A 144,179-nucleotide genomic window follows, 5' to 3' on the forward strand; every position below is an offset into this window, starting at 1 on the left:
CATATCGTGTCCGGAAAGCAGTCTTGGACACATCTGTATCTCTAACCCGCAACTGATGGTAACCAGATCGCAGATCGATCTTGGAGAACACTGAAGCTCCCTGCAACTGGTCAAACAAGTCCTCTATCCTCGGCAGTGGATATTTGTTCTTCACTGTGACTCTGTTAAGCTCTCGGTAATCGATGCACAGTCTCATACTGCCATCCTTCTTCTTCACAAACAACACCGGAGCTCCCCAAGGGAAAAGCTAGGTCGAACAAAGCCTTTCTCTAACAACTCCTGAATCTGCTCCTTCAACTCTTTCATCTCGGTAGGAGCAAGCCTGTACGGTGCCTTAGAGATAGGCACGGTGTCTGGCACTAAGTCGATACTGAACTCCACCTCTCTCACTGGTGGAATTCCGGCAACATCCTCCGGAAAAACATCCGGAAAGTCACGAACCACCTCTAACTCTGATAATGATCTGCTAGATGGCTCTGAAGTCGTGACAATACTCGCTAGAAACCCCTGGCAACCCCGTCTCAACAACTTCCTCGCCTGAATATAGGATATCACCTGAGGAATGTCACTGCTCTGAGATGCATGAAAAGTGAACGGGTCGCCCCCTGTAGGTCTCACTGACACTGATCTCCGACGAAAATCAATCGAAGCTCCATTGACTGTCAACCAGTCCATACCCAAAATAAGATCAAATCCACTCAAAGGCAATACTACTACATCTGCTCGAATGGAGTGTCCCTGCAGCTCTAACTCCAGTCCTCGAATAACCTTCGAGGTAGAAATAATCTGCCCTGACGGCACAGTAACATCATACCCACTGTCGCTACTCTCAGGTGTGATGCCTACCCGCCTGATAAACTCCAGGGAGATAAACGAATGCGTAGCTCCTGAATCTAGCAATGCAAACGTGGAGTTGCCTCCAACTAGAATTCTCCCTGCACGCAGAAAATTCCCAACAGTTTCATACCACTACTAAATTTTTCCCAACGAGTTCCTACAAATTCTTAATTCTAATCACAAGTAAAACATGCTTCCTATTCTAACATGCAGTTAAATAATCCAAATAACAAGAATCCCAAATTAAAGACTAAATTTTTAACCAAAGGAAAATTATTAAAATTACTAGGGATAGGATATACCGGTGATCAAGGAGGTGTCTGGATCTACCTCTTCAGCCTGCATCACGAACACCCTACCAGCGGTGTTCTTCTTCCTGGGGCAGTTAGCTATCTGATGCCCCGGCTCTCTACAGTGGAAGCAAACTCCTGCTCCCAATAGGCAAGGTCCCGAATGCATCTTCTGGCACTTCGGGCAAGTGGGATAAGCTATGGCATTAGGGGCCCCGCCCCTCTGCTGCTGCTGCGGCCTCTGCTGCTGTGGCCTCTGCTGTGGATTCGGGCCCTTAGCCGGCCCTGTATACTGCTTCTTCGCAGGAGGCTGCGAAGATGGACGCTGGTATGCAGCCTGAAACTGTCTCTTTCCCTGCTGCTCCCTCTGGATCTCTCTCCGACCCTCCTCGGAACGCAAGGCTCTACTCACTGCAGACTCGTATGTAAAGACGTCTGCCATACGCACATCATGCCGGATCTCAGCCTTCAGGCCCTCCACAAACTGTCGCATCTTCTCCTGCGGACTGTCAGCAATCATGGGCACAAAGTGACAGCCCCTCTCAAACTGGCTCACATACTCCACAACAGACCTGTCCCCCTGACGGAGACTCATGAACTCACGGATCATGCGGCTGCGCACATCCTCAGTAAAGTACTTGGCGTAGAAGATACGCCTAAACTCCGTCCACGCCAGTGTGGGCAAGTGAACTCCCCTAGCTGCACCCTCCCACCATAGGGCTGCATCCCCTCTCATCATGTATGTCGCACAGTTCACCCTGTCGGTGTCTGTGATCCCCATGTAATCAAAGATGGACTCAAGAGAGCGAATCCATCCCTCAGCCACCAAAGGATCGGTGGTCCCAATAAACTCCTTAGGCCCCTTCTTCTGGAACCTTTCAGCCACGTCCTCCTCATGGGATAGTCTGGGACGTGCAGCCTGCTGCTCCAACAGAGCAGTAATCCCCGCCATCATCGTAGCACTGGCCTGCTCCAGTGCTGTCATAGGGTTCTGCGGAGGTGGCGGTGGAGGTGGAGGTGGAGGTCTCCCACGTCTGTTAACTGGTCTGGGAGGCATTCTGCACCACCACATATTTATTTACGTAAATCGCCATGCATAACTAAGTGTTTAAAAATTAATGCTAACTTAAATTCTTAAAATTAAATCATACTATAAACACTTAAAACTTACAGACCGGTAGCGTGGATTTCTGAGCTCGCATAGCAGTGAGGACCCCTCCGAGGACCGTGCTCTGATACCAACTGAAACGACCCTAACTCTATAATAAATAAATATGCGGAAATTTTTTTTTTTTTTATACTACTAAATAAAATATGTACATATATGCCCATACATATATGCACAGAATAAAATATTTAAAATAAACTAAATAAATAAATACTTAAATAAAATTCATTCTTTAAAATAAATAAATATCTGAGTCGACCCTATAATTAAAAATATACTGCATAAATAAATTGAATAGAATTTGCATGCACTGAAAATATTAAATAAAATATTCGAAACTCCCAATCGCTGTAAAATAAAATAAACTGTATCATGCTGACAAAAATAACAACATGCATAGTGACTCAGAATATATCACGGTCACGGGGCCACTGCAAGCATGCTCATACGTCCTCGCCTCCGGTGGGTACAATCTCATCCTCAACGTACTCACCTGCACCATACCAGTGTAGTGAGCCTAGAGGCCCAACATGCTAACATAACAAGAGTTTAAAATAATTTAAATCAATTTAATACTAATACATACATATACATGAATGAGCATGCTTAAAAATTACATAACATAACTTAACTTAAATAAACATAAATATCATAATACATAACATTATTGAGCAATTCATTTTCTAACATAGCATGGTTGTATCCGTAGTGTAACCTTAAATCATACATTAAATACTGATCAGCGTGGAAACCTACGTACGTGGCCGGTGACGAATCACCTCTTAAATTGGCAGTAAACTGCCCTTCAATCATATGGGGACGAATCCCCCTTAAATTGTCACACTACTTCAACTTCCAACATAAAATATTTTCTTGCTCAACCTTAAACATTAAATCATGCATAAAATATTATTTCATGAATGCATGTACTTGAATAAAAATGTGTGTCCTTCATATATATTTAATTTAATTTTCTTACTAACATATAAATATTAAAATAACTTAAATGCATAAAAATAATTAAATATATATTCAAGACACATGCAATTTCTCATGGATGGTCCTGGACTGCTGGCCCTAACACTCAAGCCCATTAAAATTTCACTAAGCCCAATAAGACTTAAACTGGCCCAATGGGCCCAAAAACCCAAAGACGGGCCCAATAAGTTTTTATGGGCCCAAAGCCCATAAAATTAATGGACTAACTTAATTAAAATTTTAAAAGTCCAAATAAAATTATTTGGGAGTCCAAAAAATTTTATTTCAATTAAATTGATTCAAAAACCCAATAATTCTTAAAATATTTTAAAATTAAAAATACTCGAGCCCGGCCCACCAAACCCGGACCCGAACCTCCTGACCCGACCCTAGACCTATCCGACCTGACCCGGACACCCAGACCCGACCCAGGCCCCTAAACCCAGCCCAACCCGATGGCCCCCTCTCCCAATTTCCCTCGGCTGCGTGCAGCAGCCCTTCGAGGGCTGCTGCCGCGCCAGTCCGGCCACCCCTGGCCGGACCATCGCCGGCAGGACCCTCCCAAGGTCCTGCCGGACCTAACCTGCTCGGTGGTCCGACCCCATGCAGCCTAAACCCAGGAACCCGAAGGCCCTTCCCTTCGAACCCTAGACTGCACCCTTCTCGGCCGCCTGACTGAATATGCTACCTTGGGCTCGTTTGGCTCGAGCTCTTCGAGCCACACGAGTCCAGGCCAACCTCACACCCCTTAGGACCCTGACCAGCCGACCTGTCATCCATGGTTAACCAAAACGTGGCCATGATTCAAGAAACAAACGAAGATAGTGCATAGTCATGCAACCCGTAACAATTCCTGTGATTTTAAAGAAAATTTCTGATGCATAACACTACACACACGAATACTAACTGGGATGGTACGAAAATATACGAAGGAATCATGCCTTTCACCGTAGATGACGAGAAAACACGAGCGTGGGACGGTTCCGGGACGACGGGACGAAAATACGGGCTTTTGGAGCTTCGAATCTCTTGGCTATGGCTTCCCTGGTTGACGGCTAAATGGAGAAGAGGAAAATGGAGGTGGGTGTCGGCTGAGTGGAAGAAAACGTGGGAGGTAGGTATAGGTTTAGGTTTTAGTTTATTAGAAAATAGGGTAATTAAATATATAATTAAGGATATAATATATATATAAAATATAACCTAACCAAAACTCTAAAAGAAATCTTTAAAAATCTGAAATTTTATTGAAAAATCCCGAAATTAAAAATTAGGGGAATTTTAAAGATAATTAAAAATCATTATTTTGGCTAATTTTGGATAAAAATGACCCCTAAAATTAAATAAAATTAAATACTTAAAATTTTGAGATAATAAAACTCAAAATAATATTTTAAGGCTCCAAAAAGGCTCATAAAATAATTTGGCTAGAAAGTTGTCATCTCGTCCGTCCACGGTCCCGTCTACGCGATTAAATAATAAAAATACTAAAAATCATAAAAATCACTAATTATGGGTTAAATGCTTAAAAATAAATTAAATCATGCATAAATAATTCACATAATTATTTAACCCATAAATCATAAATTTAAATAATTAAATATCTATGCAGGCGGATTTACGAAATTAAAAATACCGGGTGTTACACTCTTCTTCACTAATTGTTTAATTTAGGGGGAGTTTTATTCATGCAATTATATTGTGCAAATTTAAATTATTTATTTAATATTGTACATTTATTTCTCCTATTTAACCAAGTTTTGTGATCATCAAAAAGGGGGAGATTGTTACGCCTTAAACGCATACAAATCTCGTGTTATGAGATTAATGTTTTTAATGCATTAACAAGTCTCATAATATTATGTTTTAATGATTATAAAACTCGGTTAATTGTTACTAACCATTTAAAGTGAGATTTTGCAGATTAGATTTATTTAAAAATAAATTATTGGAAGTTATTTTGAAGCTATACATGTATTTATAAAGTCTTGTATTGCTCATTGAATGGATGGAACATTGTTAAGAGATATGAAGAAAAAGAAAAGAAGAAGCCAAAGTATGGAGCAGCAACTTCCAAAAATTACTGGAAATTTTCTATAACTCCAAATCGGATCTCCACGGGTCATAATCTAGATAAAGAAGTTTTACAAGTACTTTCCAAATTTGAGAGCAATCCAACGGCTAGAATGAGAGATATGAATTTTTCCATATATGCTGCACAGTACCCACTTCTGCAAGGAACGAAACCATGAAGATTCGACTTCAGAAAATAACTGGGAATGTTTGAGAAATCCAAATCAAATCTTCACCAATCAGATTCCGTATTATGATGTTATAAAGCTTCTGTCCAAACTTCAGGTCAATCCAACGGCTGGATTAAGAGATATGAATTTTGCAAATTTGTTGCACAGAATAGGTTTGAAAACATGATAAAGCGACTTCCGAAAATTACTGGAAATGTTTGACTCGTTCAAATCAAATCTTCACCGTTCGGAATGAAGATCTAGATGTTTTAAAGCTTTAGTTAAAATTTCAGATCAATCCAACGGTTAGATTGGAAGATATGATTTTTCCACAAAATCCGCTCATTGCTGGAAAAAAGAAGGCAGCGGCGCCAAACACTTTTTGTCTCTCCTTGACTTCTTAACACACGCTCCAAGCACTCAAATCAAATTTAAATCTTTGCCAACTATAAATAGAGGTCATCCAAGGTCATTTGAAGACATCCCAACTCATCTCTTCTCTCCTTTGCAAGCAATTTCTTACTATCAAAGTGTATGTATGATATATTTGAGAGTGTTTGTAAAAATAGTTTGTGAGTTGGTTGTGCTATTATTGTAAGCACTTGAGTGTGAAGCCAAGTGTGTTGTGCTATCGTTGTAAGCACTTAAGTGTGAAGCCAAGTGTGTTGTGTTATCGTTGTAAGCACTTGAGTGTGAAGCCAAGTGTTGTGTTGAGGCTATCCTTGGAGCCCTTAAGGCTAAGTGTTCGAGTTGTATCGGCGCGGTGATCGTGTTGAGTTGTACGGCTGTCCTTGGAGCCATCAGGGCCAAGACGTTGAAGTGCTAGTGGATCCTTGGTTAATCGACTTAACCAAGAAGGGGAGACGTAGACGATTTATCGTCGAACTTCCATAAACATCTCTTATCCCTTTTACTGCTTTATTTACATTACGCATTTATTTACCGCACTTATTATTTGATTGCTTAAGTCTTCCGCTTGCATACTTGCATAATCGCTTTAAATTGCTAAAGTTGCCAATATAACCAAAACCCCCCCCCCCCCCCCCCCCCCAATTAGGTTCTAACACTGTTCATTTCTTTTCTCTGCCCTCAATTCAATCGTCGTAAGCTTTACACACATATGAGATGAATCATATTAAGGACATCATCATCATCATTCAAAGACACAAGCATCTTATGCAGTGGAGCTACGTATTGAAGCATAGTGGATTCCGGAGATATTTCTGCACATTTTTTGCACAGACTAGAAAAAACATCCGTCAAGCTACAACCACTGAAAATTGATATGACAAACAGCTGCTTCTTGAATTTACAGCAACCCAAAAATGAAAGATTGCAAGGACCACTTCTAGATTCCATCCTCAAACTACAAAAGAGGCATGCTCTTCAATACAGTAAATCGAAGCAATAATATATTTTTTCATCATATATTACACACAAACAGTACAAAATAACAAATTCAGAATACTAGATTTTAATTCAAATAATTTAAATCACAATATAAATGTAATATTACTGAACTAAAACCCCAAAATTAAGAATTAAAACATTATAATCGATAATAATACGAAATATATGCTTATATATCACAAATGCTCATGAAATGAACTGCATTCCCAACGACAGACGTAAAAATTGATATTGGTAAGCTAGTCTGTAAAACTTCATTCTCAAACTACAAAAGGGGAATGCTCTTCAATACAATAAATCGAAGTAATAATATATTCTTTCATCATATATTACACATAAACAGTACAAAATTTCAAATTCAGAATACTAGATTTTAAGTCTACTAAATTAAATCACAGTATAAATGTAATAGTATGGAACTAAAACCCCAAAATTAAGAATTAAAACATTATAATCGAGAACAATACAAAATATAAGCTAATCTATCACAAAAACTCGTGAAATAAACTGCATTCTCAGCAACAAACGTGAAAATTGATATTAGTAAGCTAATCTGTAAAACAAACGCGATGCCCGAAAATTCAACACCACCTCTATAATCATAAAAAGTCTCAAACAATTCCATCAATTCAACATTTTAAATTTGTAAGTCATACATCAAGCCGTGACAATAATTTATTCACTCCAAATTTATAAGATTTCTAATCTAAAAACTAACCTGCAAATATGTGAAAATTTTCGTTTCAGCACAAAGATGGAAAATTCCCTCAACCCACGTCAATGTAGATCTTCAACATTACCCGAGTAAACACAGATCTGCGACTTTGGTTGATGGATTAAATGTTTAAGATTGAGATAAGAAAAGATTCGGGAGAGGAGAATCAAGAAGAAGAAACAGAGGGAAAATAACGATTAGAGTGAAACAATCCTGTTTTTTTTTTTTCATAAATCATTTTAGGGGCATTTTTGTAAACTTATCCAAATAGAGAGTTCAAACAAAGAGCAGACTTTTGTCAGGGATTGAGAACAAATAATGTCTGAAACGGGGACTGAGGATGAATTCGAGTTTGCTATATGGGATTTATCACAAATTCTCCCATAGGTTGGCGAGGGGGCCTATATATCTACAGTAATTTTCATTTTCGGTGCTCTAAATTAAATGCCACTATTCAGACCAGGCGGGGAAGATGAGTACGTAATTGCTCTCACTTCAACTTGAGCAAGTACAATATTTAATCCAACCACATCATTGCCCGTGAAAGTGGCTGAAATTATGGACTACATTTATTTATTTTAATTTGTTTTTTTTAAAAAAAATATTTAGGTTTTTGTAATGTAATCGAAAAACGGAACTCGACCCTCGTTACTTGGCAATTGATTTTTTTTTAAAAAAAATACTGAACCATTTAATTTAATTGCACATGTACTAATTAAAATCGTACATCCTGGTTAATTATATCCAATGAAGGCCCGAAAATGCGGACATAATAGAAGATATTTTCTCTTTCCCTTTTATTTTTTTTGGTGCAAAAAAGAAGATATTTTTCAATTATATCCTACGGTTGGGAGGATTCAATAATTTTCCAAATTTAAGAGTTGTACTATTTTTGCAGGACAAATGTAAGTAATAAATTATTTTCAAATTCATTATTAAGAACATTTTTTTTTTCAAAAAAAAAAATTAAATCTTTCCGGACACAGTGACATACATTAATAGTACAAAAATACAATAAATTACTTGACCATATAATCATGACATTGAGAAAAAGTTTCACCTAAAATTCGTGAACATTAATTGCAAAATTCCTCTTAAAAAAATTATTGCACATCAACTTTTATGTCCAATTTATTTATATTTTCAATTTTTCACGGTCACTTGATTAGTTGCAGATGCACGAAAAGTAAATCGATTACATAATATACCAATCTCCATAAGAGTAAATCGATTAGCTGTTCATTGCCTTACAGCTAGTGGAGAAAAGTGGTGTTGCATTCCATGCAAAGTTGGAGATTTCTTCAAGAATTACGTACTATCCAGAAAATAAAAACTAGTCAGTCTAACCACACATGGTCCACCATTAAATATTGTACATCTCTTTGGAACTTTTCATCCTTTTAAGGATCTTTTTCCAGAGATTAAATAAATATTGTGAAAACAATATCATCTACTTTCTGTTTCCGGCAAGAGTCATAAATATGGATCTAAAAAATTGAAAACAAATCTCAACAAATTCGACCGGTGAGCGTTAATTTTTGTCTTGGAATCCCAAGCCATAAAGTTACCGATCACCTTTTTATTTTTTATTTAATTTTTATTTTAATACTTAAAGAAAAAGGATTGTTGTTCTTTTTTTTATGAAAGTTTCTTTTTGCAACGTCTCATCTCACAAGGTTGACAGTTTATATTCGGGGAATGAGATGATCCTCCTGTTATCTTATAAATTTATGAGGTGTCTATCCCAAAAAGCTTGTTTATTAAGTGGGATTCCCTCATGAGTTTATAACCAACTATTTACTAGTTTAATATTTTAATGTGTGATATCGTAAAATTGCAGACTTCTTGAGAAGCCGACGTCCGCGGCGGCCTACTAATCTAGGCGGCTTTCACTCACCTTTCGGTATAACTCTTTCTTAGGTCATCTCTTTCGCTACGCCGACTCTCAACGAGAGCACCAAATGTTAGGTTATAAACTCATGAGGTATCCATTCCAAAAGGCTTGCCTATTGGGTGGGGTTTCCTCGTGAGTTTATAACAAACTCTGTTACCCTGAGAAAATATTTCAACCCGAGCCCGTTTATAATTGGTCTACCCGATATGACCCAACATGTCAAGGTCCAACCCAGTTTGGACTATGTTGGATTTTGACCAGGGCTGGTCATTATGGGCCGATCTAGGCTGTTTCTAATGGGCCGCAAGTATTCTTTTCGAGTTCAAGTAGGAATCTGATATATATGAGATAAGCCTGGATCTTTTCAAATATTCACGAGATAGAGATAAGCTTACAAAGGGACCAATGGATGAAGAGTCCTAGTCCAAGACATTTTATAATTCGACTAGGTAACTTACTATTTTTCCCCTATAAATATAGGTATTGTTATGGTTGTGATTATTCATTATTCACTACTCATTATTCATCACACATTCACTTTCACTTTTACATTCACGCACTCATATCTCTCAGTTTTCGCATTAATCATACGCTCTGCCTTCAAGACACTGACTTAGGCATCGGAGGGGTCACGCCGAAAACACCTTCGGCACCCCTTGACCCAGCTGTTGCTTGCGCAGATTTCATTGATACCCGACCCGACCTGTTTCATAGAAGATTTGGAGGATCCATTCTACCAAACCGAACCCGAGGTAAAATTTCGACATCATCAAACTCTTTATTAGTTTAATATTTCAATGTGAGATATTGTAACACCTACTGTAGGATAGTATCTTAGGTTCATCTAAAGATGAATATTTTTTAAACCACCAATTATTACTCATATATATATATATATATATATATATATATATATATATATAGTGCGGGTGCATTTTTCGGAAAAATTTTAAGAAGAAACCCAGGACTTAATATTTTGATAAGAATAATCACATCTTTGACCGTAACATCTAATCTTGCATACATTCAACGTAAATACGTAATCTTAAGAAAGAAAATTATTCTTATCTAATTTGTACAATTGTGTGTATATACCATAATATCACTAGTGAATAAACGAGATACAATTTATTCACCATTTCTTCTTTCGTATTAATATGTTAATATATACGTTCTACTTTTTTCCCTAAAAATAAAATAAAATAATATACATTCTACTTTTTTAAAATCAAGCACATTTGACACACGTGTTAAAAAAAACTCAAGCACATTTGTTATTTTTATAGGTTTTTTTTTCCGCCTGATTTTTTTTTTTAAAAACAAGGTTTTATTAATATTACTCCGTTACGACTTACGCATGGTTTTTTTTCTCGTTTTTGAATTTATTTTCCGTATATATATATATTATGGATAAAAGAGCGATAGTGATATTATATATATATGTAGCCAACCAACAAACATAAATATTAATTAGGTCATAATTTGGGGTCACTACTCACCGGGGATTATTCTATGCTACACCTGTAATACTTTTCCCCTCACGATGTGGTCAAATATCAATCATTGGATCATCAACACATATGTTAATTTTCATAAAAATCTAGAGGTCCCACGTGATCTAATGATATTGAAATAATGGAAAAAACACTATCGATGTAGCATAGACTAACCCACTCACTGGGCATGAAACAACGAAAAACACGAGAGTGACAAGGAATGCGGGATAGAATAAAGCAGCCTTGTTTATTCTTTAATCTTGGGCTTCAGTCTGCAATCTGTTAGTTGGGCCACTTTATTAAGAGAGAGGCCCACTGGGTTTAAAAAAATTAAGACGAGGCCCGCTTGTGTTATTTATCATTTTTGGCTCAGTACTGGTCCGACCCTGATCATGATTGGCCCGGATCCGGTCGATTGTTTCGGGTATAGGCCCGGTTCACCACCCAATAAATCCCAAAGCAACCATCGCCGGAATTCGGCCCACCAATGCAAGGCATGCCACTGATTTCGAAAACGGCGAATCCACTAACGGCTGTTAGGTGCGACGCAGGAGTTGATGGTGGTCGGAGTTCTCAGGCAGACGCGACGCCGCTTCTCTCCGTATCCAAGCCTTCCTGGATAGTCACGGCTCAGGCATGTATCAATTATTTATGCATATTTCAATTTGTGGTTGAAGACCATGCTTTGCTGGAGAAATTGGTGAGAGATGAAACAATTTATGCCACAAATTTGTGTTTTTGTTGCTGATTGGTGGGGTTTTTTTATCAGCCATAGCAGGGTGATGGAGCGGAGAATTTCAGCTGAATTTCTAAGATTAGTTGCCTGCTTTAAATCCTGAAAATATTGTTGGGTTGATATAAATTATTGAATGTGCCGAGAATTGTCCAAAATAAATGATTTTCTTGGCTTCAGCTTTCTTAGAGAGAACACTAAAAACGATGTTTATCCAACATAAATGCATGTTTTGACCGTACTGAACACAGTCGACTCGAGAAGCCAGCGCTGCAGTAATGTAAATGTGTTTTTTTTTTGTTTGCCTAATGACAATATTTGCTGATCAATGCAGTCAAATGTTCGTATAGAAAAAGGAAAAATCCCCGATCCACCTTGTGTTGTCTGCAGAGGAAGCGGTAGAGTTGATTGTCACGAGTGTCATGGCAGAGGTAGCTATTCATCGCTCTCTTTCATTCTGTTTTCTAAGTATGCATAATGATTCACTTGATTCTAAAGAACCAAAAAATGGAATTTTGTTTGAGCTTAGAAATCCTATAGACATATCTAGTTTACAATAGACTCCGATTCACAGTTCTATTTCTCAAGAACCTTGTGTGGTGTCGATATGTCAGGGAGGACAAATCAAGTCCAATCGACCGTGCTTCCCAAAGGAGAATGGCCAAAATGGTAAGGCAAAGAAGCCTCAATGTGTTTCCCTGGAACCAATCTCAAGTGTATTTTTCCGGTCTTCTACTCGTCACCTCTTCTTCATATCATCTTCACAGGTGCAGGAGCTGTGGAGGAAGTGGTCTTGGGTACTGTGATCGTTGTCTAGGGACCGGAGAATACAGATATATAATGGGATTCCAATTTATGAAGAGGGATACCGATCACATCCAAGATAACCGGGCGTATCAAACGAGTAATAAACGGGGTTCACATTCATTTACAGATCTACTGCTAAATGAGGTACAGTTGGATTCAAGCGCTGAAAATTGACATTCTGTCTATGGATTTCATCACTCTGTATACTACATTTTCCGTCAACATTATATATCTGTTTGTGAGTTGATGTTAGTTTATATTTTGTGCAATTAGAGAATATAAACCTTTTACTTTGTATTGTGCAATTAGAGAATGTTAATAATCGTAAACCTTTTTAAATCAAGACTCACTTAACAAACATCTGATTAGTGTGACAGAAATACCAACTATGTAATAGGATGTGAAATGAACTAGAAATACAAGAGCGCATGAAACAATAACAATATTAAGGGAATTTGATAGTAGGCATATAGAGCTCATTATTTATACAAACTTCATCTTCTTTACATACAGAGGAAATATTAGGTCTCCCCAGTTGCTCAACTTGGAGAAGTGAAACAATCTTGCCCACTCCTCTAGTTTCCTTGCAAGTATACACCCATCCACAACCATACTTTCTTATTTTCTCTACCATAGCAACACATATATTAATCGCCATTAAAAAATTAAAATAAACCCCGTAAAAAGGAGAAAAACCACATAAGGATAACATTATAAACGGATTAGATTCTCGCATCATTGTCCTTCCCTCGATTGCTCCTGTCTTCAAATCTCGTGGACTTGTACCACTTTGCGCACACAATGTACAACAAAAGATCAGCCGCTGTCAATGCTGCCAATAGGTAATAAAACCTGTCCAAATGCCCCTTGTTCAGGTTTCTAGGAATCCATCCAGGCATTTCATCAGATGCTGAAGTCTTGATAACTATGGTTACAATCAAGCTACTAACGTAATTCCCCAATGATATGGACATCATGCTAAGTGCACTTCCGAAGCTCTTCAATCCATCCGGTGCCTGTCCATTAAAGAACTCTAGCTGCCCCACATACATAAAAACTTCAGATGCTCCTATTAGAACATACTGAGGCACCTGCCAGAATATGCTTAAACTGCTGGAATTTGCACAATTTGGGCAGTCCTTTTGTGAGTATTTGAGCCTGAAATGCTCGACTAATCCAGCTGACAGCATTGCTGCAATGGCTATGACCAAGCCGATCCCCATCCGCTGGAGCTCTGTTAATCCACCTGACTTCCTGTACTTGGACACCAGGGGTTCGATGAGGCGCTTGTTGATAAAAATGAAGGCTGCAACGCTCAGGATGTCAAAGCTGGACATGCTGGCTGGAGGGATGTGGAAGCCTGCCAAAGTTGTTTTCATGGCGGCACCCTGTTCGACGAAAATGGATTGCATTTGAGTGAAGACCACCGAGTACGGGATTGTGCATAGCCAGACCGGGAGGAGTCTTAATATGCATTTCACTTCTTCTACTTGTGTGATGGAGCACAGATCCCAGGGGTTATGGGTGTTGGTTTTCTTTTCTATTGTGTAGTCTCTTTGTGTCATGACTGCTGCTCTGTCCAAGAATCTGCACGAGTAATTACAGAATGATAAGATTTGAGAAGGTGATATATATAATGCTAGAAATTTGAGAGGCTTATAAAACAACACTCACTCGAATCCTTGTGTATGAAGTATCTTTCTGGCTGCATTGTCAGCGATATCGGCATCCTGTACTTCATATAACTCATCATCATTTGATGGCACCTCAATTTTCCATTTTCTTGATGCAGCAACAATCACTTGACAAAATCTTGATAAAGGGTTGCCTTTGGGTACGAAATGTCTGTATCTTGGAGTCCCAATCAGGAACAAAATCAACGCAACCGTAGCAGATCCAGCAGATGCCCAAAACCCTATTTCCCATATCCCCTTATCTTCATAATAACCCAAGATCGTGTTTGAAAATAAGCACCCGAGATTCAGGGCCAAGTAAAAGTAGCTAAAGAACGCCACTTTTGAGTGGCCTTCTTTGGGATGTTCTTCATCAAATTGATCGGCTCCAAACGTTGCGATCGTAGGTTGGTACCCTCCGTTTCCGAGTGCAATGAGGTAAATCGACACATAGAAGAACGAAAGATGGAGCTTAGAATGTGACCCGCACGGTGTTTCTTCGTCGCCACAGCCATTCGGCTTGACCAAGAACAAGTATGATGTCAATGATAAGGAGACCAAACCCTGTCAAGAAACACACATATTTCACTGTGTTTTAGTAAAGGATCTCCAAATTCTGGGAAAAACAATCTTGTCTGAACTTGGCCCATATGATGCTAGTAATTTTCAAGTGTAACAACGAAATTTCTAGATACTTGAACTTACAATCACAAAAATGACTTGGAAAATGGCACAAGTTTTGTATCGTCCCCAGTAGGAATCGGAAAGAAACGCCCCCAAAAGGGAAAATAAGTAAACTGTGCCTGTCCATTTGCTGACATTATTTGCAGCCTCAGCATTGTCTTGGCCCATCACTCTGGTAAGGAACAATACTAGATTGACTCCAACCCCAAAAAATGCAAGGGTGGCAAGGCCTTGATTCACTGAAATAAGCAAAATTAAGTGTAACAATAAGAAACAAAAATCTTCCGAAAAAAATAAATAAATATTTACAATAGTTACAAGTTCAGCCTATATAAAAGCATGGATGCAGTACTTTTGGCTTACCTAGTATAAGAAAGCCAGCATACCACGATCCGGTTCGTGCTCGAATCGCTGGCGTTCCTTTACGGTCAACCGATCCGTCAAGGGTGTATTCTTCTTGTTGCATGATGCTCTTCTCTCCCATTTGATCCTGGTAATGAAGCATTGTGACATTCATCAGAATTTACCAATTTGAATATATATATAAACTAATTAATAGGTGGCTAGATTTGTTTTATAACTTGACAAACAGTACTAAAATTTGTTTAAATAATTGAATATAGTTTGGATGAAAACCAGAGTTGTCATCAGAAATCATAAAAAAATTTAAAAAAAAAATAAAAAGGGATAGAAGGATACAAACAAGCTAATGCTCACAGATGACATGTGAAGCTGGAATTACTCATGGATATATTATCTTTTTCCACATATTAAGGAAGCGAAATTCAACTTGAACTTCCTTCTTCTTAGAGTATTTTAGAAGAAAACTGTCTACAATTCTTGCATTCTTCTTATTTTCCGAAATCGGACGAGATACTCGTGTTACGAAAATAGGATTAATTCTGTGACACATCTCATATATGTAAATTATATATACGTGATAACATGTTCCATATACATACTAAATCTTATTGTTATCCACGATAACCAGTTAAAATAAACCATGTGTGACACGCTCGCTCGAGATGGTGTATCTAACATGCACCCGCTTGAAGGCGAAAACTTATTATTTTTGTCTGATATATGCGTGTGCATGTGTCCGTGAAAAATTATTAGAAGAAAGGGAGCTAGGGCAATCGCCACGTTACCCCTCCCACCAAGAGTTCAACTTTCTTGCAACTCCGGGAGATATACGTTAGCAAAATATATGACATGGGACTATAATAAATAAGATGACAGATTCTTTAATTTCAGCCGAAAACTGGAAAGGGAAGAAAAAAAATATAGAATTGTACTTGGAAAAAAATGTCAGATATATTTCAATGCACAATTCCATTAACAACAGAAATTCAGCAGTTCGTTAATTATTTTTTTAGGAAAAATGAGACGAAGAGAAATAAGTACATACAGCTAAAGTCGTCTTTAAAATGCTAATTAATTAACTTGATTAATTAATAAATTAACCACGTCGATTGAGGCTTCAAAATATATAATCAAAACAAGAGATTATATATAGTTCTTGGCTACGGCTCATAATGACAACAACTTATTTACTGATAATCACGAAGGATTATCGATACGAACGATTAATTATCAACACAGAATCCGAGATGATGATATATATGATATCACGGTATCAACTGTAAATAAAACTGCGCATGATACGCATATCAAAGCGCAATACTATAAATTATCGACCAAATTTGGCACTTGCTAGTTAGTTCTAACGAGAAAAAAAAAAAAAAGAGCGTATAGCTATCGTAAAAGCAAGCACTAACCGATTATTAGCTGCAAGCTAAAGTTAAACTCAGCTGTAAGAAAGTTGGGAAGATGGGGGTTTGGTATATGGGGAGAGAAGAAATGTGTGAGTTTTGATGGGAGTTGTGTAGTTCGGAAGAAGAAGATATATGGTGGTGTATTTATAGCGAGGGATTTCGTAAGGGGAAGCTATGGGGAAGGCCACTACATAATATTATGGAAAACTCCACTCCCATTTTTTTTAAACAATATATATATTAAAAACATGTGAATAGTGATAAATATGAATTTTGGATATTTTAATCACACACTGATTTCATAGTGAAATGTCATCATATTTAATGTGGTCGTGAATTTCAAGAATGTCGTATGCAGGAAAAAAAATTAATTTTATTTGGGAATGGTGTTTTAATTTATTTTTTTTTAAACAATCTTCTTTTGATAAATTTAATATTTTTAAAAATGGGATATTTTCAATAAAAAGGCTCTTGTGGAAAATATGTATTGTCCATAATAAGGTTATAATCAGCACTTTTTGCGTAAAATATCTTAAATAAATTTAAGGAAAATTAGTATTTATGTCTTATAAACTTACTCTCGGCGATTTTAAGTTATCTATATTTTAGTACCATTTTTTTTGGCAACTTTAATCTCTATTTTTTTCATTATGTAATACTGATATGTGTAATGCATTATCATTGCTTCTAATTTTTTTTAAAAAAAAAAAAACTTAAATGACCAAAAATTGGGAAAATGATCACTGTGGAGAGGGAAACAACATTGGTGATGTGTATTAATATAGACATGATTTAAAATATTTCATATGTGTAATTAATTAAATAAATTACTATTTAATCATGTGATATGAATTAGAGAAGGCTATTTTAATAATTCACAGCATTCTATGTTGTTTCTCCCTCCACAGCAGAGGTTCCGGATCCCAAAAATTGCAATATATTGGTCTACTAATGGCATTTGATATACATAACGAAAATCATTTTAAAAAACAAACAAAAAACATATATGACTAAAATCACATATTTTTCTAACACAAAATTCATGTAAGACGTCTCACGTGTTAATTTTGTGAGACAAATTTTCTAGTTGAATCACCCATAAAAAATATTATTTTTTAATGTAAAAAATAATAAATAAAAATCAATTATACTGTCTCACGAGAGATATTCTTCCTTTAAAATAATAAGTTTTGCGATAACTTCCAGTTTCATCAAAATTTTCTGTCGTTTCATACGAAACTTGCATTTGGAGAGAGATGTATATACATTGCACGCGTACATATAGGAATTTTAACAAGAAGTGGCACTTCTGTAGTACGTCGCACATTTTCTTTTCGATAAACCCCAAATTTGAATTTATTTTTTTAAAAAATATATTTAATATATTTTTTTTTAGTGAATTGGAGGTGAGATATAATATAATAAGTCTATACCACATCACTATTTGTAGCAATATATATATCTGTGTTTTGGCCATATCCTTATCTCCAAGTCTTTTATATATATGCTATGTCATACAAAATGAAATAACAACAAAAATTAATTAACTTTGACAATTCCAATAATAAGAATGGGAAAATAGATTTGATAATATTTTAACCGACGGCTTCGACTCGACTCGTTTACAACCGTAAACGAATAGAAGAAGGAGCAAGAGAAGCGTGATTTGGTTGAATTGATGGAGTATATGGATTGATAACTAAGTGGGCAATGTCGTTTTCATATAACCAAACTTGTTGGGATGAAGCTGTATTCACTTTCAGGAAAGCTGTATCGATGCTGACACACTAGTTTGAAACGTAAGTGTTCTTTTTTACAATACTAAAATAAGCACAGCTTTTATTGGCTCCACTTTAATAATTTATTTAATTAAATTAATTAATAATTTGGTGGGTCTATGCGGGAAAAAAAGGCACGACGTAAAATCCATTCACAGGAGAAATTATTTTTATTTTTGTAAAAAAGAATAAAAAATATATGGTTGTGTCTTTTAAAATAAAGTTATTTACTTTTTTCGAGTACAAAATTATTGAATATTGACTATGTATTTTTTTGGTATTATTATGAAGATTTATATTCAGTTTGGCATGCAATTTATTTCTTAAATGAAATTTATAAAATGTCTTAAAATATTTTTTATAAGTTAAGTATATATGTTGTTAAAAAATTTAATGAGACCCAAATTTATCTTGAATATTTTTTCATTATTTTGATACACACAAGCAAAGACGGGTCAATGGGGTTAGTGGTTACACTCGTCACCCTTCAATATCTTTTTTTAAATGATTTATACATCTTTCCTTCATCTAATAAAAAATCATTTTCGCTCCTCTTAATTGAAATTTTTAGTTTTGTCCTTGCACAGAAGAGTATTTATATGTGAGTTATAAATAATATTTGATAATTAAATATCTGAAAGTAATTTTGATAGACATTATGCTATCCGACTTACAATGCTCTCCCACAATCACTCCTTCAATGCCAATCATAAGGTCACGATAGTTCGATTATTTTACATCTTTTAAGTAATTAATTTCACCTACGATTCGCCTCGAATTCTAAAGTAATTCGAGTTATATATTTTTCGTTATATGTATCTTTCTATTTACTTACTATTAATTCCAGATTTTAAAACGTCTTTATTAACCAACATGACCTATTTATAGATATTGTAAAACATTTTACTTTTTTTTCTAGAATTAAACACAATGTACCCAGTTTTACCCAAATTCAAATAACACAAAACTTTTGTGAGATTGTCTAGTGGGTTAATTTTGTGAGACATGTGACAAGGTATTATATTTCATGTCAAAATTATTAATTTTAACTATTAATTAATATGAATCGAAATTTACCTTGTACATTCTTCTAAGAAAATGAACTTTTTTTTAATCCATGTTTGATGTAAAAAAATGGTCTGAAAATAACATGTGGTGATTTAGGAAACTTTGTAAAAACAATAATTTCATGAGATAAATAAAAAAAACACTAAAATTCTTCTAATTAAGATGGTTTTCAGGTAAATTTTATGAGACAGATCTCTTAATTAGATTACTCTGATAAAGCATTACTTTTGATGCCAAAAAATAGATATTTTTGATATATAAAAAGCAATCAAATATATAATTTTTATAGTATTTTATAAATGACAAAAATATGTTGGAACAAAATATAGGTTAAAAATTGAGGTAAAAGAAAAGGCTATACTTTTTTTTTTTTTTTTTTTAAAAATTTATTACCTTGCGATGTGATGCTTCAGTTCCTATGGTACATTTTGAAGTGCCTGATGCTATCTGTGCAAAGCTTGGATTGGGTTCAAATGGTGTTATATGTATCACTTCATAGTTCGTATAATTGGCTCTAACTTGGCATAAAATTGTACAAAAAGATGGGAAGTGACCTTTCATTTTGCCGATGATACGACATATACCTTAACTATAAAATCGATTACATACAAGGGTCAAATATACTAAATACAATATATTTTATGGTGCGGAGTTGTTCGTTATGTCAATTAAACTTGAGTATATGTAATTAAGGAACTCTATTTAAATTATTGGTCAAAATAGTATCAAATTTTTACGAAATGCACATAGATATATGTGAGCATCCATCATAAGCATCTATATAAACTCGGCTGAGGTGGATTCATGTATTGTACATTCGATAAATAGATTATAAGTAGACATCACTTCAACAAATACTCACATAAATATCTACTATTGGTGCTTATTATATCGATCGAAGTTATATATATATATTAATTAAATGAGCGTGTGTGAGAAATGGACACCCTTTGAACACTATTTTGGTATATGTTGAATGTCCTCCCAACTTGGATTCGACCATTTATTTTAATTTTCAAAGAACGGTGTCCGGTGATTATGATTGTAAATGCAAGGGGATCTGCATAAGGAATGTGGGATCCGATTGATCCATAAAATTCAATATAATATGATTCAATTTATTGAATGAGAATATATATATATATATACTTTCACAAAAACAGTAAGTAAAATCTAAATTTTTGTCGATTTTTTTTTTAAAAAAATCGATATATATATATATATTCACCTTCCTCACATCCCACCTGCCCTCAGGTTTGGATGTTCTGTTTTCCCAATTGTTAAATTCTTTTTTGTTTTAACTTTAATCACGTTCACAATTAGGAAAGTTAAAATAAATATATTTATATATTTATTTTTTATCGTTTACCAATATTAATAAAAAGTTAAAGTTCGAATATATATATATATGCATATAATATTATATTAATAAAACATTAAAGTTCGCGAGCAAATTATGAACTATCCTCCAAAATCAGTTCCACTCAACTTCGATATCTTCGAATATAAATAAAATACTTATCGAACTATTTAAAAAAACTAGCGAACCGACATGTATTTACAATTTTCTTATATGTATCATAACTGTTATAGCGACATTTTTGGTTTATTGATTATATTGACAAGATGGGGCACTGACACCAAGTTGGATTCAAGTCAGATGACAGTGCTTTGTTCAACTTAATTCTTTGAGGAGTTTTGGTTTTATTAACCTTATAATGTGACGGCGCATATACGATCTACACAAGCCTTTTTTGGGCCTAAATAGAAGAATATAATGAGGTTACTTTAATGCTCAACTAATTGATCTTTTGGTTACGTCTAATTCTTTCTTTCTACTCCTTATAGCGTTACCTACTATAATCTACTCCTTATAGCTATACTACTATTTATAACAAATTCTTTGGTAATGCAAAATATTAATTTGTTTTCCATTATCGTTTCTCATTATTCAAGTTTTTAGCATTCCATACGATCGACACATGTACGGTTTGAAAAAAAAGCTCGAGTTTGCGAGAAACGTGCTAATTGTAACGATCATATTTTAGAAATCGCATCATATCGCCTAATTAAGGCCAGTGTAAATCAAATATTTCATGTCTCCATATGTGTGGGAAGTAAACGGTAAGGTCGATCTTAGCATATATATGAGTATTGTTTATATGTTAGATCCAACAAGTTATATTTTTTTGCAGGCGAGATGTTCATGTACATATATGAACATCTTGTCTACATAAAAAGATGAGTCGTTGGATACCCCATTGGGGTAGTCATCAACCAATTCGAAGAGAACATAAGCACAAATATAAATATGTATTAGTACTTTGAGTGTATTCGTCGTGTGCTTATGTAATATGTTTTTTTTATAACAAAAAACAAAAAACATATATATTGTTTGATAAAAAAATACAAAAAATCAAATTTTTGTAAATATATATCCACCAAAAATAAAAAAATAAATGTGACATTTTCGTAGTTAAATAGCTACCAAAGGGATAAAAAAAACATGAGCAAAATTATACCAACATACCAAAACCTTTTATTCTTTATAATATATATATACTAGTACTTCACATACATAAATTTTTTGTGTTATTTCTTTTGTTTTTATTATGAAAATTTTATGAATACACATGATCTTGTGAGGATTATTTTGATCTATATGAGTTTAACATAAAAATAATTCAAATTAGAATACAGATTGTGGGAGAAGATATCGGATAATGCAAGTCAAAATTTGAGGATAATTCAAATCAAAATTTTGAGTTAAATGCAGTGTAAACAGTGGAAGTTGAAGAATATTTATGAAATATTTAAACAAAATGTCATCATTATACCAGATCGTTTCATAAATATCATTTAACTTTAATAATAATAATAATATATAGATAGTATAGTCTTATGGACATACACGAAGGCCAACTAATTTAATTATACAATATAATTAGAAAATGGACATCGAACTCTTTTATTATAATATTGTATCAAATTAAAAAGACTCGTACTAAAATTTTGAATTTTTGGGTAGAATAAAATTAACAAAAAATTTATATTAATTCATGGTTAAGAACATAATGAGTAGTTTACAGGTCATGAAGCATTGTATCGAAGCAACATCTACTTTTCGCAAAAGGTTTAAAATGGGAATGGATTTATGTCGGAGACAAGACAAGGCAAGAGATCATCCAACGTAACTCGGCCATTCGTCACATTAACTTGCGCACGAATTAAATGTTGATATCCTCAAAAAGTGGTCATGAGATGTTCTAACAAGAAATTATATTTTATTTCTAGTGTTATTTGGGGATGGTTAGAATTTACAATTAGGGAGAAAGTTACAATCTTGTAACTGGTCGAATTAGGGTTTTATTCAGTAATTTAAAAACACTTTTGTTTTGCCTTTGATGATTCGGATAATTTGCTGGTTTGAAATCACTAAATCTAACGAATATTATTTATTTGACTTTGATTTTCTCTTACATGACTAGCTCAATGTTACTTGCATAAAAAAAATCATTCAAGAACGAGACAAAAATAATTTAAAATGAGAGAGAAAAAACTTTTTATTTTTCCTATAACGATTTTAATATATGTAATATAAATTTTATTATTGTCACATAAGCCACGTAGGTGAGCATCGATATCAAATAAACAATATATGACCGGCAACTATGAGGACCAAAATTTTAATTTCTCTTGGAATTACACTGTAAGGATCTAACTGTTCTGAATTTTTTTTAATGAAAACGAACACACGGTCACTTTTCTTTCGAGTGTATACGAGATAAACTCTAAATATGTGTAATAGCTTGCAAACCACGCACGATATAAATCTATTTGTAAAAGCCTACTTTTAAAATAAAGTTGATAGAGACCATATTTCAAATTCTCCCTCTTATTTACAAAGTACAAATATAAAAATGGAAAAAAAAAATGCCACAACGGACAAAATATCTATCATTCGTGACCTAATAACTTAAGAGTTAATTTATTTGGTGCAGGTATATCCGTGAAATCCTGTGTAAGGGATTGGAAAAAAGAGTGATGTTAAATGGAAAAAAAATTGATAGTGGAAAATAGCATGCAAAGGGAACTTTAGAGTCGAACTAACTAAGGTTCGCCTCCACTAGCGGATAGTGGAAAATTGTTTTTGAGCTTTAATCAGCCCTAAACTTTTTTTTTTTTTTTTAGCTCCGTTTAAAAAACTAAACTCTACTAAAATTAAACACTTAAATAAATCTTCGGGCACCCTGGCTATTTCAATTATAGTTCGAGAATAGCTTAATTTGGAGCAATTTTGTCGATTTTGTATGTGTGGGCATTGCTTTTGAATTAACCATTCATCTGCTAGTACATGTAGATAAGTTTCTCGTTTTTGTTTAGAAAAAAAATTACTGAAAAATTTAAACTCACTTGATGACAGATAAATAGTTCTAGCTAGATAATATCTACACAAATTAAACATCGAAAAATCCATTTGAAACTTACCATCTATATATGAAACATGTTACTAATATATGAGTTTGTGAATATGTACAATGGAAATATCAAATAATGATAACCTCTCATCTATCTGCTTCAAAAGTTTGGCCTCATGTCATTTCCCCGTGAAACGACTGCTTAGTTTACCATGATTTATGTCCAACTCAGTTTGATTTCCATGAAATCGTGCGAAATTACCATATTATATATATATATATATATATATATATATATATATATATATATATATATATATATAAAAGATATTCTCTTCACCATTTTGGACATTGATCTATATCTTATAATTTTATTATAATAGAGAACCTTTAACCAACTTTCAATTAATTGATAAAGTTTGAGATGAAATTACGATTATATCTTAACTTAATTTCCAACATTCAACAAAACCAAACTTATTGGACAAATTAGTCATTTTATATGTTCACATTTTTTAGCCATTAGATTTTATCTTATTTATCAACATGACACTCGCTATCTTTTTTTGTATTTTAAAATTTATATATTAAATAGTTATCACTTTTGAAAATTTTGAATATCTAATTCATCATGCGAATTTTAAAAATAACATTAAAATTAATTAATAAATTTTTTTATGTATTTGCATACATCGCATGCAAGTGACGCTAGTTAATTATTACAATTGAGTGATATTGATCTTATATATCTCAATTTTATTTTGTTTTTATAGTTTTAAGCATTTTAAGCAAAAGTGTGTTATTGTGCTGATGTAGTATTACAAATATCTCATTGGTGCTGTGAAGACTATTGTTGACTCTGCATTAAGTTACAATTGGTGGCTGAGATTGGTCAACAAGAAAGTAGTTTGATCCAACGGCCAGGAGCTATTAGTTAATTAGGACGGTTAATTAACTGTGTTAGTTTCTAATTAAGTAGCTGGATCGAGTTAGAGTTGCAGATACACACAAGTGCGGAATACGATCAGGGATTGCTCTCTTTCTCTCTCTCTCGTTCAAATCCCTAAAGAACACTAAAGGCAAATCTTTTGGATTGTTGATCTCAGACGTCTGATAGCAGCTGGAAATTGGAAGATATTGTGCTTGCTAGTTCTTGTTTACGCATAACACGAGTTTCTGTTTTATAGCTTGTGATTATCGTGAAGAGTGGATTGTATTGAACGTGATATATGGGTGATAACCCAGAACCTTGGATGTAGGATCTATGATCCGAACCAAGTAAATCTTGTGTCTCTCATTGGTTTGTGTTCTTGCTGATTTGTGTAGTCATATTGTTGTTATTGTTGTTGTTGTTTTTGGTTCTTGGCTAGTATATTGCAATCGTGTGTGCGCTTAGTTATAACAAGTGGTATCAGAGCCTCAAGGATAAAATCTTGGGCAAAGAATCTGATCTGTGGTTAAAGTTTTTTCCCTCGGCAATAAGGTTTCCAGATCTTCTCTTCATTTTATTCTTGGGTGAACAATCCGTAAAATAATGTCTACTGTCCAGGGACATTCCTTATCGATGTCTTCATCAAGATTTGAAGTGGAGAAGTTTGATGGAAAAAATGACTTCAATCTATGGAGGGAGAAGATGATTGCACATTTAGGTAATCTAGGCTTAGATGATGCACTGCTTGGAGAATCCAAGATTCCAGATTCCAAAGAAAATAAGTCTGAGATCTTGAAGAAGGCCAGAAACACTATAGTCTTGAGGCTAAGTGATCAGATTCTAAGGAAGGTAGTAAGGGAGAGAACAGCAGCTGATATGTGGCTCAAACTGGAGCAACTATACATGACAAAGGCATTACCGAACAGAATTTATTTGAAGCAGAAGTTTTACAGGTACAAAATGGATGAAAATAAGTCCATTGATGAGAACATTGATGAGTTTACTAAGCTATTATCGGATCTTGAGAATATGGATGTAAAGATAGATGAAGAAGACCAAGCAATATTCCTCCTAAACTCACTGCCAAAAGCCTTTGAACAGCTGAGGGATACCTTGAAATATGGTAGGGAGACATTAACTCTTGAAGAAGTCTCAGGAGCTGCCTATTCCAAGGAACTAGATTTGAAAGCTAATGGAAAGCTTCAAAAACCAGCTGGAGAAGGCTTGACAGTAAGAGGCAGGTCAGTGGAGAGAAAGGGGCTACCTAATAGATGGAGATCCAAATCTAGATCTAAATCGAGACCAAGAAGGACATGTTGGTTTTGCAAAAAGGAGGGTCACATCAGAAGGTTCTGCCCTTTAAGGAAGACAGGTCAGGTACAGAAAACTACATCTAATCTTGACACATCAAATGCGCTTCAAGGATATGAAGAAGCTGAAGTCCTTACCATCTCCACTGAGGAAACTAAGGAGGAATGGATACTAGACTCAGGGTGTTCATATCATATGTCCCCTAGAAGAGATTGGTTCAATGACCTTCATGAAGTTGACACTGGATATGTGCTTCTTGGAAATAATCAATCATGTAAAATCTCAGGGATTGGTTCAATCAAGCTAAGAATGTGGGATGGCTCTATTAAAATCCTAACAGATGTAAGGCATATTCCATACTTGAAGAGAAATTTGATCTCTTTAGGTACTTTGGATAATAAGGGGCTAAGCTTTAAGGCTCAAAATGGCTCCTTGAAGGTGATTAATGGCTCACTGGTAATAATGAAGGCAAGTCTAAGGCAGGGGTTGTATGTACTCCAAGGAACAACACTGTCATCTGAAATCAATGTGACTACAACTGATAAGAATCATACATTATTATGGCATCAAAGACTCGGTCATATGAGTTTGAAAAGGCTTCAAGAATTAAGCAAACAGGGTTTTCTGGATCAGAGTCAGATAACCAATCTGGATTTTTGTGAGAACTGTGTACTAGGGAAAACACATAGATTAAGGTTCAATACAGCAACTCACAACACAAAATCACCACTGGAGTATATCCATGCTGATCTTTGGGGTTCTCCACAGGTAACACTATCCTTATCAAAGTGTCAATACTTTATTTCCTTAATTGATGACTATTCTCGAAAGGTCTGGATTTATTTTCTTAAAACTAAAGATCAAGCTTTTAGTAAGTTTAAAGAATGGAAAAACTTAGTAGAAAATCAATCTGGAAATAAAATAAAGACCTTGAGAACTGATAATGGCTTGGAATTTTGCAACCATGATTTTGATGATTATTGTGCTAGAAATGGTATTGCAAGACATAAGACTTGCACCTACATTCCACAACAAAATGGAGTTGCAGAACGCATGAATAGAGCAATTATGATAAAGAATGATCAATGCTTAGTGAGAGTGGTTTGCCACAAAAATTCTGGGCAGAGGCATCTTCCACAGCTTGTTACCTAATCAATTTGTCACCCTCCTCTGCCATTGAATTTTTGGTACCTGAATTCAAATGGTCTAACATGAAACCAAACTATAAACACCTAAGAACGTTTGGTTGTTGTAAGGCCCGGGATTATTTAATTTTAATCCGAAAATATTTAATTTGGGAATGTTTAGAGTTTAGAATTAAATTCTAATATTCTTAAATGAATAAGGATTGAAATTGAATTAAATCGCTTTTCCGGGGACTGAATTGCAAATAGCCAAAAGTTCAGGAACTAAACTGCAAATATGCTTATATTTATCTATTCTCACTTAAATTATTTCCACTCTCACGTGGAAACCATCAGAAGGAAAGGGGGAAAGAACAGATACGGCTGAAACATATTTTCACGCCATTTTCAGCCTACAAAAGCTTCGATTTTGCGTGCTACGGTTGTCAGAAATTCCGAATAAATATATATCTGCGATCACCGCTCCGAGACCTTCGTTTTGGTACAAGTTTCATTCATTTTTCTCAGACTTTATTTTTATGTTGAAGATGGAAATTCATGATTTTAAGATATAAGCATATATGAGTTGTACCGATTACGTATTCGCAGACGGTTCGGAAAAAGACTATTGTTTGGATTTTATATGATTTATTGAAGCAAATTCAAAATCCTTCCTTTTCTGAAATATGCTGAACGTGCATGTATATTGATGATATGTTGTGAATTATGTTGAGAAGTGATGGATATATTGATTGGATTATGATTTGAATTGCCGGTTTTTAGCCGTTACGCCGTCGATTTTCGAATTGATACACTTTCGATTTTGTTGAGTTGGCTATGCTGGAGATTGAATGATAAGCTGATATTTGAGCTTGTGAAACTTCATTTTCAGATTTGGTGTGAAGTGTTCGAAACTCGGGAATTCAACGTTCGAATCGGAATAGAAAATGCTTGAGGTTTGAAGTAGTTTGATTGATTAAATTGCAACGACTTCGAGCAGATTTTGATATATGTTCATCATGTCATGTAATTGCAGATTTGAAGTACTTTCAGACGTGCTATTGAAAGGTATAAATGACAGCTAATCCAGATGGGATAGAACGCTCGAAATAGCTATTGTTTCGAGTATTCCCTTGTTAATCACATACTTAGTTGTTTATGTGTTTTTATGTGATTAGATGTTTTGATTGCTTTGCTTGCTTATTTGATTAAGTGTTCAAGGTATTTTATAGCATTTAATGCATACAGAATATGTTGCATTCATCTTGAACTCCAGCCCGAAAAGCACAGAGTGTTGAAAGGCCTAGAGTGCATATGGCGTTTGGAGGGCTGTAGTTGAGTGGCACGGAATGTAGACTTACTTCCAGAGCCAGAAGACTCACTATGGTTGCACCAAAGTCAGAGGAAATAAAGTATTTAACTTCACCTTGATTGGGTGAGTGGGTGTTAGTTGAAGATTTTATTTCCTCGGGATCCCAAGAACTTATATTCGATTGATATCAGCTTGATAGCCTCGTTTGTCATATGCATTGCATCCACGTTTATTATCTTACGTTTTAGGTTGTTTATACTGAGATTTTATTCTCACCGGAGGTATCCGACTATTGCTTTGTTTTGTATGTGTGCATGGCAATAGATGGGGCAGGAACTAGTCAGAGGAGACAGTAATAGCTCGAGAGAAAGTCATAACACGTGAGAACTTGGGTTGTAGCAGAATGTCTTGTACTTGGAGTTGATGAACCATGCTAGAAATGATACAAGAACATTGTATAATGTTGTTGAATACATGTTAGTTTGTGTATCTTGTGTATGGAAGTTTATAAGATGATATTAGATAACATGTATAATATTTTGGAGCTTGTACAAGACTTGATGATTTATTGTTTCAACTTTGACAGCAAAATGTTAGCAGCAGAATTTCCAGAAATTGAAGCCCGCTCGATCGGATGAAGTTCACCGATCGAGCGAGCCCTGTAATATGCAAAACAGAGAAATCGAATTTCTTGCCCGCTCGATCGGGTGAATTTCACCGATCGAGCGAGGCCAAAAATATTTTGGACAGAGAGTTTACAATTTGAGCTCGCTCGATCGGGCAAGTTTCCCCGATCGAGCGAGGTACTGTTGCTTTTTTAAAAAAAAAAAATTAGCTCTGCATTTCTTTATTTCTTTTGAGTACTTGATTCATTGTTATTTATAATAAATTGCCCTAAGATAAGATTAGCAACCCGGGTCCCCACAACAGGTGGTATCAGAGCGTAAGTTTCTGGATTCAGTTAGAAGTTGATGAGTGGGGTAGATTGAGTCTGTCTAATTTTTTGATATTACATGAGATTACATGTTGTATCTGATTATGTGCATTATATGCTAGCATGCTTTATATTGCAATAATTATGTGATTGCATGATTATGTGCTTTTATTGCTACTGCATGCTATATATGCAATTGTATTCCAGATTATCCTCAGTCAGAACCTGAATTCTCATGAGAATGCTTATCAGAGAAGGATGGAATAAATTGTTGCATATGATATTGTTTATGCACTAATCTGTTTGACAATCAGATATGCCTCCTCGTAAAGCACCGGCCACTAGATATCCATTAGCGGTTCCTCAGGCTGAACCAGCACCAGTACCACTGCCAGTTGCTGAACTTCAGAATGCACAGGGTAGTACATCTGCTGACCCTATGGATCTTATTGCTACTCCAATGGAAACTTTGTTGAAGTGATTTCAGTCATTCAAACCGCCAAAATTGAAGGGAACAGAAAACTCAGTTGATTGTGAAAATTGGCTTGAAGATATAGAACAGCTGTTTGAATCACTTGATTATACCGATGATCGTCGTATCAGATTGATAATACATCAACTTCACGACGTTGCCAAAAGCTGGTGGATTACAACGAAACGGGCGTTAGAACAACGAGGTACGATTATCACCTGGACTATATTTAAAACTGAGTTCTATCAATGTTTCTTTCCAGTCTCCTACAGGAAGGATAAGGGTGCTGAATTTGCCAATCTAAGGCAAGGCAACTTGAATATCGAAGAATATGTGGCCAAATTTTCAAATCTTTTGAAGTTTGCTCCACATATAGCAGCGACTGATGAAGCAATGGCAGATCAATTTATCAATGGCCTCAATCCGGATGTGTTTACTTTGGTGAGTAGTGGACGACCTAATACTTTTGCTGACGCCTTGAATAAAGCTAAGGGAGCAGAAGCGGGGTTATTGCGACAAAGAGGAGCACCGTTCATTCCACAGCCATTACCACAACCTGTATCAGCATCACTTCCACAGAATCCGCCACAGTTTCAGCAACCATCTCTCAGAGTTGAGGGAGGAAGCAGTGGCAGAAAGGATTCTAGATTCAGGCCGAAAGGGAAGCAATTCAAGAAGGCAGGCAGTAGTTCTTCCAGTTCTAGTGGACAGAGACAGTTTGGTACAGGGCAGAGAACTGGTGAGTCAGGAGCATTTTGTGGGAAGTGTGGTCAACGACATGCAATTGAACAGTGTAGAGGTGTGTTAGGAAATTGTAATATCTGTCGCCAACCAGGTCATTATGCCAAGGTATGTCCTCAACGAGCTATTGGTGAAAGTTCTTCTCGACCAGCACCTTAGGCGGAAAGGCAATCAGTGCATTCATTCCAGCCTCAACAATAGACCAGAGCAGGAGGAAGCCAGACTGTGACTCAACCTCCTAGACAACAGGCTCGAGTATTTGCACTTACAGAGGAACAGGCACAGGCAGCACCTGACGATGTCATAGCAGGTAACTGCTCTATTTATGGTTATCCTGCCTATGTTTTGATAGATACATGTGCATCACATACATTCATCTCTGAAAAATTTGTTATGATGCATTCTTTATCGTGTGAGCCATTGTCTACTGTTGTTTCTATTTCTTCACCTTTGGGTGAAGGTATTATCTCTGTTAGAATGATTCGAAATTGTGCTTTGCAATATGAAGGAAATGTGATTGATATAGATTGTATAGTACTTAGATTATCAGATTTCGATTGTATTATTGGTATAGACATGTTAACCAAGTACAGGGCGACTGTAGATTGTTTTCAGAAAGTGGTCAGATTTAGACCAAAAATGGCATCTGAATGAAAATTCTACGGTAAGGGTTCTCGAGCCAAGATCCCTTTGATATCTGTGTTATCTATGACCCGTTTATTGCAGAGAGGGGCGGAAGGATTTCTGATTTATGCAGTCGATGTATTGAAATCCAGTCCAGCAGTAACAGATATTCCAGTTGTACATGAATTTGCTGATATCTTTCCTGATGAAATTCCTGGTTTACCTCCAGTCCGAGAGATAGATTTCAGCATTGATTTAATGCCAGGTACGCAACCAATATCCAAAGATCCTTACAGAATGGCGCCTATTGAATTGAGGGAGTTAAAGGATCAACTGGAAGATTTATTGGCCAAAGGGTACATTAGACCGAGCGTTTCACCTTGGGGTGCTCCGGTACTGTTTGTACGAGGTGAAGGTATTATCTCTGTTAGAATGATTCGAAATTGTGCTTTGCAATATGAAGGGAATGTGATTGATATAGATTGTATAGTACTTGTATTATCAGATTTCGATTGTATTATTGGTATAGACATGTTAACCAAGTACAGGGCGACTGTAGATTGTTTTCAGAAAGTGGTCAGATTTAGACCAGAAATGGCATCTGAATGGAAATTCTACGGTAAGGGTTCTCGAGCCAAGATCCCTTTGATATCTGTGTTATCTATGACCCGTTTATTGCAAAGAGGGGCGGAAGGATTTCTGATATGCAGTCGATGTATTGAAATCCAGTCCAGCAGTAACAGATATTCCAGTTGTACATGAATTTGCTGATATCTTTCCTGATGAAATTCCTGGTTTACCTCCAGTCCAAGAGATAGATTTCAGCATTGATTTAATGCCAGGTACGCAACCAATATCCAAAGCTCCTTACAGAATGGCGCCTATTGAATTGAGGGAGTTGAAGGATCAACTGGAAGATTTATTGGCCAAATGGTACATTAGACCGAGCGTTTCACCTTGGGGTGCTCCGGTACTGTTTGTACGAAAGAAAGATGGTTCAATGCGCTTATGTATTGATTATCGTCAATTGAACAAGGTAACCGTCAAGAATAAATATCCACTGCCTAGAATAGATGATTTGTTTGATCAACTACAGGGTTCGAGCATCTATTCTAAGATTGATTTGTGATCTGGATATCATCAGCTGAGAGTACGAGATGAAGATATTCCTAAAACTGCTTTCAGAACAAGGTATGGACATTATGAATTTATCGTCATGTCTTTTGTTTTAACCAATGCTCCTGCAGTATTTATGGGATTGATGAATCAGGTATTTCAGAAATATTTAGATGATTTTGTCATTATCTTCATTGATGATATCTTGATATATTCCAAGCATGTGCATGATCATGCTGAACATCTCAGAATCATTTTACAGACTTTGAGAAATGAGAAATTATATGCCAAGTTATCGAAATGTGAATTTTGTTTGCAGAAAGTTGTGTTTCTTGGGCATATTATTTCAGGTGATGGGATTTCAGTGGATCCAAGCAAGGTCGAGACTGTACTGAATTGGCCTAGACCTATATCAGTGCCAGAAATACGGAGTTTTATGGGCTTGGCAGGTTATTATAGACGCTTTATCAGATATTTCTCCAGCATTGCGAAGCCTATTACGCAATTGACACAGAAAAATAAGCCGTATGTCTGGACTGAAGCCTGTGAAACTAGTTTCTTGGAGTTAAAGAAGAGGCTTACAAGTGCACCTGTCTTGACAATTCCATCAGGTACAGGTGATTTTGTTGTATATTGTGATGCTTTTCACAAGGGTCTGGGTTGTGTGCTCATGCAGCGAGGGCATGTTATTGCTTATGCATCGAGACAATTGAAGCCATACGAGACTCGGTATCCTATCCATGATTTGGAGCTTGCCGCTATTGTCTTTGCATTGAAAATATGGCGACATTATCTTTATGGTGAGAAGTTTGACATCTTTTCTGATCATAAAATTTTGAAATATTTGTTTTCGCAATCAGAATTGAATATGAGACAACGTAGATGGCTTGATTTACTGAAAGATTTCGATTGTGAGATCAAATATTATCCAGGAAAATCTAATGCAGCTGCTGTAGTGACCCTGCATGGAATCACCTACTAACTGGCAACTAATAGCATGCATTAAACTTAATACAGCAAAATACTTAACAGAGTAAAAACGTGCGGAAACATAATCCATAATTTACATATCAGCTTAGTAATATAATCCAGGCTTAAATCTGTAGTGATACAACCATATCGAAATTATTAAAAGTAAACATTATACAGCTAATAAATCGTGCTGTATAAAAACTTTCAAAGCTCCTGCTCCCTAGTCCTGCCTTGAACTACCAGCTCCGTCCATCCTGCGACCTGCCCCATGGAATAGGGTGTCCAAGATAACAACTAGGACGTGAGCGCTACGCCCAGTACATAGACATGAGTAAACATATGTATATAATGCATGCAACATGATGACTGGTACAGGGTCATCTGAAAAGTCATGCTCAGAACCGGCGCCACATGAGTGATGTCACCGCACGGATCAACCTCTGGGTGCAACCACACTCGTCTAGTACACCAGAGTAGACAGACATAAATGTCCCCGCCGTCGCGGTACTCTCAGTGACAGACTATCGAGTATAGAGATGAGCGACTCTATAATCAGGTATAACAAGAAATAGGCTCAACGTGTATATGCACATGACATATGAGTATAGAAAACGGTAAATCATACATCATGCCATATAATAATGCCAAATAAATGCAACATATAAACATGTATACTCGCTGGCAATCTCAGTCAATGTGTACGTACCTCTAGGCTAGTTCAAGTATAATAGATCCTAGGTTCCAAGCCTATATTCAAAAGTTCACCGTATCACTACATAAATTCTATACGCCTTAACTAAGCTAATAAGTACTCTCAAAACTTAAATAGATTCCCGAACCATACCTTCGTCCGTAGTTAGCCCTTTGGAGTCGCTAGTCCCGGATGACTATAACCACACCTTGGTTATTCCAGAACCTCTATTATAATCGATAGGGCCCTCAAGTGTATATCTCACACTATATAACTGAAGAAGGAAACGCGGGAATTCGTATTTCAAAACTGAAGCAAATGAGCCCTATTTATAGCCAAAATCTCGGCAACGATCGGAACCACCGATCTCAGGATCGGAGCTTCCGATTCCAGCTCATTCTGTGCATGTCCGACACGTCGGGATCGGAACCACCGTTCCGGGATCGGAACTTCCGATCGAACCCCCGATCAACACTTGTCAAAACTCACGGCTGAGTCATCGAGCATTGCTGGCTGGCTGAGATCGGAACCTCCGTTCCTGATCGGAACGTCCGATCACCGTGCATCCGATCTGCTTCCGAAGTGGTCAGGATCGGAGCTTCCGAACTGGGATCGGAGCTTCCGATCTGGCCCAAAGTCAAAAGCCCAAATTCCTCTTCCGAAGTCCAATAACACTCCGAAATAGATCAATTACCAACCCTTAATCATGTTTAACATATTATTATCTTAAAATGGGTTCCGGGTTACTACAGCTGCAGACGCCTTGAGTAGAAAGGTATGTTCCTTATCCTTGTCTACGATAGGTGTATCTCAATTGGTGGAAGATTGTTGTATTTCTGGACTAGTATTTGAAACAGATATGCAACCTATCCGTGTTTATGTTATGAAAGCTGAGCCAGAACTTTTGATAAGAATCAAAGAAGCACAGAAAGAGGATCCAACTATTCAGAATTCGATTGCTATTGTCAGATCTGGACATCAATCTGAATATCAGGTCAGTGCTGATGATGTGTTATATGTGAATAACAGACTTTTTGTTCCAGATGTTTCAGACTTGAAACAGCAGATATTGAAAGAGGCTCACAGCAGTCGATTCAGTATTCATCCTGGTGGCAGGAAAATGTATAATGATCTGAAGACACAGTATTGGTGGAAACAGATGAAAGCAAATGTCACAGATTTTGTGTCTAAATGTTTGAATTGCCAACAGGTAAAAGCAGAAAGAAAGAAACCAGGTGGTCTATTGCAGAGTCTATCAGTTTCAGAATGGAAATGGGATCACATTTTCATGGATTTCGTTACACAGCTACCACGTTCATCCAGAGGGTGCGATGCCATTTGGGTGATTATCGATCGTTTGACGAAATCAGCATGTTTCATTTCGTACAGAATGACGTACAGACATGATCAGATGGCAGAGATCTACGTCAGAGAAGTGTTACGATTACATGGTGTGCCTAAATCTATTGTTTCAGATCGAGACCCTAGATTTACATCATACTTTTGGCATAGCTTGCAACAAGCTCTTGGTACTCAATTGCATCTGAGTACAGCTTATCATCCTCAAACAAACGGACAGTCAGAGCGGACTATCCAGACACTTGAGGATATGTTGAGAGCTGTAGTACTAGATTTTGGTACTAGTTGGCAAGATTCATTACCACTTGCAGAATTTTCTTATAATAATAGCTATCAGACGAGCATTGAGATGGCTCCTTTTGAAGCACTGTACGGAAAGAAATGCAGATCACCGTTGTATTGGGATGATATCTCAGAAATTCTTGATGTTGGGCCGGATATGATCAGAAAAATGACTGAAAAGGTGAAGCTTATTTAGAAAAGAATGAAAACAGCTCAGGACAGACAAGCAAAGTATGCGAATATCAGACGACGACCTCTATCTTTTGATCAGGGAGAAAGAGTTTTCTTGAAGATTTCTCCGTTTAAAGGTACAATCAGATTTGGCAAGAGAGAAAAGTTATCTCCGCGTTTTATCGGTCCGTATGAGATTATTGAGAAGATAGGCGATCTTGCTTATCGACTCGCTCTTCCTCCATCTTTGTCTGGTATTCATGATGTATTCCATGTCTCCATGCTACGGATGTATCAGCCTGATCCTTCCCATATTCTTCAGCCTGATGAAGCTGAACTTGACGAGACTCTCAGTTATTTTGAGCAGCCTATTCATATTCTTGATTGCAAAGATAAACAGCTCAGAAATAAGACAATTCAGCTAGTCAAAGTTCAGTGGAGTCGACATGGCACTGAAGAAGTGACTTGGGAGACTGAGTCAGATATGAGACAGAGATTTTAAGAGTTGTTTCATTGATGTGAGTTATTATTTTGCTTTATGTTATTTCATTCTCTTATGTGTATACAGATTATCTATACAGCTTGCTTATGAATTCGAGGACGAACTCATGCCTTAGTGGGGGAGAAATGTAAGGCCCGAGATTATTTAATTTTAATTCGAGAATATTTAATTTGGGAATATTTAGAGTTTAGAATTAAATTATAATATTCTTAAATGAATAAGGATTGAAATTGAATTAAATCGCTTTTCTGGGGACTGAATTGCAAATAGCCAAAAGTCCAGGGACTAAACTTCAAATATGCTTATATTTATCTATTCTCACTTAAATTATTTCCATTATCACGTGCAAACCATCAGAAGGAAAGGGGGAAAGAACAGAGACGGCTGAAACATATTTTCACGCCATTTTCAGCCTACAAAAGCTTCGATTTTGCGTGCTACGGCTGTCAGAAATTCCGAATAAATATATATCTGCGATCACCGCTCCGAGACCTTCGTTTTGGTACAAGTTTTATTCATTTTTCTCAGACTTTATTTTTATGTTGAAGATGGAAATTCATGATTTTAAGATATAAGCATATATGAGCTGTACCGATTACGTATTCGCAGACGGTTCGGAAAAAGACTATCGTTCGGATTTTATATGATTTATTAAAGCAAATTCGAAATCCTTCCTTTTCTGAAATATGCTGAACGTGCATGTATATTGATGATATGTTGTGAATTATGTTGAGAAGTGATGGATATATTGATTGGATTATGATTTGGATTGCCGGTTTTTAGCCGTTACGCCGTCGATTTCCGAATTGATACACTTTCGATTTTGTTAAGTTGGCTATGCTGGAGATTGAATGATAAGCTGATCTTTGAGCTTGTGAAACTTCATTTTCAGATTTGGTGTGAAGTGTTCGAAACTCGGGAATTCAACGTTCGAATCGGAATAGAAAACGCTTGAGGTTTGAAGTAGTTTGATTGATTAAATTTGTAGTAACCCAGATTCCATTTAAAGATAATAATATGTTAAACATGATTAAGGGTTAGTAATTAACCAATTCCAGAGTTTTATTGGGCTTCAGAAAAGAATTTGGGCTTTTGTATTTGGGCCGGATCGGAAGCTCCGAACCCAGATCAGACGCTCCGATCCCAGCCACTTCGGAAGCTCAGCGGAAGCACCGAGATCGGAAGCTCTGATCCTGGAACGGACGTTCCGATCTCCAGCTGCCAGCAATGCTCGATGACTCAGCCACGAGTTTTGACAAGTGTTGAACGTAGAGCAGATCGGAAGCTCCGATCGCCCGATCGGACGTTCCGATCCCGACGTGTCACACATGCATGCAGTGAGCTGGATCGGAAGCTCCGATCCTAAAATCGGAAGTTCCGATCCTGGCCGGGAATTTTGCCTATAAATAGGGCTTCTCAGATTCATTTCTAAATACGAATTCCAGAATTTCTTTCTTCAGTTATATAATGTGATATATACACTTGAGGGCCCTATCGGTTATAATAGAGGTTCTGGAATAACCAAGGTGTGGTTATAGTCATCCGGGACTAGCGACTCCAAAGGGCTAACTACGAACGAAGGTATGGTCCGGGAATCTGTTTAAATTTTGGGAGTACTCATTAGCTTAGTTAAGGCTTATAGAATTTATGTAGTGATACGGTGAACTTTTGAATATAGTCTTGGAACCTAGGATCCTACTTTACTTAAACTAGCCTAGAGGTACGTACACATTGACTGAGATTGCCAGCGAGTATACATGTTTATATGTTGCATTTATTTGGCATTATTATATGGCATGAGATATGATTTATCGCTTTCATTATTCATATGTCATGTGCATATACACGTTGAGCCTATACCTTGTTATACCTGATTATAGAGCCGCTCAGCTCTATATTCGATAGTCTGTCACTGAGAGTACCGCGACGGCGGGGGCATTTATGTCTGTCTACTCTGGTGTACTAGACGAGTGTGGTTGCACCCAGAGGTTGATCCGTGCGGTGGCAGCACTCATGTGGCGCCGGTTCTAAGCATGATTTTCAGATGACCCTGTACCAGTCATCATGTTGCATGCATTATATACATATGTTTACTCTTGTCTATGTACTGGGCGTTAGCGCTCACGTCCTAGTTGTTATCTTGGACACCCTATTCCATGGGGCAGGTCGCAGGATGGACGGAGCTGATAGTTCAAGGCAGGACTAGGGAGCAGGAGCCTTGAGGATTTTGATTATACAGCAGGATTCTATATAGCTGTATAATGTTTACTGTTTAAGGTTTCGATTTGGTTGTATCACTACAGATTTAAGCCTGGATTATGTTCCTAAGCTGATATGTAAATTATGGTTTTGTTTCCGCATGTTTTACTCTGTTAAGTTATTTTGCTGTATTAAGTTTAATGCATGCTATTAGTTGCCAGTTAGTAGGTGATACCATGGAGGGTCACTACATTTTTGGTATCAGAGCAAGCTTCGATTTTGGGATTAGTACTTGGGATTTAGAATTAGTTTTGAGTAATTCTTGCGCATTTGGGATTTTAATGTGCAATTCTTTTCAGGATATGGCTGACGAGAGTCACGGTAGTGTTGGCCAGGGAGGTGGTCATCATCATCGTCGCCATCATCATCAGGATGATCGACATCGTCATCATGAGGGTAGACGTAGCTACTCTATCAATAAGTTCATGCAGGTAGGACCGAAACCCTTGGTGGGAGGCGAGAATCCTGAACAGGCGAGGAGTTGGATGTCTAAACTCGAGATTACTTTTCGTGCTTTCGATTGTACTGAGGATCAGAAATTGGAAGTTCTAGAATTTGTTCTAGAGGATCGAGCACATTTTTGGTGGGATGCCAAAGCTGCTCAGGCACGTACTGAGAGAGGACAGGTGACTTGGGGGGATTTCTGTCGAGAGTTCCAGAAATTGTATTTTCCTCCGGCTGTTTGCCAAGCAAGATCTATGGAGTTGCTTACTCTGAGACAAGGATCAATGACTATTGATCAATATCAGCAACGATTTCTTGATCTGCTACCTTTCAGTCCTCATATCAATGAGAGTGATGCGTCGAAATATGATATCTTTTTACAATGTTTGAACCAAGATATCTACTCTCAGGTTGTCGTCTGTGATGACCCGGTATCTTTTGAGACTTTGGTGAACCGTTGCCGTTTTGTGGATACTAGCAACAGGCGGGCACAGTTGATGATGCCAGGACAGCCTAGTGGATCTTTTGAGCCTCGAGCTCAATCTGTTGTGCAATCTGGATCTACGTCTTCTTCTACTCCTACTACTTCATTTGGATCTCGTGGTTCACGATGTATGTTCCATTTTGGGAAGAAGAAGAAGAAGAAGGAGGAGTTTTATAGTCACTGTGGAGGGAAGCATCCTACAGCTTCATGTCGGAGAGCTACTGGTGCTTGTTATATTTGCGGTCAGCAGGGACATCTGCGGAGAGATTGTCCTCAGCGCATGGGTTCTGCTAGTGGATCGGGATCACAGGTTGGATCTCAGGCTTGTATTGTTCCACGTCAGCAGCCAGCACCACAGAGTTCTTCTGGTTATCGTCCCCAGACTCAAGGGCAGGTGTTTGCTCTGTCTCAGGAGCAGGCTACAGAGGGAAGCGATCGCATGTTGGCAGGTACCTTTCTGTTATGTGGTATTCCTGCACTTGTATTAATTGATACTGGAGCATCGCATTCCTTTATTTCTAGTCTCTTTGTTAAGAGACATAGATTACCTTATATAATATTAGATAAGGATTTAGTTGTATCTACTCCGTTGGATCAAGAGATAGTAACTAAGCGTCTAGTGATGGGTTGCCTTCTGGAGTTTGAGGGTAATGTGTTAGCAGCTAATTTAATGATATTAGCGATGGCAGATTTTGACTGTATCTTAGGAATAGATATGCTGACTTTGCATCACGCTACTGTGGATTGTTATCAGTGTCTGGTACAGTTTCATCCGGATGAGGGTGATAGCTGGTATTTTTATGGTGAGGGTGCGCGACCTCCGATGCCACTTGTTTCGGCTCTGAAGGCATGTCATGTCTTTGAAAGAGTGGGTGCCCGGTTATCCAACTTATGGCTAAGGGCTTTTATGACTCTATGTAAAACAATCTTTTGTTTAATATAATTTACACTTTTATAATGGCATTGACTTTATCTTTCTTCATATTGTTATATTATGATATACTATTGTTGTTTTGATAAAAACCTTGAATATACTATAGTGTATGTAAGATGTGGTAGCACATGGGGATGGCTATCATGAAACACATCTTATAGTCACTGTATATTCTAAACTGTTCCTAGTCAATTGAGCCGTCCGCAAATAAGGATAAGGATCGCTCGAGATTGAGACTAGCATTTGCGATGCCGAGTACCACGTTTCATTGGTATGGAACATAGAGATGTTCAAAGCATGCAAATGGATATTCATATGATGAATGATCGAATATCACTTATCGAGTGGATAAAGTCCGCGTTTTTGGTTGTACACCATTAGTCCTTATTACTTGAAACATCATTGAGACTCTATATGCTAGTACTGTGTTTTGACTCGTTTACCGACTCTATTGGGGTCATCAGGTGTCGGGATTGGGTACAGTTACGACACATATAGTAGTCGACGCTTGGTTGTCAAGGATTCACCACATACTTGCGAGTGTGGATATCCTATGCGATCTGAGGAGATATTAGTGTGACGAATCTCTGGCCAGAGTAAATGATGTATTTTAGGTTAATGGGTTTTCCTAGTAACACATGCGATGTCACTATTTGATCTCCAAGATGTTATGCATAGTTATCGAATCTCGAACGACTCTCGATATACCAATGGTTGTTGATTCGATCGGGATATATGGTTGAAGGGATCGTACTGTACGCTAACCAAAATCTACTGGTTCTTGCAGGCACTATCAGTAATACCTAGGGAATCATGGGGCGATGTTGCTAGGCGCTCTTACCATGATTCGATGGGTAAGTCGGAAATTGTTGTTCCGAGTCACAAGGAGTTGTGAGCCCACGGCTAGCTGTATTCCTGAACCATTGAGGGTTACACAAGTAATGGATTACTAAAACCCCATAGAGATAGTTAAATTTAAAGAGTTAAATTTAATGAAAGAGAAGTTGGACTTCTTAACTAAAGGGAGTGGGATTTCCTAAAATGACATAGGGATGGGCATTTTTGGAAATCACTGAATTCGGATTCAGAAAAATTATCTTGACTCTAAAAGATGCAGAAATGGTTTCTGTGCACATTGGTGAAATCAGTTTATCAATCGGAGTTACGATGAATTTTATATTAATTTCTATAACAACGGGCTTGGCTTGTTGGGCTTAAGTTATGGATTGTGGACTTTAAGGAGTTAGAGTCCTGATACAATTATAACTAGAAATTATCTATAAATACATGTAGTGGGTTCGAAAATTGAAGAGAATTCATTCATCAAATTTTCGAACACACACATATTATTTTCTAAGGGTTTTTCGAAAATCCTTGTCCCTTTCGGAGAAAATTCGGTCTTGTGATTTTTGTGAAAAATTACAATCCGGATTAACAGATCATATCTGTTTATTCTCTACGCAAACTTCTGATTGATTTCTAGTGCAGTCAATCAGAGGGTTTTGTTTTCTATTCGTGGACCTGATTGAAGAAACATTCGTTCATCAGTTCCGGGGATATACAACAAGAGCAGATTAAATTCTGTTGGTGTCCGTAATCTCGATTCGATATTTTAAGGTAAAATATTTAATTGTGATTATTTATTTTACTTACACAAATTTAATCGTGAAAGTTTTGATACCCAGATATGGAATCGTTCCATATTAATAAAATAAATTTTTAAACTTTCGCTGCACCGGGTATCAATTCTAATTGATCTGAACACCATTTTCCAACAGTGGTATCAGAGCCAGGTTGCTCAGATCAAACGATTAAATTAATCGATTGTACAAAATTTTTAAGCCTCGGTTTTTGAAACAAAACAAATTTTTTAAAATTGAATTTTTGACGGGCAAAACACGGGCAGCGATCGTCGCTGCCCAGCCCGAGCCCCGGTCGGGGCACCCGAAAAATTAAAATTTTAATTTTTGAAAAATTTTTGAATTTTTGAAATTCTAGTGTTTGATCCGATTGAAAATTGTTTTTGATTAGATCACGAGGCATCGGATCGAATTGTTCGAGTCCGAAATTTTTAAAATTGATTTTTGGATAAAATTGATTTTTGCATGTTTATCCAATTATTTAATTATTAAATTAATTAATGGATAAAGGATGATCGATTGCCATGACCAATGTTTTAGGTGTATGTTAGGTGATTTACATTTGTCTTATTGTTGTTGGTGTTTATTAATGGGCTTGGTTTATAGCCCAATATGATTGTCATATGTAATAAAAGTGGGCCTGGTTTATGGCCCGTTCCCACCCCTAAAATGTATCCCATATTTGTCATCGAAATTTATTGTAAATTTATTAGACTTAGTGGGAGACAAAGATTTGAAGAAATGGTGGGCCCAGCAGACAATGAAGACCGAAGAAATGTAAATTGGAAGCACAATGTAATAGGATTGCATTGCATACTTGCATATCACCTAGGATTGGACTTAGACTCGTGATTGGCAACCACGGGTCGATTAGTTAATGGGATCGATCATCCTTAAATAATATATGATATTATTGATGTATGCATGTTTAGACAAAATTGTATGAATCCCGCAAGCATACATAAATTGCATGATGAGACAAATTTTCAAAATAAAATCCCTCATTTTAAATATGATTTAAAATTGATATCAAGATAAACAAAAGGAATTTTAAATATTGTTTAAATATTCCTACCTTTCATCAACGATCAATGTATGTGATGCTACCCGCGGATACGGTCCGGCTCATATTATTGGGGGGGCCCATTTGTCGGAAAGCTGTACATTGGATCGACACATGTTATAAGTTGGGTGGAACTCCCATGGGATTGGCTCATATTATTGGGGATCCACATGGCGACCGTCCATCACAACTTAATATTGATGGGTCATCTTGACATGTCATAATAAACGGCGTCATATTATTGGGCCCTTATTGGACATGAGGTAAAAACATGGAGGTTGCTTTGGAAGCAATTGTGCTCTACCTTTTGAAAATTATGGTTGGCTGATATTATTCGAGACCATAGTTTGTCAATTGGACTCCATGTTCCCACAAAAGAAAACGTTTCTCGTTTTCACTAGAGGATAGTGAAATCGTCAAAATAGTGGGAGTGTAATTCATAAAATGAAATTCGCCATATTTTATGTCTTAGTAAATTAATTAAATAAATCATTGATTATTGTCTGTTTCCTTTTCAGTATACTATTACAATGACTTCTCGCAATCCATTGTTTTCAATTCTCGAACAAAACAAATTGACTGGCGCAAACTATACGGAATGGTTCCGTAAGTTGAAAATTATTCTCACTTCGGAAAAAGCTTTCTACGTGTTAGAGAAGCCGCCTCCGAAGGAAGCCCCGGCTAATACAAGTCCGAAAGAGTTGGCCAAACTTGATTTATGGTGGGACCATGATATCAAGGCCAAATGCTACATGCAGGCTTCGATGTCTTATGAGCTTCAAAGGAGATTCGAGGATGCCGTGAATGCTGCTGACATTCACAAGAACCTCAAGGAACTTTTTGGAGCTCAGTCAAGATCGGAGAGGTATGCCACCGTCAGAGAGCTCATGACGAGCCGCATGCGAGATGGGACTTCGGTCCGTGAGCATGAGGTGCGCATGATTGGGCTCATTGAAAAGTTGGTAACACTCGACTTGACTTTGGAGCATGAACTTAGCGCGGACTTGTTGCTTCTATCACTTCCTTCATCGTTTGACGGTTTTGTGATGAACTTCAATATGAACAAGATAGAGGCCACCCTTGAAGAGATGGTCAATATGCTTGTCACATATGAAGCCACACTAAAGAAGGATAAACCGGTACTCTTGGTTGGCTCCTCTTCTAACTCTAAGAAAGGACCAAGTGGAAAGGGTAAGAAACGTTCTGCCCCGCCCAAGAAGATTGTACCAAATAAGAAGGGAAAGGCCAAGACTTCAATTGAGATAAAAGATGAAAACGTTTGCCATTACTGCAAGAAACCCGGTCATTGGAAACGTAACTGCAAGGAATACCTCGAACAGTTGCGAACTGCAAAGGGTATGTTTTACATTGAAATAAATGTTTCGCTTAATACTTCTTCTTGGGTATTGGATACCGGATGTGGATCTCACATTTGCAATGATTTGCAGGTGATGACAAGAAGTCGTAAGCTAAGGATGGGTGAGACCCAGCTAAGGCTCGGGAATGATTCTAGAGTCGAAGCCAAAGCTATAGGAGACATTTATTTAGTTTTGCAGAACAATTTTAAGTTATTTTTTAGAGATGTTTTATATGTTCCGGATTTGGTCAAAAACATTATATCTATTTCTATGCTTGATAGAGATGATTTTTCTTGCAATTTTGTGAATGGGATTTGCAATATTTACAAGAATGAATGTTTGATTGGAAATGAACAACTTGAAAACGATCTATATAGCTTAAAATTAAAAGACGTTCCAATTAATTATGTTGATAAACCGGTAACAACAATTAAAAGGAAGGACGATAGTCAAAACCCGGCAAACCTTTGGCATGCTAGGCTAGGTCATATTTCCTCAAGGAGGATGAACAAGCTAGTGGGAGAGGGCATGTTTGATATGTCTGATATTAACTCTCTACCTACTTGTGAGTCCTGCCTAAAAGGAAAAATGACTAAATCTCCTTTCAAAGGGAAACCTGAGCGTAGTCAAAATCTGTTGGATTTGATCCATACAGATGTTTGCGGTCCATTTAGGATTGGTACTAAATGTGGCAACACCTACTTCATTACCTTTACTGATGATCATTCTAGGTATAGGTATTTATATTTAATGAAATATAAGTCTGAAGCATTTGAAAAGTTCAAAGAATTCAAGGCTAAAGTAGAAAACAAACTAGGTAAAAGTATTAAGGCACTTCGATCGGATCGATGTAGAGAATACTTAAGTACCGAGTTTTTGGACTATTTAAAAGAGAATGGGATTCTCTCTCAGTGGACTCCTCCTATGACACCTCAGCTTAATGGTGTTTCGGAGCGTCGCAATCGAACTTTGTTGGACATGGTTCGATCCATGATGAGCTTCACTGAGCTCCCACCTTCGTTTTGGGGCTACGCGCTTGAAACGACGGTATTGTTGTTAAACAACGTCCACACTAAAGCAGTAAATAAAACACCATACGAGTTATGGAATGGCAAAGCTCCTAAGTATTCGTACTTGAGGATTTGGGGATGTCCTGCTTACGTGAAGCAGACAGTGGGAGATAAGTTGGATAGTCGATCCACTTTATGTTATTTTGTAGGGTATCCGAAGAATTCAATCGGATATTATTTCTATCATCCTGCTGAAACAAAAGTATTTGTTTCAAGGAATGCCACCTTCTTGGAGAAGGAGTTCTTATTGAATAAGAAAGGCAAGATGATGGAACTCGAAGAAATTCGAGAAGAACCCGAGATACAAAATAGTGATCCTACACCTCAAGAATCATCACAAGACACGCATATTACTAGGAGATCCGAGAGGACTTCTAGGCCTCCTATTAGATATGGTCTTCTTCTTGAAGGGGATCAAAGTGAACCCGTCATTGGATGTGATCCAAGAAACTTCAAGGAAGCAATTTCTGATGCGGATTCGAATTTATGGCTTGAAGCTATGCAATCGGAAATAGACTCGATGCATTCTAACCAAGTTTGGTCTTTAGTAGATTCTCCCGATGGAATTGTTCCAATTGGGTGCAAATGGATCTACAAGAGAAAGCTTGAGCCTGATGGAAAGGTATTGACCTACAAGGCATGATTGGTGGCAAAAGGTTATACTCAAAGATAAGGAGTTGACTATGATGAAACCTTTTCACCAGTCGCAATGTTCAAGTCCATAAGAATCCTTATTGCCATAGCAGCATGGTATGACTATGAGATATGGCAAATGGATGTAAGGACTGCATTTTTTAATGGAAACATTAAGGAAGAGGTCTATATGACGCAGCCTGAGGGATACACATCCATGGGAAGCGAGCATAAGGTATGCAAGCTTCAGAGATCAATCTATGGTCTCAAACAAGCATCAAGAAGTTGGAACCAGAAATTTGATGAAACAATAAAGGATTTTGGTTTCATCAAGAACCCGGAGGAACCATGCGTGTACAAGAAAGTAGTTAAGAATGCGGTAACATTCTTAGTACTTTATGTTGATGACATCCTACTCATGGGGAATGATGTAGGGATGTTGCAGTCAACAAAGATATGGTTATCAGGTAGATTCTCGATGAAGGATTTAGGTGAGGCATCCTATATTCTAGGAATTCAGATCTATAGAGATAGATCTAAAATAATGATAGGACTCACTCAATCAACCTACATCGACACCATATTGAAAAGGTTTTCTATGGATGAGTCCAAGAGAGGACATCTACCTATGTGTCATGGGGTTTCTCTATCCAAGTCTATGTGTCCCAAGACTGACGAAGAGATAGAGAAGATGACACACGTGCCATATGCGTCAGCCATAGGTAGTATCATGTATGGGATGATATCTACCAGACCGGATGTGGCCTATGCTCTGAGCGTCACGAGCAGATACCAAGCCAATCCTGGTCAAATGCATTGGAAAGCCGTGAAGGATATTCTTAAGTACTTACGAAGGACTAAGAATTTATTCATGGTTTATGGAGGGAGAGAATTGAAGTTGGAAGGCTATACCGACTCTAGCTTCCAATGTGACGTGGATGACTCGAAATCAACCTCTGCATTTGTATTCTTGCTCAATGGCGGTGCTGTCTCTTGGAAGAATTCCAAGCAGGACACCACAGCGGATTCCACCACTGAGGCAGAATACATTGCAGCATCAGCTGCTGCTAAAGAAGCGGTTTGGATAAGGAAATTCATCCAAGAGTTGGGTGTAATTCCTGAAGCTGTTGGTCCAGTCCCGGTGTACTGTGACAACACGAGTGTCGTTGCTCAGGCAAAGGAACCAAGGTCTCATCAGAAGTCCAAACACGTACTGAGGAAATACCACATCATCCGGGAGATCGTGGAAAGAGGAGACATCAGTGTCGAGAGAGTGGCCTCTACAGACCGCTTACTAAGCCCTTGCCAGGACCATTGTTTGACAAACATCGCGAAGCAATGGGATTACGTAGTATGACTAGTTGGCTTTAGGGCAAGTGGGAGATTGAAAGAGTGGGTGCCCGGTTAGCCAACTTGTGGCTAAGGGCTTTTATGACTCTATGTAAAACAATCTTTTGTTTAATATAATTTACACTTTTATAATGGCATTGACTTTATCTTTCTTCATATTGTTATATTATGATATACTATTGTTGTTTTGATAAAGACCTTGAATATACTATAGTGTATGTAAGATGTGGTAGCACATGGGGATGGCTATCATGAAACACATCTTATAGTCACTGTATATTCTAAACTATTCCTAGTCAATTGAGCCGTCCGCAAATAAGGATAAGGATCGCTCGAGATTGAGACTAGCATTTGCGATGCCGAGTACCACGTTTCATTGGTATGGAACATAGAGATGTTCAAAGCATTCAAATGGATATTCATATGATGAATGATCGAACTACCCTATTCGGACTTTCAAAGTGGTTATCACTTATCGAGTGGATAAAGTCCGCGTTTTTGGTTGTACACAATTAGTCCTTATTACTTGAAACATCGTTGAGACTCTATATGCTAGTACTGTGTTTTGACTCGTTTACCGACTCTATTGGGGTCATCAGGTGTCGGGATTGGGTACAGTTACGACACATATAGGAGTCGATGCTTTGTTGTCAAGGATTCACCACATACTTGCGAGTGTGGATATCCTATGCGATCTGAGGAGATATTAGTGTGACGAATCTCTGGCCAGAGTACATGATGTGTTTGAGGTTAATGGGTTTTCCTAGTAACACATGCGATTTCACTATTTGATCTCCAAGATCTTATGCATAGTTATCGAATCTCGAACGACTCTCGATATACCAATGGTTGTTGATTCGATCGGGATATATGGTTGAAGGGACCGTACTGTACGCTAACCAAAATCTACTGGTTCTTGCAGGCACTATCAGTAATACCTAGGGAATCATGGGGCGATGTTGCTAGGCGCTCTTACCATGATTCGATGGGTAAGTCGGAAATTGTTGTTCCGAGTCACAAGGAGTTGTGAGCCCACGGCTAGCTGTATTCCTGAACCATTGAGGGTTACACAAGTAATGGATTACTAAAACCCCGTAGAGATATTTAAATTTAAAGAGTTAAATTTAATGAAAGAGAAGTTGGACTTCTTAACTAAAGGGAGTGGGATTTCCTAAAATGACATAGGGATGGGAATTTTTGGAAATCACTGAATTCGGATTCAGAAAAATTATCTTGACTCTAAAAGATGCAGAAATGGTTTCTGTGCACATTGGTGAAATCAGTTTATCAATCGGAGTCACGATGAATTTTATATTAATTTCTATAACAACGGGCTTGGCTTGTTGGGCTTAAGTTATGGGTTGTGGGCTTTAAGGAGTTAGAGTCCTGATACAATTATAACTAGAAATTATCTATAAATACATGTAGTGGGTTCGAAAATTGAAGAGAATTCATTCATCAAATTTTTGAACACACACATATTATTTTCTAAGGGTTTTTCGAAAATCCTTGTCCCTTTCGGAGAAAATTCGGTCTTGTGATTTTTGTGAAAAATTACAATCCGGATTAACAGATCATATCTGTTTATTCTCTACGCAAACTTCTGATTGATTTCTAGTGCAGTCAATCAGAGGGTTTTGTTTTCTATTCGTGGACCTGATTGAAGAAACGTTCGTTCATCAGTTCCGGGGATATACAACAAGAGCAGATTAAATTCTGTTGGTGTCCATAATCTCGCTTCGAGATTTTAAGATAAAATATTTAATTGTGATTATTTATTTTACTTACACAAATTTAATCGTGAAAATTTTGATACCCAGATATGGAATCGTTCCATATTAATAAAATAAATTTTTAAACTTCCGCTGCACCGGGTATCAATTCTAATTGATCTGAACACCGTTTTCCAACAGTCTTAGAGTCAGGTGGGGAGGGCTACCTCATCTATGCAGTTGATATGTCCACGAGTAGTATGGGTATTGATCAGTTACCGGTTGTCAGCAAGTTTCCTGATGTATTCCCTGATGAGATTCCTGGTTTTCCTCCGGTTCGAGAGGTTGAATTTGGTATTGATCTAGTACCAGGAACTACACCTATATCCCGAGCACCTTATCGTCTGGCACCATCAGAGATGAGGGAATTGAAACAGTAGTTACAGGATCTGCTTGATAAGGGATATATTCGTCCGAGTGTTTCTCCGTAGAGAGCACCTGTTTTGTTCGTCAAGAAGAAAGATGGATCGATGCGATTATGTATTGATTACAGACAGTTGAATCGTGTCACCATCAAGAATAAGTATCCTTTGCCGCGGATTGATGATCTATTTGATCAATTACAGGGTACTTCTGTTTACTCTAAGATAGATCTGAGATCTGGATACCATCAGATGCGGGTACGAGACTCAGATATATCTACGACTGCTTTCAGGACCAGATATGGGCATTATGAATTTCTGGTTATGCCATTCGGTTTGACGAATGCACCGGCAGTCTTTATGAATCTGATGAATCAGGTATTTCGAAAGTATCTGGATAGATTTGTCATCATCTTCATTGATGATATTCTTGTCTATTCTCATGACAAGGATGAGCATGCACAACATCTAAGGATTGTTTTACAGACGTTACGAGAAGCAGCTGTATGCGAAATTGAGCAAGTGTGAATTCTGGCTTGATCGGGTAGTGTTTCTCGGTCATGTGATTTCTAATGAAAGGATATCTGTTGATCCTAGTAAGATAGAGGCAGTGCTGAACTGGTCTCGTCCGACGACGGTTGCTGAGATTCGTAGTTTCTTGGGTCTAGCTGGATATTACCGTCGGTTCATCGAGAATTTTTCACAGTTGGCCAGGCCTTTGACTCAGCTTACTCGAAAAGATGTTTCCTTCATATGGTCCTCGGATTGTGAGGAGTCTTTTCACGAGCTGCGTAGACGTCTTACTACTGCACCTGTGCTAGCTCTACCTTCTGGATCAGGAGGTTATGTTGTCTATACTGATGCCTCTGGTCAGGGGTTAGGATGTGTTCTGACACAGCATGGACATGTTATTTCCTATGCTTCTCGACAGTTGAAGACGCATGAGAGTAATTATCCAGTACATGATCTCGAGTTAGCCGCCATTGTATTTGCGCTCAAAATTTGGAGGCATTATCTTTATGGCAAGAAATTTGAGATATTCACGGATCACAAGAGTTTGAAGTATTTATTCACTCAGGTGGAGTTGAATATGCAACATAGATGCTGGATGGATCTTTTGAAAGATTATAATTGTGAAATCAAATATCATCCAGGTTCTGTTAATCTTACTGCTGATGCCTTGAGTCGGCAGGTGAGACTTTCTGCACTTCAGACTAGTGAAGTATCTCATATGATTCAAGAGTGTTGTTCATTGAGTTTTACGCTCAAGCACAAGAAAGGGAGAAATGGGATTTGTTTGTATACTATTTTGTCTGAGCCAGCATTGTATTCTCAGATCAGAGATGCTCAGATATCTGATGTTACGACTCAGCGTTTGGCACGTCTAGCCAATGGAGTTAATACATCTGGATTTCATTTTCAGGCAGATGGTTTATTGTGCTTATCTAATCGAGTGGTTGTACCTAATGTTGCGGAGCTCAGGAACGATATTCTTTCTCAAGCTCACAGGAGTCGATTATCAGTTCATCCTGGAAGCATGAAAATGTATAAGGACTTGCGAACTACATTCTGGTGGAAAGGGATGAAGCGAAGTGTGTATCAATTTGTTTCAAGATGTTTGGTTTGTCAACAGGTCAAGGCTGAACATCGACGACCAGGTGGATTACTGCAGAATCTTGAGATTCCCGAATGGAAGTGGGAGCACATGACTATGGACTTTGTTACTCACTTACCTATGACTACACGTCAGTGTGATGCTATCTGGGTTGTTGTTGACCGTTTGACAAAATCAGCACACTTTATTCCTTATAACCGGGAGTATTCTTATGATCGCATGGCACGTTTATACATTCAGGAGATAGTGCGATTGCATGGGATTCCAGTGAGCATAGTCAGTGATAGAGACCCGCGATTTACCTCACGTTTCTGGGGTAGTTTTCAGGAGGCGTTGGGTACCACTCTGAGTTTAAGCACTGCATATCATCCGGAGACTGACGGACAGTCAGAGCGGACGATCCGTACTTTGGAGGATATGCTACGTTCTTCTGTCATGGACTTTGCCTTATCTTGGCAGGATCAGTTACCTTTGATCGAATTTGCCTACAATAACAGTTATCATCGTAGTATTGATATGGCACCTTTTGAGGCATTGTACGGTCGACGATGTCGTACTCCGTTATTCTGGGATGCAGTCAGGGAACGACAAGTCGAGGGTCCTGAATTGGTGCAACATATTGTAGACAAGGTAGATTTGATCAAGCATAGGATCAAAGTTGCTCAAGATAGACAAGCCAGTTATGCTAATATTTGCCGCAGGCCACTTCAGTTTGAGCTTGGTGAATATGTGTTCCTTCGAGTATCACCTTTCAGTAAAGTGATGAGATTCGGTGTGAAAGGCAAGCTGTCTCCTCGTTTCATTGGGCCTTTCCAGATACTGGAGAAGATCGGAGATGTTGCATATCGTTTGGCTTTACCGCCAAATCTTTCCAGTATACATAATGTTTTTCATGTGTCGTTGCTTCGATAGTATATAGCTGATGAATCTCATGTGATTCAGTCTACTGATATTCAGCTAGAGCCAGATCTGTCTTTTGTTAAACGACCAATCCGCATCCTAGACAGGAAGGAGAAAGTTCTTCGGAACAAGACTATACCACTTGTGATGGTACAGTGGCAGCGCCGAGGCGTTGAAGAAGCAACTTGGGAAACTAAGAGTCGTATGCAAGCGGAATATCCTGAGTTGTTTGCTTTGTACTTTTGATTTACCATGTAAGATGTAATTACAGTTGTTGTAATAAAACATGGTTTGATGTTTCATATTGTTATCTTGATTTGTCTTTAGATGTTATTTCGCGGACGAAATATCTAAAGGTGGGGAGAATGTAGTAACCCAGATTCTATTTTAAGATAATAATATATTAAACATGATTAAGGGTTAGTAATTAACCAATTCCGAAGTTTTATTGGGTTTCAGAAAAGAATTTGGGCTTTTGTATTTGGGCCGGATCGGAAGCTCCGAATCCAGATCGGACGCTCCGATCCTAGCCACTTCGGAAGCTCAGCGGAAGCACCGAGATCGGAAGCTCCGATCCTGGAACGGACGTTCCGATCTCCAGCTGCCAGCAATGCTCGATGACTCAGCTACGAGTTTTGACAAGTGTTGAACGTAGAGCAGATCGGAAGCTCCGATCGCCCGATCGTACGTTCCGATCCCGACGTGTCACACATGCATGCAGTGAGCTGGATCGGAAGCTCCGATCCTGAAATCGGAAGTTCCGATCCTGGCCTGGAATTTTGCCTATAAATAGGGCTTCTCAGATTCATTTCTAAATACGAATTCCCGAGTTTCTTTCTTCAGTTATATAGTGTGAGATATACACTTGAAGGCCCTATCGGTTATAATAGAGGTTCTGGAATAACCAAGGTGTGGTTATAGTCATCCGGGACTAGCGACTCCAAAGGGCTAACTACGGACGAAGGTATGGTCCGGAAATCTGTTTAATTTTTGGAAGTACTTATTAGCTTAGTTAAGTCTTATAGAATTTATGTAGTGATACGGTAAACTTTTGAATATAGGCTTGGAACCTAGGATCCTACTTTACTTGAACTAGCCTAGAGGTACGTACACATTGACTGAGATTGCCAGCGAGTATACATGTTTATATGTTACATTTATTTGGCATTATTATATGGCATGAGATATGATTTATCGCTTTCATTATTCATATGTCATGTGTATATACACGTTGAGCCTATACCTTGTTATACCTGATTATAGAGCCGCTCAGCTCTATATTCGATAGTCTGTCACTGAGAGTACCGCGACGGCGGGGACATTTATGTCTGTATACTCTGGTGTACTAGACGAGTGTGGTTGCACCCAGAGGTTGATCCGTGCGGTGACAGCACTCATGTGGCGCCGGTTCTGAGCATGATTTTCAGATGACCCTGTACCAGTCATCATGTTGCATGCATTATATACATATGTTTACTCATGTCTATGTACTGGGCGTTAGCGCTCACGTCCTATTTGTTATCTTGGACACCCTATTCCATGAGGCAGGTCGCAGGATGGACGGAGCTGGTAGTTCAAGGCAGGACTAGGGAGCAGGAGCCTTGAGGATTTTGATTATACAGCAGGATTCTATATAGCTGTATAATGTTTACTGTTTAAGGTTTCGATTTGGTTGTATCATTACAGATTTAAGCCTGGATTATGTTCCTAAGCTGATATGTAAATTATGGTTTTGTTTTCGCATGTTTTATTCTGTTAAGTTATTTTGCTTTATTAAGTTTAATGCATGCTATTAGTTGCCAGTTAGTAGGTGATACCATGCAGGGTCACTACAAAATTGCAACGACTTCGAGCAGATTTTGATATATGTTCATCATGTCATGTAATTGCAAATTTGAAGTACTTTCAGACGTGCTATTGAAAGGTATAAATGACAGCTAATCCAAATAGGATAGAACGCTCGAAATAGCTATTGTTTCGAGTATTCCCTTGTTAATCTCACATACTTAGTTGTTTATGTGTTTTTATGTGATTAGATGTTTTGATTGCTTTGATTGATTATTTGATTAAGTGTTCAAGGTGTTTTATAGCATTTAATGCATACAGAATATATTGCATTCATCTTGAACTCCAGCCCGAAAAGCACAGAGGGTTGAAAGGCCTAGAGTGCATATGACGTTTGGAGGACTGTAGTTGAGTGGCACGGAATGTAGACTTACTTTCATAGCCAGAATACTCACTATGGTTGCACCAAAGTCAGAGGAAATAAAGTATTTGACTTCACCTCGATTGGGTGAGTGGGTGTTAGTTGAAGATTTTATTTCCTCGGGATCCCAAGAACTTATATTCGATTGATATCAGCTTGATAGCCTCGTTTGTCATATGCATTGCATCCACGTTTATTATCTTACATTTTAGGTTGTTTATACTGGGATTTTATTCTCACCGGAGGTATCCGGCTATTGCTTTGTTTTGTATGTGTGCATGACAATAGGTGGGGCAGGAACTAGTCAGAGGAGATAGTAATAGCTCGAGAGAAAGTCATAGCACGTGAGAACTCGGGTTGTAGCAGAATGTCTTGTACTTGGAGTTGATGAACCATGCTAGAAATGATACAAGAACATTGTATAATGTTGTTGAATACATGTTAGTTTGTGTATCTTGTGTATGAAAGTTTATAAGATGATATTAGATAACATGTATAATATTTTGGAGCTTGTACAAGACTTGATGATTTATTGTTTCAACTTTGACAGCAAAATGTTAGCAGCAGAATTTCCAGAAATTGAAGCCCGCTCGATCGGGTGAAGTTCACCGATCGAGCGAGCCCTGTAATATGCAAAACAGAGAAATCGAATTTCTTGCCCGCTCGATCGGGTGACTTTCACCGATCGAGCGAGGCCAAAAATATTTTGGACAGAGAGTTTACAATTTGAGCTGCGAGGTACTGTAGCTTTTAAAAAAAATAAATAGCTCTTGGTTCTTTATTTCTTTTGAGTATTTGATTCATTGTTATTTATAATAAATTGGCCTAAGATAAGATTAGCAACCCGGGTCCCCACAGTTGTAGTGTGTATGTTCATACCAATCAAGGAAAGTTGAGTCCTAGAGCAAAGAAGGGAATTTTCTTAGGCTACCCCACTGGAATTAAGGGTTATAGGGTCTGGCTTTTAGATGATCTAAAATGTATCATTAGTAGGGATGTGATATTTAATGAAGCTATTTTTTATAAATCTAACAACAATGTCACAAAGCCAGCCAGCTCTAATCAAGCGGAGCAGGATTCACAGATAAGAGATCAGGTACAGACATTGGATGCTACAACTGTTCAGAATGAAGGTGGAGCTGATCTAAATGAACCTGAAGACTTCTATGATTTGAGTCATACTAAGAATCAGAGTCAAGACCAAGTCACTGAGATGATGGATGCTAATAGAAATGAAGAGGATAAACAGCTTGAACAGGACCTGTATCTGAGTGAATATTTGCTTGCAAGAGATAGAGTCAGAAGAGACATTAAGCTGCCATCGAGGTTTACATCATCTGATTTCACAGCTTTTGCTCTGAATGTTGCTGAATTAATGAACTTGGAAGAGCCAACATCCTATGAAGAGGCTATGAAGAGTAAAAACAGTATTCTGTGGAAAAGAGCTATGCAAGATGAGTTTAAGTCTTTAATCAAGAACAACATATGGGTATTGGTTGATAAGCCAAAAAACAAAAGAGTGATTGGCTGTAAGTGGATATTTAAAAGAAAACCAGGAGTACCAGGAGTTGAACAGCCAAGGTTTAAGGCTAGACTAGTTGCAAAAGGTTTCTCTCAAGTTGAAGGAATTGATTATACTGAAGTGTTCTCCCCTGTGGTCAAGCACTCTTCCATCAGAATTCTACTTGCTATCACTGCTATACAAGACCTGGAGTTAGAACAGTTAGATTTAAAAATAGCATTTTTGCACGGAAGCCTTGAAGAGCAGATTCTCATGACACAACCAAAAGGGTTTGAAGTTCATCAACAATCTGAAAAGGTGTGCTTGTTACAGAAGTCACTCTATGGACTTAAACAATCACCTAGGCAATGGTACAAAAGGTTTGATGACTTCATGTTGCTACAAGGGTATAACAGATCAAAATTTGATTGCTGTGTTTATCTCAAACAGCTTAAAAATCAAATGTATATCTATATATTGATCTACGTGGATGGCATGCTTATAGCCTGCAGAGATTCCAAGGAAATTGAATATCTAAAGAAACAACTCAATAGGGAGTTTGAAATGAAGGATCTTGGAGCAGCAAAGCAAATCCTGGGGGTTGAAATCATGAGAGATAGACAGCATAAGACTTTGTTTCTGTCACAAGAAAGATATGCTGACAAAATACTGAATCTCTTTAAAATTGAAGAAGCAAAGTCAGTGAATACTCCTATTGGGACTCATTTCAAGTTAAAAGCAGTCAAGGAAGAACGAGAGGAGATTGAGGCTGTTTACATGAAAAATATTCCTTACTCAAATGCAGTAGGGAGTATCATGTACATGATGATCTCAACAAGACCTGATATATCATATGCTTTGGGACTAGTAAGTCGATTCATGAGTAAACCAAGTAGAGAGAATTGGCAAGCAGTTAGATGGTTATTGAGATACTTGAGAGGGTCTACTAAACTGAAGTTAAAATACTCAAGAGAAACTACAAATACCTGTGAAGTCAATGGCTATTGTGACTCTGACTATGCAGGTGATCTTGACAAGAGAAGATCAGTTTCAGGTTATGTATTCACTGTAGGAGGAAATGTAGTAAGTTGGAAGTCACATCTACAGAATGTTGTGGCCTTATCTACAATTGAAGTTGAATACATCAGCTTAACAGAAGCTATTAAAGAAGGACTTTGGATTGCTGGTTTGGTTGCTGAAATAGGTCTAGAACATAAGCATGTTACTGTCTATTGTGATTCACAAAGTACAATTCACTTGTCCAAGAATGCGGTCTTTCACGAGAGAACAAAACATATAGATGTGAGGTTGCATTTTGTGAGGGACATCATTTCAAAAGGTTTTGTTAACATTCAGAAGATTGATACCATGATAAATCCAGCAGACATGCTAACCAAAGTGGTCACTGTGAGCAAACACAATCAAGCTTTGAGCTTGCTCAAACTGGTGGAGTAATCAAACAGAAGTAAAATGGGAACTCATTGGATTCACTAGAGATGCAACTGAATCAAGTCAAAGGTGGAGATTTGTGAAGACTATTGTTGACTCTGCATTAAGTTACAATTGGTGGCTGAGATTGGTCAACAAGAAAGTATCTAGATCCAACGGCCATGAGCTATTAGTTAGTTAGGACGGTTAATTAACTGTGTTAGTTCCTAATTAAGCAGCTGGATCGAGTTAGAGTTGCAGATACACACAAGTGCGGAATACGATCAAGGATTGCTCTCTTTCTCTCGTTCAAATCCCTAAAGAACACTAAAGGCAAATCTTCTGGATTGTTGATCTCAGACGTCTGATAGAAGCTGAAAATTGGAAGATATTGTGCTTGCTAGTTCTTGTTTACGCATAACACGAGTTTCTGTTTTATAGCTTGTGATTATCGTGAAGAGTGGATTGTATTGAACGTGATATCGATTTGATCATTAGTGAATTCATATGGGTGATAACCCAGAACCTTGGATGTAGGATCTATGATCCGAACCAAGTAAATCTTGTGTCTCTCATTGGTTTGTGTTCTTGCTGATTTGCGTAGTCATATTGTTGTTGTTGTTTTTGGTTCTTGGCTGGTATATTGCAATCGTGTGTGCGCTTAGTTATAACAGGTGCCAACTAAAATCGTAAAGATGCATTACACGAGAAAAATATTGAAATTGAAAATACAGACTAAATTTATAAAGATAAGCATATATATCAGATCAAAACTACAGTTTTTTCATTTTTTCATTCCAAAAATAATTGTAAAAAATGGTTTGATTTTAATTTTTCCATAAGGCCATGAGCACTTGGATGTGCCGATGTCGATGTTAAACTAATACTATTATGTTATTTCATGTGGTAAGTAAAATCATAATCTCGTGATTTGTTAAATGTTATATATCGGTTGTATTAAAATTTGGAAAATAATTTTTTTGGTTCATTAACTTGTTCATGTTTTAATTTTGGTCCATTAACTTTTTTCGATGTGGGTTTTGGTACATTAACTTTTCATTTTCTGTGATTTTTGGTCCAACTCCATACGTGTCATCTTCTGATTGGTCAAAAATGATGGCGTGGACCAATCAGAAGCTGACACATATGCAGTTGGACAAAAAATCACTGAAAATAAAAGTTAGCGTACCAAAATCCTCATCAAAAAAGTTAATGGACCAAAACCAAAACATGAACAATTTAATGGACAAAAAAAGTATTTCCCCTATTAAATTTTTGGGAGTTGTATACTATATATAAACAATTTCTTTTTTTTATTTAGTTTTTGAAGTTGAGTCAGACTTAAATTCATTATTAACACTAGTATCCGTTGCGTGTTTTCTACTATCCAATTTTTAATTGAAAATATTAAATTATAATAATAAATAGTGAAATAAAAAACTCACATTTTTTAAATAAATATCCATAAAGAACAAAAAAAATATATGAGAATGACATTCTCGTAAATAATTAGTTATTAATGGACAAAATAAAATGATATTATTGTAATTAAATATGTACTAAAGAACTAATTAAATGAAAGGTTGGTCATACCAATTCTTCAATTTTAATAAAATAGAATAGATGATTTGTAGTAGCCCGTACCCAATTAAGGTAATTAAGAGATTAATTAAGCAAATTGGGAATCAGCAAGAACGGAAGCTCCGATGGAGATCGGAAGTTCCGGTGTGCAACGGAAGCTCTGGCAGTATTACGTCATGCATGACGTGTGAGACATCGGAAGCTCCGGTTCAGAACGGAGGTTTCGATCGCCCCTATCCGTTGGCAGCCAATCAAATTTTGCCACGTGGTGGATAAGCGAGAACGGAAGCTCCGATGGCGCATCGGAGGTTCCGTTTGTGTCCTATAAATATATGGCCGAGGATTCAGATTTCTTCACCAATTCCGTGAGTTCTCTCTCAATTCTAGGCTTATTTTAGTAGTTCTATTCTTCCTAGGCTTGACCCGGGGGTCGGCAAGGCATTCGGGAGTCGCAACGGAGTTGTGCCTAAGTTCTGGAGGCATCGACATCAAAGGGTTAACGACGGACGAAGGTTTAGCTTTTGCTTCCTAAAAATATTTAGGAGTATGCAATAGCTTAGTTAAGACTTTTAGAGCACTATAATGATATTAGTATCATTTGGCTTTGTAGTGTGGATTATAGGCGTAGACCTAGAGCTGATAGAGCACGTTTAGTATTTGAGGTACGAAAGTACTGTTCGAGATATCCTGACTGAGTATGCATGTATTATGTGACTGCATGACTTATATGACATGATTTTATGCTGCATACATATGCATCTTGAGCTATCTCTTTTGATATGTCTGTTAGTAGGGTTCTACCATATCCTGTTAGTGGATGGATTTTCATCGATTTGGGTCCGGCGTATCCACTAGTATTTCGGTATGTGAGCCATCTCCTGAAGCGACGACACAACGTGCTACATACCAGGGTCCGGTCTGTCTTTGTTATCTGATTTTTGACCTCTATTCAGTAGGCGGTACACTTGCATTCATGTATACTCATACTCTCGTGCTGAGCGTTTCATGCTCATATCTTGTACTCTGTGTTTCTGGACACCCTATTCCATGGGGCAGGTTTGCGATTGGATGAGGCGGGTGGATCCAAGAGAGGCTAGGCAGTGGATGGCCAGCTGGAGCTTCGCCTAGGGTTTGATTCTGTTGTATTTGGGTTGATACAACTATTCGATTTGGTTGTATAACTATTTGGGTATTGCAGATTTCTTTTCTTGGGATTGTATTAATGTTTATTGTTTTCGCAGCTTAATTTTGGTTTACTATTTGATTAAGTTAATTGCATGTCTAAGTTTTGTTTAGTAGGTGATCTCGGTAAGTGTCACTACATGATTAATAACTTCTCGCACAATATGAATTAAACTGTTTATTTACGACTTTTATAAGTCTGTAAACTTCAATAAGAAATTTTTTTATTTAATTTTTTTCTGTGATTCAAGTATTCAACATCAATATGATTTCAGCTCCCTAAAAAAAACGTTTAATGTTATTTTGCTATAGTTTAAGTATTTAACAATCGTTGACTTGGATAGATCTTATCACACATAGCATATCAAAGTTGCTTGTAATATTTGTAAAATATTACTTGAAAATATTTTTTAAAGAATTTTCACCCACAATTAGGGTAATACATTACCATCACGCGCATCATACTTGCAGTATTCAATGTAAAAAATTTCGGTGTGACATGTAAATTACGGTTTTTTAAACATTAAAATTGGTCGCTTATAACGGGTCGTTTTGTGAAACAGAATAATATTTTATTATTAATTAAATTTTAACGTCTTATATTAATTAATTTTGATATGTTAATATTTTTAGTGAATTTTTTTATAATTATGAAAACGTCATTTAACTACTTATTTTCATATTTTATAAATTTTTTATCTTATCTTTTATCTCCTATCATTTTAAATTGAAAATTGATAACTTTAATTATTTTTTTAAAAAAATATTATTCTTTTGCAATAATTTTGACAGCGGGTCACACGCATCACCACGTGTATCATAACGTTCTCATATATAAATTAAAAATCCTTTATTTGCTCACAAAATCGAATTAATTAATTATCCCATCTATATAAAATTTGTTGAATAAAATCTGACACATAACTTGGACGTCATGTGCATCCCTAGCTTTATATTTCCCATGCTAATTAAATGATGATAATTTAATGACATGCATCATTATCAACCCACGAAATTTATTTTAATATGTGAATAATGCGCCAATTAATACTCATTGTATCATTAAAAATGAGTATAGTACTCTCGTTCAAAGTATAAGTTTTTTCTTTTTAAAAAACTCGTAGCATGACCACATTTTAATTACATCGGTTATTATTTTTTTTTTATAACAAAGCAATATTATTAAACCATACCCGAAATAATTAAACAGGAAAATAATCGTAGGAGAAGGTGTAGCTCATCCTACCAGACTAGGTATAGAAACATTATCTCTAACATAAAAGCATGAACAACCTGATTCGTTGATCTATACACAAAGCAAATTTACAAGATGGTATATTCCTAGCAAGGATTTTACAATCTTCAACAATTAGACTTAAACACGATAAATTTGGTTTCGAATTGTTCAACGATTGAATTACTAAGAGGGCATCAGATTCAACAATGACATGAGAGAAGCTCAAGTTTTTTAGCCAACTTAACGCTAGCTTCTTTGATTTTAAAACTTAGCCAACTTAAACACGTACAATTTTATATCGGTTTTTTTATTCTATTGAGATGAACATAATTCCAGACTCTACATTTCATTTTAAAAATATTTACATAATTGTTAACGTCTATCTCTTTGAAATTTGAGTTGATGTTGAGATTAATTACATAAATAAAAGACACGAGATATGTATTGGGAGAGATGATGAATAGACCGATAGGTATCATATATAGGGATGGAAAAAAATACCGAAATACCGGAAAATCGTACCGAAAAAATTATCGAAATTATCGAAAAAAACGGTATACCGAAAATTTCGGTACGGTATTTTCGGTATCGATATCGGTATCGGTATGGTAAATATTTTTTTCGATATACCGGTATATACCAAAATACCGAAAAATAATTTTTTTTAAAAAATATACATATGAAAATTTTCGGTATACCAATTTTTTTGCCGGTATACCAAATTTTTTTCGGTATACCGACAATTTTTCGGTATACCGAATTTTTTTTAAATTCGGTATCGGTATACGGTATATATTTTCGCCATACCGAAAGTTCGGCATATCGAAAATTCGGTATATTCGATATACGGTACGGTATGGAACTTATTTTTTCGGTACGATATACGGTAACCGATTTTCGATACGGTATACCGTACCGACTCACCCCTAATCATATATCTACTCCTTCAAGTTTAATTGCCATTTGAGATTAAAGCATTTTTTAAGTGCTATGTTAATACTTTATGTACCAATAATAAACACAAATAACACTTAATTCCTTGGTTTTTAAAACGATAAATTAGAGTGTACTCTATATGCAAGAATGAACAAAAATAATTGGATGCACATTTAGATAAGTATCTGAAAAATAAGTCGAACTCAACCGCAATTAAATCAAGTTCATAAATTTGTTGTGTTGTCCAACTAATACTACTGAAACAATTAAGTCAATTTGGTGAATAGTAATATTGCGTGATTATAATTTGTTAAACCATGAGATTACTTTAAAAAATTTAAATTATCCATCAAATATATATTTTTTTAAAAAATTCAAACACGTCCCTCTAATTCTGATGCCAAATTGACAATGATATACTGGCAAACAGCAAGTAAAAACAAACAAAAATAAATGGTAGCTACTAGCTAGGTTAGACTTTAGAGATCAATTTTATTTTGTCTATTTGTTTCAGTAAAAAAAAAAAGGTTTGAAATTCAGATGGCCGTATCGAATTGAGGCACGCCTCTAGTTGATGACTTATCAGCCTCAGAGAAAAGACAAACGAAGATTTAATAAGCACCTTCGATTATTTATTAATACATAATATTAAATTCTGAATATTTAATAATCTTGTTATTAATAATTGTAGTGCTTATCAATGTGTCAGCCACCTTGCATATATATCCGCTTCAAGCAACTTGCATGGAGTATTTTTCTTCCAACACATAACCTCGAAATTTGCAGTGAATTATATATTTTTTAATATGTCATATATTATATTATATATTCGTTATTTGCGTATGTAACCACCCCGTTCTACGGTGGCGGCAGTGGCTGCGTTGAGTCGGCGTATGTGGTCTTAGCTTAGCTTCTGACAGCTATTTGACTTTATCTTTTTCAGTCATGCAAGAAAGACGTGATTAATTAAATTTGGAAAATGAGCTGGGAGTTTATAAATACCTTGTACGTGATAAAGTCTCCTTATAATATATATATATCTTTTTTTTTTTTTACAACTTGATCTTAGTGATTTAAAAAATAATACATATCTGATTTCAATGATTGATATAATATGAAAGTTATGGATCTTTCAAGAAAATCGATCAATTATCTTTTATTTTTTTTGTAATCGTTGTACTTCAAGGGCCATAACTCTAGTTTTTAAAGTCATTTTCAACTCATATCTTCGATTTTCATCTTCTATCTTTTAAAATAGAGATCCGCAATCTCTATTTTTAAAAAATTTCTCCAACTCATATCCTTTAAATATTACCAATTACACAATTTTTTTTTCTTTTACAACACACACATATATATAATTTAATAATTACATAATATATTTTTTAACTAAATTAATTCGATAAGATTCAACTAAAAATCGTATAATATATTAATAATTATGTATTATATAATTAAACATATAAAAATTACAATTTACTCAACTCGATTTTTTTTAAAAAAAAATAAATTTATTTGGTCATTAAATTGCAAACACTTCAAAATAATTACATTGCAAACAATACAAAACATTAATCATACAGACATAAAATATAAATTAACATAAACATATGACGCATAAAATTTTAAAGATCAACACACCAAATAACCCACTAAAATTTAATATAAGGACATAAAATAATAAAAAATAATTTGAAACAAGGACCAAAAATTAAATTTTTATTTTAAAATGTTTAATTAATAATTTTGGAGGATCGCATTTTCATAAATAAGTTATCCTCCAAAATTATACTCTATTACTACAATGATTCTTTATATTTAGAGAACCACTGTAGCATCCTCAAAAATAGAGAATGACTATAGACTATAGAGCACGGTTGGAGCTCAAGTCATTCTCCATTTTAGAGAACTTCTTCAAGTCATCCTACACATACGGTATTCTAGAAAAAATATTAAAAAATTCTAGACATAAAGCGTAGCATATCTTGATATTTTGAAAACTCGTAATTAATTAAATAATCTCAATAGGTCTTTTATTAGATAACATATCAATGTGAAATTATAGTTCCAAGACTTGAACCAAACACTAGATTAAACAATAAAAGATAATAAAAAGAATGCTATAATTGACATCAAATTATAATTTGTTTTAACATTCAATTTAGTCGAGACCAAAATTATAATTCTTCAATCGTCCTCGGCTGTCACACACCGGCCACCTAAGTAATAGGTCATACTCATACCCCGAGTTTGTGCATGAAAACAGGACACCCTTGAACAATACTTGAGCCTTTGCTAAGAAAAATAAATATCTCCAAGAAATCAGAAACGTGTGGTGGCACGAATTGACCCGTGATTAAGGTTTGAAAAACTGGATTTTGTGGGAAACATTTCACGTGAATCCTATGAGTCGGGTCTGAAATTTTACACGTAAACAATTGTGAAGTCTCGAAAAATCATCCACAAATTTGTTCTGCGGGTGTTTAATCATGTGTAATTGTGATACACACACACCCCTTTCTAAATTATATAAGTCAAACGTATTTGTTTCACTGCACGAAATATCTTATCAAAAAGAAGCTTACATCGTGCTTCCTCTCGTGCATTTGTAAAAAAGCAAGATATTTGTTCTAAATTCACAAATTAAAAACAGTCGGTAGCTTTTTTTTTAATTATTATTATTGTCTTTATTATTTTCAACTCTAGAGTAATTTGGTTTTCTTAGTTGTACATTTTCGTGAAACATGTATGTGTATAGATGATGAAATTGAAAGAAACTAAATTTAGCATCCAAATCAAGTTAATTAAAGCCCATAAATTGGCCCAACAATTACAGGTGCATTTTTGTGTGCGAAACTAATTTGAACTTTTGGACCACAACATATATACATATATAGTATGGGATATATGAGGATCAAACCATAATTAATTAACTTGCCCTAAGCCCATTGAGATTTTAAACAGGCCCGGTAGCACATTTGTATTGTTGGATCCTTCCCAAAATTAATCTAACTCCAAATATCAGGTAAGAAATTAAACTGGATCATCGATACTAGCTAGCTGCAGCCTGCATCCATATCTAGGATCAGTGAACACATTGTAAGAAAGAATCAAGAACATATGATGGGAAAATTTTCAACTAGGAAATATCTTAATATATAATCGTCGGTGAAAGAAGAATCTTGAAGCAAATAGAATCCTTGGTCGATTTTCGAGGAAAAAGATTTGAACTTTGCTGGGAGAGTATATGAAAGAAGACATTTGGGCAGACTCAAGTGTGAATTTGATTCAATCCATTGATTATCTAATCACTATAATTGATATTTTTAGTGAAAGGTAATTGGGGAAAAATATTAGTTCGGTTTTTTGAAAGAACTGATAAAACATCCAAATATTGCATTTTCTTTATCCGTCTGTCTAATGCTTACGTATGCAAAGCCCAATCAAGTGCAACAAAGAGGCGGATGCGATAAAAGGAGGAGTTTTGACTGTAAGAATGGTTCAATTTATGTATTTGCTTTGATTTTGACAGTTTAGAGATATAATCAGTGATTTGAAGTTTTCCATGTTCGGCAGAGCCCAGTTTCCCATTTTCATTCAATCAAACGAAGAACAATACAATTCCCAATTCCCAAATCACTCGTTCCAATCCAACAGGTGCCTTATATGTTACCTTTTCTCTTTGGGTTCCGTTGCTTAATGTATTTGTACTGTGTTAGTAGGTTGGACATCTACAGATTTTTTTCGATTGTTTTCTTGTGTATCTTTGACTTGCCCTCGGTAATTGACTTGGATTTGTGGTGATGAAGATTCTTCCTAATATTTATGGATTATTATTGTTCACGTCTTTTATTGATGGGTTTTCTGTTAGTTCTTTGACTCAAGACCTATCTTCCTCGAATGTGAATGATTCAGGGTTTATGTCCTTTGCGTTATTTGTTTTTCTGTCCTTAATATTTTGGAATTAAAGATTAGATTTTGGGTGCTCCATTGAATTCTGTTTTGAATAGGATCTTTTAAGCTACTTTCCGTCAGATAGAGAGTAAAACAGTGAAGGCTTGAGTTTGGATTTATTAGAAAGAAAGGCTTGATTGAAACTGGTCATGTTTTGTTTTCCTGTTTCCCATTTTTACTGTAATAGAAGTTTGTGAGCAGCGGCAGATCGGTGATGGTGTGATGACTGATGAGGCTATTGTAGCTACTTTTCTAAGATACAAATTTCAAGATGCCCCTTAATCGTGCCTCGCCATTTTTACCTCATTTTTGTGGTCTGTTCCCATCTGTGCCCTGGTCTAGGCAACGGCACTGGTTTTCTTGGATTTTGTTAATTTGTTTTTCTTTTTCTGCTAGAAATTTAGAGGATATGTGTTTGATTAAATATGATAGATGGAACGAAAATGTAGCATCAATTCTGAGTAGATATTATTGTTCTTGTGTCCGAGCATTCCTGAGATGTTTGAGGGACAGTAGTTATGTTCCTGTGAAGTGATATGATTAGCACGGTTGCTATAATAATTTTTTGGCTATTAAAGATGCTATTGATGATGGCAACAATGGAACTCAAATTTTTTCGTTGTTTTGCTAGCTTGGTCTGCCATTATTTCCCAACAAAATGCATTTTGAATCTTCCGCACTTCTTTCACGGATAATTCTCACGATGAAGATAACTTTTGATCCTGGGAAACAGGGTCGATGATAAGAAATCCTGCACAAGCTGCGCAATGCTATAAACTTACGTCTGATGCTAGATGCATTGAGTTTATCAGAAAGAGGATTGGAAGATTTATATTTCTTGATTTTTTAATCCTGCATCATACTTACAAAACTTGAAAGCACCATTTTCCGTTCCATTATTTGATGTTGGTGTTTCTGGAACATTTATGAGTTACTTCTTAAATACAAAAGGTAGTAAAATCAGTACTTGAGATCATTATAAAGTCATTGCAGCACTTTGTCAAGAATCTGTCTCCTGTAAGAATTTGAATGGAATCAAGCCATATGCATGCTGCCTGCTTCATATCACCGTGATGATTACTGATTAGATTTAACGATTTATGTGGTGTTCATTATTGTCTTTACGATTTAACTGATTATTTTGATATTCGCAGTCCATTCTTTCATGGATAAGAAAGAACATGGAAACCTTTTTGTCGAGGACATGACTCGGGAGTCATTAATCGCAATCTCATACCGAGTTCCTGACAAAGATTCAACTGCCGAAGAGTTGCCCAAAAGAGTGGGAGGTGGGAACGTTGTTGAAACTCCGGGTCGTGATATAGATGAGAAATATAGGTCTAAGCTGATCTCTATATCATATTCACCACCAACCAATGTGAAAGTGATTCCTATTTTGCCTGGGAAATTTGACGGGTAGCTTCTTGACAGAATGTTGTGTATGTCTGCGATGTAATATTTATGGCATTATGTTATAAGAAATAAAATCACTTTATTTGCAATGGCGTGCTTGTAATTGCATCTGATCAAATTTGTGATATATGATATATCATGTTTTCTCAGGTTCTGCTTCACCTCTGGTTTTCTCGAACTTGTTTCAGTTCATTCTTCTAGAGTTTTTTTTAGAATTTAAAGTTAGCGTATTGGTATTTAAGAGCTCACTAGACCCGTCAAAATGGGCTAACGATACAGGTAATTAGTAACCCAATATGTATATTTGGTGGAGCAAGACGATATTTATTTAATTTTTAGTTATATTAAACCGCTCGTCTCATCACAACAAGTCATTTGGGTCGAGTCGAAAAATCGTCAACTCATCCCACTTATTTAATTGGTGAGAAAGAATAACCTGACAAGTCCAAACTCATTTTGATTATTCTAAGGCCCGTGTACAATTTATCATAGAAAATCATATAGAAAAGAAGATTTGAGGCATGACAATTGACAAGGAAAGGATCCAATGAAAAACTAACATACAGACATACATACATACATATATAGATATATATATATATATATATATTATGTAATATTAGCATTTTGCATCTACTGTGTGTAATATAATCATCTAAATATTATTTATTGCACATATTTTCTTCTTAAAGTTGATTTAATTATAATATTGTACCACTTAAATTAAATATGATATGAGATCTATTAAGATTACTTTTTTAAAATTTAAAAATATAAAAATTCAAGCACATTTTGTCGCATTAACTAAATGAAGATATAAATATCAAACAAGGGAAAATAATAAAATATAAATTATATCATACAAATTTTAACATGATAAGATCTTAAAAGAAATTATTTTTATTTTTTTATCTAATGTCAAATTTAATAATAAATTTTATATATCTTACTATATTATTATAGTAGAGAGCCTTTAATTAACCAACTTTCAACTAATTGGTGAAGCTTGAGATTAAATTACGATTATATCCTAACTTAATTTCCAACAAAACCAAAATTATCAGACAATAATAAAAATATTAAGATGTGTAAATTTTGATTTTACAAAACTTTAATAATCTTACGCAACAATAAATATATTTTTAACATGTTTTCCATCTAAACAAAATATTTCCATGTTCCAAACAACTTTTTTATAGGCGAAACAATTTTTTAGAATTTATTATTTACTGCAAAAAATATAATTTCAAAAATAAAAATAAGAAAATTAAAGATTTAAAATAATATTATATATTCGACATATTTCGATTTTTTTTAAATAAAATTAAAACCAAAAATATATGTTTGGTATACTAAGTGATATAAATCAAATCAAAAATAAAACAACCAAAATACAAATTTAAATTTGTTTTAAAAAATAAATTAAAATTTATGTGACATATCAAAATTTATTATATGCTACAATGTGGTCAAATATCAACCATTGGATTATCAACACATATGTTAATTTTCATAAAAATATAGGGGTCCCACGTGATCTAATGTTATTGAAATAGGGGGAGAAACACTTCCGGTGTAGCATAGACTAACCCGAAAGAATGATGTTGACAAATAACTAGATAAAATGGTAAGTTGGAGTTTGATTAACAAATTATGGAGTGCAAATAACATTTTTTTATAATAATAATAATAATAATAATAATAATAGATATTGCATATGATTTTGTTTATACATCTACGCAATGGCGGAGAAAGGATTTCAGCTCGGGCTAAAAAATTTTAGAGAAAAATCCAAAAATCATAGAAGCTGAAAACACTGATTTTTGTAGAAAAAACAGTAAAATTTTTTATTAAAAAAAACCAGAAAAAATCGCCTCAAAATTAATTAAAAAAATATTAAATATTTCTCAGCGTATATACAAATTTCATCATTGTTTAGTCGATATATACTTTATAAAATTGGGAGCATTATAATGTCAGAGAACTTTAGAAGATAGGGAGTGAAGAATATGACACTAAGACAATGATAAACATGAAGAAAAACCCATTTTTTGTTTTGTTTTTGTTTTTGACTAGTTTTGAGAACTAAAAGGTGGATTACTTCAGTTTTTTAATTGGGTTATCCAGGCTAGTATAACATTAGACCCAAAAATAACACTTAAAATTCATTTTTTTTAATTTTTGGATCATATAAAAATTTTAAAAAAAAAAATTGGACCACCCAGACTGAAGCCCGTGTTGCCTTATACCTGCCTCCGCCCTTACATCTACGGTAGTGTCTATGATTGCTTTTAAAAAATAATTGTGAGTTTTTCCTTAATAAAATTATCATTAAGTTGTATCATATTAATTTTTCAATGAGAAAACGATTCTTAAGATTGAATTGAATAAATAAATTTAGCATCCTATTTAAATATTTTCTAATTTTACTCTAAGTTGAGTAAAGTTTAATAATTCCAAGAAATAAAACAGTACTATTTGTTGTGTCGATTTATTTTGCAATCACATGAAATACATCATAAATTTTAAATCTTATTAGAAAGAAAGTATGCATGTATACATAATGTATAAGTTGGTTGCTTCGTTCCTAACATAAAAATACTGTCTTCATATAATCATATTACTATATTAGCGCATGTCTGAAAAAAAGGAATCATACATTGATTTAGGAAACAACATTTTTATAATGTAATATTTAAACAAAAATTTATAAATCCCATTCTGTTGAAAAATATATTATTATTATTATTAATATTATGTTGAATATTGAATGTTGAATGTTAAATATTGAGTTGTAAAATGTGGAAAATTAGTGTGTGATGATGTAGATGATGATGTATTTATTTTTGGACTAATCTCAAATGTGGATCTATAAATAGGTCTTCATTTGTGATGAAAAATACAATTGAGTTGAGAGAAAAATATTATAAAGTGTAGAGTTTGATATATTTTGAGTTTTGGAGTATTTACTTTTTACCGTAAATTTTTACTTTTTCACAACACATTATCAGCACGATCGCTCGAAGGTTCTCTATAATTTCCGACGCTCCAAAATACAAGAAGAAGTCAAAAATATTCAACAAGTAAGAATTTTTATTTTACTGTTTATATATTTTTATTGTGTATATATTAATATATAATATCATGTTATGAAAAAAAAATAAGTTTTTTTTCAAAACTTGTTATAAATCCTGGGAGGATGTTAAGACGACATCTCACACTCCCGGTAAGGGATACGACAAGTATAAAAGCCTCTAAGGTTCTTAAACAATATAATCATATTTGTATAATTTCATGTTATTATATAAAAGGTTGTCTATGACACCGATCTTATAATAATGTGATATGATATACTATACCTGACTTTATACTAACTATATTGGTATAATTTCACAATATTATATAAAAGGTTGTCTACGACACTGACCTTATAATAATGTGATATGATATACATAATTATTTAATTATGATTATCATTATATGCATTGCATCATTATCACGAATTTTTATTCAACATATACTTGATTTTTTCTTTACCCTCAACGGTCACAAACGGCTAGTTTTTGGCCTATAAATATGTTCACTCAAACTTATTTTTAATCACACCAAAATTCACTCTTTCTCTCAAAATATTTTTACTCGATTTTTCGAAGATGGAGATGATGGCATTTCTAAGGCTATTTTTCATAACGATTATGATCATCATGCTCACGAGTCTTGTACTCACCAGCGATTTTCCACCACATACTTTTTCTCTATTTGTATACGCACTTGTAATCTTCGTTCTTCCATTATTTTGTATTGTCATATTAATGGAAATTAACTAATAAAATGCATTGTTATTTTTCTAGTACCACCATGTCAAATTTGGCAAAGATTGAATTCGTTGCTCTCGATATCACTAGAAAAGAACAAAGAATTGTTAATGAGAAATCATAAATCCCGAACCAATGTATCTACGGCATTTCCAGAAGCAAATGTCGTAAGTAAAAATAAAAATCAAAATCAAAGGCATAAACTAGATTTTGGTTGAGGTCGAGGATGTGGTCATGAACGTGGACGTAGAAATGATCGCGGTCGTGGTCACGGCCGTGAATATGAAAATAATCGAGATAGCTACTTCAATAACTAATCTCAAAAGAACGTCACGAACCATCCAAAAAGACAGCATGAAAATATGAGTGAAAATAAAAATCACTCAAAAAGATATGAAAGTGCTTGTTATAAATGTGGCACTCCAAGACATTGGTCACGTACCTCTGAGCACTTATGTAAGCTCTTTAAAGTATTGATAAAGGGGAAAGAAAAAGAGACCAATTTTGTTGAAAACAGTAACCATTTAAGTGGTTCAAATTATTTCAATGCTGCCGATTTTTTTCAAATGATTTCGAGAACATTGATTAATATATTGGTGGGACTGAAATGTAACATGCTATATTTTTCATGCATTCTTATGAAACATGCTATATTTTGCATATATATATTATCCTTGATTTTCTTCATTGCATTTTTTTGAAGTATGGAAAATGTTATGAGCAAAGATAAACCCATGGAAGTTTGCATACCCGATAGTGGTACAACGCACACCATTCTCCGAGATAAAAGATATTTCTTGGAATTAAAACCAACAAAAACAATGGTGAATACAATATCAGGTCCTGTAGATTTGATTGAAGGTTGTGGAAAAGCACATTTTTTGTTACCTAATGGTACAAAATTTTTGATAAATGATGCTTTATATTCACCAGGATCAAAAAGAAATTTGTTGAGTTTTAATGACATATATTCTCATGGGTATGATACTAAGACGATAACTTATGGAAATCAGAAATATATGTGTCTTACCACATATAAATCAGGAAAGAAATATGTGGTTGAAAAATTATCAATGCTCCCTACTGAATTGCATTATACACATATAAGGCCAATTGAATCAAATATGGTGGTTAATAGTTCTTCAATATTAATCAATTGACATGATCGATTGAGACATCCTGGTTCAATAATGATGCGAAGAATTATTGAAAATACGCATGGTCATCCATTGAAAGACCAGAAGATCTTTCAGAATAATAAGTTTTAATGTAAATCATGTTCTCTTGGAAAACTTATTATAAGACCATCGCCAGCTAAAATCCAAACAGAATCACCCATATTTCTTGAACGTATTCAGGGTGATATTTGTGGGCCAATTCATTCACCATGTGGACCATTTCGATATTTTATGGTATTGATCGATGCCTCCAGCAGATGGTCACATGTATGCTTATTGTCAACTCGGAATGTGGCATTTGCAAAACTAATGGCTCAAATAATAAAATTGTGGAATCAATTTTCCGATTATACAATCAAGAAAATAAGACTTGATAATGCTGGAGAATTTACTTCCCAAACTTTCAATGACTATTGTATGTCAATGGGAATTACTGTTGAACATCCTGTTGCTCATGTTCATACACAAAATGTATTAGCTGAATCATTGATTAAACGTCTACAACTGATTGCTAGACCAATTATTATGAGAACAAAACTCCCTATTTCTATATGGGGACATGCAATTTTACATGCTGCGGCATTAATTCGCATCAGACCAAGTGCATATCATAAATTCTCCCCATTGCAGCTTTCATTTGGTAAAGAACCAAATATTTCTCATCTGAAAATTTTTGGATGTATGGTGTATGTGCTTATTGCACCACCTCAACGATCAAAAATGGGTCCTCAAAGAAAAATCGGTATTTATATCGGTTATGATAACCCATCAATCATTCGATATCTTGAGCCTCAGACAGGCGATGTGTTTACAGCACGTTTTGCTGATTGTCATTTTAATGAAGAAATCTTTCCAATGTTAGGGGGAAAAAAGAAACACATCGAAAAAGAAATCACATGGTATGTACCATCATTGTTACATTTGGATCCAAGGACCAAACAATGTGAGAAAGATATACAACAAATTGTGCACATGCAAAGAATTTCAAATCAAATGCCAGATGCATTTGCAGACACAAAAGGGGTAACAAAATCATATATACATGCTGTAAATGCCCCTGCTCGAATTGAAATTCCAAAGAAACAAATTGAAGACACTCATGATGTCATAAAACGCTTGAAGCGTGGAAGACCAGTCGGTCCCAAGGATAAAAATCCTCGGAAAAGAAAAGGCATAGAGAAACACGACGATCATAAAATAGAAAATGGTGTTCCAGAAGAATCACCTGATGATGAAAATATTCTGTCAGAACCACAAACTGACGAGAATCGTGAAATCTCTATCAATTATATTAATACTGGAAAAATATGGAACCGAAAAGACATAGAAGATATTGATGAGATATTTTCTTATAATGTGGCTTGTGACATCGTAAATGAAAATGAGGATCATGAACCAAAATCTTTTGGTGAATGTAAAACTCGTCATGATTGGGTCAAATGAAAAGATGCCATTCAGGTTGAATTGGATTCGCTGAATAAACGCAATGTTTTTGGACCTATAGTCCTCACACCTGAAGGTGTAAAACCTGTTGGATACAAATGAGTTTTTATTCGAAAGCGAAATGAGAAAAATGAAATAGTCAGATATAAAGCTAGACTTGTTGCACAAGGTTTTTCTCAAAGGCCTGGAATTGATTATGAAGAAACGTATTCTCCTGTTATGGATGCAATTACGTTTCGATATTTGATTAGTTTGGCAGTGTCTGAAAATTTGAAAATGTGTCTTATGGATATTGTTACAGCTTACTTATACGGATCACTTGATAGTGATATATACATGAAAATCCCTGAAGGATTTAAGATGCCTGAAGCACAAAGTTCAAAACCCAGAGAATTTTATTCTGTAAAATTGCAAAGATCATTATATGGGTTAAAGAAATCCGGCCGAATGTGGTATAATCGGCTAAGTGAGCACTTGATGAAAAAGGGATATGTAAATGATTCAATATGCCCTTGTGTTTTCATCAAGAAAACAACATCCGGATGTGTAATTATTGCTGTATATGTTGATGATTTAAACATCATTGGAACAAATAAAGAAATTCAAGAGGCTATGATGTACTTGAAGGAAGAATTCGAAATGAAGGATCTTGGAAAAACTAAGTATTGTCTGGGTTTGCAAATAGAACAAAAAGAATGTGGAATTTTTGTTCACCAGACAAATTATACAGAAAAGATCCTTAAACGTTTTAATATGGATAAATCAAATCCATTAAGTACTCCAATGGTTGTAAGATCATTAAACATAGAAAATGATCTATTCCGTCCATGTGAAGATGATGAAGTTATTCTTGGTCCAGAAGTACCATATCTAAGTGTCATTGGTGCCCTTATGTATCTTGCAAATTGCACTAGACCAGATATATCTTTTGCTGTAAATTTATTGGCAAAATTCAGTTCATATCCAACAAAGAGGCACTAGAACGGAATTAAAGATATATTTCGTTATCTACGAGGAACGACAGATTTGGGACTTTTGTACTCAAAAGACACCAATCAAAGTATCATTGGTTATGTCGATGCTGGATATTTATCTGATCCACATAAGACACGTTCCCAAACCGGATATGTATTTACTCGTGGAGGTACCACAATTTCTTGGCGTTCACAGAAACAAAAACTCGTAACAACTTCATCAAATCACGCTGAGATTATCGCGCTACATGAAGCAATCCATGAATGTATTTGGCTAAAATCAATGACACAACATATCCAAACTTCTTGTGGATTATCAGTAGACAAGAAGCCTATGACGTTGTATGAAGACAATGCGGCATGTATTGCTCAAATGAAAGAAGGATACATCAAAAGTAACAGAACAAAACATATACCCCCAAAGTTCTTTGCCTACACTCAAGAGCTTGAGAAGAATAAAGATATTGATATCTGTTATGTTAAATCAAGTGAGAACTCATCAGATCTCTTCACAAAGGCACTTCCCACGACGATATTCAGAAATCATATATGCAACATTGGGATGCGCAATCTGCGGAATATGTGAAGAATCACTCATGTTAACATGAGGGGGAGTTTACGTGGCTACACTCTTTTTTCCTTACTATGGTTTTTATCCCATTGGGTTTTTCCTAGTAAGGTTTTTAACGAGGCAGTATAAAACACGTAATGAAGACAGTCATCATATCACGATCATCATCACAAGGGGAAGTGTTGAAAAATATATTATTATTATTATTAATATTATGTTGAATATTGAATGTTGAATATTGAGTTGTAAAATGTGGAAAATTAGTGTGTGATGATGTAGATGATGATGTATTTATTTTTGGACTAATCTCAAATGTGGATCTATAAATAGGTCTTCATTTGTGATGAAAAATACAATTGAGTTGAGAGAAAAATATTATAAAGTGTAGAGTTTGATATATTTTGAGTTTTGGAGTATTTATTTTTTACCGTAAATTTTTACTTTTTCACAACACATTCTTTATTATTATTTTTTTTAAAAGAAAAATCAGTCAACTCTTCTTTGTCTGTTTCTCGCAATTGAATCCATGCTCTATGAACAAGACGACAAAACCAGTACTAAACTTAGGTAAGCGACAATTTATTGTCAATTTCCACCAATTTCCATTTTTTGTACTGCACAAAATCTCACACTTGATATCTTTTCAAAATTAAATAATAAAAAAAAAAATCACACTTTAATATACCAATCCCTATCTAAGTCTTGCATCTTTTTCTTTCTATATTGCATTATGTAATATTTCTTCTTTTTTTTTTTCCCGAATAATAATTACAAATCGGATTCGTTCACTTCGCAATCTGGTTCACCTTGAAATTGTAAATTCGACACAAAATTTTTTGAATCATTAACACAATTACGTAATTCCCTTATAATCAAGTAGGTCCAATAGTGAATATAGGACAAGATTGATTCAATCTGTAATGAGATTCATTCATTCAATCACAAAATCATAAAAATAATATCCTCTATTAAATAAAAAAAAAATTCGCATAAAATTTGTAACTTCTTTACTTAATTTGGTTTTTTTTTTTTTCATATCAGCGTCTGAATTCTCCGCTGTCTCCATATAGGATGCCTTCTTGAGTTTTCTCTCGTATCCTCCATATCCACTCGTTCTCGTGTTATTTAATCCTAAGACTCATTTGCAATAATCAAACAAGAAAAAGGATCCAAAGTTTGATCGAGAATGTACTCTCGAATTCTCACGGCGGTGTGGGATTCGAGGGTGCTTTGGGGGATTTTGTGTGGGTGGTTGGCGTTGAAATGGGTGGCCAAGAGTGTGAATTGTTGGTATTACGAGAGGAAATTAGGTGCAGGGAAAAGAAAACAACTGCCGCCCGGTGATTTTGGTTGGCCATTCATTGGGAATATGTTGTCTTTTCTAAGAGCTTTCAAGACAGATAATCCTGAATCTTTCATGTCCAAATTTGTTCAAAGGTGTATATATATATATATATATATATGTCTCTGTTTTTGTATGCTTTTTGTTTTGGATCCATGTTTTGCATGCATTTGTGGTAAGTCTAAAGTCTAAATCTTGAATTTTTTAAAGATATGGACACACTGGTCTATACAAGGTGCACATGTTTGGGAATCCTAGCATCGTGGTGACCACAGCGGAGGCGTGTCGGAAAGTTTTGACGGACGACGAATGTTTCAAGCCCGGTTGGCCTACGTCCACGGTGAACCTCATCGGGAAGAAGTCTTTCGTGGGATTGTCTCACGAAGAGCACAGGTGGCTGCGGAAGCTAACCGCCGCGCCTATAAACGGGCCTGAGGCGTTGTCTCTGTACACCAAATACATCGAAGAAAACGTCGTAAAAGCGTTGGAGAAGTGGGAAACAATGGGGCAGATTGAGGTTTTAACAGAGCTTAGAAGGCTTACTTTCAAGGTGATCATGCACATTTTCTTGAGTTCTGAAGGGGAGGGTGTTAGGGAGCTTCTGGAGAGGGAGTACACAAACTTGAATTATGGTGTTAGAGCCATGGCTATTAATATCCCCGGATTCGCGTATCATAGGGCGATCAAGGTAATCCTCATTTGATCAAAATCAATTCGATCACATAAAGTTATCTAAAGTAGTGTTTGCAACCTCTAAAAATAATTGATTATTAACAAATTTATTAAGAAAATCTCCATAATCACTTATTTTTAGAGGTTGCAAACACTACCTAAGACTAAGACGACTATATATTCACCAATCATGCATTATTTCTTGGTCATTTTCATTTCAGGCACGTAAGAAACTAGTGGAGACTCTTCAATCAGTGGTAACGGAACGAAGGGAGCAGAAGAGGACGAACGCATCGACGTCCAAGAGAGACATGATGGATGCTCTGTTGGATGCCAAAGATGAGTTGGGGAGACGATTGACGGACGAAGAGATCATCGATGTACTGATTATGTATCTGAATGCTGGTCATGAATCCTCAGCACACACAACAATGTGGGCTGCCATTTTTCTTCAGAAAAATCCTGATATGTTTAACAAAGCCAAGGTTTGTCTTGTCATCATATTGTATCTGATTATATTCCATGGATTCGTCGTTTATTTCTCTCTTCTTCGCCTACTTATAGTTTAATACATACATCATATGTACAGGCAGAGCAAGAGGAAATTGTGAGAAACAGGCCTCCGGATCAAGAAGGCTTGACTCTTAAAGAAGTCAGGAAAATGGAGTATCTGGATAAGGTGTGTGTGTTGCCTTAATTTTTAAATGCTCTTCAAAAACAATGTTTTGACATGGAATATGAACTCTGTGTATCTTGAAATTGTTTCGATAGGTAATCGACGAAACACTTCGTGTGATTACGTTCTCGTTGGTTGTCTTCAGAGAGGCAATGAAAGATGTTCACGTTTGTGGTAAGTTGGATCAAATTTATTTAATTTCTTACATAAAATGTAAGTTTATGTAGAAAATTTGATTAAGCAACCAATTGTTTTTTTTTCTAAAATAAAATGTATTTTCAGGTTATACAATTCCTAAGGGATGGAAAGTGTTGGTCTGGTTTAGGAGTGTTCATTTTGACCCAGAAACATATCCCGACCCAAAGAAGTTCGATCCATCGAGATGGGATGTGAGTTGTTGTCCTAATTACAATAATGTAAAAAATTAAAACTATATGATATACCACATTATATAGCAATTGTGATGATGATATTTGCGTGTTACGATTACATGCAGGGATTCACGCCAAAAGCTGGTAGTTTCCTTCCTTTCGGCGCTGGAAGCCGACTGTGCCCCGGAAACGAACTCGCCAAGCTCGAAATCGCCGTCTTTCTTCACTATTTTCTCCTCAACTATCGGTTAGTTAATTGCTATCAAAATTTCATCCAAGATTCCTGAATTCTTTTCAAAATTTATTTTTTGGATCCAAATATTAATCGAGTCTTGTTTGACAGGCTTGAGCAACATGATCCTGATAGCCCATTGATGTACATACCGCATACCAGGCCCAAGGACAACTGCTGGGGAAGAATCAGAAGAGTGACTTCATGACAAATCTGCCATATTATATTTTCCTTTGTTTTCTGTTCCCAGCTATTAAATATATAAAGAATTATCCATATTTGGAACTCTAAAAGGGAACTACATGCATTTTTATGAAAACTATTTAAGATTTATCTATTTTTCTTATTTCAGTACTTGCTGCTTCTCAACAAAAACTAGAGGTGTCAAAATGAATTAAGTTCGTCGGGTTGGTCCGTTTCATCATATAAAATAGGTGGGTTGGGTTGGCAATTTTTTAACCCGCCTAAAATATGGCCCGCCCCGCCCCGTCTAATGGTGGGTTGCGGGTTGCCTCGAAAAAATCCGTCAAATTACACATAGGTCCGCTAGATTGGTCCGTCTCACCATCTAAAATAGGTGAGTTGGATTGGTGTTTTTCCAACTCACTTAAAAAGTGGGTCGGCCCGGCCCGGCCCGCCCCGCCCTCAAGTGGGCCCTTTGATTTCTCTTTTTATCTTTAGAAGATTTAAAGTTTTCTATAAATCTAATATCATTGAAGTTTCCATCTGATGTGAGTATCATTTACAACAAATATTTAGGCACCAAAACATAACTATTCACAAATCAAAATAAAATATCAACTGGAGGAACCTCTGATTGCGATACTCCACGCATATTCGAAGTAACTTAATCTGAATTTATACATCTTAATCACAAGTTTGTCAACTCTATTGCATTAGTACGTAGACTTATTTAAGCAAGTTGATACTTTAATTTGACAATTGTTGATTACCGATATGCATGGGATCGATTAATTATTTTTCTGGGGTTGAATTTTTTTATATAAAAAAAAAATCTTTAACTTGTACATGTGGTATTTGAGCAAATGATCGATGATCATTGAATTAATGATCTCCTTGGACTCGTTTAACACGTATATTTTTTAAAAAATTAATCGAGGGATTATATATATATATATATATATATATATATATATATATATATTGATTTTATATTCTTAATTATCACAAAATTAAATAGCCCACTTGTGAAAAATTACAAAATGTTGAATAGAGGAGAGATTCATTCATTAAACTTCGATTGTTTTAGAGTTTCAAGGAAGGCAGCTCAACAGCCTGTACATTATCAACTGATAAGGTAAGAAGATGGAATTAAATACATTTGTACCATATACTCTAATATATTTTAGAGATCATTATAAGTATTATATTATTATTTTGAAAAGGATATAAGTAGATTATTAAGCAAGCGTAAACGTTGGATCTAATTAATATTGTTGACGGGCAGTATTTATATTTATATTAATATATTAATTAAATTAAAGTCAAACCCCATCCAACAATTCGCTATATTGTACAAATTCACAAACTGGTCCCTAAAGTTTTGATAATTCAAACGAGTGTGCAATCAACGACTAAAAAAGTTTGATAAAAACTTTTATGAGACGGATTCACTGGTCATTTGTTTTGAGACGGGTCTCTTATATGAGTTATTCATTAAAAATTATTATATTTTATGTCAAAAATATTACTTATTATTATAAATATGATAGAGTTGAAGTGTTAATCCTAAGTATTTGGTTTGGTGGGTAGAAAGTAAGAAATAGAGAAAACTAAGGGGTCGAATTGGTATTATACGAAAGATGGGGGGTGGGAAAACTGTATTTAATATAGAGAAAGAACATTCAAAAATATCAGACTGCTACAATGGCTTCCTTTGGCCTTCCATGTTTACACTTGCAAAGGCATCGATCGGCACAAGTTTTGACTTTGATCTGTTCCTTTTTAATGACTTCCACGCATCTCTTGCAGATCGAGCTCTCTTGAATTTTACTCATCCACCTGTATAAATATATTGGTTTGAAAACTTACTTCTAGCTCTCTTTAATTAATGGAGAAAAATTATATGGATTTTCCTCTACATTTTCGGTGTCCCATTTCCATGGAGGTCATGAAAGATCCCGTAACGATCTCCACCGGAGTAACGTACGAGCGGAAAAACATCGAAAAATGGTTCGATACTTACAGAAAGAAGACATGCCCCGCCACCATGCAAATCATCGAAAGTTTCGACGTCACCCCGAATCATACGCTCAAGAGATTGATCGTTTCTTGGTGCGATTCGAGAATCGATCAAAACCCTTGTTGGGTTTCGTCGGATAAGCACGAACAACTGTTGGATATTCTCGGAAAGATCGAAGAGACGCCATTTAAGGTGACTTATTTGAGGAAACTGAGGTCTGTTATTGAAATGGGAAACGATCAGGTGAAGGAGGATTTCAAGAGATCAGGTGGAGTCGATGTTCTTGTGAAGATTATAGTCCAGATTTTAGTCGAGAATTCGGATTTCGTGTCGTTTAGAGCTTGTGAGGAGGCTTTCGGCGTTCTTCATCAGGTTCCATTCTCGGAAGAAGATGATGAAAGAATTCCCCAGCTTCTGACGAAACCCGAATGCATGAAATCTATGGCGATCATGCTTCAAAGGGGGAGCGAGGAAGCGAGATTCTGCGTGATTTCGACGTTTGAGAAGCTGGGAAGAGGTCATGATTATCAATGGAATGAGGGGGTTGACTTTTTCAAGTCGGTGTTGGAGATTTTATCGGACGAGAACTGTAGGAAAGCGAGTCCTTGTGCTCTGCAAGTGCTGCTTCAAGTGTTGGAAGCTTCGAAGAAATCTAGGTTGAAAGCCATCGAAGCTGGGGCAGTATGCACGCTGATCGAGCTTCTCCCCGACTCGAGCCGATCGAAATGCGAGAAAATAATGCAGCTGATAAAGCTCATGTGCGAATGTGCGGAGGGGAGATTGTCGTTCACGGAACACGGGATGGGGATCGCCGCCGTTTCCAAGAAAATGCTGCATGTGTCCAATTGTGCGACCAAATCGGGAGTGAAGATTCTGTGGTTGATTTCGAGTTTCGGAAGTACCAAAGAAAGGGTTTTGGAGGAGATGCTGGTTTATGGGGCGGTGAAGAAACTGGTGGCGCTATTGCAGATTTGCGGCGGAGGCGGGCACTCCGCGACCAGGGAGAAGGTGGTGAAAATCTTGAAGATGCACGGCCGGACGTGGTGGCGGTATCCTTGCTTGCCCGGTGACTTGAAGAGTTACTTGGGTTTGATGGGGATCAATAATGATTAATAATCAAATAAAATTTGTAAAATTAAAGAAATTTTTTTTGGAGTATAATTTTTAGTTATTAATTTATTATACTGCTGATTTTTTTTTAGTTTTGGATCAAAATTGGAAAGGTGGTATATTTTGTATTTTGTTATATATATATATATATGTGAATTTATGGAATGAGTTTCACTTGGTAATCGGTGTTTACAATGCCAAAGATGAACAATTGTTAGGGTCAATGGAGATGGAGGGTGTATAAATTTTTAAATTTCTTTATAATATAAAATGAGTTTTTTAATAATTTATTTGCCTGGGTTTTGCATAAATTGATGAACACGTATATGCATGGCTGTCATAAAATACAATATTTAACAACTCATGTGTCTCATGTGATTAGTTGGGTAGATGTCTGTGGAAAATATTGGAAAATGTGCCACATTTATTATTATATTTCTAGCTAGAAAAATGTACAGATAAAACTTTGATTCAATGGGATGGGGTAAATTATTAAGGACTATGTGGAGAAGTATTTTAAAAATATTTTTAGTATGTTATTATTTAAAATATATATATTTTGAGACATTTTTATAAATTTATGAAAATATGTTTTTTTTAAAAAAAAATTCTTTAAGTTGATTTCAAAATAAAAAATTTCTTTAAGTTATAAAAAATAATTGCAGATATTTTTTTTGTTTTTAAAATAAAAAAATTCGGATCAAACGTGTAATAAATTATAAACAAAAAAAAATGAGAACAAAATTATAATTGGAAACTTTTATAGAACGAGGAGACAACCATATTCTTCATTATTTTATTTATAAAAATATTTTAAACAAATCAAATTTACTTGCAGTGTGTTTGGATTCATGAAAACTTGAATTCTGATAAATTGGATTTGGCTTTAGATTTAAATGGATGAAATTGAAATTCTATTTTAGTTTTTGAGAAAATTTTGAAATATAATCGTGGAAATTAATAATATAAATTTTGAATAAATAGTATTTTGTAAAATTTTGAATAATATTTGAAATTTATGAATAGTTTTTATATATTTAATGATTTTATTATTTTTAAAACTCAAATATCATAAAATTCGACTAATTTTGTAAATATTTTCTTAGGTTAAATGAAATACCATTAAATCCGACTAAATATCACTTCCATTTTAAAATCTCATTTTACCTTAAAACCAAGGCCGGCTCCAAGGGGAGGAAGCCAAGGCAGTTGCCTAGGGCCTCTCCTTTTGTGCGTCCTCAGTTTTTAAATTTTCCTTAATTATCAATAATTTTTTATTTAAATATTAGAGGTGTCTCTCAATATTTTTTTTAAAAGTTTGAAATTGTGATCAATTTTTGTATTTTTTTTATTTCTTTGGGTTAAAAAAACATGTCGTTTCGTTATTAAATTGCTTCATTCAGGTGAATTAGATTCAAATTGTGTCATTATTGAAATTTTCTTGTTTATTTGTATATGTTGGGTAGTGTTTTATTTTTAATTTATTTGGTTTTTGGTATATAAGATTCTAAAATCTTGTAATTTTTTTATTCAACAGTTGGGCTGATTTTTGCTCAAATCGATCATAATTATTTCTTTAATATATTAATATTTAAATTATAGTTTTTATTTGTTTTGTGGAAAAAAATAAATTATTTACACTTCTTTATTTTGATTATCTTATTCTATTTGTATTAAGTATTAATACATATCTTACTTATGAGATTAGAGAGTTCATTGAATTATTTTTTAATTTCATTTTTTTTTCTTTTTCAATTTCATCGTACATGTCATTATTTTTAGTTGGAATTATTTAGAAATTTAGCAATTAGATAAAATGATCGTATCTATATATAATAAAAAAAATTAAACAAGACCTTCTCTTAAAAATTTTCCTGGGCGGTATTTGTAATTTCAAATCTCACCAAATTCATTCCACCAAACACTGCAAAAAAATTCCCGAGTTATGATTGATAAAGCAAAACGCTCAACAAATTGCACATGAATAATTAACTGTCAAATTTCAAAAAAGAGATAGAAAAAATAAAACGAACACGGTTCTTTTTATGTTTATTTAATTTGAGTTTATCCCATGTTTAAAAGATTTGTTAGATAAGTAAAAGGTCGGTCGCGTAAATCGATATCGTGAAGGGTTCATGAACTTGGTCTCCCATTATGTTTGTATATTCATAATAATTATTGAATTCAAGCCAAATCAAATCTATCTAATGCTTTATTTGGTAAGCACGAACTTTGATACATCTTTTATATGAATTTAATCTAACATCTTTTATTTAAAATTTTTGACAATTTAACGAGTCAAAGATGGAGCTTGGAAGCATTATAATCAAATAAATAGGCTTCATGCTCAAAATCAAAATGTTGTCTTAACTCATAAGTTCAACAATGTGTTAATATATTTTAGGTTTTTTGTTGGGGTAAAGTGACAGAAAAGGTTCCATCTCCACAGTTGCATATCGACAAAGTCAAGTGTATATGTATGAATATTGAGAGCAATATATGCATGTCGCAGACACTACTGCCGAAATCGTTGAACATCTTAAATCAAGTTTAATAATATTTATTGTTTAATATATATATATATATATATATATATATATATATATATATATACATATATGTGTGTGTGTGTGTGTGTGTGTGTGTGGGCATATTTTGCGCGCGCATTTTGATTTAAGACTATATATAGATTGATTTATGTAAATTAGGACAGTCTAAGAATGATCCATTAGGAGAGAAATTAGTAAAAAAAAAAAGAGGTTTTTTTCCGGTAGTTTTCTTGATTTTAATGTAATAAAAGTAGGTTTTTTTCTTGAAATGGTGTAACGAATTTATATCTATGAGATGAATCGATTCGATCCATATTTGTAACGAAATATAACACAAAAACTCTCGGTGAGATGACCTCACGAGATCTTCTATTTGATTCACTCATGAAAAATATTACTCTTTATGATAAATATGGTTGGGTTGACCCATCTCACGGTTTTTTCTCACAAGACTTGCTCGAAAAATAATATTTTTGACATAAAAACAATATTTTTTAATGAGTTGGGTTGGAGATCCATGCAACAAATAAGAGGGGGTTTCAAATTAGTTTTTGTGTAATAAAAATTTACAACAATTAGGATGAGATCATCTTTAGGAACTTGCAAATTGAAATATATATTACATATAAAAAAAATATTTGTAAGACTCATTTAAAATATTTACATACATCAACAAAAGATTGGGCATTATGTTCTCTCTAAGAAACTCTAAATTTATATTTTTCCATACTGAAGAAAAACAGTATAACGTGTTCTTCGAGAATCATATACAGTTCAACCACAAGAGCCTCCTTTTTTTTTTTTTTTAAGGAATTCACTGCAACATTTTTACACAATTTTTTTTATTGAATTAATTAGACCAGTTGCTACAGTATAATATATTTATTTTGAAAGAAATTACACTCGTCTATCAATATGAATACCTATATATTAAAGAGGAGATATCTCAAAAGACTGGCAATGGCTATAGTTCCAGTTTTTTGCTTTTCTGCTTAAGTAGGCGGCGCGGCACCATTGCAATTTGTCTTTCAAAGTTTGGCGATGGCATGCACAGTTAAATTTGATCTTACAGGGAGCTCTAAATCTTCCCAATCATTCTCATCTAGCTTGGAGAAGTATCGATCCACCATTTCCTTGCTCACGTCCTCTATCTTGGCAGGATTCCACTGCAAAATCAGATTGATAGAAAGAAGAAAAGAATGTCTCAGTAAACAGCTGAAAGTCCATATCGATTTTTTTTAATTGTCACGCTCACGGCGTTAATATATTTACGAGGATGGGGAAAACAACCACACACCTTGGGATTTCTGTCCTTGTCCAACAGTATAGCTCTGCAACCCTGAATTTGGAGAATATTCTCTTTTATGTCCAAAGGTAACATGCATATAGGATAAGATGGAGTTAGTTTGATGGTACCTCAACAAAGTCTTTACTAATTTCTCCCCGCAAGACATGGCAAACCATTCTGAATTCTCGGATAAGGCATTTACCCACGCCTTGGAGTCTCCCTTGTCTAATCTGCAGAGGATAAACAGGTAAAAACATCAGGCCTTCGAATCTCTATCCTCAAAATTTTCCATGGTCACATTCATCTTCTACTTTTGTGGATTTAAGTATTATTCATGAGTTGCCAGCATGCAATCAATAATATTGAAACCTTCGCAAATAATTCACAAGGACGAGTCTCAGGCATCGCCAGAAAAAATTAGAAGCAACAAAGGAGATTCAAAAGGAAAAATTCAAGTCCATGTAACTTCTAGCGGGTACAAAAAATCTCAGCTGAATCAACTTATGAAGAAAATTTACAACGATTTACAGTGGATTAATGAAGGTTATCACGAGCAGTTTCTGAAGCATGAAATAGTATTTCTGTAAGTCATTTATGATGGTTAGCTATGTAACCGATATCAGATCAGTCTGAAAAACATGGCGGACTCAGGATCAAGTCTGCATATAACAAACTTATTCTGAGAAACGCTTTGTGAACTATCCAAAATTTGCTAATATATTTTTATTTTTCTTTATCGATGTGTCCTTAAAAGAGTCAGCAGGCAACTGCTCTTAGACTCAAGATCAAGGCTCAAAAGAAGTTCAAAAGTGTTAAATTTTGAACGTGGGGGGTGCAACTAAGGCATAGTGGAATCAACGAGATCCCTACCGATCTGAGAGAAATTTTAAGGCTTGTCGGAGATGCTTTCCTCAATGTCTGAATTGTGGAAGAGATCCATTCATCCTTCTTCTCACTATTTTCTATCTCCTAGAAAAGTGGAAGTAAATCAGGGTAAGAAACTGGCAAAATCAATGTTTCCATACCAAGGGGCAAAAATAGATCAGATATCCCATGTCAACTTACAAGGGAACCTATAATGTCTTCAACTGTTCTTCGGGAAAAGCACTTATTAATGATGTTCAACCTGCAGAAGTAGAGATGAAAAAGAGTGGCTTAGCCAAATGCAAAATTTCTTAGATTTTTAGAATACCGTTGACAAAGATCCTTAGCAAAAACGTAAAATGGTATTTAAGAGTAATATAAAATTTCAAGTCAATAACTCAGAATAAAAACTTCATCATATGATGTTTAAAACAAAAACAACATAGTCGGTATTTACATTTTGTGCTCATATAGTAGAGAAACAGTCATGTTTAGCAACAACAAAAAGATGTGTTGCAGACTACAAATGGAAAATGGAAAAATAAATACAAACATCTCTTTCCAATGTATTTACAAAACTTAACACTTCTAGGTAGTGCTTACACATTAAGGACACTTTTAGTCGAGGGTAAAGCACATAATACTAACAACTTGTCATTCAAGTCCCGCACCAAAATAAATAACAATATAATAAGTCTGACAAATGATTATTTTATATCTGAGTTGAATCTTTCGGAAGTGGAGTTAACTTCCCCAGTACAAAAACATATCCCAGAGCTAAAGACTTGAAACTCTTACCTGTAGTAAACACTATTCTTTTTCAATTGTGGTACATTCGAAAATTGACTTATAGTAGAAGAGATGACAGCTGGATCACTAGAATCTGCTTGGCACAATGCATCTTCTAGCAATGATAATCTCTGTCCAACAATAGAAGATAAATCAAAATAACAATGATTTTCAGCAACATATGAAAGGCGTACTCAGAATTGGTTGAGTTAGCCTGAAGCAGACCGTGAAATTGCATAACAGGTTCCTACTGGAAGCATGTGACTCATGTATACTACCAGGAAAGTTCTAGAGTGCCTCATTGATTGATAAACTCCGTGAGTTGATCGACATTTTTTTTAAAGAAGCATTTAGAGCACATGCAATGCATGTACATAATTAATTATATTTGCATAATTATAATTAAAAATAATAAATTACTTACTGATATAATAATTGGGGGAAAACATTTATTCCAATAGTTTCAATTTTTATTGTAAGTTATGAAAATTATTTTTGTGGTCGATTAATTTGAAGATGTTACAACAATAAACGTGCAATGAACTTCTATTTATAAAAATATCTCTTTGTATAATATTGTTTCAAATATAAATCAAAATAAATTTTGAGCAGATTTGAATGTTGCAAAATAAATCGTATGCTCCGGCTTCTATTCATATATAAAGAAGATATGTCAAGCTTACTTATTATAAGTGAAACATTTTACAAGACATCTAATGAATCAGACACTCCAAACTTAATCCTATTAAGAAATAAATGCTATCAAGACATTTCATTTTGTAGAAGAAAAATATTTCTTGAAGAAAAGATCCTGAACACATTTCACAATTTCATTTGTCCTAGTTTATGTGGCATCGATCTGAGCTTACGAAAACGGTAGCGCAAAGCAAATAATGCTGGTTGCTGGAGATGAGAAAATACCACTGATGGGACAAAGTGAGTTGCTAAACCACAAGCAAGCATCTCAGCACCATCCAGCCTCGCACCTGTCAGACCAACATATTCTCCTGCAGAAAAGGGATCGCTATGTTATATGAAACGAACAAAGATTCTGTTTTCCCAATACACTAAGCCTACCAATATCATAAAAACAGAATAAAATCAAAATATCTTTTTCAAGATGGCGTCCAGAAATATGTGTAAGTCGTAACAACTAGATACGTAAATATACCCAAAAAGTAATCATACTTCCAAGCACTTATTCACATGTACGTTATTGATGAAATGTATCCACCATGTGAACATCAAACGTAACATGTGAAAAGTCATGGAACCAATGATATTTTGAAGTCCTTGTGGCATGTTAACAGTTCTTTGTCAGGGAATCCCAAGACGCCAACAAGTAATGCTAATAGCAGTTAACAAAAATATTTAACACAAATATGACAAGTATTACATTCAGATGTTGGTTGTTCATAAAAGTCTAGGTAATTAACTAGTTCAATTTTGGGTACAGGGTAAGTTTGATACAGGGGCACAGGCCACAGGGGTTGAGCAGAAACTCTCCAAAAGTGGACTAGCATTGATAATCCATCCACCTTGCCTTGTATAGCATAGGGATAATTTCATCCTAAGCAAGTTTAATTTCAAAAAGAGGAAGTGTCACCACACAAGAAAATTGTTGTGTCATCAGTGGCGTTCTTCTATATTTCTTTTATTTGCAGGAAAGACACATTTTCTTGAATCCAACTCATCGATTCTAAATCTTTCGTTTTAGGTACGTTGTGTAGCTTCTCATTTAGCGAACCAGTTTGTGTCGAATAACCAATCACATGATGATGCTTTCTAAGCTTAAATCGGGAACCGAAGAAAATCTAACAGTAGGTAGAAGGTAAGCCACATCTACTTTGATAATATTCTCCACATGTGGAAGAAAGACTTGGTATATCTACGTCAAAACAAGGCATCTGAAAAAGCAAAGGAGCATAACAGAATTTACCAAAGAAACCAGGGAGTCTTGACAAATAGTAAGAGGAGCCTACGTCAGGGAAGAGTCCCAATGCTGTTTCAGGCATAGCAAAAAGCTGCAAGAAGGTTAATTCATAAAGGATAACCTTAGACAAAGAGAAACGATAAATTTGATGATGAGGTAATATAGCTATAAAACATTATCGTGCAACACAGTTCTCAATCAGTGCATACCAATTTTTCAGATTCCTGAAGTTCGGTACGTAAACAAATATAAATACAATCTGGCATACACAAAATAAATACAATAAAGTAAAGGTAACAGGAAAGGTTGAACCTTGAAGTTAATTCATTATTTATCTCCGAAGACTAGCCATAAAAAAATATTTCAGAAATTTTAATTATTAAGCCACAGATTAGCCAATTTCTTGGTAAAAAAAACAAACAACACATGCCAACAGAAGTGGTTGAAAATTATGAAGATAGAACATTTCATGAATTCATGGAAATAATAGATAAATACCGAATTCTCTGTAGCCACGCGAAATCTACCATGTACAGAAGCACCTGCTCCTCCCCCCATGACAATACCATTGAGAATTGAAACCTTCAAATACATTTGCAGAATAAACAATAAGGACTACTGAAATGACAACTACAAGCATCTTACTATCCACAAAGAATTAACTGAAAATTACTTAAGACTTGGAAATCTTTCTCTACATTAGCACCTGGGGTTTAGTGTATGTAGCCATCACATAGTTCAAAGTAAATTCCTTTCTGAAATAACTTGCACCAGACCTCCAATTACCTGATGATACATAAATATTAAGAGTCAACAATCATACAATTGAGTCTTAACATACTGCTAAGTAGAGCGCTGACAGGTGAGTTCAACAACCTGAAATGGCTAATCAGAACAAAAGGAATTTAATATAAACTATTAGGAAATAAAAGCTTCTGGATTAATTTGCTGATTAACTTCAAATGCAGACTCAACATATATCTGGAGCCAAGTAAAATCACTATAAAAATATTCTTGCACTGCATTATACTAGAAAACCTCAAATTGAACGATTACAACCTGAGGTCATAACTGATTCGACTCATACCTTGAGTGATATCACGAACAACCGCTGCAACATCACCTCCAGCACAAAATGCTCTCCCTTTTCCCTTTTATTAAATATTAGAGAGAAGCACGTGTAAACATACATAACTTGAACAATATATTGTCAGTTCCATCCTATATATTATTGCTGCCACTCTAGGGTTCAACTATCATCTCATTGTATGTCATAGCCCACAAAGTGCAAAAATAATATTTTCTAAAGTTTTTGTCTGCAGAAGTTAACAAACACAAAACCGACCAAATTTGATACTCACATAAGTCAGCATACTTAATGATGTGTCGACTACTCCTTCTATATGATCATACGTAAACCTACTAAAAAATAGGCCACCACTAGTAGATCAAACTAAAGTGGCAGAGAGAGACCTGAATTTTCAGATTTACTATAACTCATAGTGAAGTGAACTGTTACAGGAAAGACGACCAACCGAAGAAGAAAAAGAAAGCTAGCATCTGCCTGCAGACAAGCAGAAAACCAATGGAGACACCACAAGCTTCTGATACAAGTATAGGAAGCAGGATGCACCAAATCTATGGAGCCCAAATGTGTAAATACCTCTGATTTCACCAGGCCACAAACTAATAGTCATAAACGCAGAAAACAATGTAACAGAATATGAATAGCTGATAGATAATTACCTTCAAGATTAATAATTTAACCGTGAAATCTTCCCTGCAAGCGATGAAAAGCTCCAGCAAACGGGACACCTAGATTGAGAATGACAAAACATTACAGGAAAAAGATCGAACATATTCTGAACAAAGACAATGCTGGCTGGCACACATATATTCTTCCAGTTACAGAACACGTTCCATCCCAAGAAGTATACAATTTGATTTGGTGGATGTAAATTAACATTATAAAAAGAAAACACAAACAGCAGAGACATAAGGCTCCCCAAACTGAATCTGATATTCCTAAATCTGGGGGAAACGAGCATATTCTTCAAAATTATTTCAATTTCCGAAACACTTGAAAATTTCACAGAGCAGATAATGAGTCGCTTAAGTCATACCATTTCGAAGGAAAGTGCATTGAGTTGCTTCGGTCTGTTCAGCGTGAAAATTCTCACAGAAAACTTCTCTTCCGTCAAAACCTGCCGAGAAAATCATAAATAAAAAGAATGCCTCAATAAAAGGACCTAATCAATTGGGTAAAAGAAAATCAAGCGAAATACGTTAAATTATATGGACCTGATCAGTTTCTCCGTTGGTAGAAGAGTTTGAAGCCATGTTGTTCTGGAACCTCCTTGCTTTGATTTGCGTGAGCAAGCAGTGGAAAGGCCAAAACAAGATGAAAGTGTTGAAATGGCTACAAATGAAAAAAGGAATATATATAAGCTACAGCCACGTTAAGGTACAACTTAAGTAGCTAAACGTACAAAGGAATTCATTCTCTTGAATCAGGGATTATTAATTTTAATTGATATTTTAAATATCGTATACTTGAGTCAGCTTAATGGATCATAAATTAATCATCAATAATCTAATTGTACTGAAACACACCGGAGTCTGAAACGGCCAAATCTCAAACACTCAACTTGATCGCAGGGTGAATCACTCATCTGGGTTTTTCCAAAACCTTGGGAAAAATGGAATCTTCAGTCGTCTTGGGCGAGAGAGAATGGTTGGCATGCTGTGGAAGCGTCAGATTTGCCAAAGAAATGGCGTCTGCCGGGCCCTTTTCCAGTTATCAAGAAGCCGTCGGTGCCGCCAGTGATATGTGGTTCAATAAAGTCTCTTTCTTTAACACCCTATCAGTTTTTTTAATCATGTGACAGGTGTTCGAAAGTGTAGTAATGTTGATTTTGATAGAATAAAAATTTTGTTTTTGTTCGCGTCGATTAGGTGGATGTAAATGGATGGCTGGAAGCTTTTTCTGCACATCCTCAGATTGGTGAAAGCCCGTCGAAGACCCACAAAAGTCCCACCAGCGCTCAGTTTAGTTTTCTCGTTCTCTGTTTCTTTAGACTGTAACGAGTTACTACCATTTAGTTTTCTCGTCTTTTTTGTGTGGTAGAGTTAGAAAATTGCACTGAGACATGACGGTTTATGTCATTTGTAAATCATTTAAGAAATTTAACCGCTTGGTGGATGAGCCCTCCAAAAGTTCAATTGTGAACTATATTTGTTTCATCATTCGAACCATGCCGATCTTTATAGTGGTGATGATTTGTTTTGTTGTCTCCAATGGTAGTGTGGACTGTGGACCGTGGAACATGGAGTCGTTTTATAAGCAGCGAATTTTTATACGGCTTAGTCAGTTATTCTCGCAGTTCAGCTAAGATTCGGACCACCATTTCTCTGAAAGCATGGTTCTTGCTTCACTTGTCATTCACCGTTTTAATTTGTGTCAAGATGGTATAACAATCAAAAGTTATGGAACGATAACTAATTACCGCCACAGGTGGAGCAAGGGAGAACAGTCGACTGCTTTAGCTACTGCCACTGACTCCACCTTGCAGGTATATGCAAGTTGATCATTCAGCTCGTCATTTTTCATCTGAGATCAGCATGTTTTTGTAAAGCTGAAATTATAGGGCTTTTATTTTGAATGTGGAACATATTGGTCCTTGACAACCCGGTTTTTTATGCAAATGGTGAGAAGTGTGGTTTTTGGATTTAACTTCCATGTTCAAATGGTGAAGAAGTTCATGTTTACATTTGATGATAGTTTTCCTTTGCATGTACGGTGTATGCTTGTTTCACAATCAAGCGGGCCATTCTTTTTGTCACTTTATTTTGTAGGAGCTATGTGAGTGGAATGCTCGCTATAGGCAGAAGTTTGGGTTTGTGTTTCTGATATTTGCATCTGGAAGAAGTACCCCGGAGATACTGGCAGAGATTAAGGTAATCTTTGAGCTGCTGAATGCTCTTCCTAGTGACTTCGTTTCTGACAAAAATTGACTGCGCTTTTATGCAGTTTTTTAGAAATCCAACTCCTAGTTAGACAACCCTGTGCAGTCCAACAATATTTAGTCTGTCCAGTGATTTAAAGTTGGTATATAAAATATAGGATATTTTGATTCGGAGGCTATAGTAAAATAGCTAAATCGACCAATTAGGAAAAAATATGAGTGAACTACTATAGAATTCCTCAGATGAAATGCCATTGCCCTATATTTACTATTTTGTTGTTGAAAATGGTGGATCCAAATAACTGTTTTGGGATCCAAAGGCCATACTCTGATCTGTCATGTGAGTTTCCGGAGATGAGGTAACGGGTCTGTAGTTGAGTCTTGGCATCATTCTATGATAAACTGCCTCAAAGGACAAGATAATGGGCCAGTTCTTTATGAATACTCTTTTTCACAGAGACGCTATCAGAACAGACCAATAGTCGAACTTGAGCTTGCAGCCAAGGAACAAATGAAGATAACAGAACTACGTCTTTCTAAGCTATTTTCAGCTAATGCAACTGCTCCTTCCACAACCAACACTCATTATGCTTCAGATGTGGCAAAAGTTGAAGGTTTCTTGTGTGGTTTCTGTTTGTTCATGTTCTAAATTATTCCTTGTTTTCCAGAATATGGACTTAACAGAATTTTGAAGAAATAAAAGTTGTTTTCTATGCAAGTGCGCAAAACTAAATACAAGTGTTTTATGCAGCAGGGGTCCTGTGGTAGAATGTCCCCGGGAATCCCCTTGTAAAACCATTCTAAGGACTTTTTTTGCCAAAACTAAAAAGCGTTGTGAAATGATGGTTTTAGTTTTCAAGGTCATGGCTGTGAGAATCTCCTGATACCAATCTTTCGTAGCATTGACAATCTCTGTTAAACTTTAGAAGATCGAGTGAGCCGTATCAGTGGACATTTGGGGACTGCAAAGGAAACTCCCGCTGAGAAAGCTGCTGAAACGTTTACAAGGACACGCCCACCTATCACGACCCACGTTCTTGACATAGCTCGTGGTTCTCCAGCTGCTGGTATTGAAGTCCTTCTCGAGGCGTGGGACAACAACAATCAATCCCGGCCATTATTTGGTCAAATGGATTCAAGTCATAATTGGAAGCTCCAAGGTTCTTCAACAACAGATAAAGATGGAAGAAGCGGTCAGCTGATGAAAATGGTTGACATCTTGAAGCCTGGCATATACCGAATCAGTTTCAATACTGGGAAGTATAATCCGACAGGCTTCTTCCCATATGTCTCCATCGTTTTTGAAGTCAGGGATTCGCAAAAGTTGGAGCATTTTCATGTCCCGCTGTTGCTTTCTCCATTTTCATTCAGTACTTACCGTGGGAGCTAGTTGCCAGACTGTTGCTTACAAATGAAAGTTGAAGGTTGAAGAATGGTCGCTCTCTTTTCCTGCAGTTAATCTATTTATGCCAAGGATGTAATAATAATTTCTGTCCAGGATGAAACCGTGTGGTGTGACTGATATCTGTAAATTTTCAGTAATTATTTTGAAATGAAAAATTAATCCTTTTTCATTTTGGTGGAAAATCTTTGTTTCCCCCAAATCCCAATCACTAAAATCATATTAGTTCCAAACTATCACTATATTGTCCTCTTTTTTTTTCACACAGATAAAGAAAAAGTTATTGAAAAAGTAAATTTTATATAGACTTTCTATTTTATTCTTATTTAATATATTAAAAAATAATTGCACAATTTTCAAGATGTAGTTAATAGGGGTATATTAGTAAAGAAATGTAAAAAAATATTACTAAATATGATATATAACTATATATTTGGGATAAACAAAAAAAAAACGTGGACAATATAATTGGGACGGGGGAGTGTCTTATTTTAGTTTTAATTATATACGATATATGTCATTTATAAAGAATTTAATTATCACCATAATGACGTCACATTATATATCTCCAATTATTTTAGAGATGTATGAAGAAATTTTAATTTTTAAAATAAAAAGATATATTAAAATATTTTTGAGAAAAATGACACCATATTAAATTAAAGATACGGAGTGCTACAAAATGTAATAATGATACAAAGTATATTTAGGATATTTGTACTGAAAAAAGACATAAATCTATAATCTTGTTTATTAGTTGGGAAAACACATTGACTACATTTTTCATTTTTTAATAATAAAAAAGTATACTGTTTTAATTAAAATGAAAGAGAACTTTAATTATTAATTAACAATTAAATGTTTGAATTTCCGAAACAGTTTTTTTTTTTAATACTTGCATGCATATTTATGTTTCTAACTTATTGCAATTTTCATAGGCAACATGTTAGTGTACGGAATAACACAAATTTCTATGAGATCATATCACAGGTTAATTTTGTGAAACGAATTTTTATGTGACTCGACTCATAAATTTTTTTTTATACCCAAAATATTATTTTTCATATAATGCAAATATGGATCGAGTCGATCAATATCACAAATAATGAATAATGATCTGTGACATTTTCTCACAACATAACTAGACATAAAGCATCTCATAGTCATTTTTATGTTTAATTTCAGCGAGTTAAGATTTAGGGCAGTGAAAAAAGAAAACCTTTCTAAGATTATACTTTATGCTTGTCCGAATTATTACTCCATTTTATAATCTAATTACGTTAGTAATCTTTTTTATATATATTATATGTGTAATCCGATCCTACAATATTTCAGTACTCCTATTAACAACATATGAGATTTTCGTTATCTCATTAGTCTTCATTCATAAAAAGGAAGTAATTATATTGATGGTTTACCAACCAAATATATGAATCAGATTTTCACAATTATAAAAAGGCATATGGCCAAGACACCTTTATCATTTAAATTGATGTTTTTAGACAATAAAATTATACTCCTTCCGTCTCAAATATTATATATATGATTATTTGTTTTATGAAACATATTAATAAAACTATTGGAAATAAAAACAAAGTTTAATTTACAAACAAATTAAATTTCTATTTTATTCTTGTTTAATTCACGAAAAAAAATGTTTCCATGTTAAAAATATCATTAAAAAACAAATTATACAAATAAATTTCCTATTTTATTTTTATTTAATGAGTTGGATCGACTAAAAAATGACAAGGACACGAATTATATAGGACAAATTAGTAAAAGATCATATAAACAATACCACTGCATATAGAAACTTATCTATATATTTGCAAAATTTGAAGGGAAAATAAGGAATTAATAATTGAGAAAGAGGTCGTAATATATATATAAAATCTTATTTTCAAAGTTAATGATATATATTTTAAAAAAAACATGAATTGTAAATATAAGCAATTTTCATTCTCATTTACTGATCAATTATTATTATTATTTTTCAAATTGATCTTTCGTGCAACACACGTGCAATTTTTTGGACAATTTGAAATTCGAAAATTTTTATATCATAAACCTACCACTACAAGAATTAATATGAAAATCATCATGAGTTAAATTAAATTATTTTAGATTGATGTGTGATCGCATGCAGAGCATATCAGCTGTCCAACAATATTTTTCCACTTCGTCCCCGAACACTAAAACTCGGTACCGGGTTTTAATTGTTTTTTTAATTTTTCGCGTAACTAAAACACGGTACCGGGTTTTAGTAGTCGGGGACAAGTTGGGCATCATTGGTTAGACATCTGAAAATTCTATATATATATATATCATCACATGATAACATTATACAAAAACCTAAGAAAATAAACATATATCCATTCAGAAAACGATCAAATTTACAGAGAAAATCGATCGACAGCATCAAATGAATTGAAGAAACACACCAATATATATATATATAGCAAGTTTTATTTAATTATTAACAATAAAAAGGATCGCAGTACTGGATCCTGGCCGGAGTCTTACGAAATGTAAAAGAAATAATTAATGTGGTTCCACGAATAACAAGCTAAGGGATTCAAATGAAACGGATGGTTGCAGCAGTCGAATCCTCCGGTGACCATCCACCATCACCGTCGCTGCCTCCTTCCGGAGTCGTCACCAACGGCTCAGCAACAGCACCAGCTTCCTCTAGGGCTTTCATCCTCAGATTGATCTCCTCCAGCGTCTCACGAATGATGTAACACATCTCCCTCGCATCACGAGGATCGAAATCGTCAATGCTAGCCTTCCCCTCTATCACACTGAACATGAAAATCACCAGTTCTTTCCTCTTGATCTCCTTTTTCACGCGGCGGAGCCTCTCCTCCGCCCTCTTGATCTGATGCAGAGTGAAGCTCTCTTGGTTCACCATCTTTTTGGTTTTTTCGATCACCGGCAACTTCTTGAAACGCTTGATCACCGTCCGCGCCACCTCATGCGACGGCCACACCACCGGAGCAGGCTCGTAGGAGCTGTATATGACGACGCACGCCTCCACGCCGCATAAGGTCTTGATCTCGCTCACTTTCTTGATCAGCCCCTTCTTTCTCTTCTTAAACGAAGCCTTCCTTTCAGCATCGCTGTCGATATAGGCTAGGGTGATCTTCTTTCTTGCCATTTCTTAATGTGTGTGTGTTAGTAATATTTGCTAATATTTCTTCCTTGGGATGTATTTTTTTTATGAGACGAGGGTGGGTATATATAGAAAATTTCTTGTATCAATTAGGGTTTGTGAAAATTCATAATCGAACGGTTTAAATTATTGCGAATCAAGATTATATAATCTTTACCACCCGTTTATATAAAATCGCAAACTTTATTTATGTGCGCACGCCGCCACATCTATATTATACATAAATTATGAATGGCGACGTTCATGGTCACAAAATGTGGGAGCCCTATTCCATCCTCCTTTAATATATAATGGATAAGAACATTGATTATTTTATTCGCCGAAAATAAAATATACTAGCTAATATTTTTAAAAACTAGTACCAGTAACCATCGCACGTGATTTCCACATGCTCAGATAATTTATTTATTCGAAGAAAGAATTTTTTTGTAAAAAAAGTATAAGAGTGCGAAAAACATGTGAACTTTGAAAATAGATAGTGAGAATTTGGAGATAAAATGGGAAAGAGATGAAGAAAGGTTTGCAGATTACTAATAAAGTCACACCATGCATCAAAATTACATAAAAAAAAATTATGGGGATATAAAAGTGGAAATAAATTTTGGTGTCACATACATAATAGTAAAGATATCAACGTAATTGCACTTATTATAATATAATTTGATATATTTAAAAAATTATATTTTTTTCACGTGCCAATCATGAATACTAGTTAATATGTGATGAAATTTGAGTATATATAATAGCATTCTTTATTCGTTCATACTGATTGTAAATAATATGAAGTATATTTTGTTGTCAAATGCCTTTTCCCTAGACGTTTTGTTGGGTTTAATCACTTTAAATTGTTTCGATTTTTTTATATATATGTTTGCTGCGCGGAAAGTAAAATAATCAACCTTGTTACAGTGTGTAACGGGATTCGGGAATATGTTTAAAATATTTAAACTTCAATCAGATTTATGTAATAATACGAAACCGTCCAAATTTGGAGTCGTTTTTCTTTAATGGCGCGAGTGGAAATATTTGAATTTTCTTTTTCAGAAAATTTTATGAATCCTTCGATCCATTAATATGAGCTATATATGTTGAATGTCAATCACGTACAATCTGAACGTAATTGACTAGTACTGATGCATGAAATATACATATTGTACCTAAAATATTATTATATATATCTCTATTTAATTATTCGATAGAATTGCCTTTTGTAAAAAAAAAAAATTGTTCACAAAGAATATACTATTAAGACAATCCACGACTAGAAAATCAGAAACTACGAATAATATTTTATTTCCACATTCTTCATGTATTTTTTTATCAATAACATACTGAGATTTGTAATCTTAAGGTATTGTTAGGGAGAGTTTTTAGGAAGTATTTTTCAACTTATTTTGAACAAAATTTTGAAATTTTGTAAAACTTTGTAAAGAAAAAACGAGAAGTTTTCTGAAAGCTTCCAAACACTACGTACTACATAAATTTTAGATTAATTAATCACTTTTGACACCTTTAATATCTGAAAATTCCTCCATGTGAATGTTGAATCACAAAGTGCGAAGACTATTTTTGCTTCAATTAATGAATGTGAAATATAATTTAGATTTACTTTTATGACATAAATATATATATATATATATTACAATACCCTTTGCTAAAAATCTTAATATATTACACTTTTTTTGTTTCCCAAAACAGAAGCATGTGTATTTTGCTTGTTTCTTCCAACATTATTTGCGACACATACAATCCCATCCCAAAGGCCTGCATACTACATTCATGTTTCCAAAAAAGAGAATACAGATCGGAGTTTATATTATTAATTTACTGAACACGTATAGCAAAAAATAGCAGTAAATAAACAAAAAGAATGCAAACTGATCAGAAAGATTGTAACTTTGAGGAGAACACCTCCATGAATTACAATGATTTATTCCATTCAATTATTTTCATAATCGTTCAAAGCAGTTACGACGAAGTTTTTATTGTAATGAAACGAGGGTTTTCCATAAATATATATACACACAAATATACATATACATACATACTAGTACTAGTTTAAGAAATGGGTTGTGACAAGAAGATTCTAAAAATATGAAAATATATATATGTAAGGTGAAAATCCTAGTATTTAAAAACCATGAACTACTGATTCTGGACAAAACATAACATGGCTCGAGGTGTAGAGATAGAATTAATTTATGTATTTATTCCAGTAATACATGATGGTTTATTACTTACTTGCAATAGTTTATTTGTATCTTGAGGCAGTCTGAACAAAGAGCCAAGAGACTTGGAGTAAATCTCGTTATATGTCAAATGGAAAAAAAAAAAAAAAAAAGAAAATTTGAGTTGTGCACCTTTAACCATGAACGTCGAATTCTTTTAATCTACAAATATTTTGTTCAAAACATACAGTTGATGTTTAATTAGTTAAATATAACTGATACGTTAATTTTTTTTGAATCTTGTATTTAGTTTGAGACGGCCCCCCAAGATCGAAATCCTGGATCCGTCCCTGGTCTGAACAAAGAGCCAACAAAACTTGGAGTGCTTAATCTCGTTATATGTCAAATGAAAAAAAAAATTGAGTTGTGCACCATTAACAAAACCTAAATTATTTTGTCCAACGATCAAAATTCATAAGCTTCATATGCATAAATTGTTGATTTGATTCTTCTAATTAACTTTCAAGAAAATCATGATTCAGCATTGCATAGATTTCGGCACCAGATAATATATATAAATTTTCACAAACACCGAACAAGTTGCATTAAAGAAATGGTCATACTAATTATATAGTATAAACCTTCAAAATGTTATTCCTAATCTCAGCACAAGTTCCACAAAGCCAGAAGATCAAATAGGATAATTTTGTTTTTTTTTTATCACAATTCACGAAAATCATCAAAGCCACAAATGATAATATATAGCTAGTAAACAAAATATTTATACAAGGATCGGAGAGGATGGATGGATAATTTGGAATGAAGCTTGAGATTAATTACGAACGACGACTAATCAGTTCATAGTTGCCTGACCTTTGAGTCGGCCTAATACGGCTGCCGGCCGCCGGAGTTTGACGCCCATGCACCGTCCATTGGGAGCTGTCCGTTGAGTGGCGGCATATTGAACAATGGAAGCCCCATCGACGAAGGATCCGGGAACTGGTTCCCACCGCTTCCACCGCCGGAACCAGGGTGGGAAGGCGGCGGAGTCTGCAACTGAAGCGCCTCCTCTTCCTCCAACGGCAGCCTCTCGTACGCCACGTTGGTGAACGACGCCGCTATGATAATGACCGGCCCCGACGCGATCAAAGCTCCCACCACATTCCCTCCCACCACCTGTCCCTGTCCGCCGGCAAGATATATGGTCAAGCTGGTGGCTCCAGGCGGCGCAGGCGGCGGAAGAAAGGAACCCGACAAGGACAAAATCTCAAACCTCCCGTGAAGTGTGACCACGCTTCCCGCCGCCGCCGGCTGCCGCAAGCTGACGTTGTTGACGGTCCCCGTCCCGCTCAGTATACAAACCCCTCTCTGCCGCTTCCTCGCGTAGGTCGCCACCACCTCGAAGACGTCGCAGCCGCCGCCCACCTCCAGTATGTGTGCTCGGAGAGTGTTTGCGCTCTCACGGGTTATTATCACCGGCGGCTTCGGCCTGTTTTTGGATCCAGCGGGACGGCCTCTAGGCCTACGCGCCGCCGCATCACCGGAGCTGGAATTAGAGTTGACTAAATCCAAACCCTGATCCGTATTATCACCGGAAAAGAGATTGCGATTGGATTCATGATCTTCAGATCTCTGGAGATGGGCGAGGTCTTGCCTGTGCAGCTGAGAAACAAAGTGAGAAGCTGAACCTAAATCCAAACCAGCCATATACTACAACAAAGATACAACAGGAAACAATGAAAAATATTAATAATTTTCAGACAAATATAATAAAAATAAAATAATTAAGACAGTATATTAAAATGGAGTGAATTTTTTTTATATATATATAAAGGCACGAGAGAATTCAAACCCTAGAGCGAATAGAAAACAAGGAGAATCGAGATGGGAGAAATTAAAGGAGAGGTTGGGGTGGTGGAGTGCAAAGAGAGAGAAGCCAGCTTTGTGCTAAAAATATAAAGTAAACTAATTTTATAATGATGAATAAAATAATAGCCATATTCAAAGATGAAAATGAAGTTTATTATATGTTTTCTCCATTTAAATAAGACTCTGTGTGTTTACAAGTAATTATTGCAGAGTAAACGATAGCAACGGGTTTCACCAGGTTGTATATTTTTCCGTGGAAGGAAAAATATATATCCATATATATATTGAATGTTTTTATTTCTACAGCGGGTCTAATTGTCATCAATATTTGTTTAAATAGGTTTCATGGATAAATATGTGTGAGACTGTCTCACAAAAATACCTAGCGGGTAAAAATAATGCACTTAGGGTAAGTGAAAGAGATCACGTACGTTACTCTCAATTGTATCCATTGTTATGCATATTCATTGTGTTATTATGGTGTAATTAAGGTTTTTATCTTCCATAAACACACGATAATATTGTCTAATTATAATTATAGTAAGACTTAAAACATTATAATTATAATATGGCATTGTCTACGATACTCATACTGTTGTTGAGGGCATGCATATATACACACACACCAAATTTCGGGTTTTAAAAAATAAATCAGTTATACAGTACTTTTGTTCATGAAGTGTATAACTTACTTGCAACGGTTATTAATTTCTAATATTTTTCTCAACCAACATATTTCTGTACCATAATAAAAAATAATTAAATAAATATTGTTAATATATGTACATGTACCGTCTGGAACATAAGACTTGTTTATAAAATAAAAATAAACTAAGATTAATTTTTTTTATTTCAAAAGGTACATATTTTAAAATAGCATTCGACTTTTGTTAAAACATGACAAGTGCTTCTATGATCATTATATTGTACATATTTAATTAATGTATATATAGATTGGAAACTGAACAGCGTAATTGTTAAAACTCAGGGTTTGGTTCCAGCAATCTAGTTTAAGATTGCCTTTTTATTTAAATAAACATTTTATTCAATACTTTAATTATGCATATGTGCTTAAGGCATAATTAAATGTGTGGGGATATTTATAATAATATATATTTGTCGATAAAAAGTGAAGTTGGAATCCATGAGGGGTTGAGTTAAACAGGTTGCTCCTTGTTAAAAAAATTTATTTTAGTCTGTTGCGTTTCAATACTTTTTTTATATTGGAAAATTTTATTGATAAGGGAGTGCAATACAAGGGGCAATATCCAACTCTTTCGTACAATTTTACAAGCTCAAACGTAACTACATGAAAAGCGAACAAAGCCCTACACGGAACCCGAGCTAGAAAAAAAGATCAACCAAACTGAATAAATTATATAAAACCCAAAACAAATGTTCAAGCTCAATGACTTGAATCAACTGTTGCGGTACTTCAATACTTCATATATATATATAATTTTGATATGATTACGCACGAATGTGTGCAGGAAATTTGTGGACGATTGCTAAAACATAGTAGTGTATGTTTTAGAACTTTATATTTTTGTTAAAAAGTATTGAGTGCTAAAATACTATCGTGTTTTAGCAGTCGTCCAGTGATTTCCTGCATACTTTTGTGCGGGAATCAAGACTATGTATATAAATATAGAGTAAAATATATTTTGGTACACGAACTATTGATAAAATGTCAAATTGGTACACGAACTATTGAAAATGGCTTAATTGGTACATAATCCAACTAAAAAAACGATTTTATCCTTTGTAAAATTTCTTTTAAGTCCAATTATTTTTAGTAAATTCAATTAAGTGCATATTTTATTTTTAAAATTAATTTTTATTGATTAAAATTGTTAAAATAATTATATAAGTTTAAAAATTATAAGAAATAAATATTTTACTATTTTTATAATATATTTATATTTTTAAAGGTGCGCATTTTTACCGAACCGAATTGAAAATTCGGTTCGTCCGAAATTCGAACTTTAACCGAATTTTTGGTTTGTTCGAATTCCGAATTAAAAATCGAACTGAATTTAACTGTTCGGTTAAAAACCAGTTCGGTTTCTGTTTTAACCAAAATCAATTTTTTATATTTTTTGTTATTTTTATATGTATTATTATTTATTTTATTCATATAAAAAATAATGATTTAAAAAAATAAAAAAATCGATTTTCGGTTCGATTAATTAGGAGAAAAACCGATCCGAATTAACAGTTCGATTTTTGGTTCAAATCGAATTTTCAGCTTCGACTCATTTCGAGTGGTTAACCGATCCATGAACACCCCTTATTTTTACTCATTAATAAATTATTTATTTAAATATAATATATTTTAAAAATATTAATAAATATATAATAAAATGATATTTTTCTGTCTGTATTAAATAATTAACCAAGTTTTTTGAAAAACAATTGATATAAAAATTATAATTAATAAAACAACATGCAAAAAATAATTCATAAAATATTATTTGAACTGCTAATTTGGTTCAGTTTTTCCTTCTAATTAACTGAATCGAACCGAAAACCGATTTTTTTTAAATTATTATTTTTTGTATGTGTAAAATAAATAATAATACATATAAAAATAACAAAAATAATATAAAAAATTGATTTTGGTTAAAATAAAAATCGAACCGATTTTTAACCGAACAGTTAAATTCAGTTCGATTTTAAATTCAGAATTCGAACAAACCAAAAATTCGGTTAAAGTTTGAATTTTTTGTTCGGATTTCGAACGAACCGAATTTTCAATTCGGTTTGGTAAAAATGCGCACCTTTAAAAATATAAATATATTATAAAAATAGTGAAATAATTATTTTTTATAATTTTTAAAGTTATATAATTTTTTTAAACAATTTTAATCAATAAAAATTAGTTTGAAAAATAAAATATGCACTTAATTGAATTTACTAAAAATAATTGGACTTAAAAAATTTTTTACAAAGGATAAAATCGTTTTTTTAGTTGGATTATGTACCAATTAAGCCATTTTCAATAGTTCGTGTACCAATTTGACATTTTATCAATAGTTCGTGTACCAAAATATATTTTACTCCTATAAATATATATTATCATCTTCCAATATCGATTATGAAACACAATATGTGAATTTTGGTACATCGATAGCCTAATTATCAGTTATTTTGAGAAAAATTTTACTTTTGATATTATGTATTATCAATTTTCAAATTTAGTCACGTATCTTTTAATTATTGGTAATTTTACTGATTTCTTATTGAGAATGCTAATTCACCATTACGTGCATCAGCGTCGCATTGGTGTGACATCGGTGATGATATGTCACAAAATTGACCAAGCTTGCCAAAAAAAAAAAAAAAATTAAAAATAACGGATTAAAATTAAAATTTGATAACATAAAAAAACAAAATCGTTAAAAAAAACAAATTTACAATACCAAAATTGGAATTTCCCTAAATTTTGCCGAAATGCTAAAATACAGAATCTCCCAACTTGTTCTTAATTTTTTTTTCCCGTTGGTTAAAAGAGTGGGCATAATTATTAAAAATGTAGATGAGAGGGACGTTCAATATACGGTATGAATCTCTATATATGTGTGATAATTACTCATATTTATGTCTCTAAATTGTGATAGAATATAATTCAAATGGGAATTTTATATTTTCCGATAAGTAATTTTGATAAGTAGCATCACTTTATATCTAGTTTATATATATATATATATATATATATATATATATATATATATATATATATAAGGTTTTATTTAATAAATATATTATTTTAAAGACGCAAAAATAATTTGTTTGGTTCGAGTTTGACGTTCCAAATAAGTAAATAGATTAATAAAAATAAGTCCAGGTGGTATTTGTATATAATAATTTATGGTCGGGAAACAATTGTATGATGTTAAATATTTTTTTCCCGACACATTCATAGAATTTAGACACATATATCACAAGTTTCTGTTTCCATGCTTTGGCTGACGTCTGGACTATATGTGGTTCACATCATTAACCATTATGCAGTGTTTTTCTTGATTTTTAATACTAAGCATGAGTTCAAGACAAACTAAAGAGACCGACTTTATGGTTTAGAGGAATATGATGCATTTAATAATTTAATGATAAGATTTATAATTTTTAAAAAATGGAAAAAATGATTTTTTTTCCATTTAATTAAGTAACTTTCAACTATATGCAAGTACATCAAAATCAATTTTCTCAAATATTTAAAGAGGACAAGAGGTCATTATTTTAGGTCATTCAATTCAGATTCTTCCGCGGCGGATGGGGTCCTTAATTTCAAGCTCTTTGCATTTGGCCTTCACTCAAAAAAATTGAAAGGAGACGAGATTACACAGTCACTTTTTTTTCTTTTTTTTTTTGTAGATAAGTATTTTAAATTAAGTTGTATTTGTATATTCTGAATTAAATGTAAGGTTTGACTTCATATTATATATTTCAATACTATATTATAAATAATAGATCAAAATGATGGGCCACATTAATAGTGAATTGATTTTTAAAGTACTTCTAATTTTGCTCCATTCCCGAAAAATATTATAGGGTCATTTCGTCTTCTTTTCTGGGAAAAAAAACATTTTTATATTATTTTACTTCAGAACAAAAGTTTAGATCAGTTTTGTGAGTTTCCAAAAGACGACAAGATCATCTTGTCATTTGTCTTGAATTTAATTTTGACCCTAAATTAACTATATAAATTACACGAATAATTCTTATGCGCCATCTCCGAAACATCGTGTCTATGTATCGAGTGATTTGATCTGTAATTAGTTAATATATACGTTGCTATATGTCACATATACATTTGAAATGAAATTTATTGTAAATTATAAATCACTGACTTTTTTGGTAAACTCTCGAACTATATTCTATATCATATTATAGATATATTTGTTCCAAGTAAAATAATATAAGAAGAAAAGAATGGCGAGGTTGTCAAATGTATTAACTATATATATTACTCCAAAAGAAGAAAAAATATATATGCATACATTAACCGCATACGATACTCATTCTGGCATGCATGAACATTGAATAGTATATTATACGGGCATTCGCGTGATACTAATTCTGGAAATCTTTAAGGGCATGTTTGAAGTCATGGATTAATAATCCATGTATTAATAACTTATCTAATCTAACTTTTTTTTTGTTATATTATTTATTCATCTTTTAATTACTTATGTCATATTAATCAAATCATTAATTATTTATCTTACATCAATCAAATCATTAACTTTAAATTACTATATTACCATTTATAAATAATATTATTTATATTATTCTTAATTATTAAAAGGATAACATGGTAATTTACTAATTTTATATAAAATATAACCAATCAAATCAAAAAAATCATAATCTATCTATCTATCAAATCAAATCATATATTAACTATTTTTTTTATTTATTTTTTTATTACAATATATTACTTATCTATATATTATATATCTTATCACTAACTTCAAACGGACCCTTAGTAAAGAGATTTGTTATAATTAGTTTGTGAGCTGAGATCTAGTTGTAAACTTGGATTTTAATTAATTAGTGACAGATGAGATACAAATTATAAATTATACATACATGTTTATATGTTTCGAACGAGATTTCCAAATACCATCTAAGATGGTTGAAAATAAAGTAAATATAGGAAGAAAAAAATTTTGGTCCGATATGTTTGTCATTTTGCGAATTCGATCCTTTATATTTTTAGATTTCAGTTTTAGTCTGCTATTTTTATTTTTTTGATAATTTTAGTTTTTTTTTATGTGGCGCTGATGTGGCACAAATGCAGGGTTGATGTGGAGCTGACGTGTACAGTGTCACGTAAGTATTTTCGAAAAAAAAGAATTGAAATTGCCAAAAATCAAAACATGCGGGACTAAAACTGAAATATGAAAACATAGAAAACCGAAATAACAAAGTGACAAACATACATAACCAAAATTGCATTTTTCCCTAAATATTATTATTCTAGTTTATTTTCTTTCCCCGTAATGCTTTTTCATTCTATATTTCTTATCACACCATAATGCTTTCCCCGTAATGCGTTTTCTGATAAATTATATTTTAGAATTTCAAAATAATCAATACCTTATTAATAAACTATATCTATATATATATATATATAATTAACTTAATAAGGGAATTATATATGTATGTATATATATATATTTATAGAACTTGTTCAAGCCATTGTTAATTACATGAGATGAAATATACAATTTAGAAAAATATTAATTACCCAAAATTAAACAAAGTCAAAAAATAGACATATATAATTCCCTTAATTATTAAGTCAATTATATATCAACTCTCAAAGGATTTAGTCAACAAGCAATGCATGCAGTCAAATCTTACCTTCCCCATCTGAACAGACACACTTCCACACAAAAACACACACACTCAGCCTAAAAATTACCCACACTGGACGCACGCACATTGAGGGTTGAATAGGGGTCACTTGGAGAGTATATATTTTTACATTTTCATTAATTATACAGATTAAATTTACTTGTCTAACAAAAAAGAGAAGGAAAAAAAATTACAATAGCCAGTAATTTATTCACATGTATTATCTACGTAATAAGTCGACTCTCGCTTTTAAGAATAAAAATTAATTATATCTAATTTTATATAATAAATACTTTTCTGAGATTAATAATAAATTGTAGGTAGTGTGAGCTAGTGTGTGTGTTGACCACCTCACCCTTTTGGTTTCGATTGAGAGGCCATTCTGCCCACGTGCACTTCCCCCTCATAGTTTGTTCCAAAACATAAATATCGTGTAATATCATATTTTTGTATATAATTATAATTACTATGTGGTTAACTATTTTTTTTTCCATAGAAGTAGTTTCTGAAAAAAATTGTAAAAGAACTTAGTAGTACTTGAATATACATCATGAGATAACTTATTTCTTTATTTGAAAAATATATGTGTGATCCACTTTCTTTGCCAGAAGTATATATATATATATATATATATATATATATATATATATATATCAAAAACACTAATACAAAAGTATAAAATTATCAGTGATAATTTAATTCCCACCGTTTGGTTTGAGTGATAGGATAAGTAATACATAGATAAATAATATAATGTAAATTAAAAATAAAAAAAATTAGTTAATACATTATTTGATTTGATGGATAGATTATAATTTATTTGATTTAATTTATGTAAAATTAATAATTAATAAATAGATAAATAATATGACGAAAATAAGACAAAATTTATTGAGATAAATTATACATAGATTAATAATACATCAAACCAAACAATAAGGTGAATAAAAACTGTCTTTTGTGTTGTGTTTTTTTTAAAAACAAAATATTTCAATAATGACCTTAGTTTGTTTTTATGTTGTTCAAACTTTGATTTTTTTTAATTTTATTTTTACAAAACTATTCTTATGTTGTAAGGTACCGTTTGAAGTTAAAGACGAGATAAATAATGTAAAGATAAGTAATATATTGTAATAAAAAATAAATAAAAAATTATAGTTAATATAATATTTGATTTGATTGATAGATTATAGTATGTTTGATTTGATTAATTAAATTTTATATAAAAATAGTAAATTACCATCTTGACATTTTAATAATTAATAAAATATGGATATTATTATTTATAAAGGGTAATGTAGTAATTTAAATTTAATGATTGATTGATATAGGATAAATAATTAATAATTTAATTGATGTAAAATATATAATTAATGGGTATATAAATAATATGACAAAACAAACAATACCTAAGATTATTATAAAATTCGATGAAATAAAAATAAATTTTTAAAAAAATTATGATTATACGAACAAGCAACAACGCTAAAAGTGTCAACGGCTAATAAACCCTGGCTAGCTAGTGTCTGTTGTTCTCTGGTTGGCAGGTGTAGCTACTACTTAGTCGTGGGTAGGTGTTCTTTTTGCCTGAGTTGCACAAAACCTTAAAAGAAAGTCCAAATTACACCCCACCCCCCCAACCCCACCCTCTGTAAAAACTAAAAATCCCCCAGAATTACCGGGCACCACGATCTATGCAGTCAAGGACAAATGGTGTTATGGCATATATACATACACAATTTGTCTTTTACAATTATATTACAATATAGTATATATATATATAGTTAAAATACATATTATTTTATCAAAATTCATGCAACAAAAGGCACGTACAACACTAATTTTTTAATCTCAATATATATATATCATTTAAATTCAAACCCGATTTTTTTATTTTTTCCTCATATTATTCATTTTTCATTAAAAAAAAAACATAAAAATGTCATCAAATGAGGGAGACCAGACAGACAGCAACAAAAGTTTTAGCAATACACATTAAATTAAGGGTGATCAGATCAGACTGACACTCCAAACTGACTTTTTTAATCAAAATTTCCAATTCATTAACTCTGAGTCAAGGGAATTTTACTCATTAATTTAATAAAATTTTAATTAATTGATTTCAAACAATAATAAATTTAGCATCCAGAAACTTTCTTCAACTAATTGTATTATTATTATACCAAATCATTTTCATGAATATAATTAATTATGATAATTTAACCACGGGATTATAATTTCTTTCAAAAAAAAGTGTTATTATTATATTACATGCAGGCCAGGTTACATTATTGTATCTAAATCCAATCTGGTTTCAGAAGATCTGCCCATCGTATCAATCTTGTCTAGATCACACATCAACATCAAACCATCGTTTTATCAAACACCTATATTAGTTTTTTTAAAAAAATTTTTATTTAAAAAATGTGACCATTTTATGGAGAATTTATGAAAAATATTGAAAATATACTTTCCTTACTCATTCAAAATTTTTTTTTTACTAGTCTTATCTAAAGTAATTGTACACAAATATTATATTTATTTACTCACGTGCGACTTTATGTAATTATTAATTATTATTCTAATGTACCATATTAAACATATATATATAATATCAATATTCCGAAAAAGATGGTAATGCGTGCTATACTAATTCGCTACAAAATTATGAATATACGTTGCTAAAAATATCTTTTACTTTTTAAAATATTATTATTTGATATAAAGGTTAAAGTTATACAGATTAGGATTATTGAAAAAATTATATAGGATTGAAATAAATAATGATACGTTTGATTTAAATGATTGATATCGGGATTGAGATAATGGTAAATTGAAAATTTAATTTTTTACCCTTGTAATTATAAATAAAAATTTAATATTATATTAATTATTCATTTTTCTTAAATTTTAAATTCAAACCACAAAAAATAACTAAAAATATTAATCAAAATATAGAAAATAATAAATTTAATAATAATATAAATATGAATTTATTTTTATAATTAAAATATTAATAAATAATTTTAATTTTAATTTTTTGTTATCCAGATTAACTTATTTTATTCTAATTATTTTAAATAAAAATTATTAACAATTACAATATTACTGTTAAATAAATAATATATAAATAATTAATAATAATTAAAATATGGGGAATAGTAATAAAATTAATTATTAATTAGTTATATTATAAATTATTTTTATTTTTATTATATTAGTTATTAAATTTTCACTGTTTTCAAACTAAAAACTAACTAAAAAATTAATAAAATTTATAAAATCATTAAATTTAATAATAATATAAGTATGCATTTATTAAGAAATATAATAATAATCTGAATATTAATTTTAACGTTAAATAAAGGTTGATAACAATATTAATTATTAAAATGTCACTATTTTAATTTCCAAAGCACAAAAAATAACTAAAAATATTAATTAAAATATAAAATAATTAAATTTAATTATAATATAAAAATTAATTTATTTATAATTAAAAAAGTAATAATAATTTTAATATTGATTTTAAAATTTAATAACAACATAATATTAATATTATATTATAAATTATATTTAAATAATATTAAATTTCTAGAATTTATAATAATAGTTTTAATATTAATTTTATTGTTAAATAAAGTTAATAGAAATTATAATGTTACTGTTAAAATTAGTTATATTATAAATTATATTTAAATATTATTAAATTTCTTGAATTTATACTTACTTAAATTGTAGGGTATTATAGGGAAATTTTTTTTTATCAAGCTTCATCCCTCCTTCTTGGTATTATTTAATCTCATAACCTGTTTGATAGCCATGACAAGAGGGTGACTGAAAAATAATCAGCTATAATCACAAGTTTGGTACTTCGAAATTATCCCAACGTTTGTCACATGGCCCGCACTGTACACATTAAATGGTGCATAACTTATCAGAGTTGAACTCGCGTGATTCTTTATGCAAGCCATGGATTATATGAAAAATTTCCTATTTTACCCTTTTATAATTAAATCTAAAATAAATCCCTTCGTTCTTCAATTTTGTTACGCGTTGCTGATTAGATAGATATTGAAAAATTGTGGTTATGGAATCAATAATTAAATGCGATGTGAGAAATTTTGGTTTATATCAATATTAAAAATATATTGTTTATTTGAGAAAATATATACACACATTTATAAAAATATAACGGGTTTTAATATTTATCAGCAATTAGAAATCGTCACAGATTCGGTACTCAATATTTTAATTATTATTAATTAGTTTAAAATAATATTATTAAGAAGAATAATAGTAAGTAAAATAAAATGACACTAATAATATTATTATTACTATGAGTAATAATAACAAGATTAAATAAATTCTTTCTCAATAATAAATAAGAAATACTAGCAACATGACGAATAAGAAGAAGAATTAGTAAAATAATTAATAATAAAAGTTCAATTAATAATGATATTAACTGTAAAATAGTAAGAAAATTAATTGACGCGAGTAAGAGTTAAATTAATAATAATAAATTAATAATATTAAATGTAAAATTAAAAATAATGGATAGTAGCTAGGAGACAAATTAATAATATAATATATTCAATTATATTAATTATAATTATAAAAATATAAGAAATATTAGGAATTAAATATTACTGATTATAAAAGAATAATATAATCACTTATAATGAGAATAATAAATTTGTAATAAGTTTATTAGACTTATTATATATTATCATTAATTTAATATTAATTTACTTATTTCTTCGTATTCTTATTGTACTTAATATTGATATGATCAATATATTTTAAAAATTATTTATTATTTATTTTATAGATTATTTTGTTTTCTATTATTTATTTATTGTTTTTGTTTATATATTAAGATTAGGTAATTATTTACACATAGTGGGGATATTTTGGTCATTACATGGTAATACAAAAAATTAATCCATACTGTTAAAATCATACCAAACATTATATATTTTATCCCACCATTATATTTATCCCTATCTCTCATATTTTTATCACTCTAATTACTAATCTTTTACTTATCATATCACACGTACCAAACGAAGCCTTCAAATAATAATAATCTCTACATTGTGGGCCGAATGCGGACTGGACGAGCCTATCATAATATATATCATGCATATCAAACACATGATAAGACATGAATGAATTATTAAAAATTAAACGCACTCAATTTAATTTTCTTGACCCCAATCCAAGCCTTTTCTTCTTATCTCTATTTCATCAAGAAAATTGTATTTCTTAAAATAATTTTGATCCTTATCCTTTTAATTTAGTCATATACTCAAAACCCCAAAAATCTCACTAATTCTTAAATACATGTTTCTTTTATTTAAGAATTTAATTTAATTTTTTTCAAAAAAACTTTTTTAGAGGGTGTTTGGCAGAGCTTAAAAGCTCTTTCAAACAGCTTATAAGCTGTTTTAGAGCTTTCAAGCTCTGAAATGTGTTTGGTAAAATTTTTTAAAAAACAGCTTATAAGCTATCAAAACAAGTTGTTTGACAGCTTATAAGCTGTTTTTAAAAAAATAAGGGGGATGTACTTTTAAAAAAAAAATTATTTTAATATTTTATCTCTCTAAAATATCCTTGAATATTTTAATAAATCTCCATCTTATCCTCCACTCATTAAATATTAAATATTATTTTAAAAAAATTACAAATCACATAAATTTTTCTAAAAGTAAAATATTAAAATAATTTTATTTTTTAATATAGGTTTATTCTAAAATTATTTTCGTATATATATAACTCGAAATATTATTTTCATAAAATTATATCCTTTTTTGTAATTTTGACAATAAAATGATCTTATAATACTAAACATATCAACATCTTTAAGTTGGTTAAAATAAGTTTACCCAAACACTTTAACAACTTATTTTTAAAATAAGTTCTAACAGCTTATAAGCTCATAAAATAGCTTTTAAGCTCTAAAAGCTTATAAGTTTTTTTTAATAAGTTTAGCCAGACACCTTCTAATCCACCTATCCACGAGCATAATTGTTCAATACATATTCTTTTAGCATTAATATTATTTTAATAGTTTAATGAATTTCGTTCTCCGTATGAATTTTTGTGGCATCATCTTCGATTAATTATATCAATACAACTCAAATATTTTAAAATTTACGTCAACTCAAATTTAATGATCACTCGTCTAATACGGACAAATATTACTCTCAACAATTATTATAATTTCTTTCTTTATTCTTCTTTTTTTTAAACATATTATCTAAATATATAAGGTATGATGATGATATACGATGATGATGATGGTAGTAATAGTAGTAGTAATAGACTAGTAGTAGTAGGATAAATGTTCATCGTGTTATAACATTGGGAAAAAAATATGACTATGCATGCCAAATTTACCGAATTCATCGTGTCACACTCCCTCCATTTGTCTTTTGGTCTGCCCCAAGTGAAGAATCCAAAATCGAAATATTATTTGTAACAAATAATATATATCTTATGGAGTATACTATACGAAAAGAATGTGCAAGGTCTCCATACTAATTCGTTAATTTATCATTTGATCATTAATTTGATGTCTATTACGTAAGTTTTATAATTTTCATATTGCCTTGGTCAATTGTAAAATTATTATATGATTCATATAAGTTTTGATAATAGGAAATTGTAATCTTGTCATTTTGTCATTTTATGATTTTGGTCATTTGTATGATAAAATTTCAGTTTTAGTCATGTAATTTTTTATTTTGAAAATTTTAGTATTTTTTAATTGGGAGTGCTGATGTGACATCAGCATCACATCAGCACTGCATTAATTTTATATCGGAGCCAAGTCGAAAAAAATGACTAAAATTATTAAAACAAAAAAATAAAAATAATAAACTAAAATTGAAATCTGATAACATAAAAGACCGATCAAAATTACAAATAAACAAGCATATTAGACCAAAAAACAATTTCCCCTTATGATAGTTATCATTTTCTCTAATCCTATAACATACAAATATCGATCTCATCATTATTTAACAGAAAAAAAAATTCCAAAACGACTCCATACTCCAAGAAATAATTACAAAACTTGATGAAACTAATAAATTTTTATTGAAAATATGATCATATGAACACGTACGTAACGCGTGCATTGTATCTTATACAATATAGTGCTCACATACTACTTTTGTTTTATAAGTGGATTGATTATTCGCAACATGTCTTCACCCACCCAATTAAGTGATCTGTCACTGTATATTTTTAATAGCTTGTGCTTAACGTGTCGCGTAGTGACATAATAATATTTTAATTAACTTTATTTGCTCGATAATCACAACCTTTCCACCAATCACAACGAGTCTACGGACGTAGATTAACCCATTAATTTTTCTCATAATCTCATGCTTAAATCCGTGGTCCCCCACCATGTTTGTTACCTAAAACCTTCCCTTTTTGAATGCATTGCAAATTTAAATAAATATAATTTAGGATTTATTTATAACACTAAAAAAAATTTAATTTAATTTTATATGCGACATGTAATCGACAAAATGGAATGAAATTTAGTGTTTATCCAGCAATTATAAGTGCGTTTCTTGTTCTTACGACGATGATGAAACCCACAGCTTCTATTTTAAATTAAACCTCGGGATAGTTACAATAATTTGTAGTTATAAATTTTTTAGCTAATTAATCTTTAAATATTTTCAACGGCAAGATTAGATATTGTTTCCACCAACTTTCATGCTGATTTTAAGCAAGTCCAAGGTTTTGTCAATGCGATGGCAATTATATCAAACAGCTGTGGTGCTCCTTTTTCTGTTGCCTTTTTTTCTTTTTAATTTAATTTAATTAAATTAATAAATCTTTGCAGGTTTCTAAATTCTAACTTCAAACCCCATCCACTCAATTTTCTAATATATCTAGTGGGAGCCATACACACACCAAAAGAAAAAAAAACAAAAACACACACACACGCATATTAATTATGTTTCTTACGAGACTCGAATGTATATCTATAGTAAAAAAATAAAATTTTTTCATAAATTGAGACAAGTCGAAACTTATCTAAAAATATTGACTCGTAAAATGATCCTACAAGAGCTTTTGTGTTGCATGTGTGTGAGATATTACTTATTAGTTATTATTAGTCCCTCATACCAAATTTTGTTAGTCATTTTTTTTCCGGTTATCTCAAATATAAGCATGCACCATATTTAATATATTTATATTCTTCTTGATACTAGCGACTTACATACGCAATGCGTGTGTTTGTTAATATATGTATTATTAAACTATAGAAGATAAAATATGATCCTCAAACAGTTAAATACATGGTGGGAGTTACTTTTCAAAATTTGAAAATCAACATATTTGATTTTTTAATTAAAAAATAATTTATTAGATGGAGGTAAATTTTAAAAATTCACTTAAAAGTACCAAAACAGTTACTATAACCTCCTCCTTTATTAAAAAAATAGATAGTAATAGATACCTCTGTTTTAATTTGAGATTTGTAATTAATTAAAAATTAGAAAGATAACAAACCATGAGTATAAGCACTGGTTAAATAAAAAGTAAAACTGGAAAGTTTTTTGTATATTTGATACTCTCAATGAATTTCTTTTAATCTCGGTGTAAATACTAAATAGCAACATGACTAGCTATATTATCAAGACAAATATCACATTTCCACCATAAAAATATTGATAGCTAGGCATTAGCTTCGGGATATGGTAGTAGTTATTTATGTTTTTAATTTCAATTTTTTTTAAAAGTTTCGTTTCGCAATATATTAGTTCAAATATCCGTAATAAATATGTTGATTTTTTTTATTTATATTTTTGTTATCGAGATAATATACATAAAATACAGAGTCGGTTCGATAAAGTACGTACTTTGTAGGCGACAAACATTAGTGAGTTAAAGGTGGGGTTTGAAGTTAAGTGTTAAACAATTGGTTAATTAGAATGCAATTTAATTACCATAATGTACTCATTATATATGATTGCAGTACAAAATATATATTATCACATCATTAAACAGAGTTTTATGCATTAAAAATGATTATGATTAACCACTAATCATTTGGTTGGGAAGAATTACTGTTATATATATATATATAAATGCCTAGATTTCAACATGCATATTGAATATAGTCTTTTATTATTATGTATATAATATATATATATATATATATAGACACACACGTGGGAAATGATAAATCATATTCTTTTTAATGGAAAAGATGTGTCCGGTTTTCTTTATGATTTTTCATGGAAATAATTTTTTTAATTAAAATATAAACTATCGAATGTTGAATGTGAAAATTATATTAATGCAATATGCGGCGCTTGATTGTTTTTGGAATTTCTATTGATGATATTATGTTACTTGAAAATAGTCTTATTGTTATGTAACCAAAAAAATATATATTTGCGTTTTTAAAACAATATATTTATTTACTTTTAAAAATATTACGTGTGTGACATTTAAAAGAAAATTGAAAATATAATGTGATTGGAGCGTAAGTGTCACATCAATAAAATTAGCATGCAGAAAACACAAGTGATACGTGTGCGTAATATTATTTATTAAAATAATTGATTTCGATAGTAGAATTATAAGTAGTTAAAATAAGAAATTGTAGTTAAAATAATTAAATAGGATAAATAAGTTACTATATTATTATTGTTGTTGTTATAATGTACATAGTAAGAGGTAAAACTAAAATCACTATTTTTCGTAAGTTAAAATTTTATTTTTTTTATTGCTATATTATTATTGTTGTTGTTATAATAATATACATAATTAGAGGTATAACTAAAAGCACTAATTTTCGGAAGTTAAAAATTTATAAACCAAAACAATCATTGGATGTGTTAAATTTGGATCCGATCAATTGGGCTCATCCAAAGCCCAATATCATTTCGGCAAATAAAAGCACCGGGCCTGATATGACATTATGACTAACGGAATAATGGGCCTGAGGGATGTTTATATGTGAACCGTACTGCTACTACGATTAAAAACTCGTTTTAAAAAAAAAAAAATCATCACCATTATTAAAATTTCCAATAATCGAATGGTTTTAAAAGCACGAATAGTACTTCCCCCTCCGTTTGATCATGTGTGACACTCTCTCTATCTCCATTATATAGATTTATTTTCCTATTTTCGATCGTCCAAACATAGAATCCAATGTATACGTTCAACGGTTAATGAGACACTATTTTAAGGTAGTACCAAAATCATAATTAATAATTTAATATTATAATGCTGATATGACAAAAAATATTTTTTTTATCATTTTATATTTTCTTTGTAATTTTAATGTTCGAGATAAGCAAGTGTGTCTCGAGGTCTACGCTCAAATCTCGTCGAGCGAGCAGATACTTTATATGATTGTAATTTGAATCAAAATTGTATTTATACTCTAAAAAAATAAAAAATAAAAAAATCGTTCAAAGTAATTTTCAATGTGTGGAAAATTAAACAAGCATGCATGTTTTCTTACACAAAAAGGAAAAATGTAATTTCTATTCCACACATTTTTATGCTCTAATCATCATAAATAACAGTATAACACGCGACACCAACACAAAATTTACATGATATAATGTATATTTTTAATTTTATGATGCAATAACTAACGATAACTAGTCAATAGGTCTAGCAGATCTAGACTCCTGTAGCTTTTTAAACAGAGCCTCACACTTGAACTTCTCTTTATAAACAAAACAAAATAACTAAATCCCAGAAAATAATAAGAGCCAAATCTTAGTGCCACTTCGAGATAGACAAACTTGTAAGCTTTTTCCAGAGAACTACAGCATGTCAATCACAAGGGAGAAGAGTAGTGGCCGCGAAGATGAACCTGTCTGTGGCACCAAATATATCGGCTAGCTGGGCAACTAATGCCTGACATGCAGGGCTCATTGGGGAGACTACTTCTGGAAGACGAGGCATGCATTCCGGAACAAATTCTAACTTCTTGTTGGATTGAGAGTACAAAAACAATACCGCCCGACAGAAAATAAATCTGCAAAGGTGAAACGAGGTACAGTTCTAAGCATGCACTCAATACAAACTATTTTCCTAACGTGAAATAGAAAAATTAAACATCCGGGGCCAATGTTATAACTTATAACATCACCAAAGTGGAGGAGGTGACTTTGCTTGCTATCTTGAATTTTTTGTTCCTTGGATTTTATGGTGAACGTTCATTAAAGCAAACTTCGGTGAGGATGATTCAAGCTAGACTACTAGGTCTCCATACAAGCTTCATTGCAAGTAGACAGTACAGAATATCCGCAAAAGAAACAAGAATTGTCGTACAATACAGGAATCAGTTATACCTTAAAAGTAGTCGCCTCAAGAATGGATCACTTAAAATTTGAGACCAGACAGGATCAAGATTGTCTGATGCTGCCAATAAAGACCCCCATTCATTTGATGAGGATTGGAGCAGCTTTTCAGCTTTATCGTACAGGTCCTGTTATGAAAGCATGTAAGCAAGAAGACCAAGACATGTTAAATAACCTGCAGGAGTGTTAATACTACTTCTACCACACCTTTCCGATGTCTGAGCCGGTAAAACCAAGCAATAAAACTAGAGACTGCAACGGAGCTGTGAGAAAACTGGTGAACAAGCTTCCACTGTGTTGACGACTCAATTCCACAGCAGGCAAAGGCAACGATATGGCAGGAGATAGGAGCATCGCAACCGGTTCTCCTTTTTCTGAGCCACTCATAGCCTGTTATTATTTAGTGCGTCAATTGATTTTTCCCAACAGCAAAACTAGTTGTAGATCAAGACTTGAAAAGCCTAATAGGTCGATGCAAAATAGTTCGAAATTTGGAATTCTCCTATGCCCAATGTGTATAATGGAAGTTCTGGCAAGGTAGCAAGTAGACTTCTTATTTTATTATGTTCTTCCACACAAATGCAATCCTCCACCATTTCGATGTGGATACATGGTAACAAGGTAACATAACAAAACCGATGACCCCCAGTTCGCAGTGTTTGCTCAAAAAAATGAAGAGCGTACTAACTGAAATTATAATAAAAATTTTGAGACACTTGTTAATGTTTTTCCAGGATCCAGCTAAAGACCATATCATATTACCTCGATTTGTGAACATTGAAGCATGCTACATTATTTTAATGAATGGGAATAAAGCTTAAACCAAAAGGTAAAAACAGCCAATCAATGGGGATACACCAGACAAGTTCAGACAAAAACATTGCATAACCACTGATTTGTCAAGAAAAAACCTGAAATTTCTAAGATACTTGCCTTGAATGATTTACTATTTTCGCTGTCAATGACCAAGAATAGGGGCCTTCTAGTGAAAGGCAATATATCAGAGGGATATATGCAGTTCATACCTGAAAAACAACACAATGATTCAGATTTAAGCATATGCATTCTTCATGAAAACTGAAGCTTAATGTGAGAAAATTAATGTCAGGCAGGACGACCATATTGTTGCTTTGAACAAAACTGAGCAAGGGACCAATTTTAGCCTCCATTACCATCCTAAACATCTATTCTGATAGGAGTAGAAGATGTGTATCTTGGAGTAGGTGTCCTACAAGCCACATCTGGCTGATTTTGTTGCCTATTCTCTGCATTTTAATTCAAATATACACTATATTTACCTAAATCACCATTACAATAAGTTCCCTTGAATATGCACTACCAAACCTCCAACTTTTTGTTTAGTTAGAACAGAATAGTTCTCCAATTAAACTTGACAAAGAGGAAATCATTAGGCAATGCATTATCATCACAATAAGAGTACAACACACTACCATTTCAGTACCTCCATGACCACGAGGCCCAATATGTAAGCAATCAGCACCACGAGCAGGGTGATCAAGTCCAGTGCTAAGATGACGAGAAGATGTGAGTTCGAAGTTGGTTGAATGAAACTGAAATCCCCTCGAAATGTTTTCAGAGTAGCCAGTAGAGCCAGCATGAGTTGGTGACGATACAGAATATGTGCTGCTTTCTATGGAAAATACATGATGTTAATAATTTTTTGCCACAGCGATGTAAGTTCTGCTACAGGAAATATATGAATTGGAACAGGAAAATTACAAGAATGGGTTTCAATACCTGAGGTTGAAAGGTATATTAAAAGAATTCCATCCGTAGAAAGCTCCTCACAAACTGTCCCTAGGACCTAACAAATACATGCAATGCCACATTCTTAAATGGATGGTTAGTAAAAAAAATGGCATGATTAGCTATGAATAATTTGAAGTAATCCCTAATATACTTGCAGAGAGCTTGAACCATTAATCAAATATTCACTATTACATCATACTTTTCTTTACTATGTAATCTGAAGAATATTCATATCATATGGGTTAAATTTGACCCCATGTGTAGATATAATAATTATTTCATCCATTACTATAACTTCTGAATATGACTTTATGCATAATGACGGGTTGCCTCAATAATTGGTATCAGGAAGAATATGAATATCTAATGACCGGTAAATTTAACAATGTGTTCCATTCGACTCTGTTTCGTGAAATTATTTTTTGTCTGATGCAACTCATTTGCAACATATTAATGACTAAGAAGAACCAAGTTGATGGTTAATACTTACTGCAATGAAATGGGTAACAGATGGGCGATATAAGATGGCTTTCCGCGGATTAGGTGGCAAAGTTGGATCAGTGATATCCTTATTCACACGACTAGGTCCTGAAGCCCCATTTTGACCAGTACCAGACCAAGGTCCAGTTGAGGTAGCTATGCTTGGCTGGTAAAATGAACCACCAGGTTCCCACTCCAAACATTGCAGCATTCTAAAAGTGTCGAGGGTGAGTTCAGAAAACTTGACCTGTTGGGCAAGGATAAGATGACAATGTGAAACCTATAGTTATCAAGTCTAGAATTAAAAATCTCGAGTACATATATATGTATGTATGTATCAAAAACCACATATTAAAGCGATCATGTTTTCCGTTGGAATAACAATTAAAGAGTGCAAACCTCGTTAGGATGGTAGCTGCATAGCAAGGCATCTCTCAGTTTTAGGCTTTTCTTCCCTTCCAAACCAATAGGGAGGAAATCTGGTTGAAGATCCAATACAACGCTGTATCTCAAAGGCCTGTTATTCATAAATGCTGTGTCAACTTTCAGCAATTTGACTATCTCTTGAATCACGAGCTTCCACTCTTTAAAGTCAGTTTCCTGAAAACATGTACAGAGGTAACTCAACATTAAAATCCACAAGCTTATATCATGATCCAGAATATCTGGTGAGCATCAATCAACATTTCTCACACAGCCTGATTCCGCATAACAAAGCAATGAGTCCATTCTCAAAAAACAGCTACCGGTAGCACATCAAGCGTTACTAACATAGAAGTAATAAGAACCTAATTCAGTACCTTACCAACCAAGTAAGTATAAAATTGTGTCCGCCGATTGCAGCCCTGAAAAATATGTAATTATATCCAGGTAGGTATTTCCCTATATATACCTGAACTAAATTGAAAGCAATTCTTAATGCATTTCAGCAGGGATTTTATGGTGCCAAAGATCTCGATGACTTATTACTGGCAAATTCTTGAAGGAAGTCTAGTCATGAAGCTAGTATCATGTATGCCTTCTCAAATCCAACGTCTTCGTGCATGCCATCACTAGACATTTGTCTCACACCTTCCAAAGCCTTTTGTGTTTTGCCCTATGTCACAAACCTGATGAGGCAGCTTGCAGGATTACAATTTTTTTTAAATGATGTAGGTGAAGTCAGGCATTCTCCAAAATTTGTGTGAAACAAACATCTTAGAAATACCTCATTTTTTTTGTTAGCCTAGCCATAATGACCTAGTTAATGCCTCCTTAATTCATGGCAGGTTATACTAAATTCCAATGACATTCTAGCTGAATTATGTAAACCACCAATTAGACAACCATATCCTACATAGACTTTCATCTCAAAGTGTATCATGTCATGGAAAGCACCTACACAATGAATTGCTGTCATATTCAGAAATCACAAAGTGCATACCACCATTGAGCACATTTAGAAATAGGCATTGGCAGCTATGTGTGTCAAAACTTGGCAAAGCTTATGACAATGACAAATTGATCCTTCACAATACAATAAAAATTGCTTGAACTTCAGTTAATTGAAGCACCATATCAAACAGTAATTGGTTCAGAGACACATCAGTTTAGACAATAAATTATATGTTCAACACAAAATTCATTTTTACACATAGATCCCGCATACTAAAACCATTCTACCATGAATCTGTGTCACGCCCGATAGTATATATTGCACATCAAGTACGTAGAGAAAATCACCTGAAATGTCCTCTTGCACTCGTCCAGTAACATTTTCAGCTGATTCACTAACTGATAAACTACCTCTCGGCGATTTAACACCAGGCAAACTGTCAGAAACCGAGCAATAAACCTCAGCTGTTTGCTAGCCAGATTTATATCTTGATGTAGACCATCCTTAAAATACTCCCTAGTCATAATTGCCTCATAAAATACGTAAGATTCTGACAAATAATTGGCCTCACTAGTCCTCATGTACTGTCCAAAATAGAGCTGTCCAATCCGTGATGCTATCTCCCCAATCTCCCATCTCTTCAACCCAGCCTCCACCAACTTTTGCCGATTCTCTTGTTGAAGCTTCCAGAGCTGAGTATAAACCTTAAAGACCTTGTAAAAGTATGTATCATATCTGGTGAAATAAATAGCAAGAATTATGACCTTTGATCCTAAGGTGAGGGGTGAGCAATAAAAAAATTTACAGCACGTAGTAGTAATCGACTTTAAACAGTGGAGCGAATCTAAGAGCCTATAATTAATATATTATATATGTAAAACCACTAGACTATAAATTCAGTATCTGGTAAATTACTGTTGTCTAACAATTGCAAAATCACTAACTTTGCCTTCATCTACTCTTCTGCATAATCTTGATTCACGAAAACCTGCTCCTCTTGATCTCCACTAAATCATGAAAATTCAGTTTTTGAACCTTAAAATGATCAATATATAGCCACAAGTGATTTTTCCACAGGGCTGGTATTTACTACATAGTACTAGGTACCGAACAAAGGAAGTCTGGTTGTTAGGATGGAATGAAGCTGGATACCTTGGCAGTGAAATCAGTAAATGGGTAAGCAAAGCAATCGTCACTTTCAAGTAAATATCAACTTCTAGTAATTTTTCAAAAGATTTGTGTTTCATATTTCAAATATCAAATCCCCTCCGCCCCCCTCATTTTGAATTCTGTTCCATTCCTACACATAGGTGAGTGTATACAAGCATGTAATGCACTCATCAAATCAAAATTTGAAGGCACCAGGGTAGACCAGAAATTTTGTTGAGAGCAAGCTAGTGTATTTTTGGGATGGACACTTGTTAGGTGAATGATCCAGAGCCGGAGCCCATACTTGAAAGATTTTTCTTCTAAGGGGACCTTAGAACCTCTCTAGTTTCTTAGTTAATGCATAATTGCTAGTGAAGTCAGTATAGGAGCTAACATTGCCCACTCCACATCTGACGTCTTCATGGCAAGTCCCGATGGTTTTACTCACTCAACAGTCTATAGTACACCTTAATTCAAATTATCATGTGAATATGCACTACAACAATGAAAATGATCTAATGGAAACCCTCTCCTATACTTGGTCACCACTCCCATACTTATGTTTCTTTATTTTCAAGGAGCAAACCAATATTATGCCATAAAAAAAAACAGAGAAGGGAACCTCACAAACTTATTACCGGCCCGATTTGCTTGCAGAGCCAATTTGCGTGTAACAAGGGTGGGCAAATTTTATATTTTTAAAGTAAATTATATAAACGTTGAATGGGATTGGCTGCACTGATCACATTTTCAGAATGATCCTGAATAATATTGAAGGCAAACGCACCATCTTCCAATATATCAAACAAAAGTCACCACCAAAAAAATCAAATAAATAAACAAAAAAGAAGGGAACTTGGGAGGTGATTTTGGGTTAACCTGGTGCGTTGATAATATGGCAAATCGCGGATCTTTGAGAACTTCTTGTCGGCTTTAGCCACCAGAGCCCAGTACACCTCGGTCACCGGTATATTACTATTACCGCTTCCACTCTGATGCTGATTCTGGGACATTTGACTTGTTTCAGGACAGCATCCAATCAAGGGATTCGATCAAAACACCCAGAAGAATTTCTAGTTCGATTCAACCAAAATATAGCAGTCAACTCATCAATACAATACAATTGTTAAAAAAATCAGCTGGAAAATTGGGTCGGAGGGGAGTTTCTATTACATCAGTGTTGGTGATTTCAAGAAAGAATGGGAAGAATTGGAAGTCAGAAAGATTTTGGGAAAATTAACTGATAGTGTGCTTTGTTGTGGAATTCTGATGTCATTATTATTACCAGCATCTTTGCACGCATCTTATGTCACTTGAAAATTTTTTTATACTTAATTTTAATAAAAAAATTTAATAAATTTATAATAATAAAAATATTTTTTTAAAAAAATAATCACTCTAAGTAGTTAAAACTTAAAACATCATCTATTCTATTAGATTTTTTTTATTTTATTAGTTTTTTTAAATAATTTCAATTTAAAAATAGATAAATAAAATGATTGTATTATATATTAAATAAAAAATTAAATAAAAACATAAAAATAATGGAGAGAAACAATTTTAGTGTGTGTGTGTTTTTAAATATATTTTAATATTTTGGCTTATCAAGATTGGTCTCTTGCATAATAATAGTAATAAATTTTTTTAGCATCATATTTTTAATTTAAAATAAAATATGAAAATAATTTTTAAAAAATTCGACATTCTAAATAAACAATATAAATAAATAATAAAAATTCCTGAGGCGGGTTTTAAGACACGGCATTTTTTAATTAAATTAAATCAATAATGTTTTTTTAGTAATTGTTCATATTTATATATTATTTTAAAGTTTTCAATCAAAAGACTTCATTTGAGATATCATTTCATGCATTATATAAAGTATTTAACTAGATTTTTCCCGATGTCAAAAAAAAAACTAGATTTTTCTCATAACTTATTTTTTTATTGGAAAAACCCGAAAGAAAATAATTAATTTGTTATTGCATGCAACTTATCTCGGAGATGTAAGTATTCTGATTTAAAACTTTTAATATATATATATATATATAAAAGCTGAGTTTTTACTAAATATAGTAATTTCCCCCCAAAATATAATTACTAAAAAAGGAAATCATATTAATTAATGCTATATATATATATATATATATAATGAGGATGATGATTTTTTATTCAAAATTTAATAAGATATTATCATTATTTTGAATTTTAATTAGTTGTTTTGTGTGTAAAAATATCCATAATTACTATATATGATAATATGTCAATTTTTGGTTCACAAGCATTGTGTAATGATCACGAAATTACCATAAAAAGTTCCGGCCCAAATTATTAGTTTTAAAAGGAAATAATAGCTAAATTATTGGACAATAAATTACCATCAATTTAAATAAGGCAGTCGTATAATATGTACATTAAATTAACATTAATTTAAGCAAAACTATCATATACCATGTATAAATTTTGTACACCATTTTAAGTCTTCTGAGTTACATTCTTAATTTTTCTTGAATTTAAACCAGTATTTTGGTATGCATGCGAAAATTTCCATAAACACTAAACATTATCATAATGAATTTATTTAACTAAATAACCATTGTTTGACCATGATTTGGAAATATAACCTTCTCAATTTTTTTTTTTTGTTCTGTTTTTGCATTTTCTTTGTATTTGAAGGTCATTTTGCAATTTTTTTTTGAAGGAAGGTCATAAATCAAAAAATTTCGTTGACCAAGGTCATTTTTCAAACTCTCTCACATTATAATATACTAATTTTTTGTTCAAAATTTGATTTGATTTTATCACTAATTTTATCATTCATTAAAGCTCATAATTTTGCTTCGTTTAGATTGATTCACATTTTCATATTTGATGTCACAAAAATAATTAGTTCAAATTTACTTAATTAAGAGAAATTTGATTTGCCAAAAATAATAATAATAAATAGATATTAAATAATAATTTAAATATAATAATATATCAATTTTCAATTCAAAATTTACTGTGTCGTTGACATAATTTAGAAAGTATAATTTGTTTACACAATAATAATGTTATAAGAGGGAAAGAGATAAATATCAACTCTATACAAATTTTTTATACAACAATAAACGCCTGGAAAGTTTGTTTCTGTTCAAATTTTGTATATTTATGATGATTTTTTATTTAAAATTTGAAATTTAATCGGATATTATCATTATTTTGAATTCCAATTAGTTTTTTGTGTATAAAAATATTCATAAATAATATATATGATAATATACCAATTTTTAGTTCAAAATTGGATAAAATGTTGTATTTAAAAAAAATTAAAATAATTTTGTTTCTCCATATATATGTGAAAAATAAATTTTATATACATAATACTGTCTCAAATTTCAGTTATTTTTTTTACATTCTTAGTTAAAATTTTCATAAATACAATCTATTAATATATAAAAGCACAGTTTTTGTCATATATAAAAAGTTTCGGCCCAAATTATTGGTTAAAAAAAGAAATAAAAGCTGTAATTACTGGACAATAAATTACCATCAATTTAAATAAGACAGTCGTATACTATGTACATTAAATTACCATCAATTTAAGCCAAACTATCGTATACTGTGTACAAATTGTGTACACTGTTTTAAGTCTCTTGAGTTAACTTTTTAAATTTTTTTGAAATTTAAACCAATATTTTGGGTGGTTTTATTATTTGAATTCAAATAAGAAAGACCAACATACTGAAATTTAATGAGATAACCGAGAAATAGCTATAAATAATCCAACAATGCACAAATTCAGTACTACACATTCGGTCAAATTTCATCTCCCAAATCTCAAATCACATTACAAATTTGAAAATGCCTCCACTGTTCACACTACAAATGTTGTTTTCTTACTTTGGGATCGAGAGTGTATGAGACTTATAGGAAAGACAACCAGATTCATGGATTCTTTGGCATATATACTGTAATGAAATTGCGTAAAAATTTTAAAAGGCAATCTTATCTGAAAAAATTTAAAGTTTATTCACATCACAATCATTAAATTTTATTTAGAGTTTCAATACATTGAAGCAGAGAATAAACACAACCCAACGTCTACCAGATTTAAACAACCCAACCATATTTTCACAACTTAAGTATCAAGGATCAATTTTTATCTCATGTTGAATTTCTTTTGAAAAAACCCGTTTTTAGTCATTGTCAGTTGTATATCGTTGTATCCAGAGTTAATCCTAAAGGTCTAAATTTTTTTATATGTGATAGTGATAGTAACAACAAAAATTCAACGATCAATGTTGTATTTAAGGAGTTTTTTAGAATATAATTTTTTTTGTTGATTGCTTGATTTATAATATTTTTATTTGTATTTTAAATATCTATAAAATTTTTCATAGTAATTATTTTTTAATAATACCATCCCGTGCATCGTACGGGTGGAATACTAGTTGATATAAAATTTTAGTTTCTTAATTTTTTTAAATTTTTTAAATTATTTTTTATAAAATAAATAAATTGGGATAGATTATGCCTGCCATGATGGACAATTTAGAACAATGATCACAATAAACAATTCAATTTTCTAAACTGGCTCAATTAGCCGATGACCCAACAATAAAGTCAATGGGTGAAAGAATTGTAATTTTGCTTGAATATATGCGTTTTTTTTATGTGCATTTAGTCATTTAGGTACTTGAGTTGTTAAATTTCAGTTTATTCATTCATTTGTTATTTTTTGTAATTTCAACAATAATATTGATGTGGCATGCAAATTTCAATGTTATTTTGACACCATGTTAGTAGTAGTATCGCATTAGAAAAATGACTAAATAAAATTTTAAAAAATTAATGGATTAAACATGAAATTTGACAACATAGATCATAAAAATAACGGAGTAACAAATATATAACACCGAAATTCTGAATTTTCCTTAAGGAGCCTAAATCGCGTGAAAAATAATATGAGCATATATATTATAAGACGGTCTCACTAATCTATATTTGTGAGATTGTTCAACCTGGTCTATACATGCAATGAAAAATAATACATTTGATATAAGAATAATATGTTTCATAGATCAGATCGAATTGAAAATTCATTTTACAAAATAAACACATGAAGACGGCCTCACGTGAACTCTTGCATTCTATTGGAATAAAACAACATATTATCATTTCAAATTTTTATTCAAATTTTTATTGAAACAACATATTATCATTTCAAATCTATACCTAAAATAGGGCACAATTACATGTCACTCGCCATATATTATAATATAAAAAAAAATTAAAAGTCGTATAAAATTTTGTTGGAATTTACCACAAAACTAACTCCAACTTTAACTTTGAACAATGATATGTATATCATTTGGAAATCTCTCACTCACATTAGAATAAATGAATTTTATTTGTAAACTTTCAGAGCAATTACTTCTAGCCCAACAAGAAATTAATGGATACCATTATATTTCTTTCTTGTGTTTATGCTTTCTTGAATCTGTTTTCTTCTACACAGTGAGAATTTTCAGATTCAACAAGGGATACACATTAGAACTCTTGAGAGAATCAAGAGAGTGTGATCGAAGAATAAATCTCAATCACGGTTACGGTTGTGAATCTGATTCATATGTAGTTCTATAAAATATACTGTGTATTGTTCCAATTTTGACAACCAATAAAATGGTTGTTGTTTTTCTGTGGATGTAGATTCTTGCAAGAGGATCGATTCGAACACGTATTTTCTGGTGTTATTTCTTTATCATTACTGTTATTGAGTGTGAATGAGTTCTTATCAGCGAGTAGTGTACTGTACAGAGGTGATCCTTTTGTGCATGTGACTAAGATTTGAGATTGTGCATTGCTGAATTGGCTTAAGAACCAACACAATACTATGTGAAATATTATTGCTTGTTTGCATAAACTGTAGGAGCAATAAAAATATAAGCTCGTTGTCACGGAATTAGCTATTCTAAGATCACATGTGACATTTGCTCCTTAAATTTGCCCCTTGCGAGTACTAGCAAAGCAGTCGTTGTAATCTTCTAAGTTCACATGCGATCTTTGCTCCTTAAATTTGCCCCTTGCGAGTACTAGCAAAACAGTCGTTGTAGCACAAGTGTGTGTGCAACTTTTACAGCGCAAGTGTGTGTGTCAAGTGTTTGCAAAAGACATTTGAGAATGATTTGTATTGTTTTCAACTTGGTGATTTACAAATCAGGAATCCACTTTTTATAATAAGACTTTCTACAATGAATGACTAAAATCTTTTTAATCCGACGATGGAGATTAACTCTCGAAAAACTTCTTATATCTACACAAGTCTAGATGTTTCAATCTACATGATTTTATACATGTCTTTTATATATACACATGAATTCTAGAGAGATCTAATCTTGAATGTTCTAGAATTTATGATCTCCACAATGCAACACACTTAAAGATTTATAGAATGCATATGAATATGTCGATTGTGATCTTCCTTGCTTCTTTTGTTTTTGTTCCTAAAGGAATAAGTTGACTACCTCTATTTAGACGAGACATATGGGGTTAACATACAAAGTAGAATCTTCAATTATGTTTTTTAATTTTTTTTATCAATCAATTATTTTCACTTGAACCGCTTTTTCTAATGTTCAAACAAGTGTATTGTATTTTATTTAATAATCTCTAAATTATTATAGATGAAAAACAAAAAGAAAAGAAAAGAAAAAGAAACACAATTTTCTAAAACATTTCTTAATCCCACCAAACTCCCCTTTTACTCTGTCTAGCTCTCAGCTAAGCTACACCAAACAATTTTAAGCAAAATCAATCATTATTGACAAGTACATAATAATAAGGGGGGGGGGGGGGGGGGGGGAAGGAAAAAAGAAAAAGGATGACACCTACTTCTCAACTGATAAATTGACATAAATCTCCAAGCATTCTTAGCCTGAATTATTGTTCCATCGCTTTCGATTGTGGGGGCAAACCGGCATTTTTTTTTGTGGGGGGGATTTCTTCTTGAAAATCAATACACTCCCCGCATCAAAATCGATCAACTAACGTGAAGTAAGTAAATCGAACTCGACCACTTGACACATATTTAATTATTTTACTAGTAAATATGACGACGTTTTACTTGTAATTAAGGTTTTGCAAATATTTTAGGGGGGGAAAAGAATAATCATTTTATTTTGTCAATCATATATGAAAAATGCTAGATGTACACCTTGTAGTGTACACCTTGGTTTACACACTTACTTAAAATTTTTCTAATTTTCCTCATTAATTGCAAAATACCCATGATAAGAAATAAATATCTAGTTAATCAAGGAAAATTTTATAATGAATAAGGAAGGATGTAAACCAAGGTGTATACCGAGATCTACATCTAGCATTACTCATCATATATATAGTATTAGTAGTTTTTAATTTCTCAAAGAAGCTCGACCGACATTCTCTCTATGGTCAACATCTCGAGTAAATGAAGATGGGAGAAATAAAGGTTTAAAAGTAACGCCAATAAAAATAAAGTGAAAGTATACGAGGACCATATCATACTGTATATTTGAGGAAACAAAATTCTTGTCCATATATATAGAGAGAGAGTTCGAACAATGCATATAATATTAAATATATAATAATGATGCATTTGCCAAGAACTGTGAGACCATAAAGTGGAGTTGGGCCATCATAAAATGGAGATAATAATAAGCTTTACGGAGTAATATTATACTAAAAAAAAACGTGATTCCCATATGTTTTTAAAAAGTCCCATAAATCAAGATTCTAATTTTGTCGAGAGAATACCGAAAATAAAATAATGATTCTCTGTGCATTCGTGGTGGAGCCAAGCTCTATAAACTTTTTAAATGTAAAGAAACGAAATCAAATTTGTAATCGTACATATCATGTTTAAATTTATTTATAGAAATATATATGTATATATAGGCCGAAAAGTTTGATTGTATTATTATTTCTTGCCAAATTAAAATTGATATGGTTAATGCTACATGTATACAAAGTTTTACATGTTGAATTACACATGAAACTTAAAATTATATGATTATTTTACAAAAAAATCTAAAAAAATACATGTAAGATAATTGTAATATATAACTTAATATATAAAACCGTGTGTACATGTAACATTATCCAATATATCTACGAACCAACAACTTTCACTTTCACTTTAGTTTCCTTCCATTCCAAGTCCTCTAATCTTAACTTGCATTCTTCTCAACTTCCAGTTTCCTAACATCACCAAACCCCGGAAATTTGTTGAACACATTGGAAATTTCATCCGCAGGTTGTCGAAAATATTGTTCGAAACACACAAATTCAGCTAGGCAGACATGGGTTCGGTGGGGAATTCGAATCCTTGGGCACCATTCGACAACTACAGAGACTGCTCACAGGGGATTTGCAGCAGATTCTGCCTCCAGTTTTGCTACACGATCTTCCCTCCGCCGCCGTCGGACGATTCGACTCCTTTCTCCCCTCTGATCATCGCCATAATCGGCGTCCTCGCCAGCGCCTTTATCTTGGTAAGTTACTACACCATTGTGACAAGATACTGCAGGAGAAATGATCACACCGCAAGAGTAGAGAATCAAGAAAACCGAGACGAAGCCGGTGGGGAGCACTGGCAGGCTGCGTCGGGTGGATTGGATGAATCACTCATCAAGACCATCACGGTTTGCAAGTATCAAAAAGGCGATGGCCTGATCGAAGGGACAGAGTGTGCAGTGTGCCTCGGTGAATTTCAAGAAATGGAGTCTTTGAGGCTTCTGCCAAAGTGCAGCCACGCCTTTCACTTGCCTTGTATCGACACATGGCTTAAATCCCACTCGAGTTGCCCCTTGTGTCGTGCCGGGGTCTATTCGTCTTTGCCACATCCGACTACACCGATGCAGCAGAGTAGTAGTAATAGTAGTACTAGTCAAGTTTCATCGGGTTTAAACATGAGTTCTTATGAGATTCAGCCACGCAGTGACCTGATCCTAGTGGTGGATAGTCAAGAATTAGAAAGGGTTTGTGTTAGTTTTGTTAGTGATGATGGTGTATCTCCAATTCCAAAGAGCCCGATATTTCAAGAAAGTTTGAATTCGAGTGGTATTGTAGAAAGTGTGAGACGGATTCAGAGATCGGTTTCTTTTGGGGCGTTTTCGAGTGAACGACGTTATCTGATCCCCGATATAATGAAAATTGATGGAGGTGATGAAGGTTTACAAGTAAAGAGTAATGAATCTTGGAGGGCTATTGGTTCCTCAAAGGGGAGAAGTCATGAAGTTGGATTGAAAAGGTCTGTTTCCAGTGACAGATTTTTGTTGACAGTTCAACACAAAGGCAAGAATTCTATGTTCCCTACCAATTGAAGTTACAAATCTCAACACAAATTGTTCTAATTATTTGTACAAATGTTGAAATTTACAAATACAAAGGAAATTATATATTGGCCTGATTTTCTTTTCAATTTCTTGGAAAAACTAAGAAGGTTGGAACACATATGAAGTCATAAAGGTTTTAGGAGGAATAACGGATACGGCTTTGTTGCGGCAAAAAAAACACACACACACATATATATATATATATATATAATATATATATATATATATAATATTGAGATATCAGTACAACTTTGTATTTTCAAGAATTAATGAATACATAAAATAAAGGAAAGATAGGAAAGATAACAGTGTAAATTTTATTTAATGATTTGATTGGTGCGAGATATATATTTAATCAAAACACCAAATTGCATAGGAAAAAAATGATGAGATTGTATTATTATAAACAATCCATCAAAGGGAATTGCACAGCCTCAAACAAAATAAATAATTGAGTTGATCTGATGGCTCCAATTTAAAAATGTATAATTAAATTCTAATATGTGAAGTGAGCTATATATAAATATTTTTTAGAAGATTAGGAAAAAGGCTAGTATACAAAATGGAAATTGTTCGGAGTTCGGACTAATTCTATAAACCGTTCTCACGGTCAAACCTGTAATCAAAGAACTATATATAAAGCTATATATGTTTTAGAAAAATGATACATCGTCCGAGTGATCGTATAGTTGAAGTACGTACATTTATATTGATTTTAGTTATAGATAAAGCAATCTACATTTATTTATTCATATATTACGTACTTCTAAATCATGATGCATGCATGTTGCGAAATAAATTGTCTAATTAGAACAATTCATTTTATGGGCCGGACGTTACCAATTGGTTGATGAGATTAGATAAGATAAATCTGAAAATGTAATTCATAAATCAAGAAATGGCCATATTTTTTTTTTTTTTTTTTTACTGTATGTTAATGAAAGATATTAATTATTAATTATATATAATACTCACAATATATAAGAGACAATTAAACATACAAACATACGTTCGAGAAGTTTAGTTTTGAAGTGAATAAAGTCATGCTAATTAAATCGTTGGAATAATGCATGGTTTTAGCTATCAATAATAAAATGTAAAACTCCCAAGTCGCATGGGCTTTTTTAAATAATTAATATAAAAATAAAAAATTATAAAAATATACCATGTTATAAAATTTTATGGAAGTATGATAATCCGGGACATACCATCCCGGATTTGGCAGGTTTTTGCCATGGTTGGCAGGGTGGCATATTCCAATTTTCTTTCTTTTTTTTTTTTTTTAATTTTCAATTATTAAATAAATAAATAAATCTTAGTCAATATATTTAATTAAAAAATAAAGTATTTTAAAGACCAATAAAATAATTATCATAAAATGAAAATCATACCATTTATTTTATTGTTCTTATGTTTCATAAATTAATTTATGAAATAAATTTTAAAATAATTAGAGTTAATTTTATTAATTAACTCTAATTAATATAAATATTAAGTATTGTATTATCATTACTAATATGAGTATATAAAGTACAAAAAAGTTCATTTAGCTTTTTTAATATTATTATCGTGGTTTTATTTAATAATATTTTGAATTAAAAAATACTAAAAATTATAAATTTTAATTTTTCATAAAACATAATAATTAATTTAATCTAAAAATATTTTTTTCTTTTAAAAATAGAGAAATTATTACACAATGAATTATGAAAAGTTTAATTTTTTTTTGGCCAATAAAGGGTTTTTGGATAGAACAAGAAAACAAAAAAAAAAAAAATCGAGTTAATTCACTAAATAAAATAATATTTAATTTTAAAAACTTGATTTATAATTTTAATTAAAATTATTTAATTGATTTAATATTAAAGTTATGCTATTTATTAATTTTAATATAAAAAAACTTGAGTTAAATTTATTTAATTGAGTTAATATTAAATTTATTTTAACCAAATATTATTTTATTTAGTGAATTAACTGGAAACAAGTTTTTTTTTTTCGTTTTCTTATTTTATCCGAAGATCGTTTATTGGCCAAAAATATAATAATAATTAAAATTTTCATTAGTTATTGTGTAGTAATTAATTTTTCTATTTTTTTGGACAAAATATTTGTAAATTAAATTTATTATTAATTTTTTATGAGAAAATAAAAGTTATAATTTTGATATTAATTCAAAATGTTATCAAATAAACCATAATAATAATATTAATAAAACTAAATGTAATTTTCTTGTACTTTATATACTCATATTACTAATGATAATACACTACTTATTATTTATATTAATAGTGAAAGTCATACCATTTAATTAATTATTCTTTTGTTTCATAATTTAATTTGTGAACTAAATTTCTAAAATAATTGGATTTGGTTATATTAACTCACATATTTAATTAACAAATCAAGTATTTTGAATTCCATTAAAATAACTACCATAAAATGAAAGTCATACCATTTAATTAATTATTCTTTTGTTTCATAATTTAATTTGTGAACTAAATTTCTAAAATAATTAGAGTTGGTTTTATTAATTACACTATTAGTATAAAAAATCTACATGTATGCATTTTTCAGTCTAGGTAATTGCTCAGTCTTTGACCATGACCAAATATATGATAAATAATGTAAATTTTAAATTATCGATAATCGTATCATGTGATATTGTCATCTTAAATGTAGAATGATTTTAAAAAGTACATAAATTACTTGACCAATTACCTAGACTGAAAAATGCATACATGTAGATTACTATTTTGTGCTACAAACCAACCCTCTCCTGATCAATTAGCAAAGGTTCTGACTATATATTATTAATTAGTTGATAATTTTGTATGATAAATGCATTAAAAATATGTTTTTAACATCAAATTATTATTATAATTATTATTATTATTCGTATATTTCCAACTAATAATCAGTCAGATAAAATTTCGTAATACATCAATGAGCTAAAATTTGTAAAAATTGATTGTTTATCCAATCGGTTTTAATTAAGGGCATTAATTAATTATATAATAATTTGATTCACGATCATTGCTCAGTCTTTGACCATGGCCAAAAGAGCTGAAATGAGTAATCTACATGTATGCATTTTTCAGTCTAGGTAATTGGTCAAGTAATTTATGTACTTTTTAAAATCATTCTACATTTAAGATGACAATATCACATGATACGATTATCGATAATTTAAAATTTACGCATGCAAACGGGTCCATTTACATTTTCAATACTTCAGCGAAATACTTTGTATCATTTCACAAATGAAGAAAAAACATGCACGAAGCATTTTACACTCTTGTTCATTTATAGGGAAATTAAATTATTTGAAGCTCATATATATGTATGTATAGGGACGGATCTAGGAATTAGAGTAAAGGTAGGCTTGAACTTAAAGTAATAAATTATATATTATGATAAAAATACATAATAAATTTTATTCATTATATATTTTGAAACTCATTTGAAAATTTCATGAATTTAGAGTAATGCTACAATAAATAAGACTCAAAATTTTTATTTTTTCCAACCACTATAATTTATTTTGATGCAACAATGAATAATTTTATTATTCAAATAATATATTTTGCTCTCAAATCATGAAAAATATCACTTTTCAATATATTAATATCACACAACTATTATAATTTTAGAAATTAATATGAAAACAATATATTTCATTTGTATCTGTATTTGATACTTGAGAGATCGAAGTCATAAACTAAATTTTATAGAAAAATATAAAAAAAGCATACAAAATTGAAATTTACTATATTAATAATTATTTTGAAATTATATATATATATATATATAACCAAAAAAACGAGTTGTGCTATAGCCTAGCACTGCCCATATGTTGATTCGTCCATGTGTATATAAAATTGTTTAAATTTCTGTCATAAATATTACAAATTAACTTGCAGTTGTTTATTATTATTATTATTATTATTATTATTATTATTATTATTATTATTATTATTATTATTGCAACACTATGCTATAGAATTATATAAAGTGTAATTTATAATATAGATGTGATTCTTAGAATATATGCGCATAATCAATTGGTGTGTCATGCATGAAAGACATAACGTATAAATTACAAGGGTTTGGTCATGGTTCTTAACTATATATATTTTAAACTTCAACATTAAATCAATCGTCCTTAATTAATATGCATGCTTCTTTAATTTGGATAGTCTTCCTTCATATATATATAGTTTCAACTCTTGCTAATTAACTTGTTCACTACGTAGGACAATCTATATACCATTGTAATGGTTTGGATTAGGAATATAGACTAAAAAACGTGTGCATGCACATGCAAAAACAAGAAACTAATAATTAAAAGATATGATCGAACCCAATATAAGATATCATCGAAGTTCAATTCGGATTTACTATATCATATATTTACACCGCCGGCTGGTTCATTGTGCTTGGCTCCTAATTTCCAATACACGCATGCTAAGTACTGTTTAATTCGACCCATTAAAAGTAGCGGTCGGCGAGCTTGCAGTCGATGCTTCTGAACTCATGTCTCTCCTCTTTCTCGCCACCGGAATCGCCCCGTACTTCATGATTGCTTTAGATTGAGTAGTGTTTTATCACTTAATTCTTTGTATGTGGCGTAATATACAAAATGGAAATTGTTCGGACTAATTCTATAATAAACCGTTCTCACGGTCAAACCTATACGTACATTTATATTGATTTTAGTTATAGATAAAGCAATCTACATTTATTTATTCATATATTACTTCTAAATCATGATGCATGCATGTTGCGAAATAAATTGTCTAATTAGAACAATTCATTTTATGGGCCGGACGTTACCAATTGGTTGATGAGATTGGATAAGATAAATCTGAAAATGTAATTCATAAATCAAGAAATGGCCATCTTTTTTTTTTTTTTTTTTTTTTTTACTGTTTGTTAATGAAATATATTAATTATTAATTATATATAATACTCACAATATATAAGAGACAATTAAACATACTAACATACGTTCGAGAAGTTTAGTTTTGAAGTGAATAAAGTTATGCTAATTAAATCGTTGGAATAATGCATGGTTTTAACTATCAATAATAAAATGTAAAACTTCCAAGTTACATGCATGAGACCGGCGGTCAGTTGAATGTGACGGGTTGCAACTATGAAATATTATTATTATCTCTAAATTAACTTTTTGTAGCTTGAGTTGTGATTTTCTTTAATTTGTGTAGTATCCCGAAAGTTTTATACTTCAAAGTTCAAATATTTACTTCTTACTCTAACCTAGAATGCAACAACAAAAATTTGGTCGGGTCACACTTCAAATATTTTAGACAACTAGATCGACCGCACCATGATCGAGTTGGCTGTTTGATTGATCAAATCCGCCCCCGTTTAATTAACTCTATCGGTGGTTATAATCCGGGATATTAACTCATTAAAACAAGACAATAATTGAATTATGGAGAAATTAACTCATGAAAAAATATTTATTTCTAAATATGTGCTAACGAAATATCCTAATTCATGCATGCCAATATCACCAACGCGTCCAACAGAACTAGCACAAGTTGCAATATTGGTCTCCAAAATTTCTGAAAACTCTTTTCCAACTTAATTAAACATTCCCGAAAATATATATTTTCATACTTTTGTATACCGTATATCATTCAAAATTTTTCATTGATGTTAAAAATAATTTTGTTATTGTATTATATCAAAACCATCAAAATTAAGAAAATTCGAAGTTACATACTAAGATTTTTTGGTTTGTATAAGTGATTAATTAGTAAGAAGTTACTCGGTAATTCGCTCAAATTCAAATTATCATAATTTTATTGGGTTAGACTTTTGTTGATATATATATACCATATATATCTAGTAACTTTAATTTATTATTAAATTAAAAAACGTATACAATTCAACCATCAAGATTAAAGAAATTCGAAGTTACATACCAAGATAATTTGGTTTGTATATATAATATAAGTGATAGTAATAAGTTATTCGATAATCGGCTCAAATTCAAATTATCATATTTTATTGGGTTAGACTTTTTGTTTTTATACCATATAAGGGCACCAGTAATGGGAAGGTTTATAAAAATATTAACCTCCCCTCAAAAACCCCATCCCATTAGGGTTTTTTAATAAATTTTAAAAACCGGTCCCAAGATTTAATTTGGAACCGGTTTTAATTTTTTTTTTAAAAAAATATTTTGTAAATGCAAGAGGGGGAGCGCACTCCCCCTTGGGATGCGGGCGTGTTACACGCGTGCGTCAGGCAACAGGTAGCCTGCTGCCATTTTTTAAAACAAAAAAATTTTATTTTAAAAATTAAGATGAATTTTTTGATTTGTTTTCAAACGGCTCTTTATATATTTTTTTCATAATTTTTTTTAACATTCAACGGCTAGCTACTTGAATTTTTATTTTTATTTTTTTATTTTTTATTTTATTCATAACGGCTACATAATGACAATTTTTTAAACTATAAATATACCAAACAATTTTTCATCAACTTCTATAATCATTTTCTCTATTTTTTTCATCTCTACTCTAAAATGTTTGAAGATCCAAATAATTTGAGCACCGATAGAATTATCGAATTCTTTAAAGAAGAGTTGTTGGATGATACTGATGAACAGATGATGCTGGAGATCATTCAACAACAACAACAAATGCTACTTGAGGTAGCTCGGATTAGTTGCGAGGGATGACATAGAAAAAGGTATTTGAATCGAGATCGTGAAGCTGGACGTGCTCGTCTTGTCAATGAATACTTCAGTGATGCAGCGATATTTCCAATTGAAGTTTTTCGAAGATGATTTCGTATGCAAAAAGAATTATTTATTCACATTGTCTAAGCCTTGCAAAAGCATTCTGAATATTTTCAGCTGAGGGTTGATGCAACAGAAAAAAAAAGGTTTGTCTCCACTTCAGAAATGCACGACAACTATCCGTCAATTAGCTTATGGAGCCCCTGCCGACCATTATGATGAGTACCTACGAATTGGTGAAAAAACTTCCATCGATTGCCTATTCAATTTATTTCGATGTGTAATTGAGGTATTTGGGGCACAATACTTGAGAAAACCCAATGCTACTCACATCCAACGTTTACTTCAAATGCACGAGGAAAGACATGGTTTTCCTGGTATGTTGGATAGTCTTGATTGTATGCACTGGGAATGGAAAAACTGTCCGGTAGCTTGAAAATGTCAGTTTATTTGAGGAGATCATGGAGTCCCAACAATTGTACTTGAAGCAGTCGCCTCTGCAGATTTGTGGATATGGCATGCCTTTTTCGGGGTCGCAGGATCGCGTAATAATATCAACGTGCTTAACGAATCACCTTTATTCAACAACGTATTACAAGGAAATGCACCAGATGTTCATTTGGGATCTACCTGCAATGGGCCACTTTTTTTAAGAATTTTCCGTGCCCTCAAGATATGAACAGAAAGAAGTTTAAAGAAAGACAAGAGGCTGCGAGGAAAGATGTCGAGCGAGCATTTGGAGTACTACAATCTTGTTGGGCAATAGTTAGAGGTCCCTGTCGATTTTGGTACAAGAACAAGTTGAAAGATATCATGCTAACATGTATAATTTTGCACAACATGATTATTGAGGATGAGGGAGATACAGTGAGTAATTGGTCAAATGAAGATGAAAACGATCCTCCCGCACAGATAAATCAAGGCTCAACAGAGGAATTTCGTGAGTACATAAGAAGAAATTGCGAGCTACGTGATAATTAAGTATCTTCCTCATCAGCTTCGAGCCGACTTAATTGAACACATATGGGCATACTACGGCTGCGATGAGTAAAGAATAATTAATCAAGAAATTATGGAGTATTTTATTATCATATGTTTTATTTTTTTGAAATATTCTGTATTTGCATGTGTTTTTGTATTTTGTAATTGTTATATGTTATTTTTAATTTCAATTTATGTATGGTACTTTTTAAAATTATGTTATTTTGTTTTTATTAAAGTCTCTTTCAATATATCCAAAGTATCTGTTGCTTTTAAAGTTTTTTAAGTTTATTTTTTTCAAATTATTTTTTTCATAAAAATCAATGTTTTAAAATTAAAAATACAAAATAATACTAAATTTAAAATTATAATTAATAATATATATGATAAAAGAAATAAATATAAATTAAATTATAAATAAATATAAGTGAATTGAGAGTGAGTCCCATAAAAAGATTGTTGAAGAGATTATTGATAACGGAGAGAGGTTTTAAAAAGAGATGGAGTTTTTAATTTTTGATGTGACAGTGACGTGGCAGAATAAAAACCCTGGGAAGAGGTTTAGCATTACAGATGCCCTAACTATTCAAATAAAAATAATATATTATTAAATTAAAAAAATGGGTACGCAAATCAACAGAAAAAGATAGGAGAGAGGAATGATTGTTGGTTGCTGTTGATTTGACGTGATTTGAAAAGTTTTTTTCTACCCAAAAAGCAGACCATCTGTATCACAACGCAACCGTACGTACATAAATGAGACTCAATGAAAACATACTCGCCTAATATTTCGTCTTGTACCTACGCACTACCCTGTTAATGTGACCATTTATTGATACATGCATGGTTTATTAAAAAATAATAAATATCATATGAGATATATTGATTAATATAAATAGTTAGATATATATTAAGGGCATCTGTATTGGGCCATGCTTCAAATTTTTTCAACTCTTTTCCTCCCGAATATAATTGCGTGGCCGCTAATTTTGTTTACTCTCTCTCTCCAAAAAACTCAACTCAGCCCTAATTTTGTTTTCTCCCCCCACTGTTCGTTGATCTTCCTCCCACGCCATAAATCCTCGCTATGTGCGTTCCAACATCTCCTCAGTCTTCCACCAGCGCTATCATCCTCAAAGTTTGTCTTGCCAACGTCGTATGTTTTCCTTTCCTCCGTCTCTTTCACGATGGAAAATGTATGTGCGCTCGGTTTTTTATTTTTTTTCAACTATTTACTTGTTTAGTTCTGTGATTTCCGGTGGCAAAGATATTGTAATCGAGCTTAGGTAGAATTTTGATAAAGCGGAACTCGATTTTCAGCCCTCAAAAACCCCACCCCAATTACATGTGTGGGGTTTTCAATAAATTTTAAAAACTGGTCCCAAGATTTTGGGACCGGTTTTAATTTTTTTTTTTCAAATTATTTTGTAGATGGTAGCAGGTTTTAATTTTTTTTTTATTATTTTGTACATGCAAAAGTGGGGAGTGCTGCGGCGCGCGCATGTATAAGGCAGCAACGTGCTGTCTGTTGCCATTTTTTAAAACAAAAATATTTTTATTTAAAAATTGAGCTGAATTTTTTGACATGTTTTCAAACGGCTCTTTACATATTTTTTTTCATAATTTTGTTTTCAGTTTTTTTTATCATTCAACGGTTACTTGAATTATTTTTTTTATTTTTTCTTTTATTCATAACGACTATATAATGACTATTTTTTCAACTATAAGTATACCAAAATTTTTTTCATCAACTACTATAATCAATTTATCTATTTTTTTTCATCTCTACTCTAAAATGTCCGAAGATCCAAATAATTTGAGCACCGATAGGATTATCGAATTATTTAAAGAAGAGTTGTTGGATGATACTGATGAATAGATCATGCTGGAGATCATTCAACAACAACAACAACAACAAATTCTACTCGAGGTAGCTCGAATTATTTGCGAGGGATCACATAGCAGAAGGTATTTGAATCGAGATCGTAAAGCTGGACGTGCTCATCTTGTCAATGAATACTTCAGTGATGCACCGATATTTTCAATTGAAGTTTTTCGAAGACGATTTCGTATGCGAAAAGAATTATTCATTCGCGTTGTATAAGCCTTGCAAAATCATTCTGAATATTTTCAGTTGAGGGTTGATGCAA

General features: G+C 33.3%; 10 protein-coding genes and 1 long non-coding RNA gene across 14 annotated transcripts; 6 read left to right on the forward strand and 5 right to left on the reverse strand.

The window, feature by feature from the left end:
- The first annotated feature begins 11,484 nt into the window (after positions 1 to 11,484).
- On the forward strand, positions 11,485 to 12,909 carry LOC140880803 (uncharacterized). The gene is made up of 4 exons (XM_073285586.1): positions 11,485 to 11,662; positions 12,096 to 12,192; positions 12,376 to 12,430; positions 12,529 to 12,909. Exons 1-4 carry the CDS (start codon positions 11,516 to 11,518, stop codon positions 12,740 to 12,742), a joined length of 513 nt encoding a protein of 170 aa, XP_073141687.1. The 5' UTR covers positions 11,485 to 11,515; the 3' UTR covers positions 12,743 to 12,909.
- An 88-nt stretch (positions 12,910 to 12,997) lies between these two features.
- Positions 12,998 to 16,828, reverse strand: LOC140880802 (protein NRT1/ PTR FAMILY 7.3-like). 2 transcript variants are annotated; one of them, XM_073285585.1, is made up of 5 exons: positions 16,704 to 16,828; positions 15,289 to 15,415; positions 14,947 to 15,164; positions 14,243 to 14,805; positions 12,998 to 14,155 (listed from the first exon to the last, which is right to left on the reverse strand). In XM_073285585.1, the coding sequence occupies exons 2-5, from the start codon at positions 15,407 to 15,409 to the stop codon at positions 13,291 to 13,293; spliced, it is 1,767 nt and encodes a 588-aa protein (XP_073141686.1). In that variant the 5' UTR covers positions 15,410 to 15,415; positions 16,704 to 16,828; the 3' UTR covers positions 12,998 to 13,290. The 2 variants fall into 2 exon arrangements, with proteins under 2 accessions (XP_073141686.1, XP_073141685.1); XM_073285584.1 differs by lacking the exon at positions 16,704 to 16,828 and having other exon boundaries at positions 15,289 to 15,457.
- Positions 16,829 to 65,537: 48,709 nt separating this feature from the next.
- LOC140884538 (uncharacterized) lies at positions 65,538 to 67,977 on the forward strand. Its single transcript, XR_012150661.1, has 3 exons — positions 65,538 to 65,951; positions 66,038 to 66,118; positions 67,570 to 67,977. It is a non-coding gene; the product is annotated as an uncharacterized lncRNA (long non-coding RNA).
- Positions 67,978 to 76,698: 8,721 nt separating this feature from the next.
- LOC140883585 (ent-kaurenoic acid oxidase 1-like) lies at positions 76,699 to 79,416 on the forward strand. Its single transcript, XM_073290121.1, has 8 exons — positions 76,699 to 77,246; positions 77,362 to 77,839; positions 78,045 to 78,308; positions 78,413 to 78,502; positions 78,595 to 78,673; positions 78,782 to 78,888; positions 78,996 to 79,117; positions 79,214 to 79,416. Exons 1-8 carry the CDS (start codon positions 76,996 to 76,998, stop codon positions 79,308 to 79,310), a joined length of 1,488 nt encoding a protein of 495 aa, XP_073146222.1. The 5' UTR covers positions 76,699 to 76,995; the 3' UTR covers positions 79,311 to 79,416.
- A 1,627-nt stretch (positions 79,417 to 81,043) lies between these two features.
- On the forward strand, positions 81,044 to 82,643 carry LOC140884296 (E3 ubiquitin-protein ligase PUB23-like). The gene has a single exon (XM_073291011.1). It carries the CDS (start codon positions 81,174 to 81,176, stop codon positions 82,416 to 82,418), a length of 1,245 nt encoding a protein of 414 aa, XP_073147112.1. The 5' UTR covers positions 81,044 to 81,173; the 3' UTR covers positions 82,419 to 82,643.
- Positions 82,644 to 85,784: 3,141 nt separating this feature from the next.
- LOC140880405 (3-hydroxyisobutyryl-CoA hydrolase 1-like) lies at positions 85,785 to 92,577 on the reverse strand. The gene is made up of 15 exons (XM_073284818.1): positions 92,452 to 92,577; positions 92,140 to 92,257; positions 91,962 to 92,042; positions 91,585 to 91,653; positions 90,926 to 90,989; positions 90,545 to 90,624; positions 90,337 to 90,420; positions 89,845 to 89,929; positions 88,827 to 88,912; positions 87,915 to 88,036; positions 87,318 to 87,378; positions 87,123 to 87,221; positions 86,381 to 86,482; positions 86,262 to 86,303; positions 85,785 to 86,130 (listed from the first exon to the last, which is right to left on the reverse strand). The coding sequence occupies exons 1-15, from the start codon at positions 92,508 to 92,510 to the stop codon at positions 85,993 to 85,995; spliced, it is 1,290 nt and encodes a 429-aa protein (XP_073140919.1). The 5' UTR covers positions 92,511 to 92,577; the 3' UTR covers positions 85,785 to 85,992.
- On the forward strand, positions 92,538 to 95,340 carry LOC140880406 (uric acid degradation bifunctional protein TTL). 3 transcript variants are annotated; one of them, XM_073284821.1, is made up of 7 exons: positions 92,543 to 92,681; positions 92,794 to 92,885; positions 93,143 to 93,260; positions 93,353 to 93,410; positions 93,694 to 93,795; positions 94,261 to 94,417; positions 94,730 to 95,340. In XM_073284821.1, the coding sequence occupies exons 2-7, from the start codon at positions 92,804 to 92,806 to the stop codon at positions 95,191 to 95,193; spliced, it is 981 nt and encodes a 326-aa protein (XP_073140922.1). In that variant the 5' UTR covers positions 92,543 to 92,681; positions 92,794 to 92,803; the 3' UTR covers positions 95,194 to 95,340. The 3 variants fall into 3 exon arrangements, with proteins under 3 accessions (XP_073140920.1, XP_073140921.1, XP_073140922.1); XM_073284819.1 differs by lacking the exon at positions 93,143 to 93,260 and having other exon boundaries at positions 92,538 to 92,681; positions 94,730 to 95,339; XM_073284820.1 differs by lacking the exon at positions 93,143 to 93,260 and having other exon boundaries at positions 92,538 to 92,681; positions 94,733 to 95,339.
- A 2,304-nt stretch (positions 95,341 to 97,644) lies between these two features.
- Positions 97,645 to 98,401, reverse strand: LOC140885430 (agamous-like MADS-box protein AGL80). The gene has a single exon (XM_073292387.1). The coding sequence runs from the start codon at positions 98,363 to 98,365 to the stop codon at positions 97,784 to 97,786; it is 582 nt and encodes a 193-aa protein (XP_073148488.1). The 5' UTR covers positions 98,366 to 98,401; the 3' UTR covers positions 97,645 to 97,783.
- Positions 98,402 to 101,153: 2,752 nt separating this feature from the next.
- LOC140882238 (AT-hook motif nuclear-localized protein 21-like) lies at positions 101,154 to 102,468 on the reverse strand. The gene is made up of 2 exons (XM_073288105.1): positions 102,401 to 102,468; positions 101,154 to 102,258 (listed from the first exon to the last, which is right to left on the reverse strand). The coding sequence occupies exon 2, from the start codon at positions 102,253 to 102,255 to the stop codon at positions 101,434 to 101,436; it is 822 nt and encodes a 273-aa protein (XP_073144206.1). The 5' UTR covers positions 102,256 to 102,258; positions 102,401 to 102,468; the 3' UTR covers positions 101,154 to 101,433.
- Positions 102,469 to 119,299: 16,831 nt separating this feature from the next.
- Positions 119,300 to 126,189, reverse strand: LOC140882215 (uncharacterized). The gene is made up of 10 exons (XM_073288062.1): positions 125,800 to 126,189; positions 124,119 to 124,506; positions 122,796 to 122,996; positions 122,407 to 122,643; positions 121,905 to 121,971; positions 121,609 to 121,797; positions 121,080 to 121,171; positions 120,354 to 120,536; positions 120,138 to 120,274; positions 119,300 to 119,821 (listed from the first exon to the last, which is right to left on the reverse strand). Exons 1-10 carry the CDS (start codon positions 125,931 to 125,933, stop codon positions 119,617 to 119,619), a joined length of 1,833 nt encoding a protein of 610 aa, XP_073144163.1. The 5' UTR covers positions 125,934 to 126,189; the 3' UTR covers positions 119,300 to 119,616.
- Positions 126,190 to 133,081: 6,892 nt separating this feature from the next.
- Positions 133,082 to 134,317, forward strand: LOC140884585 (RING-H2 finger protein ATL52-like). Its single transcript, XM_073291376.1, has 2 exons — positions 133,082 to 133,195; positions 133,236 to 134,317. The coding sequence occupies exon 2, from the start codon at positions 133,242 to 133,244 to the stop codon at positions 134,262 to 134,264; it is 1,023 nt and encodes a 340-aa protein (XP_073147477.1). The 5' UTR covers positions 133,082 to 133,195; positions 133,236 to 133,241; the 3' UTR covers positions 134,265 to 134,317.
- The last annotated feature ends 9,862 nt before the right edge of the window (positions 134,318 to 144,179 follow it).

Source organism: Henckelia pumila, chromosome 2 (genome assembly GCF_033568475.1).
Source record: "Henckelia pumila isolate YLH828 chromosome 2, ASM3356847v2, whole genome shotgun sequence".
Taxonomy (NCBI): Eukaryota; Viridiplantae; Streptophyta; class Magnoliopsida; order Lamiales; family Gesneriaceae; genus Henckelia; species Henckelia pumila.

Bases quoted from the DNA above. Each gene is read 5' to 3' on its own strand.
- LOC140880803 (XM_073285586.1), top strand. From the start codon at position 11,516: ATGCAAGGCATGCCACTGATTTCGAAAACGGCGAATCCACTAACGGCT. The intron at 11,663-12,095 runs GCATGTATCAAT...TGATCAATGCAG, and splicing joins CCTGGATAGTCACGGCTCAG to TCAAATGTTCGTATAGAAAA. The intron at 12,193-12,375 runs GTAGCTATTCAT...TCGATATGTCAG, and splicing joins TCACGAGTGTCATGGCAGAG to GGAGGACAAATCAAGTCCAA.
- LOC140880802 (XM_073285584.1), bottom strand. From the start codon at position 15,442: ATGAATGTCACAATGCTTCATTACCAGGATCAAATGGGAGAGAAGAGC. The intron at 15,165-15,288 runs GTAAGCCAAAAG...TGCTTATTTCAG, and splicing joins TGCTGGCTTTCTTATACTAG to TGAATCAAGGCCTTGCCACC. The intron at 14,806-14,946 runs GTAAGTTCAAGT...GTTTCTTGACAG, and splicing joins TCCAAGTCATTTTTGTGATT to GGTTTGGTCTCCTTATCATT.
- LOC140883585 (XM_073290121.1), top strand. From the start codon at position 76,996: ATGTACTCTCGAATTCTCACGGCGGTGTGGGATTCGAGGGTGCTTTGG. The intron at 77,247-77,361 runs GTGTATATATAT...AATTTTTTAAAG, and splicing joins ATGTCCAAATTTGTTCAAAG to ATATGGACACACTGGTCTAT. The intron at 77,840-78,044 runs GTAATCCTCATT...TTTTCATTTCAG, and splicing joins CGTATCATAGGGCGATCAAG to GCACGTAAGAAACTAGTGGA.
- LOC140884296 (XM_073291011.1), top strand. From the start codon at position 81,174: ATGGAGAAAAATTATATGGATTTTCCTCTACATTTTCGGTGTCCCATT.
- LOC140880405 (XM_073284818.1), bottom strand. From the start codon at position 92,510: ATGAGTGATTCACCCTGCGATCAAGTTGAGTGTTTGAGATTTGGCCGT. The intron at 90,990-91,584 runs GTAATTATCTAT...ATTTAATAAAAG, and splicing joins TTAAATTATTAATCTTGAAG to GGAAAAGGGAGAGCATTTTG. The intron at 90,625-90,925 runs GTATGAGTCGAA...ATGTATCATCAG, and splicing joins TGTTCGTGATATCACTCAAG to GTAATTGGAGGTCTGGTGCA.
- LOC140880406 (XM_073284819.1), top strand. From the start codon at position 92,538: ATGGAATCTTCAGTCGTCTTGGGCGAGAGAGAATGGTTGGCATGCTGT. The intron at 92,682-92,793 runs GTCTCTTTCTTT...CGCGTCGATTAG, and splicing joins GTGATATGTGGTTCAATAAA to GTGGATGTAAATGGATGGCT. The intron at 93,411-93,693 runs GTATATGCAAGT...TTTATTTTGTAG, and splicing joins CCACTGACTCCACCTTGCAG to GAGCTATGTGAGTGGAATGC.
- LOC140885430 (XM_073292387.1), bottom strand. From the start codon at position 98,365: ATGGCAAGAAAGAAGATCACCCTAGCCTATATCGACAGCGATGCTGAA.
- LOC140882238 (XM_073288105.1), bottom strand. From the start codon at position 102,255: ATGGCTGGTTTGGATTTAGGTTCAGCTTCTCACTTTGTTTCTCAGCTG.
- LOC140882215 (XM_073288062.1), bottom strand. From the start codon at position 125,933: ATGTCCCAGAATCAGCATCAGAGTGGAAGCGGTAATAGTAATATACCG. The intron at 122,997-124,118 runs GTGATTTTCTCT...ACATGTTTTCAG, and splicing joins AGTGCAAGAGGACATTTCAG to GAAACTGACTTTAAAGAGTG. The intron at 120,275-120,353 runs GTGTGGTAGAAG...CTTTCATAACAG, and splicing joins CCGGCTCAGACATCGGAAAG to GACCTGTACGATAAAGCTGA.
- LOC140884585 (XM_073291376.1), top strand. From the start codon at position 133,242: ATGGGTTCGGTGGGGAATTCGAATCCTTGGGCACCATTCGACAACTAC.